Below are 116,948 nucleotides of genomic sequence, written 5' to 3'. Positions count from 1 at the left end.
ATTTAAATTTAAAACACATGAGGGGAAATCCTAGCCTGCGCTGCTCTTTAATGGGCCGTCATGGGATTGGAGTATGCAGAGAATGATTGAATTTTGTGAGAAGGCCAGGAACGATCAAGTCTCGCCTGACGTTATGCAATCGACCATTCCCCTCTCACAACGCGACGTCTGGTAAAACCTAGCAGGAGGAAAAGGGAGGAGGGGGTTGGATAAGGGTTGGAAACCTCAACGTCTAGACCAAAAAAGAGAAAAACATTTTTTCTTCTAAACGACTCAAGACTTCATAAAAGAGAAACTTGGCTATCATACACACACACACACACACGCACGCACGCACGCACGCACGCACGCACGCACACACGCACGCACGCACGCACGCACGCACACACACACATGTATATTTATATATATATATGTATAAAGCCAAACAAGATGTGATGGGCCACATCAAAAGCAGAGATGGATTGCTTTCAATGGTTGTAAATGAGTCTTTTTACACTGTAATGCATGACATCCTATATTTCCTGACAGATGGAAACATGTGGATCCCATACAAAGCCTGCCACACTGTTTTATTTATGTGATTGTGTCATGTCTGTTTTCTGCGTTTCTCTCCTCACCTGCTTGGCTCACTTTGACAATGTCAAGGCAGAAATTCAACAGACTCTGAGGCACTGATATTGCTGCACTGTCCAAGCTTTCACACCCTCTGAGTAAGATTAAACCCCTGCTATATATCCTCTCAGTGAAGCAGGAGAGGCTACCTTTCCCGTTAAGTCCATTATATTCAAATAGGCGGGGCCTTTTCTTTCTTTATCTTTTTCTTTTTTCTTCTACGCAAACAAGACAAAGTAATCAAAAGTTAAAAGCAAACACTCAAGGAGGCACTTAGCAAAAAAGAGAAAGCTTTTATGATAAAACATTCATATACAGTGCAGGAGACAGGTAATCTTTGAGGATGATAGGGTTGTCTTGTGGTCAGTTTCTGTATAGTATTGCTTGGGGAGTCTTGTAGATGAATGCTCCTAATAACATCCCTGCCCACCCATCAGCTACCAGAGAATGCAGGCAGAGCAGCTAATACCTGAGTGTATTTCTTCAGGGGTGTGAAGTATGCCTTAAAGAGCTGTTGGAGGCAGCAGTAAAGTAGGGTTCATTACCTTGACAGACTGATGACAGCTACAGTAAGAATGGCTGAGGTGCACGCACACACATATAAAGGCTCAGTAATGTGCTATCAGTGATGCTGTGCTATGCACAGTAGAATTTTGCATAAATGATGCCCGAGATGCTACAGTCAGTACTGCTTTCATTGTGATGTGGTGATGAGCAAGTCATTGAAAAGTACTCTGTGGTAAATATGCTAGGTTTGCATTTGAAAAGGTTTTAGTGGCCAAAGAGTTTATTTTATTTATTTTGTCGCTGAACGTTGGGTGAGTACAGTATATTGACATCACATCTAACAGCAGCCAAGGAGATTAGCCATAGTAAATACTGGAAACAGGAAAGCAGAATAGTTCTTATCCTAGCAAAACAGCATGATCACGAACATCACAAATTAACACAGTAAAACAACTTTTTCTTATTTTCATTTCAGTGACTTTTAAGACACAAGAAGCTTTGGAGAGGGTGAGGCTGTTTACTAGGAGTGCACTCGCACAATCGAGGGTACTCCTGTAGCCGGTCCCAAGCCTGAATAAGTGGAGAGGGTTGCGTCAGGAAGGGCATCCGGCATAAAATCTTTGCCAACTCAAACATGTGGATCATCAAGAAAGAGATTTCATTGGATGTTACCAGGATGGACAAGATTAGAAACAAGTACATCAGAGGGACACCTCAGGTTAGAGAGGCAATGCTGAGTTATTTGAGAGGAGGGATGGTGGCTAGCTCTCTTATTGTTAAGCCCAGCTTAGATCCTTACCAGATTACTACACAGATATTAGCAGCTGAAGCCAGACTAATACCTGCTTAAATTCTCCAACTTGTAGGAACTAGTTTGAATTCAGAGTTATATTCCATGAAAGATCTAAACATACATCCCTAAAATACTTCAGTTTTTAAAAATATTTTTAACATCTTCTGTTATTGTTCTCAGTCTTTAGGTTAATTAAACTCAACTGGTTCTGATGGTAACTTTTAATGTTAGTTTAGGGAGCAGTTTAAATTCATATTCACAGATGACAAAGAATTTGTGGCAAGACTTTTACTGATAATTTTATGTTGGGTTTTAAAACTTTATAAGTATAAAAAACAACAACAACAAACGAATTAATAAATAACTAAAGAAGCAAACTCACAGTCCATCGTTTCGGGAAGTCAGATCGCAGGGGTTGCATCTGGGGTCAGCTTTAGGTCACTCTGGGCATCCATTAGTGGCCTTATTTAGAGTCTTATTCCTTTAAGAGGAGTGATTGGCCAGCAAAGACAAAGAATCATTACCTTTGCCCGCCCCCTCCCTGCCAGCAGTCAATAATGAGGGATCATTAAAATGAATAGATGGACATTCCCCTTTTCTCCGGATCCTTATTGCAAAATCAGTGTCAGGGGAAATGAAGATTGAGCTTGGAGAAGGCGTCTAAAAGCCTCACAGTGATTGTCGTGAACTCATCTGCAGTGCCAGGCTCCTTTATCTACTGTAAGAGTCTGCACCTGCCTGAACTCCTGACTAGCAAGGGCTTTTACTGTAGTCCATTAAGAGCATCCCTAATGCGCGCTACAGCGTACTTCAATATAAACATTCTGCATATGTACCGAAACATTTACAGCAAACAAGACAAGAATGATTGCTTTGGATGTCTTGAGGCTTTTTTTTTCTCGTCCACGAAGAAGACAGAGCTCTCAGAGTGAACTACAAATGTGATATTAAACACTTCGACTTTGATGCGGAGGATAAAGTGATCATGTGATGCGATCGTATAAACAGACACTTAAAGACAATTCTCACTTTTCACGTCTTAAACTCAAGCATCTGTCCCGTCGCTGAATTTTATAAATCCTTGCACAACACTTCATGCATCACAAGAGTGAGCGCAAATCAAGCTGAATGATTACAGATGGAAAATAAAAGAAGGCACAGGATTTTTCCAGGCCCCATCTGGTTGCCTTTCTGGGCAACCTCTTAAAATGTCTTTTAAAAAGGTGATTTGTCTGTGGATCCGCAATAATGTGATCGTGTCAGCGTGTCTTCTGCTGATCCTGTCACATGTTGAAACCATCCCATAAAAACTGGGTTTGTGTACACCTGTGGAGCTGGGCGGCCCCGCCTCACACACATGTAAACATGTGCCGAAATCCACACACACACACACACACACACATGGTCCTTATCTTCCTCCTTTATCATCCTAAAGGTAACTGATAAGAAGGTCTGTTTATAGTCATCTGACATATGTTTCAAACGAATAAAAGCGAAAAAAGTCACAGAAACTGACTCAAGAGACCAACAGAGATCAAATGCTGGACTGGCTTATGGGACAGAGTTATCAAAGGTCCCTCAATGTGGTCAAGCAATTATCTCTTAAAGGATCTCTTAAAGTCACCCCCATGGCTCTCTCAACATGCCCTTCATAACAGAAGTATACTGGGGATTTACTGCTTGCAGGTGGCTCATGAGAGACAAGGGCAGGTGCTCCACCACAGTGCCTTTACACTTGCTTCATAAAAGCCCAAATCAAGGGCTCTCTGGGAATACAATAGGGGAGGAAGTGGGACCAAAAAGGCACTATAAATCTGTATAGTGAAACTTCGAAGTCTGACCCCTCTGCCAGGCTTTGTGGACATGTTAACCTTTTTTTTGGGGGGGGGGGGGGGGGGGGGGGGAGAAGGCACGCGCTGCAATCATTATAATCAGGGACTGACATTTTCCTTGTCTGGACTCTTGACTTCACAGCAGAGACGCCGTGGCCGTCAAATGACAGACTGTGCTGTCTGCTGCTCACTGGGGCTGTCTGTCAGCACATCAGTCTGTCAGTACCATTAGCAGTTGATCAAATTGTGATCATTTGGTGAGGCACTTGGTCGAATCTTAATCATAATCATGCATACACATGAGGCAGCTATGATGGTTTTTTTTTTATACAAATACATACAATACAATACATGTATTTGATATATTTCGTAAATATAGGATGGAAATCTCCTTGCAGCTAGTAAAAATATGCGGTTGCGTCGATGTTCTTTTTGCATTTGGTTAACAACTGCAAGCAGTTATAATGACTAACAGGTTACGCCCTTAACCTCTGGATCATCACTTTCAGCGCAATCGCCTGGTAAAACCAACCGGTATCCAAACAATTGTAATCTGACTCAGACTGAGTCATTCTTGGAAAAGGTTTGGAAATAACTGCAGTCTAGTTAGTATTTTGTGGATGTGGATTTCTGTGTATGCACACATATACAGATTTGCAATAGATGGAAATGGAATTGCAATTTTTGCAGATTATTCACTGTATGATCACAACCTTATTCGATTTCTAATTGATGACAGAGTGATAGCACATTCTGTTTTATTGCCCTTTTATTGTTGTGTTAACCCAAAAAAGACTCTTGTGCTTTAAGACTACTGACTGCGAGTGGTGGCAGACTTGGTTTTGAAGCAACCATTTCAAAATCAACCAAGTTTGTAATGAATTTGTTCATGCCACAGCCTCCAACCACTCTTTTCCATAGTGTGACTGTCGCATAAAACTCTGACCTTTGAGGTCAGCGAATGGACATGAATGCACATGAATCCTTTATGTGTCTGGCAGGAGAGATAGCAGCTTCTTGCAAGAAATCAGATCAGAGGAAATCAGATCATAAGCTAAACCCAAGGAAGCCTTTTAACTACCTACAAAAGTGTCTACCAGCTCTTCTAAGAGTGATGAGCAAACACATTGTGAAATAAACTGTGTTCAACACATACACTCTCTTTCCCCACCACATTTATCAATTACACATGCTGGCAAATTAGATTTGGTTGCCCTTGGGCTGATTGTGTCTCCTTGCTTCTGGGCTTTTTGCTAAGCTATGCCATGCTTATATGTACAGTGTTTATTAAAAACGAAACAACTTTTGAGTAAATGTTTAATTTAATTAGGTGCTTATTTCGGCTGTAAATTCTTTATGCTGTGAATTGTTGATTTCCACATCATACATTCAAAGCTTTTCGTGTTTCTATACTTCTAAACAAAAATTTAACCGATAAGAAAAGATTCTAAAGCTGGGTTTGTCCATTGATATTTCACTTTTATGGACCACTGCTTCGGCTTTGGAAACCATAGCCCGGAGTCATTGCGCCACAGTGTCAAAGGGTATGGCGCTGCGAGAGGAAGACTAAGGTAAGAAGGACAGGGTGCCAGGAAAAAGGGGCGTGACTGTATCTGTAAATAGTGGCTCTATTTTGGGCTTACCTCGGTCAAACAGGGGAGCACCGCCTAGGCCTGCCTTCTGTTACTATGGGGATGGGCGCTTCATAACTTTGCTGAACGGAAAAAGTCTGGAGGACTGGCAGGTGGTACACAGGAGCGTGGCACAGATCCCATGACGAGGAGCTGGTTCGCTTCTAACTACCCACCGCTAACAATACTCACTGGAAAACACGCATGTCTCTGCTTGTACTTGGCATATCAGCAGCTTGTTGCATTTTATCCTGCAGTGTTGTACTGTGCAGTGTAGCTGGCAAAGAGAAAACTTGCAAGATCTGAATTTCAAAATCAGTGTTAGAATGCACAGTTTTTCCTCTCACGGACGTCCAGTGATTTAATTGCTGGGCTGGTGCTTTGCTAGTCTTACAAAATTTAGAAAGAAATTTTTAAAAGAAAATCATTTTTGAATGTTTTAATTACTTCTTTATTCAATTCAAACAGGTTAAAGGAAATAGGGACGCTACTACTCAACACAATGCTTTTCTTTTTTTTTTTTACTTTATTATCAAATATTTGTTAACTTTTTTTTTTCAACAATCAACTTACTCACTTACAAATATAACACTGGGACATTTGTTACTTATGGTCACCAATATGCCATTTATTAGGTCATTTTTGAGAACACATTAAATGTACTTAAAACACATTTCTTTTTTTTTCATAAATATTTAATATTAAAGAGAAATATATTTCACCTTGTGCCTACACAGAAAAGCATTAGAGAGTTGCAACAATTTTGTAGCCAAGAAAGGTAGTAAGGCACAAAATACAAACCTTATTGATAGAGTTTAGTCATGCTATTATAATATATGTTGAAAAATGTATTAGGAAAGCTATCCTGGAAGCTACTATCAGCTAAATGATCCCCAACATCAGTACAGTGTACATGCTCCAAAAGACAGACGACATGGAAAAGACTGCGTTTATGTGAAGAGTTGACAGAAGCGCGTTTATGACACTACAGTGGAAATCAGTCTACAATATTTGGTCTGGAGGCAAGAAAATCGGCTCTGTGTTTACGGTAAAGTGCATGTCTTTTTTTTTCGTATGATGGAACCATCCTATGCTAAAGTCTCAGTCAGAGAAAAAAAAAACTTTGACAATAATTTCACCAAAGATAAAATCCTTTGGTCTACTCAGATCAATTATTGCCAGCTGTAAGTAACAGTCCTGTCAGCTCCTCAGTGAAATCACCTAGATGATGAGGAAAACTGAGCCCGTGGTATAGATTATCCCTGTGCCTATTTACATGCAAACCTGCAGAGCAACAAGTAACAGACAAATCTATAAAAGTATTCCCCTTTAAATCCAGCAGGTACATTTACCTTTGTTCAACAATCTCTCAGCTGGGAAAGAATAAAACTGATACCTGCCTTATTAAGCTCCTGTAAACCAGGAATTTTGATAGGATATGTACTTTAAAAAAAATCCTCTGATTGTCCTTGCATCATTATGTCATGATCTGGGTGGAAAACTGGAAGACCAGGAAAGGATGATGAGGAAATAGGCACCAAGGTGAAAAAGTAAAGGTGTAGGGTAGCAGAAATGCTACAAAATCATATCAGGGAAAGACAGGGGAGGGGGCGGGGGGATAACAAACTGCATGATATGAGCATAAGGCATACATATTTTCAAATACATGTTTATACAAAAGAATATCATACATAAAATTCCGTATAAATGAACAAAGATAATAAGGAAGCAGGCAAAACAAAATTCGAATCAGTTGACATGCTTCCTATAGATGTTCCAGCCTTTTTGTTTCCCTGTAAACAAATAATTGAAATAATACAAAAAAATGTCATAGAAAACTTCAGTCGGGTTTTTACACTGAACCGTTTGCATTTGCCTGACTGCTGCTGCTGCTTGCTGTCAATAGCACTGCTGTAAGGCACCGAGTTGGTTGATGCGGACTGACTGTGCAGACAAATGAACCAAAGTGATGAAGCTTGACACTTATTGTCCCATTAGCTTGTCCATGCATTAACGTACAGATCACACTCGAAATGAAGATTGTCATTTGTTAACGACAGAAAATAACTCAGTCTCTTTGAGTTGTTTGGTCCACTAAACATCAGCTGCGAATTAAGGCAAGTGTAATCGTATACTTTGCCCCTGATATATCACTTCCCTTTTTTCGTTTCTGTAAATATAACATTCACCTGTTTATTCAAATGGAGCTTGCCAGTGATTGTCAATGTGAGCCTGCAGAGAGTCTGAGACTGAAGAGGAGCGGGTGGCATCGTTAGTTAGGTGGGAGATCCTGGTCAAACTTTTATTCTTTATAATCTGGATCTCTGGCTGTTTTTGTCCTCGTTTGTTGATGCTGCTTTTGGACGTGTATGTGCTGCTGCTGCAGGAGACTCAAATGGTCTATGCGTGAGTGTGCACCGAGATGCTGGAGAGGTCGTTCCTGATGATCTCATTAACTGTGGAAACAAAAGAGAAAGAGGAGATCTTTATTAACTGCTGCCATTTAATGACACGCTAAAGCATTATTACATTTCATGAAAATACTGGCCTTGAAGGGTTGTTTGTTTGAACACTGACAAAGGTTGGAGTCAGAGCCCCAGAACCTCAGGGGACCAGATGCTCCAGTCAGATTTCAAGTGATATTCAAGAGCTATACTTACTTTTCATGGTTAATACATATCTTTTTAAATGTCTCATATATCTTTGATGGGGCTTTCTGAAGGTAAATCCCTGAAGAAATCACCTAGGCTAAATAAATAGGTTTATTTTCTAGGGCATGACTCATTTTATAGAGTGAAGATCAGGGGATATTGGCTTTTGCGGCTTTTGAAGTCTCCAAGTGCAGTAGTTGATCACTTTTGTTTTTATTCATTTCTGCCACAAAAAAGAAAAAAGACCCAACAACAACAACTACTACAAAGCTCAATTACAAGACAGTGACCCACTCGGGTTGTATTACCTAATCTCGACAGATCCTAGCGCCATAAACAGTTTTGAGATCTTTATTATTTCAATTCTGTGCTTGTATATCAAACATTTCCAAATTATTATGTTAAGTCAAAGTACCATGGTTAGGAACAAGTAATGTCTAAATGTATAAAGAAAAAAACATACATTTCACAGAAAATATGGGAGTTCATACTTTCATATTTTTTAAGGTTAGCCTGGTATATAATCTGCTAACGTCTGATTTCAGTATCACTTCATGACTCAGCTGCATCCTGCATACAATTCCCGCTGTTTGCCCTGCAAGCCACTTTGCAACGCCCTCCGCCCCAAATCTGTGACCTGTCTGTTGCCTTGGATACCTGCTCTGTTATGATGGAAGGACAGAGCCATAGTGTCAAATATAAATTACACGTGTTGGCAAATCCTCTTTTGGCTGAAGTCTTCCTAGCTACTCTAATGTTTTCTTATTAGCGAACTCTTTAAACTTTAAACATGACAACATCTCAGACAGCAACACTACACTGCATACTTGACATCAGGACATCATGGACATCAGAAGCCACAGTCCAAACATATCAATGTCATTAACAACTCATTTCGGCTCCATGCGAATATCCCTGTTTTTAGTCATCGTCTTGTGTTTCCTGCACCAGTTCCTGTGCCCGCGCTTTTCCCACAGTCGGGCAGACAGAGATCAGTCCCCTGCCTTTATCTTCTCTGTGTTCTTTGGCAAAACAGAGGGAAGTGACTGAGAAGATGGCGAGGACCCTGAGACCTGTTGCTCGACAAAAACAAGAAGCCTCATAGTCACAGAGCTCGCCTTGATAAGACAGGCCGATGCAGTCTGAGTCTGCTGGAACCACCATCGGAGCCGAGACAGGAAGTCCACCCACTTTGAAGTTCAGAGTGGGCCCGCGTTTGTTATCACTGCATACTGTTTGGTGAATTATGAAGCATCAGCATAGATCAAGATAAAAACAAAACTGAGAAAAACTTATTTGGAGCTCCTTTTGTACTATATCATTTAACTGCTGCTTGATTTCAGTTAAGTGTGATGTTGATGGCTGAGGTGCTAATAAAAAAATGTTTTGCTGAACTGATCCATGCAGAACAAATGGCAGAACCACCAAGGAAAGAAGGCTGAAGACATAAATAATGTTTGATTTAAAAGACACACAAGCTCTACAATAATAGCTGTCCTTGTTTTATGTATGCAAACGCCCACCTTTTCACACACACAAACAAGCATGCACACACACACACACACACACAAGTTGGTTGGGACTCCCCTCCCTGAACAGGAGGAACTCCCATTGGAAAAACTCAACCTGTGCCAACAGTGTTGGCTGTTTTCAACCCTGTTCCGCTCCGGGCTAAACAAGCATTTACATGCTGTGGTTATTTTTAGATCCACCATTGCAGGACACGAAGGAAGTGCAAGCACATGTATGCACAACGAAATGATCACAGAGAGGTGAGAAAACATCGCCAGCTAGTTCTTAAGAAGAGGTGGGAAAACCCGACGGTTCAGCAGCAGAAATATATCATTCATATTTCTGAGATTAAAAGTGGTGGCTTCTTTTTCTTGATTTCAGTCACTGTTCAAAAAAAGAAAAAGAAAAAAATCGTGACGTCTCTTCCTCCCACATATTAACTGCAGTGTTATTTTGATGCCCTTTATCAACTAATACTTTCCATTGGCAAGCACAAAGATGTTCCATTCTGAAGAAATAGTGACAGAGAAAAGAAAGGTAAAACACTGGCCCATGTGTTTCATTTATGTACTCTGTCAGCAACGTGAGAATTTTAGAAGCAGGATGTGGCCAACTGTTGCACCACAAGACAACACCAAGATGCTATTTATAGCATCTTAATACTCATGTCACTATTTAGTTGTGACAAGTTCTGGGAAACAAAGACCTTTTAAAGAAAACTCACAGGTAATGTTTTTGAGAGAACCAAAGGTCTCGCATGTCACGCATCTTTTAAAAAAACAAAATTAGTTGAAATGATCCAGTTTTAGCTAAAGACTTTTATTTTTACTTTTCTGTCCTGAGCTTATGTATCTTTTTTTTTTTTTGAGAAAAAATGAACCAGAAAGAATTATCTCTCTGTTTTTCCTTTAATACATTTTTGACTCTGTCTTACCGTCCTTGAGGTGACTAGATAACCACAAATATGCAGCAGTGGGGAAGCTTGTCAAGCATTCGGAGGAACATTTAGTTCTAAATGAAATTTGGCTTAAAAAAATCTTCTGTTGCACAACGTGGGCTGGCAAGTGTGGATTATAAGATTTCTTCAGCAAACCTTGTAAATCTACGTGTAACCTTTGAAAAAGATTGCCAGAGGGCTATTTTTCCACTTTCGTGATCGCTATATGCTATTGTTAAAAAGAAGATTCCATGTAATGTTACAATAACGAAAGCAAAGTGGCCTGGCTTCCCTCTCAACAGCACTGGAAACTTTTTTTTTCTTTTTTTCAGTTGCCCAGGTTAATAATGGAAAGCTGGGAGGATACCCTCTCGTGAATAAACAAAAACAGTGGAAAACTGAGCTCCAAATATTCCCCTGCTGAAAAAAAAGAACGAGGGAAACAAAAAACACGTGCCCTGCTAGGCTTAGTTAAACAGAGTGGCATCCTTTATTAAGCTTCCCTGCCAACGCAATCGGCAAACCGCAGCCTGGACCTGTCAGGACCTATACTCCAGACTGGGTGGCTGGGAGATCTATTTCAGGCAGGTGTGAGAGTGACACAAAAATATGACTGCACTTTACTGTGATGCCAGCCAAGGTGAACAGCTCTATGGACAATTCACCTTTGTGAGGGCCTGCCAGTGTGTCTTGGCAGGGAAAGTGGCTAATTGCTAAATCCCTGCCTCCATTGGGTGTGACTCCGGGCTGAATAAACGTTGACCTCGCTAAAATAACCAGTCTGTATCAACTGTTGTGGAAGATGTTTTTCAACCTGCTAGAAGGCGGTAATGGAGGCAGCTCTAGTATACATCCTGAATATACCGGCGTATGCAAATTTAACATGACTGCTGTCGGTACTTGCAGCTTTTAGAATAACAAATTGACCACGCCTTAAATCACACAAAGGTTCTCTAACTAGGCGTATTATTTCCAAAATTAACATTATATTGTATTAAATTAGACTTAATTTGTGTAATTTGTGATTAAGACCGTAAACTCATCAGGAGAGTGTTTGCTGGACTTCTTTTTGCAACCAGAAAGGTCATTAGAATGAATACAAGTTTAGGTCACACTGATTTGCTTTACTTTTCAGAACAGAGGCTACATGTACTATTTTATCTACATATAAAGACACAATAAATGAAGAAAAAGTAAAGCTGGTCTGTAGTTATGTTTTACTTTCATCTTTAAAGAATCCAATCCAATGGCTTAGGTAGCAAAAACATCATATTCACTCTGCTGCTGATGTAATTTGGAGGGTACAGTATATACAAGCACTGATATAGCGACAGCATAGTTGCTATACCTCACTGTTACTTACTTACAAATTGGCTTCTTTTTATCCAGTAAAACAAGCACGCCTGATATGACTTCATTTGGCTTTTCTAAGAGTTCAGTGTGAACCTGAACTGCACTGGGGATTTAGTTAGCATTGTTACGGGATAGTGCTGTGCACTGGGGTTCGATAACAGCCGGGCTTCCTTAGAGAACAGAGGATGCCCTGTGGTCTGGAGAGATGCGGAGCCTCGAGGCCTGAGAGCCTCTTGGAGGTTCCTGCTGTCGAAACACGATCCCCTGTAGTCAAATCAGGCCTGACTGGCAAACACCTGACAGCGAGAGAGAGCAAGAGACTTCACCTCACCCCGGCCTCCGTACGTGACCTCCGTACTTAAGGTTGCAACAACAGGTTCCTGGCAGTGACTTCTGCTCTGCCGCTCGAAGTCTCTTGATACTGAAGAAGTGGAGGGCACCTTCCTGAACTCCCCTTACTTTCACGACACGTGCTAGCTGCATCTGTGTTAGGGTCAAGGACCTTCACACTGTAGCGAAGGTGATTGTTTCCTGTGCTTGCTCGTACCTCCTGTAGTACCACATCGGGTTTTGTGAGAGAGAAGAGGAAGTTTCCTTCTATTGTGGCCCCGAGACTCTCGGCAGCACGTGAGGAAGTTTGCCTGAGTCACACAAGTTCTTTCATGTAAACACACAAAAATCGAATCGCCACCCAATCTGTACACTACCTCGGAGTGAGTAAAAGGAGACTAGCTGCGAGGAGGACTCAGAGTTAAACCTCATCTGACCTCGTACTTTCATGTGAAATTGATTTGGTGGGGAAGCCGAACTAAAGCTCAAACTTGCCGGAGAGAGACAATTGAATTTCCTGGTACATATTACTTTTGTTTCCCCACTATATCAAATCTTCTCTCGGCCTCAGCAGAAACACTTAATGGACAATTTGCTGCCTCCCACACACAGCTCGAGCGGCTGGACGGAGAGGCACTGACACAGCGTCACTTATCTTGTGCTAATCACCAGCAGTGTCAAAAATAGGGAGGAGGGGGGGGTGAAAGGTCGGAGCGCACACGCGCATAAAATGACACAGACAGAGAATTCAGCATGGAGTAAGTGAAAGAGAGCGAGCGAAACCGAGGGAGACGCGATCCTTATTCCCACAGATAAACACAAATGGAAAGAGACAAAGCGTTCCGCTCATGCTTCATCGTGATAAAGTGCTTCATAAATTCATCTGAGCCTTGCAGGTAGACAGCTTCTAATCCATTGCAGGGATCTCTTTGGGCCTAATGATGTGATGATATGTACAGACAGTATATTTCATCCCCACAGTTAGGCTGATCTGTGAAGCCCCAGGCTTTCCCATGTGGAATCGCTCAGTCTCCTCAGCTGACAGAGGAGTTGGAGAGAAGAATAAAAAGGGGGTGGGGTGGGGGGGTGTTTAAGACAGAGCCGAGTTTACCCTGAGAACTGAGGTTTTTTTTACAGCTGCCCTGCAACAGCTGCAGAGCACCGATGTGTGGTGATCTCCTCACACTGCTGAGGTGAACAGCGATCCCACGAAATTCACTTCATTGATTTTGGACGTGGAGTCATGGCTAGAGATAATCATGAGAGAAATAATAGATGAGGAGCGTAATGGTAGGTGACACATGCCTAACGCTAAAAGTCTTATTTCTGTCTCTCCCACTTTACTATTTTTAGTTTGATTTAATTTTCTCCCCCTCCCCCCAACAAGATTGCTGCGCTATTCAGCTGCCAAAGAGTGGATTAAGAGTAAGCAAGCTATAGACAGGCATTTCTGACCAACAGTTCACCTCTCAGTCTGCGTGTGAGTGCTGCCTGCAGACACGAGGAGCCTTGATGATGTAAAAATAGTGCAAAAGGTCTGTGTCAATTCTTTTGCTGTTAAAAAGCACTATTATCTTATTACGTTGTCAGTGTGTTCCCATTTAGAGAAAAGCTACTCTGTTGTTTAGGGATCAGGTCTCTGCGGTGCATGTTTTTCTGAGACTACAATACATTTAAATAGACAGATTTACCAATTTTGTCATAGTGTGTTGTATGCTTAAATCATTTCAATACAAAAGTATTAAATCTTGTGCTGTTTTTTGTTTGTTTCAGTTTACCCCCTGGCTTCATGTGCACCCACTTCCACATTGTCCCATCCCTGAATGAATCTACTGAATCACTACTGATGAGATTGAATTAGAAGGAGTAAATTAGCTTTCAATTTTTTAAAATTTTTTTTAGTGCCACAAAAAAAAAAAGAAATAAAGTATAGAGTGTAAACAGTAAGTGCTCTGATGTCGCTGAACAGATTTCCAATCAATATGTCTGCTGCTGTTTTTAGACAAGGACTCCTGGCTCAGTTGGATGAGAGAGCTGGAGCAGCCTTGAGAAATAATGATGACATACTCTCTGCGCCTCATGTGGAGAGACAAAGTGGAGCTGGGCTCTAATCTCCACCTGAGTCTCCGATGCGCCTCTCCCTTCAGAGCGCATGCTTTATGGCTCTCTGTAGTCAGACGAATCGGAAGAGTTCAGGGTTGCCTGCCTCAGCCCACAGTCACCGAAAAGTATCCAAAATTTACTAGAGAGGCTGGAGAACAATGAAACAGCAGCATACCAAATTAGAACCCTAAAGACAACAACTTTTACTGAAAGCCCCACCACTGATATGCTTATTTTGGCCGCCGCGGCGCAGAACCTTTGTCTTTGATCTTGCTTGGTGTGCTCTGCCGCTCTCTATCTCACCTCACTCTGTCTCTCTCTTTGTGAGCCTTTCACTTCCCTCCTCCTCCTCTCATTTCCTCCCAGGCCCAGGAGGCCCTGGGTGTACTCGCTTGAGGTCGCTCTCTGGGGAGGATGAGGGGGAGGTGTTTACATGGTTGGAGCTACTCTCTGGTGCCCTCATCACTGACTTCTCTGAATTTGGCGTGTGAGGCGTTACGAGTGCGTCACGAGGAATAACAGTCTTTGTCCGGCGTTATAGTTCACGAGCATTTTACACTTTTTAAGAAGGATAAAAAAGGATGCTGCAGTACGAGCCGCACTAGTCGATTGACAGGTGATGTCGCCGAGTGCGGCGCAGATGCTCGAATGTTTAGCACAAAAAGTGCTTTCTGTTATTTTGATTGCACGGGTCCGCTTGATTGCGTTAAATTGCCTTTAAAAAAAAGTTACCGTGGAAGAATACCACAACAAAACACAGCAATCAAAGTGTTTATCAAACAAAAGCAAACATAAAAGCAACACGCTAAAGAGCTTCTATGTGTACAGATCATGTGAAATCAAAAGCTCCGTTTCACGCAACTAGCAGAGCATGAATGCATAAAGCAAACACCAAAGCCTGAAAAAAATAGCACCAAACCGAGCAAAACTCGCACATCTCAGCAGCTGAGATATGAAAGGAGACAGATTAAAACCCTTTGCATGGCTCATTACCAATGGGTTTATGGTAAAATAACTCGGCCATCTGATAAACTCGCCGTGATTGATTTGGAATTAGAAACGTATGCTCCCGCCGCAGACGGCTCGGGATTTCACCGCTTTCTTTCTTTTTTTTTTGAATTATGGAACGGAGTCTAAAAATATGAGCATATTGAAACAATCATACTTCAAGTAGGCTGCAGTCGTTTGGGTGAGAATTTGGCAGTGCACCTGCATATAATACAATTTACAACTGCATTTGCAGTGGGCTTCTTTAAATCACCTGTTGCCTGTCAGCTGAAATGTGGGATTTCAGACTTGTTTTCTTCTGTTTATATATAAATTATATTCTCTGTGTCCAAAAAGGCTTACCTCACTGCGAGCTTTATTGTTTGCTATTCATCATAGATGGATGGCTGGTTTTGGTGTAGCAGCAAGTCATGGTCTTAAGTTAACCTGTCTCTTTAGACATCCATGAAAACGCATTAGCTTTTGGCATGCTAAAGTTGGACATTTGTTGTCAACCCCAGCGTCTTATTGTTTGTTTTGGCTTGAACGCTCTGATGAAAACAACATTTGCACTTATCTAGGATCTTGCTGAGCTGGATGGCAGGTTTGCGTAGAGAGATAAGGCACTGAAAAGTATACTAAGCTAACTAAATCTTAAAAAGCTTCTGCTGCTCACGGGAACATGGCCTCTCTCTTTCAGCATCCCCGTGGCGCTCTAGTGATCTCTACTGAAGCTGAGAGTTATCTGATTAACACCCTGTCTGTTCACCCCAACTATTGCCCCTGTAGCTTTAAAGCCTATACTCAAGAGGACACAGAGGGCGAGGCCCTCCTTGGGGCACATCATGGATTTATTCGCTGGAAGGTAGAGAGAGCCAATTGTGGCCAAATATTCTCTTATCTCCTTTCCAACACCCTTGACCTCGCTTTGATTTTCATAGACAAGCGTACATCCATCTGGAGACTGTATAGCTGTCAAGAAACCCAGACTGTCTCAGAGCTGAAGGTGAAGACAGCTACACTTTCGCAGACAGTGGGTGAAACGGAGACATTGTTGGCCACCTGTAAATCACAGACGCACATCTTCACCTGCTTCTGTTCGCGGTGTTTAATATCTTACAAACTCAACAGTTGGTGGTGAGAGAACCTTCCACTTGAATAACTTAAAAGAAACGAGAGCCTGCGCTGCTACTCCATCCTACAGTAAATCTAACTGATCTAATTAAAGTGTACGTGATGTTTTCATTCACATAGAGCTTAGACACAGAGCTTTCCAAGTCCAAGTCCAGCTCCCCGCAGATTCGTCATGGCTGATTTACTACATGAGCAGAAAGAATTAGTTTGTCCTCTAGTAGTAGGAACTGTGGGGTCTATCAGAAAAGTATGTTTGCAGTTTTTAGGGCTGAAAAATAATAGCATCGCTCTCTAGCAGGAGACTCTTTGTAAAGTATTGTAGATAATGGCTTTAATAGTGGTTAATAAAAAATTTACCAATGCCAATTTACCACAGAGTTTTTTTTTCTTCCGCACACCCCAAAAGTTAAAGATTAATAGCTTATAACCTACAAGACATTAGTAAATGACCTATAAATAATTAATGAAGTCATTAGTTACACACTGTATGAAGGGTAAATTATTAAAAAGTCTCACTAATACATTTCTATAGTAACGCTTCATTGAAACTTTCTCTCTTCACCATCACTAACGAGCAGATTACGTTTTCAGAGCCCAAAGTGTAACTGTAGGCAGAATTTTCTTTTCTTTGAATCTTGAAAGAATCTTGAATCTTGAATTTCTTCGAAGTGAAATGAAGAATTTGCACGGCTGACAACCAGTGTTGGGGTTAATGTTTTCCAAGCGTTACTGAAAACTTTACGTTTTTCAGTAACGCAGCAATATAATGCACAAAAGACATAAAGGAACTTTCTTTTTTTTCTTCTTGCACTCTAAAATCAGCTGATTTCAATTCATTTGCAGTAGGAGGAAAATGTTGGATTGGTTTGCAACCTTTTAGGACTGGCAATATGGGCATTATTTTTAATGCCCGAAAAGGTAAAATACAAACTGTATCTATGACAGAAACAACTGCATTATACTGCTAACACAACTTTGGCTTGTTGCAAGCACCTGCACAGACACCATTGTGCTAACACAAAGCTAGCAAAGAATCCAGAGGGACGATAAAGAACTTAATTTCTGTGTCTTTACAGTAGTAATTGTCTCTTGTTATATAATCTTTCAATACCACAAAGCTTAATAAAATGCTTCACTAAAATCCACAGTAAAGGGTTTTCTTACGCTTTTGGAAATAAGTAATCAAAGGATTTTTCTTTACGTTACCATGTTGCTTTGGGCTCAGCTGAGTACAATCTGAGAATTGGGGGGCCAGTTGAGGTGTAAAACCTCCATGGGTCATATGTCAATAGCAGGACACTCACAGTTCAGCGGTTACGATCATCTCCTCCAATGAAAGAAACCCATTCACCCACTGCTCTCTGCAAGTGGTCGCTGCTGGGGCAGGAAGAAAATGTGATCTTTCACTTTGGTTGTGTTTTTCTTTCTTTGACTTTCAGTGTCTTGGTTATAACAGCTTTAGCTGTGAAAAGAGCTCATAGTGTCCATCTGTTTGCGTGTGTGTGTGTGTGTGTGTGTGTGTGTGTGTGTGTGTGTGTAAAGAACAGGGGCGATGGAAGCCAGGGAAAATCACCAAGATTACATGCTACTTTCTTCCACCTCAGATTTTCCCCTCTTTCTCCATCTCTGTCTGTGTCTCTGTCTACTTTATTTCTATGGCTGACCTGCTTCTCCACATGCTCGCTGAATATTCCTGGATGTGAGGGGATGATGAGCATCTCCTGGCCTAAAAAATCTGAAACTTCTGATAAACTCCTCATGAGTACAGGAGCGCGCTAAGAAAAAAAGAAGAAAAAAGAAGAAGAATGAAATTATGTGCGTCTGTTCCTCTCGGTTAAGTGATACGAACATTCTGAAAAGGCTTTCACTTATTTAAGGGTTCATTATGTTCACTGTTACATTTTACACAAGCCTGCCTATATTTACAGTGATTTGTCATTAAACTTAGTAAAAGGGAAGGATATGCTCATTTGGCTTATATTCTTTTATGTGTTACTGCTCTCTCCTTTCAAAGTTTAAATCTTTATCTCCCACCCTCTTATAAATTCTGTCTTGATGCTCCTTCTCCGTCCTCGTGTTTTGTCTTTTTGACTATCTCCCCCACGTTCTGCTTTCTGAAGCATTTGTGCATAGAGGAGACAGTGTACTCTGCCAACTGTTGCAAAACCCAACGGCTTTCCCCATCCCACCCGCCTGGAACAAACCTCTCTGTTGACATCCGTCGCTAAAGGATACAATTTCACTGACATAACAAATTTCAGATGGGAAGCTGTTATTAAGTGGTCTGGGAAGGAGACCTGCTCCTGTTTACTGATGCCGCAGGTATTTATATCCCCTAAATACATATGCTAGGAGCAAGCATCTCACTGTGGTTACTACTCTACGTTCAAATTTAAGATCCTCGGGCAAGACCCTCTCTAAGCTCCTGGACAGCAGCCCAGGAGTTGTTCCTGACCCCTGACCTCCCTGTTAAAAGACTAAAACAAAAAAAAATGCTTGCTTTTAAATCAGTTGTGCTTCTTGGGTGTTTGTATGGACTGTATGAGTTTTCCATGTGTTCATATTATTTAATGCCAGGAGGAAATATCCACGATTCAGGGCAAATTTATGGTTTCTGTGACTGCGCAGCATTTGTGGTGTTCAGAGTAAGACTCACTATCTCCACAGAGGAACAGTGTTTTAAGGTTGGTGATGAATTATTGTGGACTGGACAAAATGTTTATGTCATAAAAAAACAAAATACCAGTCGACTCACCGAGATCACTGAGGAGGCTTGAGTTGTGCAACTGGCATGAACCCGCCTTTCCCCACGGATGATGTATACTGAAACAGCCTTGAGTGTCATAAAATGTCAGCTAGAAAATGAACAGATAAAAGCTTGGACGCAGCTGAATTCACAGCTTAAATGCAGCCTTCAGAGCTTTATGGAGGAAGGAGACTTGCTCGGAAATCATCCAGTCAGAGCCGTCAACCACACTGACATTTGTCATGTTACGATTCAGTAATGAGAGTGTCTGGCATGAGGTGGTAGCTCTATGATCACAGATATACACAGGAAGATCCCAAGCCAAGCCACAGGCCCTGTCTCAGTCCTGACCTGCTGTGATCCGTGTGGCTCGGTGGCTTTTCAGCACGTGTTTCCTAAACCTCAGAATGTGAGCCACATAAACCGAGCCTCTAAACGGCTGTGTCAGGAGAAACTATAAGAAATACATGACATACGGTGAACTGGAATAATATAGCCTTAATGAATAGACTCAGATGAGTCTGGAGAAGGATGCATCTAGTGCGCCATGTGGCTTTACTCTGCTATATTTGATTGCATGCTTCGCCGAAGTCCATTTTCCTATTGATGCCAGGTAATATGCTTCCACAGAAGGCCACACAGTGCGCGACGAAGAAAAAATAAGACACCGTTCTTTACGGTAGCAGTTCTGCGTCACGCACTTCTGATATTTGGCAAAAGAAACGCGAAACCCATTCAAAACCAGAATCAAAGTCTTTCATCTAAATGTGTCCGTGTGTAGATCCCAGACACAAAAGAAACCCAATTTGTTTAGATAATTTAGCTGCACATTTTCAGCAGACGCATTCTTTCTCGGTGACTGTGGATATTATGACGGAGCGACTGAAACCAGACCAGATCCTCTGGCTCAGCTGCAAGGGTTTGGGGTGCGCACACACACACACACACACACACACACACACACACACACACACACACACACACACACACACACACACAGACATTAAAGCCAACCTGTTGCGGTAATAAATGGATCGAATTCGTACAGATTCGTCTTGCTGCATCTATCAGAACTATAATAATATTCCCAATGGATTTACAAAGAGCTTAAAATCAAAGCACAAATAAGGTAACCCCATTGCCACTGTCATATGTAACCACTTGGATCCAATCATTTGCTAAACTGCGAGCAATCTTGGGCAATAGGGTCTGTAATTGAGTGGGTTTCAAAATGTGTTACAAAAAATCTATTATGATCACAACCAGGAATCTACATGCTCTTATGTTCAGCCAGCGGGACAGACATAAAAGAGATGTAAAAGGAAACAGAGCTAAGGTAATCTAGAGGACTTCCACTCAAGTGCAAATGTATTTTTCTTCAGCAAGGACACCACTGAATTCCCTGGGTCCCATTAATGTACCTCCATTTTAACTCCTACACATCAGATTGTAAATCAGCATGTTTAACCACACTGTTATGTGCTTTATGAGAATTACTTCATGTATCCAGCTGTGTGCTGCGACAGGGTCTAAAGATTATTATTATTAGTAGTATTATTACTATTGTTTTTTATTTTTTATCACCAGCATGCTATCATCTTTTCCAGTGCTACTAAAATAACTACAATTAACAAGCTCATGGGATCAAGCAAAGCATTTACTTACACTTACACAGCTCATACCACAAGTTGATCTTCATATTTACCGAACAGCATATTCTCTAAAGTGCTTAGTAAGGCCTGTAGTATCTGATAATGGGCAATAAGAGCCAAAGCTGCTCAATTCACAGAGTAAAAATAATGGTTTTTAATCTTAATGAGAAGAAATTGAAGCTAATCTATTGCTGATCCCAGATGTGTAGTTGTTGATCCATAGCTTTGATGGTCTTAAAGGCCAAGCCAAGAGTGCACCCACCTATTAATTTTTCCCATGACTGTAAAACTTCTGCAGCAAGCCCAAACTTTTACTTATACTTCACCACGTCAAGGGCTGCCAGAAAAACGTGATTCCTAATATGAGAAGGCAGCAATAACAATAACAGTAAAATATCCACATCCTCTTTGTGGCCATAAATAATAAAAAAGCCATCACGCGTTTTCTTGTACCCGTCAATATCACTATGTGTAGAAGGAGACTATGTTCTAGGCATTGCACTTAACCACAAGACAGCCTTTCTTTCTGTATACTATTAGCTGAAGCTTGACCTGCTCCCAAAAGGCCAGCGGGTCAGAGGTGGAGTGGTGTGAAAGCACACGATGTCACTTACAGTGCTTCCACATCTAAGCCGAGTCGACCAACTAATAGCGAAAAAACACGCACGCACGTATACTATACTAATGCTGTCTAAACATACAGGAGTAGCCCTGCTTTAGTGAGTCCCATTAGGCACTTCAACCCCCAAATCTTGCAGTCTTCTGCCCCCCCCCACCCCAATGAAGCCTTGCGGCACACTCCAATGTTAGCGACTCAGCATGTTTTCAGCGCAGTGAGGACGCACGCTCAATCATCATTAGGGGTTTTGCGGAGTCCTGGGGTCTGGGCACCTTGCCAGGATGTGTAAAAGTTTCCATGAAGAATGCTTTGAGTTGCCTTCAGAAGCACTGGTGGTGGACAGAGATCCTCGGGAAGGCTAGAATTCCGCTTTTGTTGCTGGGGGTTGGGAGTTGGGCAGCGAAGGAAGGAGGAAAGAAGGATCAACAACAATTCTGTTTTCAGTTAGTAAAAAGCACACTAGCTTTGAATTGAGGAGGAAGCAATCGCAATCTCCCCCCCCCCCCCCCCCCCCCCCCCCCCCCCCAACGCTCCCATCTAAAAAACTACCTTGCAACACAAGGAAACCAGAGCACATATGTCAAATGTCAGAAATCAGCAGAGGCTGCTTTGCACTCTGTGTTTTTCTTATTTTAGGGAATAAGGGCCCTCTGTTTCCCAGAGAGGCAGGTGGTAGAAATCTGGCTCTCTGATTAACAGTAGTTCCTTTGCTGCGTGCTGCATTCAGTTACATTTCATGATATCACCCATCACAGCAGCAGCTAATGAGACAGGACACACGGCAGCAGCCTCATAGGCCCTGAATGCCTCACACTGCCAACACATCGCCTCTGCTCTACTCTACTCTACTCGCAACCACAGCAAAATACCTATAAACAGCAGGAACAGGTTTCCAAGGCAAGAAAAATAAGTCTCAGAATAGTAGCTTAGGTTTGTGTAACCCGTGTTTTTCATATGTAGACCAAGATATGTCACAGGAAGCGGTGTCACCAGAAGTGCGCCTTAAAATATATGACAAAAACATGCTGTCATTAAAGCTTTTTTCTTTTTTTCTTTTTTGGCTTAATTAGTTCAGCTAACAAGACAAACGTAATCCTTCAGACCGAGTTATTCATAAAATTCTATTTGTGTACCCACTGATCTCATTTGACTGCCATTTTTCTAGCTCATAAAGTACAGATAGCGGGCTGCGAGTAAGTACGAAATGTCTGAAATCTTTGCTTTTACAAGAGCCCCACTATGAGTTGTTTACCACAGTGAGTCAACAATGCAACAAGGCGTAGTCGCCTAGCAGAAGGGTGTTTCAGCCTCTTCTCGCCTCCATTCCCTAAACCACGCTGATATTTGGCCTTAATTCCAGGTAGGAGAAGTGAGGCTGTAAGCGGGTGAGAGCCAACATGCCACTGAGTGAAAATGGGAGCTCCAACGGTGATCTGACTGCCAACTGGAGTCTTCCCATAAAACCTCATTGCAGAAAAAACAAAAAAGAACCATCATATCATGGCTCACACTGAAGTTAGTAAAGCTTCTATCGCAGCAGAGGGAAGAGTTCAGCACTTTACAATGGAGACTGTGTCTACGGCAGTTAGGGGTGTTTACATCTCAGACCCCCTCCCTGCTAACCCAGCTCCTTACGGTACAGTAGCTCACCGTTGATAAGTTGAGTGATTTCTCAGGGGCTGTGTAAAACCTGGGCCCAGCCAGAGAGACACATTTCCTCTGGCTGATGAGAGTCGGGAGGCCTCAGTGTTAGGGCGTGGGAGGTGCACTGCTCTTGGGGAAGATCAAGTGTGCTCCTGCCGACTCCAAATCACGGCCTCCCCAACTGCTTGGGAGGAACGCTTTTTCTTCATGGCCGGTGTTAAATCACCGCTGCCGCGGTGAGGTCATCTGCTAGTCTTCTTTCTTTAATTGAGCTTGCTAACACACGGCTGTAATGCGTACAGACGGGGGAGTGAGACGCCGGGTTGAGCTGCCTTCCGATCCTATTTATTTTAGCTCAGGGCTCATTTGAGGGGTTTTGGATAGGGTCGGGCCTTGGAGCAGCAGATGCCTTGGCAGTATGCTGTTACCACCGCACACTTACCAGGACTCCAAGAGTTTACCACAGATGCTTGCACAGACGTTAGGTGATGTAAACGGCAGCACGCTGAGGTTTTCAAGGGGCTGCCTCACTGTCTTTGGTCAATCAATACACATTCCTGTGCGTCCCTAATGTAGCTATAATCGCAGGCTGAATACATTTGGCCACCGGGTCGGAGGAAGACTGAGCTTGCTAAAGTGACAGAGGATGGAGTAGCGGGGAAGAGAAACAAGGTTACTTGGATGAGCACTGCCACGTCGGTTGGTGTAAAAGGACCCGTTTGGCAACCGTAGTAGAAAACTCAAAATAAAGCTATCGTTTTACATTATTCAATTAATGCCCACGTGAACGCTTCTGCTGCCGTAATTATTGAAAGCAACAAGAAAGGATTCAGCTTACATCTCCAGACAGTCCAGATTTGTATGAATTCAAAGAGGAAAAAGTCTAAAAGATTTATTTACTTTTGTTGTTTTTTTTTAGAGGAAAGAGAAAGTTTCAAATCAGTTTATAGAGCTGATAAGGGGCAGACATCCCTCCTGTGTCTGTATTGTCTGTTTATGAGATAATGACTAACGGGACTCATCAAGACTGACAGATATGCTGACAACTGCTTTTCAACTCAATTACAGTTCCACAGCAAAACTCCCCAGGTCCCCTCATGCCTATCACCCCTGTACTCCCAGAGCTGTTGAGTGAATGCGTATGAGCTCATACACACACATGCAACTGAACAGTTTACTGAACAAAAGGTGCACAGGAAGGGTGATATTCCTGAGTTCAATGCGGTGGCGCCTCCCTCCCCTCTCCACCACCTCTAGTAGTTTGCAGGCAGATTTTAACAGGTCAAGCTGGCTGGATGCCAGGGATGTGCTCTATGGATATATATCATAACAGCAAGTGGAGCTTCTGCTAACACAGATAACAGGTTGCTGCCCTTAGAGACACAATGTGCGATGGACACAGGAGGCAATAAACCCAACCATATGGTCTCTTGGGTGTGACTGGTTTCATTGCTAGAGGGAGACTGGTGACCCCACAGTCTCCCCTGATGACGACAGCTGCATGGTGTGGACTCCGTGGGGAAATGACGGGAAAACAAAGCCTCTGCCTCCTGCGTCCCAGCATCCCTCCCAGATATTTGGGGGTGGTGATGAGGAGGGGGTGGGCCGGCTCAGGAAACCCCTACCCATTGTTTTGCTTCCTTCATTAGTCGTTGTGTCAACAGTTTGGATCGCTACGCGTGTGCCACTGTTTTTGTTCGGCTGCACCCCGGCTGACCCCAGTGCTGTGATGTTTTGACAGATTGTTTCAAAATCCCATCAAGGCAATTTACCCTTTGAAAGTCAAGCGGCCATTCGGACAACATAAGCTGGCCGGCACATTAAAACCAAAAGCAAATAAATCCGCTGGGCCTAAAATTAAACAAATCTGACGTAAATATGCTGCCAGAATTTTTTTCAGGAAATACTCTGAGGTGCAATAGGGTGCGGCCGTGCGTGAGGGCTTGCAGATAAGAAAAAGCTGTTAAATAAATGTGATGTGTTGCCCAAACAGCCAATTTTGGCACGGACAGTGATCTCATAAAGAGAAACTTTATTTAGTTATTATTCTGGATAATGTGCATACACTGCAGGAACTCACCGTCATCTAGGTACATCTGGTCCAGTTCCTGGGGCTCCTGCTTGACGGTGATGGCCATCGAAGGTGGGCTGGCATCCTCAGGTAGCAAGCTTGGTGACCTCCCTCCAGCTTGGGCTGAGCCAACTGGGCTGTAGGCCTGAACGAATGGGCTCTCCGCAGGCCCAACTGGAGTGGAAGGGTGGGACGCTGGGGAAGATGAGGGGCTGCTGTTGGTATAGATAGGGTGGTAGTTATGGCGTTCTGGGCTGTTGAGGTGGTTGGGGCTACCCTGGGAGTAGAGCAACCCTAGAGAAGAGTTGTTATCTGGCGAAGATGGGTGGGCGAGATTAGGGTGGCCAGGGTTGTCCTGAATAGGGGGCGCTACCATGGGTCCCGGTGGTGCTGCTGCGTGGGTGGGGCTGTTGGGGAGGCACTTGCTGAATGCCACAGGAGACAGGTCATGAAGGGTGGGGCTTGAACTGGGGGGTGACGATGGCATGGCAGCATGGCGAGGTGGGCACGAAGGGTAGCCCCCAACCAGGCAGGCTTCAGGGTCAGCCACAGGCATGATGGGAGTGAGTCTTGGCTGGCTGTAGTAAGGAGTGGAATGCATGGAGAGCCCCACGGTACCCAGAGAATCATATTCATCGTGGGGTTCTGTCTTTATGATCGGCACTGATGGGGGAAAGTAGAAAGAAAGAAAGAAAGAAAGGAGAGGTTATAAAACGTGCAGGGAATCCACGTGGCGCAGTGAGCGTATGACTGAGGCTGAGTAAAGCATCGAGCAGGCAGAACTGCGCCTGTGATACCCTTTATAATCCAAACAAACAACCACCAGTGGATCTGGGCTCAGCGTCAACTTGGCAGAGTCCTCTAACAGAGAAATCCTTACGCCTCCTCTTTTGCCACCCATCTTTACCACACCGTGAAAAAAAGCAAAAGAATAGGGAGGAAAGAAAAATGGATGAGTCATCAGTGTGGAAAGCCACAGCTGGCTCTAATAATGAATAGGACCTATTTTCTTTGGACTCTCCTCCAGCTCTGATATCCAATAAAAGTACTTTAAAGCAGTGGAGTGCTGCTGCTGTTGCTGCTGCTGCTGCTCTGGACCCCCAGGTTTCCTCCACACTCCAGAAGTAATTGTTTCTCTCAGGACCAAAAAGATAGTGGTGGTGGTGGGGTGGGGGAGGGGAGGGGAGGGGGGGGGGGGGTGAAAAAAAGGAGATGATTTGATTTTGATTAGGCTGCCTGAGCTGCTTAAGAGGTTGCAGAGCTGTGCCTGTGGTTTCAGGAGCTTCAGACCTCAGCTAATGCAGAGAGTGCAGTGACCCCATTTGATCATCCTGCCTGCTCCCTTCTAACTTCTAATCCAGTGCAGACTGTCTGCGTTGTTTCCTGATTACTTCTGACTGACAGGTATCACATACTTCCTCTTCACTGTCAAGAAAGGTTTTCTATTAATTGAAAATTTCAATCACAATCCGAAGCCTTCATAAACAGCGGCGTGTTTATGGAGTGACGGAGAGGGATCCATATTAACAAGCTCACTGCTGAGTTATTATATAAGTACACATGCACAGGCTGTGCCAGCACAAAAGTAATAGGCCCGTGTTAAGATACCCAAATGCACAGCAAAGGCTTCTGAGTCACAATGGACATACTGTTTATTCCTAGCAATTGTTAAAATGTGTTAATGGGTGTGGTGACTGTTTGGTGCCAGCCATTAAAAGTTTTTGGCTAAATGTACTTCGTAGTGACATTTACTTGAAGCTGTCAATATGAATAAGATGTCTGTGTGTATGATTTTTGTACATAATAGAACCTTTCTCTGACAGAAAAAAAGGCAAATTGTCCCTTACTGTGTCAAAAAAAAAGACATCTAGGTATGTGAGAGTTTGGTCTGAAAAGGCACCAAACGCGTCTGTAGCCTCCGGGGTGCCGAGCTACAGAGCAGCGATAACGTGGCAGGGAACACATTTACGTCAGCCTTGTCTGCTTTCAGAGCCCAGAGACCAGGTTTGGTGTCTGGGGCAGCACGGTGAGGCGAGTCCCATGATGCACAGGCCTCCTCTCCATGGCCTGGGGAATAACAAGTGAGTCACATGCTCACACAACATCCACAGTTACTTCCCTCCAGATTGCCTTTGTCTCCTGTGCCTTTTTCTCTGGTGTGAATGGACAGAAGTGTGCCAAGGAGCCGAGGGTGTGATATCAGAGTGGAAATGTCATAAAATGAGACCATTTTCATATTTTAGCTTGGGGTCCCGATCTGCATTGCTGCCTCTAATTTGAAACACATTTAACCTTCTGCCTTATGAAATCAGTCAAAAAAACAAAAGTCCCGTTAAATATTTAAAGAACATCGCGCTTAACGGATCCTGAAAACTGATATCTTGTTTCAAATGTCTCCTTGCAAAAGTTAAATGAAAAAAATAAAATAATTACAATATATGAAAGTTGCATACGTCCAGAGTAATTTATTGCATGTACAGATGCCTTTCACCAAAGATTGCTGTCATTATTTAAGTATCTGAGCACATGTGACATATACAGCAATTGCAACCTCGCTGTCTTCTATTCTTGGATTATGACATTGACCAGCTGCCAGAAAGAGTGTTTTTACAGCTTTATCTTTTCATCCTATTAGACATTTTTACGAAATTGTGTCATAATTAGTGTATAAAGTCTGGCGTTATAGCCCAACATGTGTTTTGTAAGCTCACCGTGACCTTGACCTTTTAAAACCAAGTTCTAATCAAGTTGTCCTTGAATCCACATTTGGGCCTGGTGCAACGCCATTCCTCATTTCGCATTCAGCATAATGGGACGGCTGTTTGACATGTTTGACTTATGTAGGAAAAGGCTGTTCATTAAGAGTAAAGGAAATTCTAAGCATTGTTTTTTACATTAAGCAAAACCTCCACCTGCCTGTTCTCCAAAGTTGCAAACATTTTCTCCAAAATTCATACTCCTCCCTCCTCGATTTATAAACAGACGTGTTTCCTCCAGCTTGGTCCATCTCTATGTCTCATTTCAACTTTATATGAGAACTGAGAAAACAGATTCACCGGGCCCAGTGCAACTTCAGCTGGCTTCTATTTCCTCCCAACCTGTGGGTTATGGCCCACAGACTGTTGATGCTCCGCACATGGTTTTCTCTCCATTTCTGGCAGTTTTCCCTTCTGTCTGCTTGTATTGAACTGATCAGGAATGATATAGGTATTTTACTGAGCACTTGTTTCCTCTGATGGGAATAGGGACAGTGATGTGTGTCTGTATCTGTTTATTTCATTAAAAAAAGCAAGCAAGGCTTATGTGAGCTTTATAAAACACTTTCTAAAGAAGAGCATCTGTACTTCTGGACGAATTCAAGAGGTATTTTAGGTTCTAACACTCTTTTCCACTGGTAAAATATGATACTATTATGCCACTGTGAAAAACATTTTAAGAAATTCTGGACACACCTCATACTATCGGCATGAATCTCCCGTGACATTTAACATGGAGCAGGTGGTAGTTCATTAACTCAAAGGTACCTCATGCACCATGTCCCACTGTGTAGGCAATCTGGACACACAGCATACCGTGGGCTTTGGTATACTGTAGGTTAGTGTAAAAACACCCAAAGCTGCAGACCTGACAGAAACAGTTCAGTCATTGTCCAGATTTTTTTTTCTTTAGAAAAACATGACTGTGCAAATATTTACAACAAAAGATCAACGTGTGGCTCATTAACTTTTCCTGTATGTGTCACAGAACATGTTTCTGGCTCTACCCTCTCCAGCTCCAACCACAGACTGATGCAGTGATGGTGGGAGAGAGTAGGCAGCCATTTGCGTTAAGAATAGAACTTGATATTACAGAGGAATCTCCAAACGGCCTGTAAAAACAAAGGGGTTCCGAGAAGTTCTTCGCCCGAGCTTTGGTCACTGCCAGCATTTTTTTAGCATTTGTTGTTTAATGTGGTTGGTGAAAACTGTTTCTTGTTTCAAGAGCAACACGTCACATCTCTACACACGCAAGAATTATTGGACGGGAGCTCGGAAAAGGGAAGCTCATTCTGGGAACCAGACGACAGTTGTTCTGCATGTACATCTCATCATCACAGACAGGCACTTAGGCTTCAACCGCAAATGCTGCTGATGGTATATTTAAACAATAGCAGTCTTCTCGACTCATCGGCTAAATGCACCTATACCTCATAATCAGTTCATCCCAATGGAGAAACATTTTTTCCATAACTGGTATAACTCTTTTTTTCTAAAGATTCTAAAAAATAATCTTTATTTTGTTCTGTAAAGGGAAAGGTCAAGTTCTTGTATTCACTTGGACACAGGCGGGGGTTGCTTTGTGTATATCATAGACTGCATATAAAATATAGCTATCTGGTCTTTAAGTCTAACGTCATTAGCTATGTCTGGGCCCAAACACTGCTGCAGGTCTCCAAGTCAAACGATCACTGCAGCATTACTGAGAGTTGAAAAACTGTCTAAATTCTTTCATCTGTAATAAAATGATCAGTGTGGCTGCTCTACCAGGTGTAACAATTAAGTTTAACATCCAGGCATCCATGAAGAAGTTTAACGGAGTTAGAAGTTAGCAGGGAGTTAGCTCGCTAGCTTCCATCTAAATATAATATACCATGTTCAGACTGAGGGATTTCTGAAACAAATTAAGACGTACAGCTCTGCTATCACTTCCAACATAAATGAAGACAGAAAACTAAACAGCAGTGAGTTTTGTAGGGTTACTGAAGTTGGGCTAGCTGGTATATAATGATGTGCTACGTGATCGCTAGCAACACATCTATGTTAGCATAATATAAACAGTAAAGCTGGAGGATGAACGCTAACAAACGGAGGACTTTTTTCCACTCAATAAAAGTTTAGGTGAGGGTTCCCGATGGTTAGGTGCAAATACAATCTCATGGCAGGATGCTGTAAACGGATCAAACTTCAGTCAGGAAAACAACTTAGATAATCCATCCACAATACGAGGTTAGTCATTAATATACTGCTGCATGGGCTGAGCTGTAATTACATTGTAAGGTTTAAAAAACTCAGCTTTAAATTGAAGAGTGGTAACAAAAACCGAGAGAGGCCGACAGTGATCACTGACTGTTTTTAGGGGCTTGTTGAGATTAAATAGAACAAGATACAAAGCATTAAAACATGATAAAAGCACAACAGCCTTATTAAACGCAGAGTAGTTTGGGCCCGGAAGCAGGATTCATCACGTCATCACTTAAAGACCGGATAGCCTTTTGATGTAAAACATGACTATATTTGGACTAGTAGTTTGGTTGTTGAATTATCAACTAATACTATGAAGTTTGGTTATCAAGGGTGTCTCCTGAGATACCTTCTAACTGCAAGCATATAAATAATATACTGAAATTTTACTCACCAAAACTGGAACGCAGACTTCTTAGATATGCCGTTGATGCAATTGTGTGCACAGAAAGTCATATGAGCGACACCACAATCAGGACAGAGAAGTCCAGTTTAGCCTAGCAGACAGCTAAGAGTCCAGCTAGCAGCAGCCAAATGTCAGTCACAGTTGTCCCAAATAATGAAACTTTAAGCCTTAACATAATGTGATACATAAATTTTATATAATAATAACGGATTTGATTTATATAGCGTTTTTCAAGGCACCCAAAGCGCTTTACAATACCATTCACTCTCGCATTCACACACTGGTGGAGGCAAGCTACAGTTGTAGCCACAGCTGCCCTGGGGCAGACTGACAGAAGCGAGGCTGCCATATCGCGCCATCGGCCCCTCTGGCCAACACCAGTAGGCAGGAGGGTAAAGTGTCTTGCCCAAGGACACAACGACCAGGAGCCACGTTTGCCCGTATAGTCAGAAATGAGGAATTAGACATACAGACCAAAACAGTTTTTGCACTATTTCTGCTAAAATTTAAGTCTATTGGTATTACCGACCCATCAGGTTGCGGCAGACAGCCGCCCCTCCCTGAGCCTGGTTCTGCTGGAGGTTTCTTCCTGTTAAAAGTGAGTTTTTCCTTTCCACTGTCACCAAAGTGCTTGCTCATAGGGGGCCATATGATTGCTGGGTTTCTCTCTGTATGTATTATTGTAGGGCCTATCTTACAATATAAAGCACCTTGAGGCAACTGTTGTGACTATGACTGTGTTGTGTTGTGATTTGGCGCTGTATAACTATATTGAATTGAACTGAACTGAATTATTACCTTCCTTAGCAGCCAGCCTAAAGGAACTGCAGTATTTGGCACTTCCTCTAACAGTTTCCTGCTTTGTATACACAATTTACCTCTTCCTCACTTACATAGAGCATGTCCATTTTTTTGCACTATATTAGCATGGCAATGTCTCAAAATTCCACAGCATCCATCTATTGCTATCTTTCCACTGCATCTGACAGGCCTAATATAAACTTCTTAATTAACAACAGAGGCAGTGAACATACAGATCTGCTGAAATAATGATGCCTGTTGAAATAATATGTCTGGTGTACTTGCGGGGCAAAATATAGCAAACAGTTTGTTTGTTTCATTATCCCCCCCCTCCAGATGTGTTTTGTTCTTCAAATGCAGGTATCAATGTTTAGCCGCAGTATTGCCAAACACATATGCATTAGTGTCAAAGAATAACAAGATGGTCACATGACCTGAATGGAAAATAAAGGTGGTTTTCACTAGCATCTGGGTCCCAGAGAGTGTTTGCTTCATCCTTCCGCTGTTTTAAACAAGTTGGGCTATTTTAAGGTTTTGGTTTGCTTTTTATAGATGAACAGACAGCAGAGTGTGAAAGAAATGTTCTTTCTAAACAACGTCAGAGACCACAACTGTGCTTGAAGTGGGACATAGGGCCGGAAGAGTCTTTTCATACGAGCGAGCAAAAAAAAGAAGAAGTAAAAAAAGTGTCGACAGCAATGTGTGTCTATGCGTGTGTGTGGGTGTTCTCCTCCGCAGCCCACCCCGAGTACATGGCCGCAGTGTTGGTTGTTTCACTCACTGTTGACACACACACACTGAAACCCTCAAAAGCAAACAGCTTCACTAGGGTTTCCTCATTCTCTGCTGCAGTATTGAAACTGTGAAACTATTGCAGTCATCATCACTGTGCACAGTCTGTGATAATTAGAACAATTTTAACATTGTGGTCAAAAAAATAAAACCAAAGTTTTTACCAGGTAGATCACAACTATGGAACTCAAGCTCTGTGTTCTGCTTCACCTGCTATCTCCCAACAGAGTCTCTGTTTTTCATATGATCAGCTGTACTTTTTTAATGCGTATGCTGTATCTGAAAATAGAACTCAAAACCCTTGTCGTGGTCGCTTTGGCTGTAACACTTGTAAGTTAATTAAACTTCTTTGACAAGACATGGGCCCCGCTTGTGTGGTCCACGCTGTACTTGTGGTTTATTTGGCAGCAAAGGAAAGAACACAACAAGCCATCTTTTAATTAGAGCTGCATGCACGCTCAGAGAACTGACTTTGAGATGCGCCGTGGATGTTGAAAAGCCTTTGCATCTCCTTTTCTCTCTGTCTCTTTCTATATGAAACGGATGAGCAGCTATATATGGCCACAGTTTGTCTTGTCCCACACTTGTCCGGTTACCCACAATGCACTTGTTCATCATATTATCAGGCATCTCCAAATAGGGCTGTGCTCTATTTGTTCTCAGAGCCTCATCCAAAATCCTGATCACTTATCTCCCGAGGCCATAAATGCATCTGCTGATAATCTAAATGTCACATCTTATTAACAGCTCTGGTCTTTAAACACATTGCTTGCCTGCTATCCCAGAAGCATTAGACCCATTAGGCTCTGATCAATGAAAACAAGATACCACTGTTTTGATCTAATGGATTTCGCTGGTTATCACAAGGGGAATGCGTGCCTTGTAAAAGCACGGTTACTGGTTAGAATTCCAAAACCGACTCGAGCAAATGAGCTGCAGCATTTGCTAAGTCTGCCTTCAGCAACTACTGTTTAAAGAGGCAGAAGAGTTCTCCGGTGTCTTGAAAAGCTCTTAACTGCGTCGGTGCCGCTTCTCAGCAGACCAACAAGCAAAGGACTTACTATGGCACCATATTTGGAAAGCTGCGGCTTGAAAGAGCAAACCGGCGCAATAAAATAATGCTATTCTCGTGGGATGCTTGAAAGCGATACTGAAGATGATATTTCACCTGTGCCTACTGTGAAGAGCAAATAGCTCGCAATGTAATTTCGAGGCTGAACTTTTTAACTCTTAACAATACATTCTTCAAATTCCAACGTGAAAGCCATCTATAAACACTGAGGCTTGTGATAAACACACACACACACACACACACACACAGACAGAGGTATTTCTGGGTTTTCAGGTTGCTACATGAATGATATGGCAAAGCAATGGCTGGCTGTGTGTGTGTGTGTGTGCGTGGATGTTTTTTTGTCAATTCATAAGTGTGCTGGAAGAGAATGTGTGGGGCCGGGTGTGAAAGTCAGGTCGCTGGGAGATTGACTCCTCTACATCAACAGTGCTCGGAGGCTCTGTCACTCAGTAGGTGCACCTCATGGCTGGGGAACGTGCTGTCACTGCAGAATAAACACACTTCACACCTCCTGCACTCGCTCAGAGGCTTCAGCCAAGTGCTGCCACTTACAACGTCAAAAACATTCACAAAAAAAAAGGGGGGCTACAAATTTCACGTAGCACTTTAACGGCTGAGGTAAAATAGGACGAATGGCTGTCAAGATGTGAAAAGGCACACAGTTGCAATAAAGAACGCAAAGCGTGCAGCTTGTGCAAAGCATAGGAGTGTTGCAGTGTCACTGGTAATAGAAAGGGTGGGTGGATGATTATTACCATTTGGAGGAAGGTAGGTAAAGCGCTGGGACTGGCTCCTCTTCCTCTTGCCGTTGCAGACGTAGAAGTTAACCTGCACCGAGCTGGATATTCTCTGGTTTCTATATGGCGGGATCTCCACAACAAGAGCGTTCTAAAACAGAAATATGATATGATAATAAAAACTCAGGTGTGAGACGTCATTTTGATTTTCACACTTCCTCTTAAATAACCAACTTCTTTTTAGTACTTTGTGCTTTGTAGTTTAAACTTTTTATTTCTTGCTTTGTCTCAAATTTAGGCTGAGGCGTTTTTGCATCTTTGGAAAGCTTGGGATCACCATGATATTTTCAAAGGACGTTCTGCAAATTCAAAAGACTGGAAAGACTACACAGCATGGGTTTATAATGACTGTAGACCTGTGGGAATTAAGAGGTTAATCAACAGCTATGTTTGTTTTGCAGTTGGCCAGTATTCAGGATACTGTTTCCAAGAGGCTGGACTGGGAGCAGGTCTAAATGAGCACGTCTGGACTGTGTAGATGCAGCACGAGAGCTCAAGAGGTTGGTCCAGTGCCTGTGTTTGTCTCTGAGGAAAACCCAGGAGCTTTAGCATCGTCCCTGTACTGCACGAGAGGAGGGAGGCAGCCAGCTTATTTGTTTGTACAGCTGTGCCTTTGCTGGCTTGCCTGCTCGCCTCCTCTGCATCGATACACCACAGCAAGTCTGTATGGATATGAACTTGCAAATATATTGAGAACATTGCAAAAAAAAATGATCCCGGGGCAGCTGTGACTCTCCTCTAGATCTAAACAGGCTCAGAGTGAGGCATTTTTCGACAGAGAGCAGGTTTCTGTTGGTCATTGCCACACTTGAAGGAAGGTGGGAGGGACGGGTTGGTGGGGGGAAGTCGGAGGTGAGCTCAGCACCAGTCTACCCTCCAGATAATGACAAAGAAAAACATGCAGGTGGCAGACTTTAGGGTGTTAAGTGCGTGCGGCGCTTTCCCTCGCTTCCCAACCCCGTGAAAGTTAGCACACTCTCGATGGCAATAAAAACACAGTCGAGCAGGCAGTCAGACTGGAGCACTTTAGAGTAGTCTAGTCGCAGCTGGCATAAGAAGAGGGCCTGTTCTCGCTCGCTGTCTCTAAGTAATTGTTTATTAGATTTACAAACACACTGTAAGATTTGTGTTTTATCAATGCTGACTGCTAATTTTCCAGCATCCGGGACTCTAGCCATCACGCATCAGCCGGCCCTGCGGAGCAATTAGACACCACACTCCATATTTGTCCTACTGATGCAACCGAGTCATTTACCCAAGCGAAACAGCAGCGGCAAGCCAACGACAAACATCCCGACTTGCAGACTTTAGTTGGGGATAGTTAACTATGTGCGAGTGTAAATCACCTCAGTTAGTTTACAGTGGGTTGACACAGTTGATGAAAAGAATCGTCATTTCAAAACATACTGTCATCCTGCACAAGCAAACAGGTTCTGTTCTTGACTCTGTCCACAGTAAAAAGCAGGCCTAATGAACCTTGATGAAATCTTAATTAAGTCCAGAGCTCAGGCAGCTCCCTGTGACACATAGAAAAACATTTGCCTCATTCCCTCTGTTGACGATTCCCTTTTCGCTTGCTTCTACATTAACAGTCCGACTGAGCGTCAGTTAAACGAGTACACTGGTTTATTTTCTCATTACCACCCTCATGAAAGGCAGCAGGTAGGGTGCGATTTGCACTTGGCTGCACGGTCTCAACGTAGATGAAGTGTTTGAGCCCAATTCAGCAAACCTCAGTGTGAACTAAACGTCTGGCTATGCTAGGAGGATTGTGTGTGTGTGTGTGTGTGTGTGTGTGTGTGTGTGTGTGTGTGTGTGTGTGTGTGTGTGTGTGCGTGTGTGTGTGTGTAACCCATACATGTGTATCTTCATGGATTAGATGCAAAAACAACATGACAGCCTGCGTCTAATTACTTCCAAGAGGATAAGGAGATTTTGTGAAAATTCCATTCAGGATTGCATCGGCTAAACATCATTGTCTATGTTGCAATTTGTAATAACTTAGCAAAGGTTACATCATTACAGGGGACAGATGAGGAAAAGACAGAGAGAGGAAAAGGAGAAAAAGTCTCACGGGAAGGTGGGACTGGAGACGGCACGAGCATTTCAAATAAATCATGCTGGTAAGGTGCACTCACTGATTTGATGGAGTCCTTGTCAACTTTGGCTTCCGTCTCCCAAAGATGATGCCCATCTGTTTTGCAAAAAGACAAATGCATTATTTAGCGGAGGCCCTTACAAACTGCATCAACATATAGATGAGATGGACCTCATTTGGAGTGTGGCTACAGACTTTTGGATTTGGGGAAAAAAAACATCACGGTTTCGACAGAAATTGAATAAAGAAATTCTGTTCTCTCAAGTTCTTGTTGATATGTGCTGTTTTGGATCTTTTTATTTCATCAGTTTCATTTTCACACTGCCAAAGTCATCTCATTCAAACGTTTTTGTCACTATTCTTTCCTATAATAGACCTGCTCCTGTTCTCTCTAGTGTTTTTTCACTCCCCCTTTCAGGCTGTCTGTCACGCACCCTCCTCTTTGACATCTCTAAAATTAGAAACATCCTGTGTCACAGTGATGCTGAAAAGCTAGTTTATGCATGCATCACTTCTAGGCTGGACTATTCTAATTCATTATTATCAGGCTGTCCTAAAAGCTCCCAGAATAGCCTTCAGTTGATCCAGAACTCTGACTGGGACTAAAAAAGAGTTCTGGATCACATATTTCTCCCATGTTGGCTCCCCGTTAAGCCCAGAATTGAATTTAAAATTCAATGACATGCAAGGTCTTGAATAATAAGGGAACATAAACAGAGCACTTGATTGTTGTGTTGGGGTTTCTTTCTAATACTGTAGAGTCTTTACGGTATAATAAAAAGCATCGTGAGACAATTGAAACTCGACCTGATCCAGGTTGTTCAGGACATCAACTCCAAAATCTCCATCGATCACCTGCTTATTCTACTCTAGCTACACCAGTTTCAATGCACTTTGACTCTATTAAGTTGCTTCTAGTCGAATTTTTCAGATTTTATTATTTAATTATGAACTAAATATTTCCCTCTTCTTTCAGATGAGCTCCTTAGTGAATTGACAATTTATTAACTTTCATTTCTTAAAAACAATTTCAACAATTTTTGCAGCTCCAATGTAAGAATGTGTTGCTTATCTAAGTCTGAAGTGAAGACTTTAAGGTTTTGGACCAAAGCACAAAAAAAGGGGAAGCCGCTTTGGTATAGCCACGAGCCGGGTTGTGTTTGTTCTCTAACGTTCGACAAGGAATGCATCCTCTCTTTTCTTCATCTGTCTCTGTAAAGTTCTGCACTATTTCTGTCCCTTGATTAGATTTTTTTTCTTTTTCTATTTTGCTCCCCCTACTTCTTTTCCTCTCTTCCCCGCCCTTCTTCTCTTCTTGTTGTGGTGAGGTTTCCCCTCGCTGCCTTGCAATAAAAGGCCTGTGTGCCGCTGCAGCTGTTGGGAGCCTGCAGAAGCTCAGTTCACATTCTTTGCGTCCTCTTTGTGATTTCACGCCGCACCTTTGTGAACAGACGCTCTGGGCTCTGTTACGGCAATCAACACCAACCACACTGCAATTTTTCGCCTTCTTTTTTCAGCAGAAACCATGAGTCATTACTGCTGTCATGAATGACAGTGACACAGAACAGCTTTTGTTTCAGTGGCACACCAGGTGACTCAACTGTATGGATGGGTAGTGTGGCAGTGCTACTATATGTTAACAGGCGCAAGTAGGAGTTTGCAGATTAAACAGAGAACTAGAGTTGCAGCGTCAGGCGCAGGAAGCTATCAGATAAGATAATCAGAGACAGTTTCCACATAAACGACAGCAAAAGCCCAGCAGCTCTGGAAGATGTAAAACCCTTGTTTTTTCCCCCAAAGCATTATGTTTTTCACATCATGCACAGAGCGAGAGAATAAAGGATTCCAGTCACGGCTGGCTTATTATTGGTGAGATGTGGTAGTGGGGGCGGGTGGTCAGCTTTATTATTCAGAGAGTGAACATCAGTAGATATATCTTTCCAAAATGGCCATATTAAAACATGGGGGGAAGAGAAAAACAGACGGTGGAGAGATCAGATAAGGGTTTTTTTGTATTTGAAATGGGTGGAAATAAAAGTTGCATATGGAGAAATGTACCTCACTGCAATGGAGATGAAGTGCATGACTTGGGGAATAGCAGTAGCCAGGGGGCACAGTGTGTGATCCTGTGCATGTGGCAGATGATTGAGGTACATGAAAGAATGAGGCAAAGGTAATGCAGTGTAGTTGTTCAGAGTATGGAAGGGCGATTAGAGCAAGCACAGGCTCAGGGAAGGTCAGAGAAAAGGGGAGAGACAGAGGCAGACAGAGATGAGCGTTCCTCATGTTACGTCTAGGGGAACCAAGAGGGAATCTCACCCGCCTCCGCTCTGGGAGACACTCCAAGAGGGAAACCTTAGACTCCGACGTCAACCCCAGCCTCCACTAGTAAACATGTTTTTCAAACTTTTCTCTCTGCCTCCCTCTTGATCTTTTTTTTGTCTCACCTTTGGTAGCTCTAAATCAGTTTGTTCTGTCAAACTTTTTTCAAATCACACTGCATCGTATGAAGCAAAGCTAAGAGTTTGATGGAATTGGGATGGGGCCACCTGTGGCATGCTGTTTGGGTGATAACCACAGGACTTTCCATTCTCTCCATCTTCCCTGCAACATCTGCAAAACGCTTCTGTTCCTGACAACACCTCCTCTTTCAAGCAAAGTCCACCCACGCGTAATGCACGCACACCGATGCACACATATGCACACATGCAACCACAGCATCCTTTACCTTTGTTCTGGCCTTCAACTTGAATTATAACAGGGGAAGCACAAAAACAATAAGTGGCATATAAGAGCTGTGTCTGGAGAGCTCTAGGTACGGCATAATCTTGCCTTGGTCAAACAAAGAAGTGAATGAACACATGCATGCACATGGACAAATGGAAGCACGCTTATTTTTAGACTTTGTGCTCAAATGTTAACCAGGCAGCTTTTCTATATATGACTCACTCTTGCAAATCTGGTCCACAAAGACTAGCACTGCACAACCAGGACAACATATTCATTCATCAGGCAGCTAGACAGCACGTAGGGCGAGGCCTCTTCGAGTCATTTCTTCTTCAGTTCCTGACAACAAACAATATCGTGTACCTGCCTGGTGACAACCTGGCAACAGAGCTGCTGTTGTAAAAAACCTCATAAAGTCCAAACCTTTCATTTGTGTTATTTCTAGTTTTATATACTATAGTCCTTCTTTTGTTACTACCTACCCAAGTTAAGAACCCTAGATAGCTGAGTAACAGTGTATCTGACCTCCCAATGAACTCACAGGTTTTAGCATTTGAGCGTTTTCTTTTTTCCTTTTTTAAATTTTCCTTTTTTTTTTACAGTGACAGCCAAAGGTGATTTTTTTTTCCTTCCAAAAAGCATTGTGTAGTGCAAAACAGCTTCCACTGACCAAGTTCACTTCAGGATTTTTGAGAATGGAAACTATGAATCACGCGCTTAAATGCGGAGGTTGTCTTGTGAAACAACCCAGACATATTCTGCAGCTACGTCTCTTTTCCAGAGAAGATTATTTTAGAGTATTTATATCTCTTTCCTGTTTACCTATGTCAAGTTTATTTTCCATTTTATTGTGTCTCCATTGCCACCTTGAATGAAAATGCTTCAGTAATTTTATGCACATTTTTCACGGCATTCGCCTTGTTGCTCAATGAGGCGCAAAGCCAAAAAAGCCCAAAAGGGATTCCACCATGACTGATCCCAGCTGCGTTTCCCGTCTGGAGCGACTGGATTCTGCCAATCTAAGACCTGGTGAAATTGGAGAAATGTGGGTCTGCTTCAGATCGAGGGGCTTCCGTATAAATTACGACTTGACAGTAGATTTATGATGGGTTTATAGCCAGGAAGTGAGTTATTCTCGGTGTATAACAGGGAAAGCGTGAGCCGACGTGACCTGGGGTTGTAGCCTGAGGAGGATGGCGGTCAGCGGAGTGAAATTTTATGCTTCTTTTTAAGAGTCCAGCTGTGTGGCGCTGAGTTTGAAAATGATCTGAAGACTCAGAATGATGGTGGGAGGATCATCTGCACTTGTACATTTGGATAGTATTTGTAGAGTGGATAGCATTAGAAAGACATCAAAGCTTGCTGCTCTTAATGGTGTGTTGCATGTTATTTCACAGCCTAGCGAGAGTCACAGCGAGAACCGCACTTAGAAACTGAGCGAATGGTGAAAAAGAATGCAGGTAGATGATCATTTGATATATCAGAGCAGGGTCGCTCCAACAGCTTGCAGCCAAATCGGTCATAAAGACCCATGTAGTGAGCCACATTTCATTAAGGTATATCACTATTCTAATCAACTGGAGGGATATTAAGATGTTTCCCTAACAAAAATGGCCATCTTTCCACAGTTCGAGAGACTCTTCTGGCAATTACATGTTCAAACATGTCTAAAGAGAAGTGTAGAGGCCACAGGACAATGTAAACATTTTTCTGCTATCACACAACTGGGTCCTTTGATGTATAGATGTTCTCAAAGCCACTGCACAAATATAGCTTTAAACTGCGGATAAGAAACTTCCATTTCACACATTCCTCATGATGCTCTTCTAGCAAGGTGCTTGAGAGCTTAAACCAGCGGTCCCCAACCCCCGGGCCTCGGACCGGTACCGGTCGGTGAGTCGTTTGGTACCGGGCCGCGAAAGTTGAGGCTCAGGTGTGAAATGTATGGTTTTCAGGGTTTTTATCGGTTTTCAGTGTTATTTTGTTATCGTTTTTATCGTTAACTTGGTTTTCCTGGGTCTTTTCATGTGTGTTATGAATAAATCTTCTTTTTTTCGGTACCGGTACTAGTTTTATTTTGTTGCATTTATCTGTGACACCTTAAAGGCCGGTCCGTGAAAATATTGTCAGGCATAAACCGGTCCGTGGCGCAAAAAAGGTTGGAGACCGCTGGCTTAAACCATTCTAGCAGTGATAAATAATTACTGATTTTGAAATTGAGGGCAGTATACCATCCTAATGAGACAGTAAGATCCCAAATCTCATGCCTGAAGCAGGGGTGGAGGTTGGTCTTATCGTGCCAAAGTGCCAGAACTATGAGCCAGTATGAGCCATGAAGGTTATTCTAGCCTGAAGCCAAAGGACAGTCTAGACATACTGCTACAAGTACAATACATCGACCAGTTTGTCTGGTGTTTAAACTTGCCCAGGGTGGAAGAGTTCAGCCAAGTATAAACAGTGCATGAATGAACTCTTAGCAGTTCAGGTCATAGCCTTCTTCAAACTATGAAGGTATGAATATCCAAACATTTCAGTCCGATGCTGAGGAGCTTTTACACATGAGGAATATTAGCTCGAGCTTACTGTAGTAGATCATGTTGTTCTAAAGTTACAGATTATGCTAGAGCTAAGGAAGCCTCTCTCCAGCCTGAGGCAGAGGTAGAGAGGACCAGACTTCTCCCTGCTGCAGACCAAGCTGCATGGTGCTGCTGAGCTCCAGGCAACGCTCCAGTCCTACCAGATGTAAAAACTATCCGGCTCACCAGGGAATTCCCTTACCTCCCCTCTGAGTCAGAGTGTAGGCTTTCCCCAGCTTGCTCTCTCTCCCTCTCTCTCTCTGTTTGTCTGTCTGTGCCTCTATTTTCCCTGCCTTTAGCACTCATTCCATCCATGGAAAGCAGGGCAAGCCAGAACACACATTGCAATAGGTGCGCCAGGTATGTCTTCCTAATCCAATGCCAAAAGAGCGGTTTGGGTATACCAAAAACACAGACACAAAACGCAATACTAATAACAGAAAACTGAAGCAAAGTCAACAATGCAAAAAAGATGGAAAGTTTCACAAATGCCCATATTGTGGTTCTGGGAAAGGCACTACTCTGTGCTGAGCAGAGAGCAAAAATGACATAGATTGTTATTATTATTACTATCAACAAAATTACTCTTGAAAGGAGTTTTTAAACTGCAACAGAAGACGAGCACCTATGTTCCTACAGTCTGAATATCTTGCACTATCTGATGGAGCAAAACCATACATACAAACCTTTCGCTGGGGGCGTGTGGAAAGTGATCTGTGGTCTTCGAGTCCACTTTGGACCATAACATCTGATCATTTCTATGCGCCAATATCTCAAGAGTTCTACGGAAGCCCCGCCCATTTCTGCACCTCCTATTCCTCTCCCCCCTCTCTACTGTCTAAGGGGTCTTGTCTTTTCCGATTCACCTCTTCTACAGGGAATCCTTTGTGGATGACTCACTGCAAACACTTCCTACCGAACAACGCAAACAGGCCCGCAGGCTAGCAGCCGCAGCGGGTACACAACAACAAACACACACACACATACTGTACACACGTGAATGCACCGGTTTGCATCAGTTATCCTGTGGGTGATGAAGTGGAGCAGTGGGGATGGACATGGCATCTAAAAAGTAGAAGTAATTATTTTTCAAGGTGCATTAAGGTTTCCCGCAGTGGCAACAGCTATGAGCTCTGCTCATTTGATACTGCGGATGTCTCACGGGGGGACAGACAGACAATCAAAACAACAGAGAAGGAGAGGAAGGTTAAAGTCGACAAACAGAGCGGCGCTATGTTTTAAGAGTACATGTGGGTCTGATTTATTTATTTATGCTGTTGTACGAAACAATCATTTGCTCTTAGATGTATTACTGTGTATTCACGGCATAATATTTTGCTCCTTGTACAGAAGATAATACCAGTGGCCACATGTGCCAATGATTTTCTAAAGACTACTGGATGTCTGTGTGTCACTGGTGTCCTCATTTAACCACAAACTGCAAACAGCAAATCTCTCAAATGTTGATGGCATCCCCTAACAGAGCTCTGTAATTAATTGATATCTGTCTTTGTTGCGTTGGTGTTTTAGACAATTCAAAAACATCTGCGTGTATGCCAAAAACAGCTACAGCCTGCACAAAACCCCCCCACAACAAATGGAAACAGTTAGAGAAGTAGATGTATTTATGATTTATAGCTCATTTGTGCTAATAGGCTTTTGTGCTTTGTGTGATCTGCCCCCTCACTCCACTTGGAGGATTTTGACTGTATACAGTTATTCACACAAGTTGGATTGGTACTCCTAAAGCAGCCTGTTGCTCCTTAGGATTTGTGGAATTTTCTTGAAGGTGTTTATTGGAGTCAATTTTGGAGAGTGAGCAGCCGTCCTGACCTCTGATGGCAGCAACAGTAATGGCTGTCACCACTGAGGCAAAATCAGTGATTGGTGTTGTGCCACACAAAGGCCTTGGCTGTACGTACGCATGACTGTGTAATTATTGCGGCGCGATGCTCTGTATTTCATGGATGCATTTAGTCATGAACTTTTCCAGAGGAAAATAAAACCAAAGTTATAGAATAATTCTGTAATACAATTATATTTTTATTGGTTTCTTTTTTCCTCATCCCAGTTTGGCCCTTCTAAATCAACAATCGGAGAAATCCTGAAGTCTAAAACTTCACGAAACAGCAGGATTCTCTGATTAAAATGCCAAAGGACAATCTTTTGCAGTATATTTAAGACATAAGTATTTTTCCGTGCTCATAGTTGCTCGTCCATAGTTGCCATTAGTGAGTGATGTGCGTGTTCCTGCTTGCGCACGTGTGTTTAGGGTGTGTAGGTCTTTCTGTAATGGGCTTTTTGACTTAGGAGACCCTGGAAATGGTGGGTCATTAAAGTTCACATAAAAGCAGACTAAGTAGTAGACAGACAACCTCCCTTTCGATCTCCCTCTCTCTCTCTTTCTCCCTTCTGGACACCACAGAGACGGAAAACAAACCACCGAGATGTCAATGGCAGCCACGAGCCCGGAGATCCCGCTAGCGTAGAGCTCCGCAGCTCCTAATGTCTTTAGCGGGTATCGGGGATAGAGGTGAGAAAAAATGAGGGATGAGGGAGAACAGAGGAAAAGAAGGAAACGGAATATCAAGGTAAAGAGAGTGGGGAAAGAACGGAAATACTACCAAGAAGGCAAAAGGTGTGCATGTATGGGCTTTCCTCTTCAAGGGATCCCCCACACCCCTCCATGACTAAATAAAACCAGGAGAAGGGATACCCCAAATTACCAAGTTCATCCACCTCTCCTTAACCCATTGCTGCTTCCTCCTTAAGCCCTTAGGTCCTTAAGAGTAGACCATTCAAACAAGCTAGGGGCAAGTAGGGAGAGATCCATGCAGTGAAGAGTAACAAAATCTTTCTTCCTTCCAATTTTGAGACTGAATTTTATTTTTATAACCTTTTTGAGGAAAATAAGTAAATAAAGGATTCACTTTTTATTTCTGCGTTCACTGACCACTTGCTAACTTTTACGGCAGAAGTGTGAAGTGTTTTGGAAAGTGTGGATTAACTGTGATAATCTTCAGCAATTTTGAAATTCATGGTTAATGAACTGGAAGACACAATTATCTCATTCTCACAACTTTGTTTATGTTGCTCCCTTGTCTTAGTTTGTGTGTTGCTCAGCAGCAGCAGCGGCAGCAGTCACGTCGTGCTTCAGCTGACTTCAGAGCTACTACTGCGCTTGACCTTTGTTTTGATTTATTGGGTGCAATCAAGGAAATGATCACAATCATTATTCAAACTGAAAACCTGATCACTAGTGTTTCTACTTTCACAACCCACCCACACAGGGGAGAAACATATGGTCAAAAAGTTTAGACCAAAAAAAAAGAAAAAGAAAGAAATGGTTTCCGACAGCCGGCCAGGGTGAGCGTCTGGCAGAACAGGGCGGAAGAAAGAGTGACGGAAAGCAAGCGAGCGAAAGGGTTAACTGTCGAAAGCAGGGGGAGTCAGGGAGGTACGGATAGCGAGGGAAAGAGGGAAAGTGAGAGAAAGAGACGTTGCACATGCCCTGGTTGTGATTCATTCCTTAACTTGTGGCGAGCGCCGCTGAACAGGCAATGGAAACTTCAGCAAATGTAAATACGCTTTGGTTAAAAATATAGTGGCCTAATGCACACCACATGTGGCTCGCTGGCAAGTCTTGCTCTATTTTGACGGGAGGAGAGACTAAGAAAATGCAACTGATGAGAGTGGGGGAGAAAGAAAAGAAAGGGGTATTAAAAAGGGAAATTGAAATGCGGTAAACATGGCCCGGTGACTGCAGCTTACCCTGGGCCTTCTCCACGAATACCACCTTGGACTCGGGCAGGAAGTTGAGTCCGTTTAGAAGTATCATTTTGCCTCCCGTGGCAGGGCAACTGTCCATACTTTGCTTCTCGACCAAGGGAAGCTCTTGAGCCGAACGCTGGGCTGTTGAAAGAGACACACAAACACAGGTTTCAAAATGGTGCGCAAGATTACACTAATACACCGCCTGATCCCCAACTACCCCGGGAAGCACAAGCCCAGCTCACAGCCAGTAAAACAGCAGTTCTTGGTTAGGGAAACAGGCTTATCAACTTTATTATGATGATTTCATGACCCCCTAGCTAAGAGGTTTGCAGCCAACAGCTGCTCTTTAAATGACATTGAAAAAAAGGCGCACAAATGATCAAAACAATATTTTCATGGTTGTTATGGCCAACCACCTGCCTCTGCTTTGCATGAAGTGATGCCAGCAAGTCACCTCTGACCTGTAGAATTCGGTCACCACATTCACAGCCATATAGATATACAGTATCACCTTGCATCTGTGGATCTTATTTATAAATCTGTGCTTTAAATAACTTTAAACTTCACATTTAAATATGATGCACCAACTCAGATTAACCTCCACTTTGGACCATAAACTATAACGCAAGCTCTGTCTCACAATCTGAGTCTAACTGGCTTCCTTGGGCGCAAATAACATCACACCCCTCATACACAAATGAATGACAAAGAGAACAGAGGTTTCTTTCAATGTGCTCACTCAACCGTGCCAAAAAGTGGGGCTGGCAAACGACCTTTGTGAAACCTGCGCTAATGGGGTAGTGTTACCAAAATAACTTGTGCATTCAGTCGTAAAATGTGAATTTAAGATAGATAGCACGTGTGTTTGGCATCGTGCACAATGCATCTATTGCTTTGGCAAAGACCTTTGATCAAATAAAGCTTATTGGGTGCAGATGCACTGAATTTGCTCCAGTAGGCAATAAAATAGTAGCTCACTTTATTGGACTACAACAATAGATGCCACCTGAGTGCAAAGCCAACAGAAAAGACATGCCAGGTTTTGTGTTTATTTCTGTGCGTGTGTTTGTCTGTGTGTGTGTAAGACTTACAGCATTCAATGGGGTTCGAAGTGGCCTGTAGGGACACGGTCCTGCCATTGGGTTGGTTGATGTGCACGCGAAACACAAGCCTCACACGTGTGTTTTTACGTCCGATGTCCGTTTCCCCTTTGCGAAGCTCAATGTCTGAATTACGCAGCTTCAGGATTCCCGCACAATCAATTCTAGAACGGAGAAAAGCACACGCACAATTGAAGACTATATCCCCGAGACAACATTACACAGGCAATGGTGACGGAAAGGTGAAGTTCACTGTTTACTTTTTCCAAGCCAGAACAATTTCTATTACAACATTTCAAGAAAGCACCAATTTCTTTCTCTTCTGTTCCACACCCTGAGTCACAGAGGGTAGCTTTCAACGGGATGCAAAAGCATGGAAAAGTGCGACCAAGGGTTGAAACAGGAGCCTATCTGATTTACTCTTGGCTGTGAAATCGAAAATAGCTGCTACGCATCGGGACCAGCAGTGAAGTCCCCACTGGTGTTACAGATCATGCACTGGAAGTTTATCGGAGCATGACCGTGTCATTATTAATCCAGCATGTCATCAAAGGAAAAGTTGGACATTAATGAGTTTGCATCACGGTTTTAAATGGCCAGAGTGGTCCAAGTATTCAGAGAAATCTGGACTGAGCGCACCATGGCTTACCAGTATCACACACACCGAGCCTGCCTTGTCCGTTCACACCATTCACTTCATGAGTTTTGGGTTTAAAACCGCTGTTAATCATTGCCACATGTGCTAATAGCCCCCTTTTTAAGCTGTCTCTCTTTATTTATTTCATTTCACAATTTGGGAGGTAAAGGTGTAGAGTTTCTTTCCCTTTTCTTGGTGGAAAAAGGGCATTCATTCGCAGGCATGGCCTTTCATAAATTTACATAAAACTAGTGTGGCTGGTAAAAAGTGAGAGAATACAGATGGGATATGGTTTGGCATTTAAATTATTTTACATGGTAGCTTTTTGGGAGCGATTCCTGGAACATGGTAAATGTCAGGTTTTATACCAATCCATTTTTCCCTTGACTTTGGTTTGTACAATTCAAAGAAAAGAAAAATAACAGATACAGTCATGCTGACTACCCGCTCCTTATCAGCACTGAAAAACGAGCAACATAAAGGATTGGTGTTTTGGTGTTCTAACTATCTTGCACTTTAACATAACATATGATGACAATTTGGCACTATCAGAAACTTAGGATGCCGTATGTCTGCTAACCAACCTATGGAAATCTAGATGAAATGATCGACTGACACTGAGGAAAAAGAAGATAACGAACCCAAACATATTAGACAGAGTTAAAATATGTTAAACCAAATCTTTTGGATTTTAAACAAACCCTTGTGGCAGTAGAAACCTTGTTTCTATGAAAAATCCTGCAGTGGTTGCAGATAGCATGGTAGGAAAGAGCGGAGGGACTGCAGGTATTAGTCATAGCCTACAATTCCACAGGGATTATCAACATACAAACTTGATGTTTTGCCCAAATTTACTAGATCCACATCTGCAACTAGGTCAAGATGTAGTGACAGCAAAAAATAAATAAAAAAGCTGTAGCATACGACCTAAATCAGTTTCAAGCTCATCAAACTATTCAGTGAGCCCTTATCTACCAGCGACTGGGATGTTAAACGCACCATTTTCATCAGGAGAAAAACACTGCATTATAGAATTAAAGGCGATCACTCAAATGAACCATTCCCTTTTAGCAGACAAGATGACCAAATGACAGCATATGAAAACCACCACAGATCCACTCAGCATACGAGTCAAGGTTTCACAGCTTTCTACTAATATGCCACCAGTCTGTGGTTTTAAACAAGAGCAAGATGATGGGCATAATAAAGTTACTCTAGTCATAACCGTCATCCTCTTATGAATGCTTTCTCGCTTATTAGGTTATAGTAGTTAGAATCTGCAGAGGTGGTTGGTGTGCTTGAAGAGAAAACATCTTAGAAGCGGAAAGGGAAAAAAAACAGATTGAAGCTTTCTGAAAGTTTGACTGCAGTTCTTGAGTGTCTGCATCCCACACAAATGATAGCTGGCGTGTGCACAGCGAGATGGATTCTGTATTATCAAGGCAACTTTTTAACAGCTTGGTGGAGAGAGAAAGTTAAAGACTTTTCTCCATCTTTCACTGTTTAGATAGTCAGGAAGAAATACAAAACGTTAACTCCTCTTCTTGTGCGCTGACGATAAAAAGAGAGAAAAAAAAAACTTCCTCTTGAATGTTTGGTTTGGTATAAAATCATAGCCTAGGGGACACATTAAGCAAAACAGGCCAACAGTATGCTTTAATATGCTACAATATGAAGGATATTGAGGTATTGTTGGAAATGATATTGTAATGTAATACAAATGTTAAAATCATCTACACTTCGCCAAAGAAGGCCACTGTCCGGTCAGGAAACTCTCATGTCCCATAAATCTTCATGATCCCCAACATTTATACAAACATGAACCTGTGTCATAGAGATGCATCACCTATATGCTTTTCATTTAAAAACACATACGCACTTAAAGTCTAAATGGTGACGAATAAACAGTAAGAGGTAATTGCCTTATGTAACCTGTGCTAAGATACAGTAGCTTTACCAACAACACACAGCTCTGGGCCACAGTCCAATAAATTCACTGCTGCCTAGTCTAAACGGAGCCCCAGGACAGGAGCTACTGCCTGGATACACTGCAGAGCAGAGCCGTTGGCTTACTGAAAGTCTAGAGGGAGGAAGACAGAACCCGAGCCTGACTTTTCAGCCCTAGAAAACAGATGCTCTGCTCCTTTAGATGGAGCAAGTTTACATGTAAAACTACATCAAAAACATCGATTTTTTAATGCTATGAATAAATAGGTGATTAGTTTTTTTTTGTTTCATTCAGTGCTTCTTCTATGCTGAGTTAAGCTGTAAATTTGGTCCACCTGCAGCACAGAATTTTAGACAGTGGTCCCCGTTTTTATGTTAATCAGTACAGATGGTAGAAGTTACCTGCAGTAAACTGTTTAAACTTGCCTTGCTCGTATCATCCAGCAGCTCGGTGACAAAGACTTAATCCTGGTCTCCACTGTAAGTCCGAATCACTAAACCCTCTCTTACTTTATTTTGACTTGACTCTGAAACATGTTTCACACTATTTTGGGTTTGAAACTTTTGATCAGATGTGATGAATCATCATCATGCCACCATGCTAAAGCAAACAACTTTCTATTATTTACCAATGTTAGATTAGGCCTATCTTTTCCCCTTCAGTGTCAAGATTAGTTCTTTATCCATCTTTTTTATTTTTTATTTAACAGCCTCCAGACTTTCTCTAGAAATCCTGTGTTGCCCCAAAACCTCGTGGACTTAGTAGGCAAGTACAGCAAAACTTTGTCCTTGAGTCTGAACATTGAGGTCAGACACTTATGACACTTTTTGTCATTTAAAAAAAGCTATTTGTTTTTTATCTCTTGGCTACACTGTTTATGTGACATGTGTGATATGTGACACATGAAATTATGTATGTCCAGTTTAATTTCATAAAAATAAACCATTTTATGAACTTTTTACGGTATAAAATGACTAAAATATAAGATGACCGGCCTAACTTAAACTTTACAGAGCAGATCTACGAGTTTCATTCATTAAAGTGAAAGACTACTGTTGCGCCAGCTGCTTCACGAATGACACTGACATAGCTCTGTTTCAGAAGTTTCTGTTTGGTTATGGTGCAGTAGACGGCCACTGCTGTCCAGCAAATGATGATGTCGATTTTTCAGAAGACTTTCTGACCCATTAGAAAAACACAGGTGTGCATAAAGTGGCTTCCATGATAGTTGGATCCATTTTGTTGTTTTTTTGTTTTGTTTTTTCATTGTGCACGCCAGCCAGCTGGTCAAGGAACAATTGAAAATACAAAACTAACAATACAAAATACATTTCTAATTTTAAATTTGTTTATTTTAGTAGTAATCAGTTGACATTGCTAAATTGGTATCAGAATTGGCAGTTATGGTCTTAATACAAACAGGCCAATAAAGTTATTGTTTGCTTTGGGTACTGCAGGCTACATGAATGTGACTAATTGCCCTCCAAGCCCAAATCATTCTTTTCACCAGACTTGTTAGTTCAGTTGGGATGTTCTAACTCGCCTCATATATTTGTCTCGGTGGAATATGTTGACCAAGCCAAGTGTAACGGGACCGCATTATTCTGGTGGATCACGGCACTCCAAGTGCAAGCCTCAAACTGGCCATATTCACACTGGGCCGAATTAAAGCACCCATGAACTCGGCGCTTGCTTTTTCTTTAACGTTTGTGCATCTCTTGGGGTAAAAGCATGGAACTCAAATTTGAAGGCCTGTTTTGAAGTGAAAGCTCAAGAATATTTATCAATAAGCATTCTCATCCTATAGAGACATAACAAAGAGAAAGGTGCAGAAAGAAAGAGACTGTGCACATTTCTGCTTGTGTTTTGAAGTTAATGGAAGAAAGCGTGGATAGCACTCACATAGCTCTCATGTTATTCTCAGGCAGCAGAGGGATCTCCAGAATTTTGGTGTTGGATTGCATGACTTCATGGCTGGCGGTGGAGACGGTTTTGCCCGTGATGCGGTGGACCTGGTAGAAGGCATGTGGTCGCAGGAGGCGGTCGTCTGCGGTCCCTATGAACAGCTGCAGGGTGAGCGGCTCGCTTTCCATGTAGCCATAAAGCTGGCAAGAGAACAAAGAGACCCAGGTAAGAGGCAACATCAGGTTTTAAGACCTCCATCTCAGGCAACCCCTCATTTAGGAAATCGAGACTGGACGCACATTAGCAACTGTTAAAGGAACCTTTATTGATAGCTTTGACCAGGCAGAAGAGCTGTGAACATGAGCTCTTTTTCATTGTTTGTTTTTTTCTGGTTGGATTGGAGGCTCTCTCTCAGTGGTCTGCTGTTCTTTTCTACATTCCTTTAGGAAGAGAAATCAAAAGATTTTTTATTGTTTCTGGGTGTTTGAGCAGGAAACACAGAGACAAAGACTGATAAAAGTTTCACAGCTGATACTTAAGGAGATGACTGGGAAAATGTTTCCAGTATAACGGAGGGCATCAAATAGATGAAATCAAAACTCAAACTCTTACTTAAACTGTTCAAAATAAATAAATAAACAGTACAAATCAATGGTTTTTCTGTGATGATTATCAACACACAGTTAGCTATTAAACTTATTAAAACTTTACGCCTGAATGCTCATGAAGCAGGGAGTGCAGACGTGCTCCAGCCCCCCCCTTTACCTTTGGGCAGTTATGAACATGCATTATGATTTCCATTAAAGAGCGCAGACTGTGTCCCACTGTGATGAAAGAGACTCCTGTATCAGAACCACCACTTCAAACAACTACCACTTCCTCTAGCAGCCTGCCATTAGCCGCTACTGCTTAGCTAATAAAAAGATCAAATCTTCAAAAAAAGGAAAAATAATCCATGCCTGTGCACACTGTTGAATTTGGGTTCAAATGTACTTCAAATATAAACTGTAACTGCCAATTTAAATTCAATGTCCCAGTATAATTTTCTGTCTGTGTCTAAAGTAACATCATTCGATCATTTAACCAAGTGTGTAATGGCTCAAAAACATCCAAATGCAGGGAATGTTTTAAATTCCAAGATGTGGTGAAGGGCAACTGATACTTTGTGAATGATTTCTGACCAGAATAATCCACTAACCAAGTTATTTCTAGCGTGGCCGAGTCTTAACACCAAAGACCTCCCAGGATATAGTTTCTCTTTGTAATGCAAATTGTTCCTATGGCTTAGAAATCTCTCCAAACCTAAACACTATCAAGAAGCCGCTGAATCCATCTGGTATACATAAAACCCCAAAAAGCCTAACTTCTGATCGGGTGGACCTCCACAGATCCACCCAGGTGGCTACTTGACCGCATGTGACGTTTACTGTGAGGGATCAGTTACTTAAGACCAAGGCTCAACAAGCCATGACCATCTGAAAAATCCCACAAATTGGTCAATTACTCCAGCGCACCGCTTCAGACCAATTTTGTTTGAGCTCCATCCGAGTGAAAACAGTGGTAACGTCAAATGGAATAAAAGACCCCTGTTGTTTATCTAACAGACTGAGTCATACAATGAAATGAAGACCACATGTAACCTATGACATAATCTGATTAATGGGTTTATAATTACCTTTGAGAGGGCAGGCAGGAATTGGGGGGGGTGGGGGGTGGGGGGGGGGTGTAAAGAAGAGCAAGACTGGTATAAGACTGGAAAGTTATTCTGAACCTGATTGGGTGTCTGTGGAAATTAGTACCACAGTGTCATCGACACCTAAGGCCTTTGATTTGAGAGCAGATTTGTCTGGATACAGTATCAAAAGTCATTTGGTCTCATAATAACGACAAGGATTAAATGGCCTTGGTCGGCACTTGATGACAGCTCTGCTGGATGCAAGACAAGGCAGAGGATGTGCTCTTTGTGGTCTCTGTTACACAATTTTCATTATTAATTATCTTGAATAGGAATAGAATATGACCAGTCACGGGAATAGATTATATATCCATATGCTTCAATAACCTAAGCACCGGTGGTTATCTGGCTTGGTCTTTGATTCAGATATCGAGGGAGTGCGGAGGGAGTGGTAAGACTAAGGCTGTCATTCATCTCCAGTTCCAACCATCATATTTTTTCTCTTGAGCTCCCCATAGTGTCTCTAGCAGCTGTCTTGACCTGGAGCTAGTCACACATGCTAGTCATCAGTGAGTTAGGCCGAGGTCAGGAGCTTCTTGAAGTCTTGGCATCTCAAGGGACCACTTCATCTATAGAGTGATCTCACCGGCAGACGCTGTTCCCTTGTTATATTTTACTTATGGTGTCACCAGAAGTAATTATCCATAGCCACACATGCTACCAGTTACGGGCGCATTGAATCAGAGGAGGGCCACGGTGGAGCATGAGGTACAAATCTGAAACATTGGAGCGTTAAATTGCATGACGTTGCCTTGTGATTTAATAAAACGCTGGCAGTTGCACTACAAACCCGTGTCATCTGTGGCAATGGACTTCTTTGGATTTCTCTTTGACCTCCAAAACATTACCTCAGCCGCCACGTGGCGAGGGCCACAAAAGAAGCGGGAGGTAGAGGAGGTTCTCGCTCCTCTCATCCTGCTGTAGCGCACGGCAATGGCGGCGGCATCCTCGCTCAAAAGGAGGATGTGATTAATGAGGTCAGGTAGTCCTCGTGGTGACGCTGCTCTTCCCAGCAGCAAACGAAGGCAGCGTGATCCCCCCTGAGCGACCTCACTCAATTCCTTTACCATATGTGCTCCCCTGACCCTCTCGCTACAGTCTCCCCCCATCCCACTCCTTCACCTCTGCTAAACTCCTGCGATGCTCCCTCAACTGCACGCCACACGCACAGTGAAAAATTCACTTCTTCATTTTATTCTCAAAGTGGGAATTAAGACAGGGGGAGTCAAGACTGTGTAGACAGAACTTAAACACCTGCGACCTCAGCTTTGCATTTGTGTCTGACGCTGTCTGTGAGAGAGACACTAATTTTGACCAGATGAGCTTCTTCTTGCTGTAAAATATGGCCCATCGGGCTGAACGCTCACTACATGTTTATTTTGAGATCATTCACTGAAACCAGTCTTACATTGAGGCAGTTGTTCCCGGTGCCAGCTTTTGCCACTGTGTCAGCTTGTTGTATGAACCTATTTCTGAGAGCTGACGCTCAAGTAAAACATCGCGACCATGGCAGCTGAGGCATTAACTGCATAATAGTGTGCAGCTGTATTGTCTAGGTCAGTTGTGATGATAAATAGAGAAGAGGAGGGCACATTCTGGGTGCTCACCGCCATTCAACTCCCATCTGCCTTTGGGTCTTCTCAGCTCCATCAGCAATACAGAAAGCTTTAGTCCTTGGGAGACAGCCCCAGTTTATTTCTTTTCTTTCTTCCCCCCCATTTTCTTATTTGCTTCACTCAATGAAAGTCACATGTGATCAAATAGCGACAGAGGGTGTTTTTATTCCAATAAATATAATGTATTTTTCACAGTGGATTTTATCCTTCAGCTTCTTTAGTAAAAGTGACATTCTTAATGCTGCTGCAACCATTCAAAGTGGGGATTTGAACATTTAAAGTTTAATAATGACTTGGTGGTAAATTAGATTTGTCTGGCCTGGCTAGAAATTGAGTGTGAATACACTTCACAGGCCCCGCAGTGAAGGCTGCCTTCTATCCCTCTGCGGTGATTTCATCACCGCCTGGAGAAATGTCATGACTCGTAGAAGTCCACGTGGCGCAGAGAATCGGGGGGGAGAGGGAGAAGACAACTGGAAGCAGCAGAGGAGGGGTTGAGGGGGGAGGAGAACTACAACAGCAGATGCAGGCTTTTTCCCATTATCACGCTCTCCTCTCTGTCAAGTGCTGACACACTCACACCAGCCAGCCTTTGCTGTACCCAATTAGACGTACACTCATCCACGCTGTCTCTCCTTCCAGACTTTACTCCATCGCCCCCCTGACCCTCTAATGTCTCCCGTGTCTCATATTGAATGCATAACGCAACATATGCAATCCTTTAATGTGCACTGTTTCCATGGCTTCACATGCTGCAACTTTTATAAGCAACCAAACAGCTATATCCTTTAAAGTTTTTATTTTCTTTACTAATACTTCGAGTATTGAGGGTGTAGCTTTGAGCACAGGCCCATGTCTAGACTACTAAAGGTCCAAATTTTATGTCAAATAACATTGTTTTAAATTTTGATTTTATCAGCCATTCATAAGACCCATCATTAAAGCCTACAGAAAATTAGTGCAGGATGAAGCATAGATCACTGCTATGCCCCTAAGTAGCCAGATTACCCACTCTTATCTTACCTCATAAATCTGCGGTTTGGTTGTCACCTCAAACCAGTGAAAACGATGTACACATAACCTCAACTTTTTCCACTTGTTATTAACTTGTAATTAGTGGCAGCCCAATACCAGTGTAAGGGAAACCCCGCAGATGGAGAACCACAATTTGAGAGTGGCATAAATGCCCCTTTGGGCAGCAAATAATAGCCTTGACTAAGCTCTAACAGCACTACAGGGTACACCAATCCTTTTGAATATCAAACATAAGGCGGCGGTAGATTTAATGAGCAATTAGCAGCTACAGTATGGAGTGCTGTAGATCAGGGTGTTCTTCTTTCGAGACATTACGCAGCCAGCAAGGACCAGATCCCAAGGTGAAACCGCACATGCGAAAAACCCGAGCACGTGTTTGCTTAAGTCTTTCATGTCATCATGGCGGAAATATACTGCAAATTTGATGTGCATTACATAAAGTTGCAGAGGAAGAGAGATGAGTATTAAGTCACGCACACGTTAATAAGGATGATGGCCACATCCTGAAATTACACATGTGTGTTACTGCTTTAAACTTAATGAGAAAGTGCATGTATGTGTGTGGGGGGTGAAAGCCTTACAGGCCAGTGATTATCCTATATGAATTAGCCATAAGCAATTCTGCTCTGTGTGCTGCAGGACAGGTTTAATTCTTCACAGGTGTTGTTTGCTGTTACCAAGGGCCTGGCGGATGTCTGTTTTCCTGTCTGTGGTTGAACTTGAAAGCTGTTGCAACATCTTGATCTGAACTCATGTTAGATCGGTCACTCTATTGTCAATGAAAACTTTACAATTGCAGTTGTCTTTTTTAAATGGTCTGCTCAGTTAAAAGAAGAAACAAACAACCAAATAAATCAGTGTTGCGGTTATATTTTATGTAAAGGTAGACCAGGTTGTTGGTTTTTCCTGAGCACGGCGTCAGACATTAAACACAGCTGTGGTAAAGCAAGGGGGAGAGTCTGGAAGAGTGTGAGAGGAACTGTTAGAGTACCCTAGATCCCCTTAATGGTGTTGTGGTCTGATGCAGTAAGTAAAGTGGAAAAGCAGCAGCGGGGGTCACAGAGTGGACCGGTGATGAGAGAGGGGGTTAAAAGGCTGGAGATGCAGAGGAGAGGAGGTAGGGTTGGTGTCTGACTTGAGAATAGATGACCTTGATTTGGAATGGAAATTGATGAGACGAGTTGGTGCAAATGGTGAAAGGCTAGGGAGTCATGGTAAGCCAGGGTTTTCATTGGCGTATGACTGGAGCAAAGACCTTCCATTCTCTGTGCAACCACCCATCACATAAACACCTTTGTGTGTCAAGGAAAAACAAGACAGCAGTAAATGTGCACATGAGCGCCTTGGTTTCACTGTATATTAGCCACTCTCTACGGAGTACTTTGTCAGTGTGGAACCTGTGTATCCCTGTATGTTTTTCATCATCTTGCTGTTTTTTCTTTTCTTTTTTTTGGGTGGGGGGTTCATCCAGAACTGCTTTCCAACACACATGTCACGATTGCTCATAGCACGTGTGTCTGATCATCCATGACCTAAAAAAACAATAGAGTTGTAGATGGCTGGGTTTTAACCGAGGTAGGCCTGCTGGTGTGGATTTGGGAGATGGTTGAAGGATGAACGGTTCACAGGGAGTGACAGCCTCGGGCCCACCAGGGAGGCAGAGAGGCACCGGTGCATGGAAAGAGGAGGTGGCCTCTGATGGGTACTGACTCCCGTGCACCACTGTCATGCTTAGCCAACCTCAGGGCTACTCAGGTCCTAATCAGCAGGATACAGAGCATCTCTTGGGGCAGGCAAGCCAAGCCACAGCTGCCTGGTGACTCCCTCTGCCCCTTCTCTTTCCTTCTCTCCAGTCTCAAGAATCATGAAGAACACACACACACACACACACACACACACACACACACACACACACACACACACACACACACACACTGCCTTAGCTTCTTCCTACACTCGTGCCCTTGTGTCATTATTGACTCATTCTCCTTGACTGCACTTCACCCATCCAGTGCCTGCCACTCATTACCTCAGGGCACTGGGGACTACACCACGCGCCCTATCCTCCGAGATTGTAACAACACAATTTCTTCACATCACCACAACAAAGACAAAGGGAGTGCCTAGGAGTGAAAAAGTCAGGTTTTCAAAAAAACAAACAAAAAAAACACCACATTTTTCTTCTATCCTTTACCCTCCAGCATGTACACATGATTGCCTAATCCTCATAGATTCATCTTCCTGCCAACTGCCATGCTCGGAGTGGTTTCCACTGTTATGAAACCCTCAAGATATCCCAATTGACTGCACAGGCAATATCGGGGTCATAAATCACTCCTCACCAAGAAAAGAAAATGTGAGGTATGTGAGCAAGCAAGCAGGTGTGATGGAAAAGCATCTGTCATCGTATTTTCATATAATATTTGGTCAGGGCGCTCAGCGAGGGTTGGGAATATCCTCAGAATGTTGGCGCTAAATGGGCGATTTTAAATAACAGAATCAAATCATGAGCGTGAATATTGACAGGGCCACGTGTAAAGACACTCAGGAGTGTTATTTATGAGTTCCTATTCGGCCCCCGAGAGAGAGAGCAAGTCAGAAATTGACGTGACCTAAAATCAAAACGAGCCTGAGTCTGCTGGGCCTCTTACTGTAGCACAGTGAACTGTGAGGGGTAAAGTGTTGATTCACCTGCATGTTGATATTCAAAGGCTTGTAAAGAAGGGGAATAATTACCTGTATTTACAGAAAAAACCTGCAGGTTGACAGGCGTCTTTATAACACAACTTTGGCCAACAGCTGTCAAATGCATTTGACATTGTGCAGACCAGGGTGTGCTGACAACATCTATTTACAAAATAGCTGCGGCGCTAACAACATTTAAAGCTAAGGATGGACCACCAATTAAACTTTATAGTTCCAGGAACTTTTTGTGTGTGTTTTTTTAGGCTTGCAGAGTCTAGCTGCATGGAAAGCAGGCTATCTGCCATCTAAAACCATTCAATCCCTTCTCTGACAGAGCCAGCAAATATTCATATAGTTAGTAGGATAGATACAGTTTAAATGCAAATAAGCTGCTTCAAAGACAAGTTTACCTTAAGGACATGCCTAAATCCCCACCTTGTGTAAACTGAGATGTCAGCACAGCGTGATGACAGCGGAGCTGAGAAAGGAGCTCTGTGCTGTGCCGCTGGTGAGACTGACGTGTGCTCCTTAAGTGTTTGCCAAATACAATAGCGAGGGGCGACGCTTCTCCTCCAGTCAGCATGCACTGCTGCTGGTCAGAGTGACTTATTACAGCAGCAGATTCACTGTCAGCTTTAGGGAACATTTAAAAACGCAGCATACAAGAAAATGCTGAGATATACCGCCTGCAGTGTGCAAGTGCTGCACAGCTGCTGTCAGAAGTTACAAGAAAGGCCTGCATTTTTTTAAGCTAGCTGACTAGTTAGACAAATTTAATTTTTATTTTTTTTATCTCTGTGCATGTGGTTTGTGTGTAGAATAGAGTGACCTCATCTGTAATGCCATTTTATAATCTTTGGTTGTGTAATGACATATAAAATGATCTGTAAGTGCAGAAGCTCCATCCATCTGCTCTTCAAAGCAGCAAATGGGAGGTAAGAGAGCTCAAAAGCAGAGGGAAGTTAGCTAAAACAGCTTGATTCATATACTGAGTAAACCGGGGGGCCGTACCAGGGTTCACTGCCTGTGAATCTTGCAAATCCATTTTAGTAGTGGCTAGAGCTGAAAGTCATCATAATAGATCCATTTTAATCTTAACAGATAGAGGCACTGTGCTCAAATCACACTCATTATTCCAATATTTGGAATCTGATTTGCCAAAAACAGCATTAAAAGATTACTGTAGCTAATCATTTCTGGATGGTTTGAGCAGCAGTCGCATACAGTAGTTTGTATTTAAACACAGTCTAACCAACCAAATCTGATTTCGTCGAGAGAGAAAAAAAAAAAAGCAAACGAACATCAACGTTGTGACTAATGAAAGAAATGTCAGGGCTGTGTTGACTTTGCTCTGTGACTACATGCTGTCATAAAATAAGCAACAGCCAGACGTTCATGTCACCAGATTGGCGTTGGATAGAAAACTGCTGTTAATCAGCATGCACTTGTTACCTCTCATGCTGTAATGACAGCAAATTATTGCACAGTCTAAAACTACAAAGCTAACTTTGTCTCTGGGTAAATGCAAAAGTGCACAGCAGCAGCATTTGTTGTTTGAACATTAGTGCTGGCAGCATACCTGTACCACAGGGTGTCCTCCAGACAAGGCCTTCACGGCTCCTCGGCTCCCCTCAGTCTCATAATGGGCCCTGTGGTGGGACTTTGGCTGCACTTCTATCTGTAGGTTGTAAGGGCCGGAGCAGGATGGAAGCTGCCAGTCAAGTGCTGGCAAAGATGGGCTGTAATTACATGACACATTGATTGTTATTAGGTGAGAATAACACTATGTATCATTCCCACCTTTCAACAGGATAGTGAATTCACATTTACACGGTCCAAAGATTTTGCCTTTCTGGGCTAAAACCCCCAGTGTCTGGCTTTTTCTTTCCTGAAAGAACAGTGAGTTATACGTTTCCACTTTGCTTGGAACAAATAAATGAAGACATATGGCAAATGATTGTCTTTTTATGTACATTCTGTTTTCTCTATTTTGGTTTTCATCTAATTTGCCAAAGTATGAACTACCATATTTTTTTTTCCTCCAAGGATCCAGAAGTCTGAATCTAAACTAAACTTGCTTTAAATTAGCCTGAAATTGGGACACTTTGTTATAATCCAACTGGCTTGAGCCCTCTCCATTTCATCATGGTCTCTAATCTAATCAATTGAAGTCATCCCCCGACTGCGTGTAATTCCTTGGGTCTGGGTAATAATTAGTGGCCCCCGCTTTCCCCCTTTGTTTTTTCTTTCTTTTTGTGAAAAATAAATGAGAGACAAATGTGCCCCGGTTAGAGCGCGGCATGTTTTGCATTATGGTGTGGCAGGTGGAAAAAGACGCAGCGAGTTAAGAAAGTGACAGTGGGAGGAAAGACAGTTCTGGGGCACAAAAACAAATCTCTCACTGCCTGGCAGTCAGGCAGCTTTTTTAACACACACACACACACACACACACACATATGTATATGTATATATATATATATATGTATGTATATATAATTCAATTTTAAATTGATAACTGTAAAATTCTAAAATACAAAAAGCTGGTGTTGAAGACAATGGTGTTATGGAACAAGGTCAGCCACACACCTTGCCTGGGAGCATGATATCTCTTTCTCAGAGCTACAGCTGGCCTCCTTCAACATCATTGTTCTCCTGATGGGGAGTCAAAGCTTCCCATGTGAACACCGTGGAGATATCTAAACCAAAACAAACATGTGCAAGACAATATTTCTCTTTGCCGGATGCCTGGTAAACGCAAACCCCTGACCTGAAGAGTGGCTCGACTGAAACCAATCTCTGGCATCTTTGTGGAACTTGCGGGCTGTTTGTTGACCCAAAATGAACTGATTTCCCCCCGCAGGACTTTATCTGGCTATTCAGTGCATGACATCACTTTAGCTACACAGAGAAAAGATGGGCCGATGGCGCGACAAACCAGTGGAGCGCGCCGGCTGATTAACTCACAGGCTGCTTCCCCTTCAGCCAGCCCTGTCACCATTGCTTCCTGTTGCTCAGTATCTTAATCAAACACTTGATTTCCGACAGGAAAGTGTGTTATTGGCTTAAGGGGGGGGGGGGGAAATGCCACAAGGGAGCAAAAAGAAAAAAACCCCGCTTTGCTCAATTGACAAAAATCAATACTATTGTTCAGTGCAAGAGTCTATTTGTCTGAGTGTGTGCATGTGTGACTGTATTCGTTGTTATATTTGTGTGAGGGTTGCGATGGCAACGGCGGCACATGCATGCTGGGCAACTCCTCAATGTGAAATACGATTTATGAAATAGTTCTGATCTTCAAAGGGAACTCCTTTGGAAGTGAAGGGCATGTAAATTGGAATCTCTGCCTTTTGAAGATTGAAAACTAAAACCATCTTGTCCTCACAATAAATAAAAAACATTATAAATGTGGGGAAAAAGAGAACAATGGAGAAATGGAATTGATGAAATGTGATGAATTGTAATATGTAGAAAATCCTGACCCTCAGACCAAGCGTTAGGATCATAATTCTGTCTTAAGCAGAGACACATAGACAATTTTCTTTTGGCTAAATTGCTGGCTATTTCAATTTCTGAACATTTAGACTGTACTTGATAGAGAATTACTAAATTTATTTGAGACAGCAGGAGCTGGTTCAGCCTACCTGAGGTAAGGCTTGGGTTTAGACCAGGAGTATGGGTGCTGAGGCACATCCAGGAACCCCCCACAGTAGCTCTCCTTCTTGAGGGCCAGGCGGGAGGGGTAGTCCTCGTGGCAGAGCTCTCCATCAGGACCAAGCTCCTCGCCTCCAGGTTCCACCTTCAGACTCATGGAGGCTGAGTGGTCCAGCATCGTCTTCCGCGTCTTGACTGGGATTCCCTCCCCCATGTCTACCACCCCATCTGTGGTTAGAGCATTGATTGCAGCCACGATGGCAGAGTTGGTGTACTGGTTGGTGTTGGCAAGCCAGTTATCATCCGTAACGCTGACCCTGGGGGAGCCATGTGGAGAGGGTGTCGCTGACTGGTTGGGTGAGCAGGGCGTTTGATGGTAGGAGGTGCCGTTGAAGCTGTACTTTCTCTTCCCCATGCTACCACCGCTGCCTCCACCGCCTCCACCACCTCCACTGTAGGAAGGGGAGTTTGGTCTAGAGCCACGAGGTTGTGCCGGCCAGCCTTCCTCAGCCACGGCTCCAATTTGAGGGGAGGTGGATGGTGAATTGTGAGGGGACCCTGCGGGGCCACTGGCATGTGGGCATGACAGAAGCATGGATGATCCTCGGGGAGAAACACAGGGGGACTGCCAGGGGGAGTTCTGCGGGGAGTTGTCGTAGTTATAGAACCCTGACTCATAGGATGACGCCTCAGAGTTGCAGCTGCGTGACGAAATGCTGCTGGCAGGGCTGAGGCAGCTGGGATCACGGTACCCCTCTGCATTGGGGAGCGTCAGTGTGACAATGTTGACCCCCCGTTTGACAATGTGGTCCTCACTGCTGCTCTCTTCAACCTCATCCTCAGGGTACTGGCTGTAGGCAGTGATCTCAATGCGGGGGCTTTCCAGGGCTGGAGCACCATTGGGTCTCAAGCTGTGCGGCAGATAATAACCTGATGCTGCATGATTGTCACTGCTGTATCCCGTCTGGTGGCAAGAGGAAACTGAGATGACTGGACTGGACTGTAAGGTATGGTACTGAGTGGCCAGACAGGGGCTGCCCATACCCAGAGGAAGGGACAGGCTGACGTTTGGTGTGTAGCTGTATGCATCTGAAAAAATAAGAAGTATATTTAAGAAACAGAGAATCACAAATATGTGTTACTTTCCAGAGCAAAGTTCAGAATGTAAAAAAATGATATTCCCATACAACTAAATTGCATTTTTAAAACAAGCATAGCATTAGTTCTGGCAGGCCTTGGAGTGAAGCTCAGTGGTCTCAAAGCCAAACAGCCCATATCAGAGGATAGCTAAGTTAATTCCCATCTTATTGGGAAATCTCAAATAGAACATGTTATTTAAACTACCTCATCTTGCATAAAGTCGCAGCTGCCTGTGGAGTCACTTTGCAAAGCCACCTCTGCCTCAGCCCCTCCATTTCAGTCTATACAATCTAATTCTGATGTATTCATGCTCCCTCTCAGTTGTGTCTGTCCCTGCTGCTGTTGTCACTGTTGTTTCTCCCAGAGGTTTCTTCCTCTAAAGAGGGAGTTTTTTTTTCCCACTGTTGCCGAGTGCTTGCTCAAAGGAGTTTGTCTGATTGTTGGCATTTCTCTTTATTATTACAGAGTCTTTACTTTATGATATTAAAAGCTTTGAGGTGACTGTTGTTTTGATTTGGTGCTATACAAATAAAATTGAATTGAATTTGTCATGTTTTGCAATGTTAACCAGTCTTCTGAAATACCACAGGGATAAATGCAAAACTTCTTGGTAAAAAATAAACTGAGAAAACACGTTGAAGAAAAAAATTTATTTGTGAAACACACTATGACTAAACATAATTTTGGAGAACACTATAGCCTAACTGCGAGGGAATGTAATTTCTAGAACTGGTCACATTTAAGAACTCTGGTCACATTTAAGAACAATACCCCTACACAAATCTCTCCAGTATGTTTTTCAGATTCTGACTAGCCCACTTCTTTATAAACATCTGGAGAAGCTTAGCAATCATCTCAAAGCGGTTACTGTATGAGGCTGCTGTGTAGTCGCAAGTCGAGCAGCCACTCTGTTTGTTTGATCAGTTCATCTAAGGCTTTATTTGGCACACCCTGCTGTCATATGTACTCTACAGGAATTCCTCCAGCAGCACTGATGGATGCTTTATTTGATTGATTGCATCACTCACTGAGTGAATTAGGCCCTCCCCTGTGGAAAACTGACAGCACTCTCGCATCGCTCTGAGCATGTGATTAAGTCAAGGAGAGTTTGCTTTTGCGCTACACACAGATACACCACCGGTACACACATAAACAGAGGACAAGTGCAGGCAGGTACACAAGGAAATCACGTCCAGTGCAACAATATAGAGCCCAGATAGCTTGGAAGGCAGGCATGCCTCTTCAGTTAGCCTTGACACGGGTGGCTGCTGTGTCAACAGTTGTAAACCTCACGCCTGCCTTTTATTGATAACGTCAATGAGGGTAAAAATAGCTACAGAAATAAAACCATTCAGTCTGAAACCCAGCAAAGGGCATTCCCCTCTCTGAACCATTCGATATTTGTTAACCACAATACTGCGTATCACATGAAATGACAGATCTGTCACACAACATAAAATATGTGGGTAGGCAAGGTAAAATTAGCTTATGAGAGTCTATTTTCAGAGGTAGTAACACTACGTGCGCAGGACATGTATTCCAGGAGATGCGCATGTATTGTGACAGAAACCCAAACTAAATTGAAGTCGTCCTTTTGAAAACTATAAGAGACACTTATTCACTAAACCTACAGACTTGGAAAAGTTACTTTTTATACGGGGTTAGAAGAGGCTAAATGTCAAACCCCTTTAGAGCCTACTTCACAGAATTACAATGTCATAATAGCAGATCAGTACGCACCTTTCTCCCCTTCCTTCTGGACACTTTGGCTGTACTCAAAAATGTAGTTGAAATCAAACTCTTGCTCTTCATGCTGAAAACTCATTTCTGCACCACTCATCGTAGTCTTTCAAAGTAAGGGCGAGTGAGCATTCAGCTCAGTCTTCGCCGATGCTCTTTTTCTCTGGTTTGAACAGATGATAATCTCCTGCCCACTCTAGCCCTTGTGACACACCTCCTCAGTTCAGGCCTGATTGACTTTGCTTACAGTTGCGGCTGTTTTTTTTTCCCCCTTCCTTTTGAATGTGTGTGATCAGTGCACTGCGCTGCAGCACACTTCACTTCTTCTAACACCCACTCAAACACACTAGGGCTTTCACTCTTGTTTGCTGCATGATCTTGAAACTTGGCTTTTCCGGGTGACACGCATCACAACTGCCGAATAACAAAATTGGGAAAGCAGATCAGATTTTGTTGGGGTGAAGCGAGTAAAAGAGAAATCAAAATGAGTCACTAACAAGAGGCAGTGCCTCCCCGGTTGTTTGCAATGTGCTGAAAATGCAGTGCAAGCAGATTTAATTTGAAAACACAAATTATAGCGTGCTCTCTTTGCACTCCCCAATTTTTTTCCAATTATGCTATTGTGATCAAAACACATTCTCTCCCTACAACCAAACTAGTCTGACTAAAGAATGGACGGGTTTATCCGCAGGCATTGTGGTCTAGGCTGGGCTAAGAGTGATGGGACCTCATAGAGAGATAGGTGGTCGCCCACAAAAGTCATCTGCAGCCTCTGGAACTAAGAACTCTGGGGCCACTTATCGCACATGGCTGAGTATGCGCTATGGCAGAACACCAGCATGGTCTCTGTGTGTGTGTTTGTGTGTGTCTGTGTGCTTGCGTTTGAGTGTCTGCGTGTCTGAGTTTATGTGTGACACTAAAGCAGCCCTCGCCACACTGCTGGAGCTGTGTGTGGTTAAGCACGTCTCCTTGTCAAGCAAGCTACCCCAGCATCCCTGCATGCACAGATCACAGTGCTCCCTCTTACTCACAAACACATGTATATACACGCACATCTGTTACAAATTATAAAGCTTAGTATCAAGGGACTGAACTGAATAATAATACCGCCTGCACCCGTCCCTCTCTAACCTCAGAGACAAAATTAAATTCCTGAAATCCACCAAAAGCCAGTGATATCACCACTATGAATTAAGGCTATAAGTGACTTGTGATCAGATTTTGCCCTCTCACTCTGAATCACAAAGCTATAAATAGAGAGTTTGCTTTTGATTGCATGGGAAAGTAAATAATATTTAGCAGCCTCTGGGCTATCTGACCCTGAACTTTAACATCTCACTTGGCTCATTTGGAGAAAAATTTCAATTTTTTATTTATTTATTCATTTTAAAAAAGGAAGTAAAGTAGAGAAATTGACATGAAGATCTTAACAAAGACTGCAGGTGACAGCAACAGTGTAACCCCCATCATATTTCACTGCACATAATGAGAAGCACCTGCAAAGATAGCTGGAGACACCTAATGGTGTGTATGTAAACTGAGCTTATCTGCTTCTTGTGTATTACTTGCGTGTTATTTTGTGCGTTGTTTTTTTAAAATAGAACAAGGGGAGGTAAATCGTGACACCATCAAAAAGGCCAAAACGTTTCTTTAGAATTTGATATTTTTAGCTTGTTATAATTAAACATATTTACCAAAACAAACGCTTAGACAATAATTTAAGACGTCTATAAATTTGCAAACGTAAAATATGAGGGTATAATGCAGTGACAGCTCTCAGTAATCTTATCTCACAGAAGGATTAACCCCGAGTTTGCCCTGATGCGCTCTACATTTTTGCATTAACTGCAGCACCTGGTGTCAATACATCTTTAAATAAAAATAAAAAAACAGCTAAAGCGAGGTAATACATATGTATACATATATGTATGTATATAGGGGTACAGTGCTGGTGATGCGCAGTCATGTAGGGTTCTTTACCTTCTTCTGCAGACTTCATATCGGCGGCGAGAGAAGTAAGTAACTGGAGTCCTCGCTCCTTGCCGGTTGCTGCTCCAAAGCTGAACTTGGAAGTGACGCTCAGGCAAAAGGTATCCTGCATTCAACAAGCGATGCGCAACTTTCACCGGCTGCGAGGCTGTAATGTGCAACGAGAGTATTCAAAACACCACTGATTCTCTAGACAAACCACTAAACAGGAGCATATTTCGCAAAAAGACTCGTTGGAAATCGAGTGTACAACTTTGAACCACACGGCGATGGACTGCGCACCAAAGGAAACGGGAACAGGGGGTTAGGAGAGGCGCGCAGGTACGGCTGCTAAAGGTGAGTTTTGCTCTCTTCGACCCAATGAAGGTTTTAAAGAATGTCCACAGGTCTGTGACGCAGAGCGGTTTGTCGGAGGGGCCGGCTCCGGTGCTTTTAAAGTTGGAAAACACCCTCCGTCCTCCCGTCAGTGCGCCGCCCATTGAGGGTTGACGCTGCCGGCTTCTGCAACCTCCTGGACCGCCTGATGATGTCTTTCATCCTGGGATCCCAGCGGAGGAGGTGGGAGGTGTGTGTGTGTGTGTGTGTGTGTGTGTGTGTGTGTGTGTGTGTGTGTGTGTGTGTGTGTGTGAGAGAGAGAGAGAGAGAGAGAGTGAAAGAGACTGAAAGCCCACACACAAGGTTAACGTTAAGTCAACAAGAGGTCCGTTCTTCACATTTTTATGATAAAATTAGCCAACAAAACAATCGCAGCGAGTATTCATTTCCTTCAGCTGCTGGAGGCTCAGATTGTTTTCGAGGGATTTCAGAAGTTTTCTTCTTCTTACTTAAATCCCACTGTAGCCCCTCTTATCAGCAGACCACATTGGGTAGTTCTCCACTGTTATCTGTCATGACGACACACAGTCTTTGTCCCATGTTTTTCTATGGATAAACTTGCTTTACTTGTGAGATGTTACCTAAGTTTGGGTAGTGGAGTTGATGGGTGTATCCTCAACAGTTCATATTGTATATATATTCATATGATTATTATGGCCTTTCCCATTTACATTGGCAGTCAAGTTATTTTGATCATTAGAACATTTACTTAATATCCATTTTCTTCTTAAAAAAAAATATAATAAAAACAATATCACATCATTTTCAAAAAAATGTTTGCCAAAATCTTGTTTAATCTAAGTGTAATCTGTTGCATATTGCTTATATTATTTAAATGTATGTTGTAATTTTGTTATTTTCTTGTCATTCTTTGAAAGTCCTAACCAGTTCCTACAGGTATTTACGTGACAGCACAGTGGAACAATGATGTAACAACCAGTGAGAGGTTTTTTCTTACAACAACGGAGAAATAAATAACTTTTTGTTACCTAATTATTTAAAATTACTTTCTGTGTCAAATTAAATCCAAGTGGTAATAGCAGTATTCAGGTTTGATGCAGGTGCCCTAGGAAAATCTATGTATTTCTCAGTAACCTGGTCACTGTTTAGTAGTCATTGTTTAAAAAATACATATTTTTAAATTTTTTTATTATAATTTTCCACATAGATAAATATTATAGTGCACCATATTACTTTAAATTACATTCTTCCGAAATTATTACTCATTTTATAGGTACTGTATTTCATAGATGCTATGCTGAGAAGAACCATGTGGTAAATGTTGGGACATTTTTTATATAAAAACTACCAGAACTTAGCAAAGCAATTTACAGAGAGTTTACTGGGTAAATCACCGCTCATTAAAAAGCAGTGAAAGTTTTGTATTTAAATCACCACCATTATATCACAGAATTCAGCAACATCAATGACGTTGTTGCTGAATTCTGTCACAGACTTTAGGTCAGTTATCTCTGACTTCCATGTCTTCTTAATCTCTAGTAATCAGGGGTTGCATTTAAATGAAATAATAGCCAGCAGAATTTCACTCTGGACACTACACGGGTATTTGTTCCAAAACTCACAACAATTGACTTTGTAAGCACAACCCAGGTGTCCAGTTCAGTGTCTCTAATCATCTAAGATGAAAGATGATGATGTCTTAGAGAAAGCTGGCAGATACAACCACCTGTTTGTCAAAGCAGTCACAAACTTAATTATGTATAACTTTAAAGCTTAAGCCTTAGACATTTCAATGTAAGCATCTAATCAATTGTAAAGACAAGGAGTGCATATAGGATAGTGATATCACTGTGTGTTGGTGCCATGGGCATGTTTAGCAATGCCTTGGATGAACTCTCCTCTAAGGTTTCTTTACTGATGGAGCAGGAAAAGCATGTTTTCCACTGTGTTTGTTGCATGTTTGACTCTGTTGGTTTGTCTTCTTGTCCGTCAGCAACGTTGTGCAAAAGCAACCGAACAGAATTCCATGAAACCTGATGAAGAGGTGGCACGTGGCAAAGGAAGAACCCATTAAATTTTAGTGAGACTCCAGATCAATTTCTATAAAACAGACAGGGCATTGGTCTTGGCATGAGGATGCACTCTACAAGAGTCTCTCTAGCTCCTTTTGAATTAGGTCCAGTTTTTTTTTTTTTTTTTTTTAAAGACTCTGAATCTGAAATGTAGCTGGCAAGCTTGAGGATGATCACACATAATCAGAAGCAGACTGTCTTTTGGGAGCAGGCAGGCATGGTGTGTGGACGCGGGGGGGGGGGAGGGTGGCATGTGTAAGCAGTCTGCACGAGGGGAAAGTAATAGTACGCTCTGTTTTCTTTGCCTGCAGTAGCTCTCTGGCGTCAGCTGCGGCTTGGCTGATGAGCATGTGTGAGCTCAAAGATGAAAAAGAAGAATCACATAGTTCGGGAGACGAATTATGATACAAACCAGCGGTAGGAACAAAAAAAAGGAGCTGCATAACTGATTGGCACTGTCAGTGGCATGGAGCTACGCAAGTTGTTGAACAGCTTTAAAGCGACTGTGGTGGGGCACAGTTCAGTGGCAGTCAACAGGCTTATCTTGATGGATTCCGTGATACTGAGTGAAGTGTCATTAACTGCAGTCTGTCAACAATAGTCAGAGTTAGTCAGAACATCAATAGTGACAGACAATATAGCCTTCGGGTTATTAGGCAGTCTATAAATCATGGTAAAAATCTCATGAATCTCATCATGTGTGCATTTATAGTAACTATACCTAATTATAAGTAACTTTCACTTTCTGGTAAATACTATTTCATGAGTTTGACTGTGTCTCTCTCAGCAGTGTAACCGATGCCCAGATTTACAGTTTTTTTCTGAATGCTTAAACCCTAACTGTGATTCCTGTAGCACAATCTCTAAAACTATTCAGACTTATAGCAAAACCACTCACTGAGTTTGCAAAACTAAAAGCACAAAAACTGCTTTGCACTCAGTTTGCAATTTTGTAACACACACTTTGCAAAACTGTAGGCACAATTCACTGCACAACACTCAATTACCAAATTTCCAACACACTCCTAGCAAAAGTATACACATGTATGGCTATCATTAACACTAACTTGCCAACTGTCTGGCACACTTTCACATGTGAAAACTTTTTTAGATAATTAGTTCACTTTGCAATCAGCCTAAGCACTATAATACAGGTAAGCTGTGTGTGCGGAGTACAATGGAGGGAGCAGAAAGAGTGAGAAGTAGAGGAGGCCGAGGAAGAGGACGTGGAGGTGAAGAAGTAGGATGAAGAGGACGACAAGGACAAGGAGGAGCAAGAGGAAGACGAGGAGGAGGGAGAGGAAGATGAGGAGGGGGGAGAGGAAGGGTAGGAAGAGTAAGAAATAGAATTGCTGATGACATCAGAGCTACAATAGTGGACCATGTAATCAACCGTGGAATGACCCTGAGGGTAGCTGGCCAACGGGTCCAGCCTAACTCGAGCCGCTACACTGTAGCAAGTACCATAGGGACATCTTGAAATGAGAATCGGTTAGTACAGTCACTTCGCACAAAGATTTGTAGCACTGCCATATGCCAATGAGAAACACACCAATACCATTGATGTAAAAATACTGAAATTGTTACTTTACAGAATTGCTAGATGACCAGATGCTGGGGGCAGAGGAAGCATGTTCACTGCAGACCAAGTAACCCATATAGTCATTATGGCAATTGCAAATAATCCTATACTTGGAAATAAACACTTGTGTTTGTTTTGATGTACTTGAAGTTTGGATCCCTCTATGCTTATGGATCTATGACAGAAGTATGAGCTCAAACTGACATAGCCTACCTTGTGCACAGAGAAAGCAAAAGCCAGATGTGTTTTGTATTCATACCATCAGTGTGCAGTTGGCGCATTGTGTGCTTAGTAGATGATGGCTTGTGTGTACTGTTTGATACGGAAACACCATTTTTACGAAGGTGTGAAGAGTTAATCTAGCTGTGTTTGCTTTTGCAAGAGAACTACAATGTTTTGATGATTGGGTGACAGGTTTTCTTATCTGTGTGAAGAGTTTTGCAAAATTAGCCAATAGTTACAAAAAATGTGCTTAAGCAATCAGAAAAAACTGTAAGTACCCACTAGAGTTTAAGCATAAATGAGGTCAGATCTTTATATCATAAAGATCTATACTTGTTCTCTGTTCACTTGCCAAAAATAAACCCTGTGGTTCTGCTTATTTTTCAACAGAAGCTCAAATCCATATTTGTCACTGGGCTAAATAAGTTTGCAGAGTGTTTAAACTTTGTCTATTAATGCTACCATGTCAAAAAAGGAGTACTCAATCTAGAAAACATTTGAAGAAGTTGCCTTCACTTTGCATTTTTTTTGGAAAAGTACGATTATACATTATAGAGTTCATACATCTGGCCCTGCGACACTGTACGCACTGAGCAGCCGCAACAGGTCTGCAGAGAGCATTAGAGAAAAGGCACATCTTGCGCTCAGATTTATGAGTGGCCTGCGCCTCGCTCGTGTATTTCATAGAAAATGACAATTTCTTGTGTCCTTGTAAACACACAGATGCTGCTTTTTACATTTGCACAAACTGACTTGTTGCCAGTGTATTTTGTTTTGCTTTTTCCTCCATTAAAAAAAGAAATAAATCAAAGGTATCAAGATCAGGAGCGTTCAGTGCAGGGTACAAATTCCACTCCTGTTTCCTCCTGGTTTCTTGTGTTTGCTCAAGCTTCGGTGTGGCACAGAACTGTAAAGAGCCGGAGCCTATTTGTCGGTGCTGCTGCTGATATAATAAATGACATGAGTGGCTTTTGTAGCCGAGTTCTCTACGTAATGCCAGCTGCTATAATGTTTACTACTAGTGGTTTGGCCCAGGAGTCAGGCTACATCTCGGCATGTTGAGAATACTTTTTTTTTCTTAGAACTCGCCATAAAAGATTTACACTTAAAAGACAGACCAAAAGTTAACAGGTATAAATAAACTCATCCGAGGCTTTCCAAGCGCTGGGCTTAGCCTTGTCATATTTGTTTGTCTAGACATCAGGGATGCTACCACTGGGGGAAAAAGGGGGAGCCTGAAGCAGATGTTAATATGGACGTAGACACTAATAAGATGCATAAACTCAGAAAATTGTTGCTTTTCTGGGTGAATCTTTGTGATACACAAAACTCAAGGCTACAAACCCAAGCACTTCCCTCGTAGCTGCACAGTTAATCCTCTCCTTTTACAACGTATAATTCATGTTTGACATATCCGGAGAAATGTGCACACTGGCATTTTGAGTTCCCTACACTATTATTAAGTATTTTCTACGTTTTTCTATGAGCCATAACTTGAATCGGGCTGCTTTTAATAGCCGTAAATGCTCATTTGTGTGCGCTGTGTTGATACAAGTTTATTACTCAGCCGTAATAAACTGCAGCATGAGTGGCAGTTACCACATTCGCAGACATGGTTACCAGTCATCTCTTGATTTTTTCTTTCTTTGTCTAACATGAATGAGTATGCTGTTAAATGAAGAAGTCTGTGGTTAATGAAGCCCAATTTGTGAATGGCTGCGGTCAGTTCCATACTTTGTTATGAGCACACATACACAAATCGTACGCACTTCCCCACTTCTCCTTTTCCTTTGATAGTACATACACCCATGGAAATGCATAGTTGTGCACTCATAAAGGAGAACTGCTTGGAGCTATCTTAGGCATGTCTGGACACCGCTGTATGTTTAGCTGCTTTTTCCCCCCCCAGAGATTCCCCTTATGAACAGGAAGTAGCATAAATGTCTGGCTTGTAAGCCAAAGAAGCAAGGCTGTCATTGTCACAAGGCCATTGACTAAGTTTGAGTGTTTGTAGAAAATCAGGAAGAAGCAGTGCGAGGCCGGCACTTTATCACTTTGTTTACTTGCTATTCTGGACAAAGATCTTTATAGCCATATGTCTCTGCTACCATTGTTGCTGTGCTATCATAAGTGGGATTAATACACCACTTAAAATGATTGCTACCTACTTAGTGCTGCACATCTTGCAAGTCAATTTATGAGACTATATTGCTTTTAAGAAAAGACAACAGAAACTCCAATGGGAAGGGGGGGAATTTTTAAACTATGATAATGTTCTTCTTCTTTGTTATTGTCTAGATTGAATGTGGCTCTATGGGGCTGAAATATGTGAACTGTGTTTTGCTAGCTAATGATCTATTACGGCGCTCCGTCAGTGCTGTTTTCTCTGCGACTGCTTTTGCTGACGGTGAAAGTTGTGATAAGAGCCCCGCCACGGGTACTGTATCTTACCCACATGTGTGGCTAATTCAAAACCTGTGGCCAATAACAGTTTCTATAGGTTAAAGGCGCACGGCCTATGAGACAATTTTCCTACACAGATAATAACACAGGCAAGACATCTGACGAGAGCCATATTGTCAGTTTCAAACAAAACAGTATGATGCAAGCGCTGCCTTTTTTTAAATTTTACTTTTTCTATCCTCAACCAAAATGTGTATCCATTCAGTTTTGTTGCAATCCCAGTAATGGTTATGGGATTATGAGGGCGGATGGTTTCATTTTTCTAGCCTATGACTGTCACATCGAGGACCATTACCGTGATTTAAACACAAGCGTATATGCCAAGGCCATTTTTACTGCAGGGCTCTCCAACTTGGCTGCTCTACATTAAAACACATTTATACAGTCCAGCACAGCCAGGGTTCTGGTTGTACGAAAGGGTCACTCACAAATCTGAGTTTGATCTCGGTGCGTCTTGAATCATCCTGTCGACTAAATGCTGAGAGATGATTTGTCACAGGCAGTCACTGTTTCCATTGTTATTCTATTTAACTTGAAGATGACAGGAGAAGATTTTTTTATGCGACACATTGATCATTCTAATTGCATGCATGTTTGGAATCAACAAAGAAAAATGAGTACTCTGCAAATGTGGGCAGTATTGAATAAATGCAAGCAATAAAAAAAAAATCATTGCACTCATTTCTTTTTTTCCGCTCCTTTTCATATGCTGATTGCCACTATTTGATGGATAATTCATTAAACCTGAGACTGCATGATGCTGCATTTGTAAGTCAGGATCAGTCATTGTTCCCACTGCCAGAGATGCTTTGTTACCGTCCCTACAAAATTTGGGATGACAATTCTGGAACACTGATAGGACAGAAATTAGATCATACCACGCAACTCATCCGAAAAGGTTTTTTGGAAAAATGCATGAGAAGACATCGCCCTCATCCTTCCATTAATTATGAAGTGCATGAAGCCAGGTGAGCCAGACTGTAGAGGATTTATTTTGGCTTTATCTAACTACGCCTCTATTTAAATAACATTATTGGAGGTCACTTTGTCAAGCCAAGAATTAGTGTAACATTTATAAGAACACAAATAGTTTTTGTTGTTTTTTAACTTTTATGTTGATAGACTGGCATCCTTTATTTCCAGGTTTAATGCTAGGCTAAACAGCCTAGCAGCTATAGTAAATGTGAAGGAATGCATAGATTTTTAATTTTTAACAGTATTTTCATATGTTTTACAGCTTTTCCTGTTAATGAAGCCTGCCCAGCCTCATTGCCTTTCATATTGCATTAAAGTAATTAACTAACAGATAAACAAATTAAGGATAGAAAAGCTACTGTTTTTCCAAATATTAATCAACTGACTGTAAAAAAAAATACCCCCAACAAAAATCTAATTAAAAAAATCTTTATAGTAAATTAACAAAACATTAAATTTTATAATTACAGAGCAGTCTGTAATTTCACAAATGTATCATATTGTTTCACTGGTTCGGCCCATTTAAGATCACTTAACATCAACTTTGTCTGTATGTGGCCCTCTATGTAAAATGACCTTGACATCCCTGGTCTATACAGTATCTTTCTCTTGTACATTTCACTGCTATTATTTCCAACACAGAGGTGAACATGGTCATTATTTGTTTCTCTAATCATTTCCGCCTAGGAACTCGGGACAGTGTTGGGAGAGGTCAGACTGCTGTCAGAGGTTGCCCTTTGTCACATACACTGCAGGACATAGTCAGTATGAGCCTCACCAATGGCTGTAGGCTACTTTGTTTGGCTTGTGTGATGGTGATCACCAGTTAGGGCATGCAAGGGACAGGACGCTCACTCACTGTAAATTCTCCAGGCCTGGTCAAGTCCTGGAGAATTTTACACAGCCTCTTGTTTCTTATTAGGTTGCAGATTTTTTGTGATCTTCCAAAAAATCACTGGTATTAATAACGTGATGGACATGAAATCCTAAGAAACTCTCAGACTTTGGCATCAACAGGCCAATGTCAAGCCAGTTTACTCATTGAGTCTAACAGCATACATGCTAACTATCAGGAGAACAATACAGTTGACCTTTAATGCATATTCAGAGGTATGAATGAAAGAGGCTTTCGTGCACAGACCCAGAGAAAGCGTGACACGGATCACCTCCACTGCTGTTTCTGTGATTCTGTGATCTGTCCTTGGCGTTGGTATTGACATGTCATAAAAAGATTAAAAATAGCTAGATCCTGGCTTACAGTGCTGCAGCAAGTCACAACCTTGTTCCAAGATCGGACGACTGTCATTCTAACTCTGAGAGTCAAGAAAAATAACTCCTGCTGGGCACTTACAGTGAGGGGGTGAACTGAAATACCAACCTTGTCTTCTTCCTATATTTTTTTCTCTCCTTTTCCTGTCTCTAGTCAGTGCCCTTCCTTTTTGATGGGATCCCCTCTTCTGTTTCCTGCTGTTTTTGTTAGTTGCTTAGAGACCAGAGCAGCTGTCCAGTTTGAGAGGAGTTTTTTTCTTTTTACTGGTGTGATTTGAGAGGTTAGAAGGTTACAAGGTCAGCAGATAGATGTTGAAGATAGATGCTGAGGGAATCTGAATAACATTATTCATTTCGGAGTATGGTTGATGTATTCCTACATACCCTGATTTCCTCTACACCTGTGTCTCACTGCTTTAAAACTGCATAAGTTAGTGTATCTGCATTAAAATGGGTGAAATTACCTTGAAAGTGACTCGAAAAGTAGTCAATCTTGTAATGAAACCAATGTGAACTTATAACCTAACTCTGTAGAGCCCCTCAGTTCCTTACCTTGTTTCAGCTCATTGCTTTGCGACCTGCTACACTGCCATTTTGGGTCAGTCTTACTACTCTCATCAGCTTTATTTACAGCCACCACAAACACCTGTTGTCACCTGCAGCCTGCAAACACCTGCAAATCTGATAAGCCCACCATATGCAGCCTGTCCTGCACAAAACACAAAGCCCAGACATCATCTCTGAAAAGTTTTCATGCCTCCAAAACAATCCACAAGACCTAGTTAGCTTCTTTATGATAGTGTAAGAAAATTTACCATAACCATTATAACTGACTGTTTTAGTAATAATCCTTTTGCCTTCAGTAATCTTTGCTCAGCATGTACCTGCTGTGGCCATAAGCATTGTATCATAAAGGCTATTTCAGGCTATTCAGTTTACATGCTAAAACATCTTTGTATACTGGGTGCAGTATAAGCTTTTTTATTTTATTTTGTATCTTTATTTTTGAATGTAGAAAGTTCATCTTGACCGAGCACACATAGCTTTTCATCCTCCATCAATGTATTTTTATGCAGTTGTTTATGTGGATCAGGCGGTAGAGCAGGTCATTTATTAGTCAGAAGGTTGGTGGTTCGATGTCTCCAATCTGGGCGCCAAAGGATTCTTGGGCAAGATACTGAACTCCGAGTTGCTCCTGATGCACTCATCGGAATGTGAAAGTTAGATAGGAAACACTTGGATGTGGAAAAAAAGTGTTTGTTTGAATGAATCAAAGCTGATTTCTCAAGTAGAGTAGAAAAGCGCTATACCAGCCATTTACCATTCATTTGAATTGTCTTTAACTTGAATCCAAGTTTTGGCTTCTTACAAAGTCCCCTCTCTCATTGTTGCTTATTTTTCCTTTGACAAACTTTTATTACACTGTAACTTGTTGATAAACTGATGTAAACTGCCGCTTGTTGATAAACAAAATTCACATTAGAAATTTCACAGAAACCTCTTTCAACCATTAATAATTGTCTCAGCTAAGTTCTGTTAACAATGCAGTGTGATTCACACTTTATTATTAGTCAGCCATCTCTTTGATTCACCCCCATCTGGCTGTGATATGAGTGGGCCTCATGTGTCACATGAGGAATAGGCTACATAGTGTGATGTTTAAGTGCTGGAGGAGTTCAGCGAGGCTTGACCTTCACGAGCCCCACATGATGGCACTGGTAGATGTCAGGTTTAGAAATCAGGTCTTTGTTCTCCTTTTAACTCTCCTTACAAGGTTTAACAGCAACCACAGACACATTTAAAAGTACGTGTACAATGTGCATGACACAAGCCAGATTAGAATGTGTGCATCCGGATGAAAAACTCATCAGGTCAGAATGACTCATGGGTGGCTGAATAACCACGAACATATTCACAGTCACATCAACTGCAAATGGAGGGAAAAAAACTTTGTCTTCCCTGTCAGTCGATTGTTTTTTCACCATTAAAAGTACTTTGATTAAACCCGACCTAAAAAAAAGTGCCTAACTCAGGGAGAAAATGTGTTGTGGGTCGTTCTGAAGTCATTCCCTTTCCAACCTGCAGCCTCAAGTGTCTCCCAGGTTTCAGGGAACTTGATCTGGTAGTTTGTTTTTCACTTGAATGCTGCAGTGGTATTCCTGACCTCAGACAGTGATCCCAATCAGAAGGAATACCCTGATGCTGCAGTTTGGGCCCTTTTTTTTTTTCTGAAACCAAATAGTATAATCGTGTAATGAGGGATCCCTCTCCAGGAAACATAGTCAAGTAGGAAAACTGGCTGCTGTTCCTGCTGATAACTTGCATGGGTTACTATAAAAGCACAATTTCAGTAAGTAATAGTTTCACTTTACAAATTACCGAAGGATCTGGGATTAATTTTTTGGTTTTTAGTTGTGGGTGCCAAGGTTACAGTCATATTTGCTTTACCCACAGTACAAATCAGCATTTTGAGTTAGAACAATGTCAGACTCTTTTTCTTTTTCTTTTATGTTTCCAAGTTACTCGAAATAGGATGATTCATGAACTCCAGTCCTTTTCCAACAAGTAAACACTGACCAGTGTCTGAAAAATCAAAAAAAATGGATGTGGTTGTGTGGTTGTTGTCTAATATGCTTTCATCTTAAATTCAAGGGTTTTAACTAAAGCATTGCATTAGCTGCTTAGGAATCACAGCCATTTTAAACATACTGCCCCGATTTCAGAGACTCAAAGTTGATTGGATAAACTAAAGTAATTTTAAATATAAGGATTGTTTTTAATGTTTGGATAAAAATCGGCAGCACGGTGGCACGGTGGTTAGCACTGTGGCCGCACAGCAAGAAGGTCCTGAGTTCAATTCCAACATCAGGCCGGGGTCTTTCTGTGTGGAGTTTGCGTGGGTTCCCTCCGGGTACTCCGGCTTCCTCCCACCGTCCAAAGACATGCAGCTTGTGGGGATAGGTTAATTCGAAAATCCAAATTGCCATTAGGTGTGAATGTGCGAGTGAATGTGAGCGTGAATGGTTGTCTGTCCCTGTGCGTTAGCCCTGCGACAGACTGGCGACCTGTCCAGGGTGCACCCCGCCTCTCGCCCTATGACAGCTGGGATAGGCTCCAGCAACCCTGAGAAGCAGAAGCGAATGGATGGATGGATGGATAAAAATCCCTTGCAGTCAATAATTACCAGAAGTCTAGAACCCATGGACAGCGCTAAATGCTATGCCTTTTCTCATAGGATGTGCTGCTAGGCCTTTATGCAGCCAACTACAGTTGCTGCTTGTTTCTGCGTCTCTCTGCATCCAGTTTTGCATTTAATAAAAGCTCCTGTCTTGGGCTGCGATCAGGTGGCAATTGAAAAATATTCCAATCCTTTGAAACTCTTGAGTTGCCTTTGCAGTATGCATTGGCTCATTATTGATCTTGTGTTTGAAGCACTAGCTGATCAGTTTTCATTTAGTTTAGTTTAGTTTTACCAAGGAAAGACATTTCTCATCTTTGGTGGTGATTTTTGTGCAGTGCCAGTGCATTTATTCTTTATGAGAACCTACCAGATTGGTGATTTAGTCACCAAAGGTTTTGCTGTCTTTGTGAGAGGTTTATGGTTTTTCCATCTAATGATGGCCTCCCTCTTTTGGACATCTTTTTGGACCTCATATTGAGAGTTTTGATGAACAGCTACCAAATGCAAGTTCAACACCAGACCTTTTATCTGCTTAATTTGTCGTGGAATTACAAAGGTAAATACCTCCACTGGCCATGAAACCTCTTGTCAGTTAATTCTCCATATATTTTTGAGCATCTGAAAATCAGACGCTATGGCAGTAACTCCTGAACAGATAATGCAGTATTTTTGCAAAACCCCTTGAATAACAGCTAAAAGCCTTTACTCCAGTCAGATCATTGTCCAAATACATATTGGCTTAACTTTACAAAACCATTAAAGAAAACCTAAGTGAATGAATTCACATTTCCATGCTTTTTCAAGAGGTTACTCCTGCGCGGTGCAAGTAAAAGTAAATCCAGGACTAGCTTTGACTGGACTGACTGTCAACACACAGAGCAGGATTCCATGGTCACCTTCCTTGTGTTGGGCGTTTCTTTATTGACACTGACATCCAGAAATTTTGTGATCTTATTAAGGTAACTCAATGCATGCTAAAGTGTTTTCTAAGAGGGCATGGCTACACCTGTCATTTGTGTTTACTTAGAGATCACCAATTATAAAGCTCGGGGCTTTTTAAATTATCCAAAGTATTAGTGAGTTCATGAGGTTCAGTTAGAGACAGCATATTTTTTTCTGCACATGTGGATAAAAGCCTTGCATGTAGTATAATTTTCACCAGAGCATATGCTGAAATGTGTTACTGTATAGATGCATAATGGTTTTTTGTTATTATGACACATTCCCACCAGTAAAAGAATTGAGATTGTGAAATCCCGCATGGTGTCGGTACTGGCAACAAGAGGCAGTGTTACTCAGCAGCTCCCATGTGTCACAACTGGTATGGCTTCTGAGAAACCGTCTGGATCCATAATCATCCTCCAGTAAAAGGAGATCCGCAAAGGAAAAATCCACAATCATGCTGAGAAATGGACATAAACACAAGCAAATGCTACCAACATACGAACTGATGTACGCCACACATGTACACGCACTCACACCTGTGCACACACGTCAAGGAAAGTTTGTTGCCAAATATAATGGGTCTTTCTTCTTTTGCAGTAATGGCTGCATGTGTAAACACATCTGGACAATATAATTTCACACATCATCACCACCACCCCCTCCCTTTCCTTCTGCTCCATAAGAAAATAAAGCCCAGGTCTTGTCAGAGGGAATCCCTGGTAGCCCGTCTGAGAATACACATTCCCTTTTGGCCCCCTCTGACATAATTCTCTTCCAACAGTCTGAAACCGCCTTGACCCACCGTCTAGAGTGACTCAGTTCCTCGGATTCCCGCACTTCCCAGAAGCCTTTGCCAGGCCACAAGTGAGGAGACCTCCAGACAAATGAGGTTTCCCACTTTTTCAATCGGTCGGGCTCTAGACTGGTCTCACATCGGAACACATTAGTATTATGTCTGCGTGTGTGTGTGGGTTCACTTGTGGGCTTTAAAGAACTCCAAGATCCTTACGGTGGAAAATGAGCCCTGAAAGTATTTACATGTCGTCCCATGAACCAGATCTGTGTCCTAACTTCACATTAGGTACAGAGCGCAGACTGGCTGCTACAGTGGCAGACAGGCAAACTTGTGAAGTATAGAGGTTGCTATACCTACCATATGGTTACATAAGTTGCTTTGACTGGTCAGTAAGACTAGAAAAGCTCTTCATAATGCGAGTACACATTACATGATGCAGCTGCTGAAGTTCCATACAGAACAGGTAGCTTCACTTCGGATGATCATTGTAGGCAAATGAAACATGGCTGATACAAGCCTGTTAGAACTATTCATTACCACTTATTCATAGAAATGAGTTACCATCTTATCGAAAGGCTTGTCTTTCATTCCTTTTGTAGGTTTTGCTTGAAGGTTTCAGTGCGATTACTAATGAGAGACATTCATTGTACCAGTTTTGGGAAGCTGTCTCTCAGTTTGATTAAAAGACAAAACTCAAGGCTCAGCATTTTCAAAATGAATCCTATAGGTATTAATTTTCTTCTTTTCCAACGGCAGAAATTCTGTTCGGAATCTTTAAAAATAGCACACACACAATTACGGAAAAAGTAACTGATTAAATCAAACAGTTGTGGATTTTGATGTCTGCCGAACTTCTGAAGTCGCTCACATTTTCAATCAGCAGGGAAAATCTTGTCAAACCAAACCACGTAATTTTTTATTCGTGCGAATCTTTCAGATTTTCTGTTTAGATAACAGTTATAGTACAGCAAGTTAAACCAGCTGTAGACTAGTTGAATTCACTGTCTAAAGTCTATAGACAGGCAGCACAGTGGTTAGCACTGTTGCTGACCAGCAAGAAGGTCCTGAGTTCAATTCCACCATCAGTTTGGGGTTTGCATGGGTAGTCCGGCTTCCGCCCCCGCAGTCCAAAGACATGCAGTTAGTGGGGATAGGTTAATTGGTCAATCTACTTTTGCCCGTGAGCGTGAATGGTTGTCTGTCTCTATGTGTTAGCCCTGAGACAGACTGGCGACCTGTCCAGGGTGTACCCTGTCTCTCACCCTATGACAGCTGGGATAGGCTCCACCCCCGTGACCCTGAAGAGGATAAGTGGAAGCAAATGGGGATGGGAAGTCTACAGACAGTTGGTTTGTGTCATTAGCAGCTCAAAATCTCAAAATACATGAGCCTAACAAACATATCTTCTTGAAATCACTTGGTGACTGGTGCAGTAAATATACATTTGTGCTTAAAGACAGTTATATGAACAAAGGCATTTATACAGTACACAAGAAGTTCTTCTCGGCAGTTTGAGACAGGTGATGGTGAATTGTTCCACTGATAAAACCTGACATTGTATGAGTCTTACAAAATGTGAGATTAGTCTATATTAGACAAAGAAGAAAAAGAACGACAAGAAGCAGCACCAACTTACTTGTGTGCAAAACACTAACTATTAATATTATTGTTGTTGTTGTTATTGATTTGGTTTTTTTTATTATTGAACTGAATGGAATTGAAATAAATGGAATTGTGGTTATAGTGACACTGGTTTGTGTGTTATTGCTGCCATCTGCTGGGTTACTGATATATTATACCATTATTTTATCACACACATAAATGTATTTGTTTAAAAAAAACAAACACACACACACACACACACACACACACACACACACACACACACACACACACACACACACACACTCTCTCTCTCTCTCAAAAAACTACTGAAAAAACATTATAAAAATAACATCACAGAACACAGTCCCATTTCTTATTCCTTTAAGTACCTGCAGGAATATTAAAAAAAATATGACAAGAAGAAGCATTTGAGCATTGTGAGTCTTTGTGTGTATGTGCTGTTTTTAAAGGTTTACCATAAACCAGAACCAAATGACTTTGTTAGTCATGGGAGTGCATGTTGCATAGAAAGAAGTGAAAAAGGGCGCAGTGTCTTGCGCCATCTAGTGGAGAAAGTGTTCCTTATTATCTGTCACTTTAATACCAAGTGAAATGAGTCTGAATTAGCATTAAAGTTAGCATTTCCTAACCAAAGAAAACATTCCTCCTAGGTTAAGCGCTTCTCATTTCAAATCTGTTTATTATGGCTGCAGAAGCTCTCGGGGTGAATCAAGCTAAAATGTCACTATTACTACACTTGGACTCCTCTTATATAAAAAGCACCTGCCTCCTCAGACACAGTGAACTGAATTTCTTGGCTGCAAAAACTCTCCAGTCCTCTTCTTTCTGCTCTGCTCCCAGGTGTTGTTCTCAGGGACCGGTCCCATTGGATATGCAGCAGTATGGCACATTCCACAGACGCAGCGTGTGTGAAATAAGGGAAACGTGATAGTGATTGAAATTCAAATATTTTGCTCATATTTCCTGCACTGCCATTTATGTGTTTTAATTAAAAGCAGACATAGTGATGTCATGCATGGAAAGGGAGAGGAGGAGCAGGTCTGCCTTTCAGGCTTGTGTATGTCACATTGCACAACTGCCAAAATATCACATAACTCACTATAGAAAAAAAAGGATGTGTGGTACTTATGCAGATGTAAGGTGAGCTAACCAACTGAGAAAATACCTAGAAAGGTAACAGAAAGGACAGGCGCTTTACAACTACAGCTCTCATAGAATTGTGTTGCGTTGCTATTGTTAGCACCTATCATGCTGAATGCAGACTGAACTAATCCAATCGAATCATTAGCGCTTGCTTTCAGTGAAAGCTGCCTTTTCATCAGTTAAATATTGTGTGTCTATTCAAGTTCAACTCATGCCGCTGTCAGGTCTGTTTGCTTCTGAATGACGACCCTCACAGGGCACCAGATTGGTCTCTTGTGAAGCAACACTAACTGATAATGAGCATCCATGTCCATCAGCTACTGGTCTGATACATGACTAATAAACATGCAGCAGGCTGTGTGGGGCTATTTAAAGGCCCAGAAACGGAGGCGTTGAAGAGAAGAGGGTCTTTTTCTTGTCCTGGTGTCAGACTGTGTCAGCCACGTCGGCAGCATTCATTAGCATGGGTCAGATCAGCCCTGTCAAACATGTGATGGCATACACACGTACGAGCACATCAGAGCACACACGCACGCACACGGAGACACACAGAATATATGCGAATGCAAATTTACACATGACTGCTGCTTTGCTGCCATCATGTGGAAATGGCATGACACATCTTCCTCATAGGTGAGATGAGATGAGATGAGATGGATGAGATGCTGATGGATCCAAATAAAACACTGCATTTACAGACTTGCGATTACTGTGATCTATGTAAGTGCCTTAGCTTTAAAATGTGCAATTAAGTCTTTTGTATTTTTTTTATTGGCTTTGTAAAAAGGTATGCAGAATAAAAATGAGAATTTGGTCACATATTGTGAATTGTGACCCCACTGACTCAGAACAACAACAAAGTTTATTTTGTTGCATTTGATTTTTTTGTACATTTTTGTAAACTACAATCAATTCTGCGTTCTATACTGTATGAAGGAAAAGCCCTACTATAAATATTATTGCAGTTGCAGCATAACCAGAACATCCTAAGATGATCATATAGCAAATTTGCTAAATGTAGAAAAATGTAGTGGGATGAATGCAGCTAACAAGCACCCACGATTCTTGAGATGTATAGTTACACATGATGAAAAGTAAGCAATCACAGTGCGAGTAAGACTGTGAAATTTCAGCTAAGGCCCGAACACTCTCTGACTGAAGAAAGGTCAAGAAGAAATTATTCTTGAATATAATCAGTACGTTTAACATTTTAATTGTAAATTGTAGTCTTGAGGGTATCATTTATCACCATGGTGTATTTGTATTATTTCTTTATTTTAACAGAAAACACATTTATATGTAAATTATGTCTAAATAACATTTTCAAATTAATTATTTTGCATGATGATAGGTTGTCAGGTTTGGGGTGTAATACTTAATTTAAAACAAGAAAAAACATAAACATCAACCTTATTCATTTATTTATTTACTTATCTTAAGGAAATGACTAAATGTCAGGTTCGCTTTGATTTGGGTGGTTTATTAATGCTACGAACATAACAGAGAGCAAAGAATTGTATTATTTTTTTCCCTTCATGCTTTGAGGAGATATGAATATATGAGCCCACAGGGTGTCATTAGTGCTGGCCTGTAAATATAGTCACATGTAAACAAAGACTATCTATTCAGGGGTTTTATTAACAGGAAGAAAAGAACAAATATAAAGTTAAAGGTGGTGAAATGTGTTTTATTTTGAGGCCATTCAAATACTAATCCTACGCCATTTTTCATTCTCTCTTTACAGTTTGTCAAAAGCCAATAAAATCAACACCGCGGGCACAGCATGCATCAACACACAGTAATTTACCACAATGATTAACAATGACAAACCACGAAGGGATATTACTTTGAACTGTTCATCATTTGTGCCGTTGTCATAATTATGACATATAGTCTGTACTCACTCCAGGGAAAGTAGTCTAATCAACCTAATGTATAATAGTGTAATTAAATCAACCTGCCCTGGGCTCATATTGATTCGCTAATATGGCCGATACAATATGACTGTTATGACCTGCTGCTCTCAGACAGCCATCCATATATGTTAGTCCAGCAATAATTGGCACAGTTGAATTAAACTGTAATGTACAGAGCAGCCCGATAATGATGTAGAGAGTCATATGCGCACATATGGACATGTTGTCATACATACAGTAATTAAATGGATCAAACAGGGACCGCTGCCAATGCATCACCTGTATTTAACATCACAAAAGAAAACAATAATTACTGCACTCCTGCACAGTGTGTAATTTCATCCTGAGATCTCAATGTACAGTGATGCTAAAAACTCATAATCCTTTTAGCAGCTTATTAAATGCACGCTTACTGGAAGTGCGCTGGGAAATGCCTGCAGGGGCGTGACAGTGTTGTTTGCCTCATGGGAAAAATATCACAGATTTATGTGATTAATTTTTTTTTTTTTTTTATGTTTTCAGAGTGTGTTTAATTCACTTAAATATGTGGGGAAAATAAATCAGTTTTGTTACAAACACTGATGCAGAAACAAAACAAAACACAGCGCAGATAGAAAAGAGATGTTACACATGTACTTTACCCCACTGGTGACTTTGCTATAGCCAGTTATTAAGGCTAAGAAACACTGAAGCTCTTATTTTACACACAAACACATTGTTTACTGTTACAGATATTCACGGAACAAAACAATAGTCCTTATTTTGTGTGTCTCTGACTGGATTTGGAGTGAGGGGATGATTGTGCCGGGGAATTCAACAGCTGCTCTGTGGCCTCCTGTTGCAATAATAACAGATACAGAGATGGAACGACTTGGTTATATGTCGGAAAAGAAGACACTCCACTCATCAGCTGGAATATTTGATGACCATATTTTAGCGTAAAGTTTCATAGCGAGTCAGCTAAACATAAATAAGTCATCGAATGAATATACATGCAGTGAAGGAATTTTTTTAAATACAAATTCAATTTTTATATATCCTATATTCATATATTTAGTTGAGACTGAATATATGAATATATAAATTGAACAACCTTACGGTTGTTCAATTTTTAGGCTGTGGATTTTCTCACTGCTGCCTCTTTGTATTCCCTGACCATAAGCATGTGTTTTGAATTTAGCACAGTCGCAATATTTACACTGCTTACAGTAAAAGCTGATTGAGTGAGGATTTGGTTTATGTTTAATTTTGCATGTCTAAATTTGAAGCTGTTACGTAAAACTCCCTCCCTGTCGTTCTCTAAATCAGGCAGTCTACTCTGTTGTGTCATTTAATTAAATCAATTCCTTATACAGTAATTTAAAACTATAATAAAATCTAATCAGGATGTATCATGTTTATCTTGACCTACAGATGATTTGAAACCAAATGGCAGAGAATGTATCTCCATGTGTTTAAGAAACGCATACACAGGCATACACACACAGACAAGGGGATGATGGTCCTCAGCTGGGATGATACTTCTGAGCAGCGTAGCCTCGCTCTTGTTTTACACAATAGCCTCTCACAACTGTACAAGAGCCCCTCTGTGTGGTGAACGCAGCACTCTCCCTCATCACTGAGAGAATGAGCAGGAGTGCTTGTGTGTGTGCGTGTGTGTGTTGTGTAGAATGAGAGCGAAAAAAATCTAAGACAGACGGAGAGCAAAAGTGACAAGAGGTAGACCTCCAGCTTCTCCTCCCCTCTTTCTCTCTCCTGTGTCTCCTCAATATGAGGTCACCAGCATGCGTTCTGACATCCAGCACAGTGGAGTGCTTATTCATGTATTCCAACCTAATCCCTAAATGATTCAATCTGTAACATGATTAACCGTGGAGCAATTTAGAAATAATCTGTTAGCATTCAGAACTAACACAGCAGTCTTAATCGTTATGGGAAGTAAAGGAGGGGGCCGTGCCGCATTCATGACGTCACTTTTCCTTCTCTTTCTGTTTTTTTGAGCAGCACTAAATCTTTATGGGACCGGACCCCAGAGAGGTCACAGCTGGGGTCAAATGTCAAACTGCAATTGATGTCACAATGCTCACATGGCTATGTCTGATGCATGATTAGTTAGATATGTACATTTAGATAATGTGCTTGTCTCCTAATCTATTAGGAGCAGCTCTGCTCTTCACCCTAGGACCCTAATGCACTGCAATGTATTTATGGTCAATAATTAAAAGGGAAAAGCATGCATTAAAACCAGTCTCTACTTAACAGATCTTAACTAATGAGATTAGGATAATGAATAGGCCACTTTACCAGCTTGGCCCGGTACAGTGGTCATTTCGCTGACAGCTGCTGAATATGACAAGGTTAGCATCATAAGCCTTTTCTTGCCGCGGGGGTTTAAGGCATGGATTATTGCCCCAGGAACAGCGAAAAAGAGGCCAGTCTATTTGTATAAATGCATTAATCCAGGAAAAAAACACTCATTTGTTTTTGGGATTTCATAATTCTATGAAAAATGAGTGGCATTTTGTTTTGCAAGTGGAATCATCTGGGAATGACCTTGCATTTTACAAGCTGCACCAGAAAAACTTGGTTTATGGACAAAACTTTTCAAACGTGATGCATGACGGAGACAAAAAGTGAGAACAGGACAGCCGCAGAACTCAAAGTCAGTGCACATTCCACTCGCTCAGCGCTCCATCTTAGTCCCGATTTCCTTGCAGCAGGTCTTGAAGAGACAAATGAGAGAAACAGCACAGAGTCATAAATACGATCCGACTTCATCGCTACCTGTTTCCGGCAGCCTTTTCTGCTGCAGCTAGAGCGCCTGCAGTGCGCGCACAACATCAGCTGTGAATCATTCAGTAACACGAAAGGTTAATTTTCAATTTGCACAGTGAAGGGTTGCCATTACATTTTGACCTGCAAATTGTATCTGCCCTTTAATACCCTATCATTTCATTTTGGGGTCCCTTTGTAGTTTGAACTGGAACTGGCTATATTTGGTATTGGCCATCTGTTTATTATTTAGCTGGTTCTTGGATGTGCAGCCTGACTGCATTAGGGAGAGAGAGAGAGACGGGTAGCAGGAGAACAGCACTACCTGGCCCTGGTAGGGTCTTTTACCGGTCTCCCTGGACCCATTAAAATCCTGTTAACTTTGATAATCCCTGGCAACAACTTGGCCTCTGTGGGCCACTGAACAGGACAGGAATACTTTAAAGTGCCACTGTTTAAGAGGTCATAACATCTTGTAAAGCTGTGTGTAGTGGCCGAGGGTCTCTGAGAGAACACACAAAGGGCAGGTTGTCAAGTACCAAATATGATTTAACATAATCTTTGCAGCTGGCAAAGTCTTTTTCCAAGTGATTGTAAGACAGTGTTTTGAGTTGTCACATTTCTTTCATTAGGTTCATTTAAGTTCTGTTACTTAAAGCGTGATGCTGTCCCAGTTCAAAACTTTACTCTGTTATTATTTGATGATGTGTGCAGTAGTCTTATTTTCCCCCAAAATGTTCTTTTTGAGAATTGTTGGGTCTCTCAAAGCTGAGGGATCTGCTGAAACATGAGTAGGGGGAATGATCTATAAACTGTCTTATTTATCTTTCTCACTGGAGAGTCACATTGAAACGTAGTATGTCAGCTATGAAAGCAACTTGTCAAATTACTTTACCTTTGGAACTTACCCCAGCTTTGACAAGGGCAGTTGAACTACTCTAAATCCTACAAACAAACAAAAGACAGCAAAGAAGCTGTTAGATGTTGAACTGCCAAGGGACTACATGAATTAGCACATTAAATGTGGGGTAATTACCAAAGCAATCTATTACTTTACTCACAACCACATTAGTACGTATTATTAAGAAATGTGTCTCTGCTCCAAAGTGGTCACAGCATAGGTAGTGCTACTACTTTTGGTGTCCAACATCAGAGGCAGAATCACCTGGTTTCCGCTCATGTCCGATCTGTGTGTTTAGAGGACGACTAAGCTGAACACTGACAGCTCACAACTCTGCAGCTGACACAGACAGAAACTGAGCAAAGACACTTATGCCAGTTTGATCCATTTAATTTTTTGACTTGTGATTGCTTCATATTCATAAAAACTACTAGACTAGACACAATGACAAAAGACAGTTTAGCAGGATTCAAGCAAGACTGCAACACTGGTTCATTGTTCAAATGTTACAAACGACCGTAAGCTATCTCACAGACAACTAATCTCTTGTGTAGTGAAAATAATAATAACTTTACATTACTAACCAGTCCTGTTGTTTTCTAGTGAGGATAGTTGTGTGTCATTCTCAGTGTCATTTTTTCAAAACTATAGAATTTATTTGTGTGTTTTCCCGAAGAACAATCTCTCGTACTCAGACAAATAATGACAGAAGCCGTTTGTGGCATTGTGACGGACAATTCCTCCAGTCTGTCAAAATCTTAACCAACCTTGTGCATCTGAGCACACTTTTGGAAAGGAGGATGGAAAGGATAACCTTGTGGTAGTTGTGTTGCCTGTCTTGTGTTTTTTTATATTTGACACTCTTCACCTCACATTGTCCAAATATTAGTTCAGTCATTTCCCTTACCTTAAGAAATTATTTTTGTTTAATGATGGCCCTTTTCTGATCTTTTAACTTTGCAAATATTGTCCTCAGTTGTCACATAGCTTAGGCCTAGCTATATTTTTAATGTTGAAACTACATTTCCTTAAGTGTTCACTTTAAGCCTTAAAAAAAAAAACATCAAGCCCTCTATAGAGACTTTAACATGATCAATTTGGAGCCTATCCTAGCTGTCACAGACAGGTCACCAATCTGACACCGGGCTAAACCACTGTTCACTCACACAATTGTCTAATGTTGCTAACTACAAGTGTTTGGAGTGTAGGCGAAACCTGGAGAGAGCACGTATGGTGGGGTTGAACTCAGGACCTTCTTTTGGTGAGGCAAGAGTGCTAACCACCGCACCACTATGCAGCCCTAAGGTTGTGTTGTGCCAGTGCGAAATGGGATTTTGTGTGAAAAACTATTGTTGGTATTTACAATGAGAGTACTTTGACAAGACTATGTGTGAAGGCGATTGCAGTTTTGAATGGTCTCCAAATAAACATTTCTTTTTCATTGCAAATGATATTCAAAAATTTTCAGAACTTGCCATGTAAGGTATACACATTCAAAAAACAGGCTGAAAAAAAAGAAGTCGACATCAAGCCATGATGAGCTGGTTCTGATGTTTCTAAACAAGAAAAGGTAAGAATTGAAGATTCTGGGTTCATCCAAGTCTCACCAGTTTAACAAAGCTGGGACCACATCTGAGGGGTAAGAGAAATGTCTGAGGTAAAGTATTATTATTTCGCTATTTTTATTATTGTATATTCAGCACCGCATTTTGACTTAAAGCTTAAACTTGTTGCCAAAGTAGTCTGATTGGTCAGATCTGTTTATTCAGATCAGAAAAATCGAGCTTGATTCAAAAAAATGCTGCGAATTCTTCCAGTGAAATTAGACGTGAATGGCTGACTTAAGAATAGGTGAGTCCGAAAAATAGTTTTTACGAAATATTCACACAGAATTTTGGACATCTGGTGTGTAAAGGCCTTTAGAGGTGTGACCTGAGAGATTTTTGCAACTGACCATGTTCTCGAGGTGCAAAATATGCGGAAGAGAAAATTTAAATCAAGCACAAAAACGTTTTTGCTAACGCTTGCCAATCCCAATTTACTGCAAAAAAAAAAAAAAAAGCATGTACTATTTTTTTGCACATGATATTGAAAAGATATTGACTGCACCTAATTTTGGAAATCACCAGTAAAACTAACCATGCCTATGAACGCTAGGGATTGTGCTCACACCTATTGTACCATAATTAGTAAATCTGGCTAGCTAAATCTAGCTAGCATTGGTTAGCTGTGGTTAGCTAGTTCTGGCCTCAAACAGCAAAGGCCATGAAGTCAAACTTGAGGCTTCAGAATGTTACCTACTGTCTAATCTCACTAGACAAATAAACCATGTCACCCCACTAAAAAAAACACAATCTTTATTTAACTAAAAAAAGCTAAAAGAAAATAAACTGTCATGTTGCAGAAGAAAAAGGACTCATGACAGGTTTCATTGTCTTCCAAATAAGATTAAATATAAATGGCAGCTAGTGGCATGGCTTCACTTGGGATGTTTTCTAAATGACTGAAGTCTTCAGTGAGAATAACTCAGTTTGGTTAAGCAGAGTAACCATAGCAAATGTCTGTGCTGATGCTGAAGCTGGCCCTAACAGGTGTTCTGAGGGCTCCAGCATTAACACCAACACCTGGCCTGGAGCCCCAGAGACCACATGCTGCACAACACGATTAGTTAGCTATGTGGATCTCAGATACACAGAGCTAAAACTGGCTGCTGCCACTTCACAGAGAGTGAGAGACCTATAAAAGAATAGCACCCCACCCCCCTTTTTTCATTCTCCTGATAACATTTTATCACTTGCTTTCAAAGGCTTTAGGGATATTTTAAAGCGATCCAGACATTCTGAGACAGGAACAACTTTGTGAGAGTAATTTCTCCTCTCTGTGTATGAAAATTTAAATTCCTCCCTTCTCAATGGGAAGCAGAGGTTGAAACGAGCCAGAAACCACCAGCATGTGCAGAGAAATTCCCTTCTGGTGGTGATTACCAAGCGGGGGTAACTGGAAGTGAGGGGGTGGGTGGGGGTATAATGAGTGCCATAGTGGCACTGCCCTCTATCTAGAGAGAGCCTCAATGGCCTGCGGTCAAAATTATCAGCATCCTTTCATGATCATCTACTGTATTGCAGCACTGATATTGCAAGGAGCAAAACAAGGATGCTTCAACTTTTTTAAGTGACTGTGAGTATGCTTTATCCACAGAGAGCCATTCAGCATTCCTCTGTAAAATGGCATCCTAAAAAAATAGCTCTCTTGTGCAGCACACTGCTTTGATGCCTAAAGTGAGCTTAGACTCTGATTTGTATCAAAACATCTAAAGCCATTAAACATAAAACATAGAATCTGGTTTCTAATCTTTCCACTGTGTAACTTGTATGTCAAAAACAAGAAAGGACTCAGTTTAGTCAGTATTAAATCAAATGTATGGGTTAATTAAAGAGGGCTTTAGGGTCAGGACAATAATGACTTATGCCATTGACGACAATTCACTTGTTTCAAATACATCGACAAAAAGACATGATTAGTTGAACCTGACTAAGCAGTTGTCTCAAGGCTTTATTGGCAGGACTGGGCTTGGGATTTTTCATTTTGGAACCACAGCAAATGATGGGTTTTCACCCTGTCACTGCTTAGAGTTTTGTTTTGAATTTTTGACACATGCAGTTTCAATTTCAGGGCTTTTCAAGCAATCCTTTTTTTACTTCTGTTTCTTTTCCATTCTGTTCTTCAAGCCTACATATTGCATAAAGCAAGCCCTCTCCGTCTCCAAAGTGAAAAATGATCCATTGATTAGACTGCTCAGTCATTAAAGGGCATACCCAAGCACTGGGCAATGACCATATGTGGTCAAAGGTCACCAAAGGGCCCTGCTCATAGCAAGGGCTTCCTCCTAGAGGGCACAGAAACTCCCTTTATGATCCTTCATTACATTAAAGGTTAACCTCAGTCCTTTTTTTCCTACCACTGGGGTGAAGAGACCTAACAAGCACCTTTGTTCAGCATGAAGAAACAGTCGTTAACAAAGGAACAGGAAGAAGGTGTGAAAGAGAGCCGGTCTTGGAGAGAGAGAAATGGGATGAGACAAGAAATGAGGGAAGGATGAGGAAAGGGAGAGGATGAAAGAATGAAGCCTATATGTGGAGGAAGATTTCCTGAGTGTCACTGCAGCCCCGATTCCTCCCCACTACTTCTCCCAGAAAATTAAATATTGATCAATCTCACAGGCCTACTAACAATGAAGGAGATAAAGAAGAGTATTAAAGGAAATAAATAAATATACACTTGTATCACCTGTCCAAGCTGTGCAGACGGGGGAGGTTGAGGAAGTGTAGCAGGGATAGGGGGGGGATAGGTTTCTGTTTAGGGAGGGGTTGGGGGGTGAAGGGGGGTGATTTCCAAGCCTGGGAAATGCAGGCCCATCCATCAGCCACACCCTGCACATGGGAAAGGTTTGGCGGGGAAGGTCTATTCTCTGGCAGACACAAGGATAGGGTCTTCTTTATCGTGCCTCTTCCTTGACAGTGAGCAAACATGCCCTCATCTCTGATCGGCTTTATCGGTAAAGCTTCTGAGGCTGCGCAGCCTTTTAAATAATTAACAAGGAGTACATTTCTATAGCTCTCCCGATGAGGGATCTGCATGCAGAGGTGTCCTTTGAAACTAGGCCTTTTAGAAGAGGTAACTAATGCAGTCGCGTAGTTTCAGCCGCAGAATAAAATACACAACTTGGACATCAGCAAAATTCCAGTCTGTTTTATTAAAACATCTGTCAATAGTGTTACAAATGTTTTAAAGTTGTTTAAAAGAGTGTAAAAGTGGTGTTAAATCATATTCCTACATTTAAAGCTGCAAGTCAGAGTCACAACCTCACATTAGAACACTAACATCTCAAAACAAAACAGAAATAGGTACATCTGCCACATTATCTGTGCACTGCATAGGTTCAGATCCATGTTTCATACAGTCATTCAGGCCTGGGACATGTTACATAGAGTCTCTGGACTCTTTAACATCAAGAATAATACTTGAGTGTATCAGAAAAGAGCTGCCCTTGCACAAATGTTCCTGTACTTGCAATGAAAGTCACCCATTAACTGTTAATTCTTCTGTTTTGACAGTTTGACTTAGTTTTATTTAGGCTATACTGATTTTTTTTAATGCATTTATATCCTCAGCATCCTCACTGTGTCCCAGGGCCATGATTTACAAAAGCTCAGGCTTTTCCTCTCCTGCTTCACAAAGCACACGTTTGAATGCCTCCATGTTGGAAAAGTAAGTATGAGGAATCTGGCAGATGCACAGGGAAACTTGCTGGCGGCATGAGGTGGGGCCTGAGTAGCATATTCATAAATTCATGCACGTCAAGTAGGCAGAGGTGTAGAGTAAGATGTAAAGTAATTGTATCGTGGAATAAAAACACATTTTTTCAAGTGTCATTTTGATGAATAGAGATAAGGTGTTAGGGATTCAATGTGTAACATATTTCATGGCATGCTGCTGTTTGTTGAAAACCAGCTGTCTTCAAAATGTAAACTTTTCATGACTTTGAAATAAAATGCACGGCAACACGTAGATATATTTTCCTTTGAGCATATATTGTGTATAAAATGTTAGTTTCTGTATTTTTAATAGCTTGTTTTGCTAAAATCTGTCGCAGTCAGGTTAGGTTCAAACTTCAAAAAAATCTCCTCAGCTTAAATCTTTTTTTTTTTTACATACGAACAGTTATGCTTTACTTTCACTTTATCCGCTAGTGATCTGAACAGACTGAAAGCATAAAAATCATATTGACAAACCCATAATGCTTTCTATCTAAATTCGAACCCTCTTTTTAACCTCCGAGTGCAATTTCTATCCCAAAGTACACGAGTCAAACACTGGACTAAACCAAGTTTATGGGCTTCAATCTCTGCTATTGATTGTCAGTGTATTTAATAAGATAAACATCACCAATCATCACAAACATGGCGCTCCTGGTAAGGATTTTTAAAACCAGTTTATATGGCAGTGTCAGGGGAAGCTCTTATGGCTGTGAGTGATCCAAGCCAAAGCCCATTTTGCTTCGCTGAATAATGAACTGTTTGCATTTAACCCCCTCCCACGCGGCATCAACAGTCCTCCAAGCGGCTACGCGATGCGGGTCCTTAAACAAATTATGACAGGAGATCTTCCTCTCCGATCAACCTTTGCTGACCTCTTATATTGCAGATATTTATTTCTCCTGATAACACTGTGCCTACACTGCCAATTGTGCGTGTGTGTAAGTGTTAGTAAATTCTAGAGAGGAGGCAGTCAGGCAGCTGGTCATAAACGCCAGCGCTATAGGATTTCCACATAAAGAAAAGAATTGCAACAGCCTCTCTATACCCCCCCCCCCCCCCCCCATGCCCCTGTTCCACCCCTCTTCTTCCTCTACTGTGAGACCCCCACCAAACCTCCCGCTACCGTTCCACTGATGATCCGGAGAGATGTTATCGCTCCATTTAAGAAAGGAACAAACAAGATTATACTGTAAGTTATCCTCGATTATGGCTACAAATCTGGTGCTGGAGCGAGGGCGCTGGGGGAGGGTGGGCAAGTGAAAGATGATAAAGTAAACTGAGTTGCTTTTCTGTTCCTCTCAGTCCATCTCCTTTTATCCGCCACGCAAGCAGATTTATGGGATAAAGAAGAAGAGGCTTTTGTGGACAGTATATCTTTCAAAAACAGTTAGGCCTTCTAGGAGGAGAAGAAGAAAAAACGTGACAATGATACATGTTTTCAGCAGCTCGCGCCTGTCTCTGTCTTATTGTGAGCGCGTATATGTGTGTCTGACTATGACATAATCCCTCACACAGAGTCAACACCATGGTGAGTATTTCCTAAATAAACGTAACCTGACTGACAGGTGGGAGAAAGAAATGGAATAAAATTATCAGGCCTTCAGACTGTGATTTGAAAGGCCTCTGTAAAGGCGCCCTGTCTGTCGAGCCGCAGCGCGTTCCCACATCTTCGGGCGACACGCGCTTTACATCTGCGCCGCCTGGCATTCTGACTGCGGCTCATCACGAGAACGACAGAGCAGAAAAAAAAAACCCACACACGACACCTAGAAGTCTATTCATGTCATACAGTAGACCGAGGGGGCTTTCCCCCCCCGTCTCCTCTGCAGCTACAACCATCAATTTAGCTCTGTGGTGGCCAGTCAGCCCCTCTCTGTCCCAGCTGTGTTTGACACTATTTATCTGCTCTAGTGAAGCAGATCATTTTTGATTATTAACCTCCCACCCCACCCAAAAAAGAAAAGCTCCCGAAAAAGGTTAAGACGCAAAATGACAACCTCACACGACTGCCACCCGGGCAATCAAACACTTGACTGTTACAGCTGCCGAGCCACTCCATCAAATGTTTCTTTTAAAGCAAACACACACAGACCCACACAAGCGCACGCACACATACTCCAAGGCTTTCTTTCTCGCCCTATCCCTCAATATGTTTTCACCCCAGCCTTTTCAACTCACCCCCTTTCCATTTGACTCCCTTTCCATCTCCATTGCTTTCTTGCTATCTTTTCATCTGTCTTTCAATCTTATCTTTGTCTTCTCTCTCCCCTCTCTGTCTTAAACGCCCCCCACCCCTTACGTCACCCTCCCTCTTCATCTCTCAGTCCATGTGTGCACCCTGCCCATTAAATTACAGTCCTCTCTAATAAAAGGTTGAACTTTCTTTACCCACTCATGTGGATGAAGAATCTGCCAGTTTCCTGCTGTTCAAATTCCTGCCTCAGAATATTGAACACACACACACACACACACACACACACACACACACACACACACACGAAGAACAGCAAGAACAGAGAATATCCTGCTTGTGCCTCATCCTTAATATTCATCCTTCTCACTTAAGGTGTCACAGATGCTAACGTAAAAATACAAAGACGGGCATGCACGCATGCGAACTGATCACACATTTGTCACACACACCCCCACCGCTGTTTCAAACCTGTCTCTCTGACATCTTCATTCTATACACACCGGTGCCATTATGCCTGCCCATCCAATAAATTAAACCCATTTACTCTTCTGAATTATGTTATGTTTATTGATGCTCGTATAATTTAATTTCACACAAATTCCATTAAAGATTATGCTCTCTGTCACAGAGCGCCGCTTCCAGGAGAGGGGAATCTAATCGGGTTATAATGGATCTGAGACATGCATTACAGTTGGGACACACACACACACACTACACACACAGAGCACACTTCCACGCGCACAATTGTCATCTTAATAATGCAGAGTCAAGCAAACAGATCAATGATCACTGTGAAGATGCTGTCAAACCGCACTAAGTGACAGGAAGCTTTCAGAGCTCACTATCAAAAGGAAGTCATCTCAGGGGGATTATACTGTCTTCTAGCCCTGTGGGGAATAAAATATATCGCCTCAGGCGTAAAGCTGTATCAATATTTGTTCATACACAATACTAGATTAAAGGATGTGGACATCAAACACCCGGTTTAAACTTCCAGTAAAACAGGTTCATAATAAACCTCACTAATACTTACATGAAATTCCATTAAAGTCACATTTTTATTTCTGCATACTGGAATCGCAGTCATATTGGTTATAAGCCATAATATTAATGAAAAGGATTATTTCTAAACACTTTCCAATTATGTCTTAGAGAAATGCCTCTTTCTTATCAAATGTACGATTATGTGGGATATTATGTCTTTTAGCACTTGGACCGCTGTGGATTTGTGAAACAGATTTGCCTTCTGATTTCAGACTGGCATATGTGGACAAACATGCGTGACCAGGTGTGTAACTTATCTTATGAGTTGTTCAGACAAAGTCACAAGACAGCACCAGACGTTGTCATCAGTGCGCTGAAAATACTTCTACACTGTATATTTTTAGGCATTTCATCCCTGGAAACATGACAGTAAAGAATTAGAGTGGGAATACTGTGTAATAGAGGGTGGGGCATAACATGAAGCACAGGTCCTCATAGTGGGTATACTGGGACTGTTTAACCCTGAGCCACTCTGTGTTTTGTCTGATTACTCATAGATGGGAAAAATGTGACCCATCCATGAGAAATGTGACCTGAACCTGACAAGTACTGACAACGGGTGGAGTGCAGGACATTTGTTGGTTTAAATCTTCAGGTGTCAGCTGGATTCAGATTTGGGGTAATTAAAGTGTTGCATGTGACAGTGTGACAGCCACATTTGCAGCCATGCAGTTACAAAGTGTATAATCTCCTGCACCAGCATTTATCAACAGCACTTAATTTTTTTTTTTTTTGTACACACATTGCATGCAAACACATAAAAAGCAATGCACAGTCTTTTATTTCACAGAACGTGTTAATGTTTGGCATTTGTTTAAGATGCATTAGCTCTGTTTGCAGTGCGCACATTGAATCACTCTTTGTATATTCAATACTGCTAAATTACTTTATAATTGCATTCATTTCCCAAGATGGGTCTTGGAATTCAGCACTCCTAAATACAGGAAGTCCAAATTAAAATGTACCAAATGTTGCCAAATCATGGAAGAAGGACTTGTTTTAAATGCACTGTATAATCATTTGACATTTGGTAAGATATTTAGTTAGAATGGATTTATAGTTTTGGTAACTTAACCTAATTATTGTTATTTTTTCCTTTTTGTTAGTTAATTTGTTAGTTTGTTTGTCCTGTATGTCTATGTTGATCTGACTGGTCAGTATTTAAATTCCCCTTTAAGCTCTGTTCAGTTTAGTTTATGCTGTTAGTTTGCTGTGTTACTTTTGGTGTTAACTTATGATCAAGCCTCATGTGATTTACCTCTTTTATGAACACAGAACTTAATGTATACTTTTTAGTAAATTGCAAATACAAACATTGTTTACCTGTAATCCCTGTGCCTTGTTGGTCAATGGGAAACTGGAGAGTCCGAGTGTAATCACTGCAGTGCATTAGCCTGGCATTTTAATGGACAGAAATGGAAGAAATAAACTCAACTTTTTATCAGTGGACGCTCTTAAATCCTGAGTGTATACTGAAAGCATTGCTTGCGAGAGTTGATAAACCTAACTAACCATGTAGACACTACAATGCTAATCTGACGAACTGTACAGCACAAATCTTTTCATCAGAGACACAGTCAAACTGTTGTACTGCTATAACCTGATATTTGGAAAAGGGTTACATACCAACACTTTTTTACACTTTTGAGAGCTGAAGCTAGCTTCTTTTTTTAAAGTAATATCTTTTAACAATGCCAAGTTTTCACTGAAGTCATTTCTTGTTTGCTGTGACCTAAAATGTAGGTCCCTCATCCTTTATTAGAGAACAAACCACTGATCCCCATCATGCGACAATTAAAACTGAATAATAACTGCAATTAGGAGCCGGTTGACAATTCTGGCCTCCTGGAGCGTCGCGTCAGCAGCTCATGAGTCATTGCCCCAAACCATAATCTTCCACAACACTTCATGATTTGCCTTTCTTTGTATTTGCCAGTGAGTAAGAGCTTAGTCAGAAAGATGAACAAAAAGGGTTTATCGTGGTATTAGTCAGTATCCTTTAGTGGGAAATAATTAGACATTTTTGGCAGACTCTTGCGTTAACTTTCTATACAGAAAAAATGTGTAATCTCCCATTTAGGTTGTTTTTTTTGATAAACGAGTTTTGTTTTTGTTTTTCTTTTACTTAGTTTAGGAAGTTACAGTAAAGCACTGCCATCAATCAGTTTGTGTAGAAAGTATTTGTGTGCCTAGGTCCATTTTTCTGATGCTTACACTTCCCTTGTAAAGTGACAGGCTTATTAAGAATAAGTTTATCCTACATCTCCCAATAAGCCATTTGTAAGGCTTGAGGTGGATTTTATCAAGGGCCTGTAATAAGAGGCATGTAGCCTAGGTCCACTGTGGCTTTGTCTTCATTTACCTGCCTGTACATGTGTTGTATTCAGGATTAATTTGCTGCTTTGATGTATTAAAAAGAGCCAGAGGATTTCCAGTGGCATGCTCCCCAAGGTGGACGCCTTTAAAAGGAGCTTTTTCTTCATTCCAGCACTTAGGTTTATTACAGATCCCCGGACTGTCCAATTTTAAAGAAATATGCCTCCAAAATAGCAGGATAATTGTTTTTACTTTTTCCTGCAAAGCAAAATCAAACAAGGCAACCCAGTTATTTTATGAAACCTGAACAGTGGTGGTGCATGACAGAGAGGTTAGAGTTTTGCGGGGTTTTTTGTTTTTTAGTTGACCGATGGAAGCTGTTTTTAGAAGAGAACATAATCACACTTTACTGCTCCATCTCCACAAACATCATTGTCTAACATTGCATGCAAGCCTGTCAAATATTGTGGTTTGCGAAGCCCTATCATGAAAATTATATTTGCAATTATTGTCTGTCATTGCAATAACAGATGCTAGGATGACTAAACAAGCAGCAATCCAAACATTCACTTATCTGTGTACATCTCTCGCAAAAAAGTTTACACAATTTCAAAACAAAAACAAGAGCAGTAACATCCATAAACCCAAATGTGATGACACATCAAACCATACACCAAACAGAACTATTCTGTCATACACTTCCTGTTGTTTTATTTGTCCAGTTTCTGTGTTTATAAGAAGCAGACACAAAGACGAGAGGAGCTGTAGAGTTTCAGACAATATGTGGACACATCGGAACCGAAAGTAAGCATCCATAAGTTTGTCTGTTCTTTGTACCTCTTTTCCCCCTCCAGAACTGTGTAATATTAAGCGACAAATCCATTAACAAGAAATCCATGCTTTCAAAGCACCATCTGTCTTCATATTAGTCTTGCACCTTATATTCTCACCCTCCCCAATAAAGGTGAAACAGTCCAATTTGCTAATGCAGTTCTTTTTCCTTCCTCCAGGAGCTGAAAATTGTGCATGACTTCTTTTAATGCTTCTGTGTGAACATACTGTATGTTCACTTAAACACATATTGTATACACTTTGATATGCAGCTCCTACCAATACTGACTTAGCCTTAAAAGGAAAACAAATCTCCCTGAGCAGGTTACATCTTGTAATATGTTATAATTTACTTTGATGATAGCATGTTTCTTCACCCTGCTGTGCTAACAAGTTGCACTGAGCCGTGGGTTTCACATGTGGGTGTAGTGAGCAATAGTGCTGATGATAGTGGAACAACAGTTTTTGGTCTTTTTCCCCATCTTGTTTTCTGACACTAAATGCACATCACATGTACAGGGCGTTCCAGTCAACTATAGTTAAAGGACAATTTCTGTGTAGTTGACTGATCTGTAATAAACTCTTTGCTTTAATTCCAGGAGTATGAGCTAAGATGGCTAAGATGTCTATATGCTAAAAAAAAATAAAAAAAATAGGATAGTACACACAAAAAATTTAAAGACATTTTATTTTCTATTAAGAAGACCAAAGGCACTACCATTTGTTATATTATAATTTTAGTTTTACTTTAGCGTGTTTATTTTGAAGTATCTTAAAGTTCTCATTACCATGCTTGAATATTGGGCAATCGGTAGTAAGCAGCGTACTCCGTGTCAGGCTGTAGCAATGAAATGCCAAAGAATTGAAGGAGTCAAAAGAAACACATGAAGCCTAAACAAAAATGTAGCGATAGCTGCTAACAGATGCTCTCAGACATGTGAAGGTAAGTTAGCTTAAAATAGAAGCAGAGCTCAAGAAGTAAGAGAAAGTAGCTTGATTCATGTTGTGTTTATAGTGTAAACATAGTGCGGTTCATGATTGTTACATTTTTCTGTGAACATGAAACTGCAACTAGCAAATGTTAGCTTGCAGGCTTCGCTTACTTACTCCATAGCTAAATTAGCCAGAGCTGTTAGCATTGTGACATATCTGCTTTGCCTTACTTTGCTGACAGTGTTCATTGTTGTTGTTAAATTCTATAAAAGTGGCTCCACTTGAGATTTTTGTATCTTAATAATGTGATTTCATGTCTGTGGATGGCTGTGCGTTTGTCCTTTTCATCTTAGTACGGGTATGCTGAAGAAGGTAGAAATATTTTAATATTTAGTAACCAGATATTTGCAACAGACATAAACATGTCACACTGTCCTTTTAGTTATAAGTTTCACCTAGATGTGGTTCACCTAGAACACACTGATAATGTTCAGCCGTATACAGTCTTTCATCTGTTTTTGTCACATTATCACAATTTGTCTAACTTTAAAAAATAAAAATAAAAATCTAATGATTACTTGAAAGAGCAGTTTGACAGACATCCTTATTACTTTTATCTGAGTGGATTTTTACCTGAGTATTATTTCACCTTGTACCTTTATCTGAGAGGTAAGGTGTAAAGGTAAGTTAAATAGTAAGTCTTATAAGCATAGAGTGCTATTTTTCCCCTGAATCTTGGCACTCTATACTTCTATTATAAACCACTGATGATGCTGTTAATAATAATCCCCACAAGTGAAATGGAAACTTTGATCAAAAACCAAAATATAAGTTTGTATAAACGTTCCACCTGGTCACCTATAACTTTTATAGATTTTGTTTTAACAACTGTTTAGTTCGTCTGCCGCAGCAGTCAGTGTCAAACCTCCTAGCATGATCTCACCGAACAGATGTTATGTGTTGACATGCGTGTCCACGTGCCTTGCGTTATGCTTTACGCACAACTGAATGCACAAGCGCATTGCTATGGTAACTTCATTCATCTGCAAATCTCACTGGAAACGTATTTGCCTCCACCCTTCACCCACCACCACCACCACCGCCACCAATACCATCCCAATCAAACCTAATTATACCATATTGCTTTTCTTGTTCAACAATAAGGAAGGTTGCTGGGGGTGTGTGAGAGGGAGAGATTTAATGTAATTATTGAGACACTTCTTTCTGTGCTCGCCGTGGCAAGAGTGAGATGCGCCGTGATGGACGCTGCTTGTCAAAATGCCTATTGATGAAGCGCAAAAACCCAATTTGCAGTCATAAGGCAACTACCTTCCAATTATGTTAGTGCCAGAGCATTCCTCAAGCCCAGCAACTCCAATCCTTCTCTCTTTTCTGAGTGGCTAGACCATTGCCCTTGGCAGACAGGTACCAAATGGGCTGCTCTCTGCATGCTGCCTTTAATGTTTTATTGATTTGCTTAGCATACGCCCCGATTCAACTCACATACTCCAACACTATTGCCCTTTGTACTCACAGCCTGACCTGCCCCACATGAAAATTACGTTATTGAAATATGTTAAATGTGTCACCCCCCTCTTGGTGAGAAAATATCTCACCTATTGATGGATCTTTCAGGGGCTAGCAGATTGGTAATATTAGATCCCCACCTCCTTAATGACTTCTATTACTACGATTCCATCACCCTCTCAACCAATCAATCATATGAACTAGGTAGCATATCAAAGCCATGAATAAAATCAAAAGGGGTTTAGAAGATATATTTTCCAATTTTTATGTCAGATACAGCAAGAAGTATGAATAGCTGTGGAGATGGCGCGCTCAGGAGTTAATCTGCTGAAAGAAAGAATAAAACATTTGAAGTGGGAATTGTGAAATCACTTACCAAAGAAAAATGTCAGCTTGCACAACAGCAAAACACGCTACCACAATAAGTATTCAATCGTTCCATCCTACTTAATAAGAGAGCTTAAAATAATCGTTCATATGACCACTGGGCATCCAGTTACCTTGATCTAAAGATTGTATCAGTGAGCATCACAGATGTTTCTTTCAAGATCCCATTTTAAGTAGGAAAAATTATTAAATCTAACTTTTCTTTTGACCTGTGAGTCAAAAGGCATACAATAAGGCTACGACTTTACACCCGATAGCAGAAGATGCTTGCATGCATGGGAAAGTGTGCATGTCTGTGTGCCTGTATGCATCCAGGCTCACTCAGTAATGATGAATATGTGTCTGCCATGTCCTCAGACTCCCCAAGCAGAGGAAGGGACCCTCAGACAGAATACACAACAGGGACAGAGACAGCTTATTCCCAGACAATGTCAATAGCTCAAGGGTAAAATCATTTGTCACAGCAGCGAAATCCCTCTAAATGTATACATTTATTATTGTCGTGCTTTAATTGATCGCAGGGCGCCAAGAGAAATACCAAGGGTCTGTAATACTCGCCTATCTCATTTACAAATCACACTTTGCAAGGCTTCAAGGACATGTGCGGCTCCTCTAAGACAAAGAGGGAAGAAGTATGTGGTTCTAACCCCAGCTATAGTCAGGTTACACGTTAATTTGGCTGTACCTTACAAAGCGGAGCACACGGGCAGAAGGTTATGAAAATATTTGTAGTCCTTCATACTTGTGCAAATTTTTGTCCATTTTTGTAAACAGTTAAATTAAAATTAACCCAGTCTTCTTCCTGTTACTTTCCTGTGAAGAGATTTTACTTCATACCAAAGATGCAAAGCTGCTGAGTAGAGAAAATTCACATTTAAATGGTGAAATTGGTTCTGGGTTAAGTAGTTTTAAGAATTACTTGAATTACTCTGTAAGTTAGAATGAATTTAAAAAAATACTTAAATTACAAAAAACAGTGTTTTTCCCGAAATGTGTAGAGAAAAAACAGACAACAGAAGCGCCTGCAGCTCAGGAGGTAGGTGGTTTGAAAAGCTGGTGGTTTGATTTCTGACTGCTCCAGTCTACGTAGGCTCCAGTCTAAGTATCCTTGGACAAGATACTGAAACCCCAACTGCACCCAGTCCAATAGGCTGATGAAAAGAGAATTTCCCAATGCTATAAAATTGCACTTAATTCCTTTCAATATGTGTAAGACATCTATATTGATGTATTTTTATTGGGGTGCGGGGGGGGGGGGGGGGGGGGGGGGTTGTGATTGCCCAATCACTAATCAGCTGGTGTGTTGTTACTTCTCATCCCAGGTTCCCACAGTTATTAGGGCGACTTCCTGGCAAGCATAAGGGCCCATTGTAAGACACTTCCATCAATCCTTCCAGCGCTGCAGGGGTTAACAGTGCTAATTTTATATGATCAATTATCACCACTGTGCTGTTTCTATATTTGTCCATGTAGTCAGATGCATATGGATTTATATGCACACGTGCACATATCATGTACTCTGTTTCCCCCCTGGGACCACCCAGGTACAAGAAATAATTACTTCAACAACTCTGGGTTACATCAACATCCTCAACCTGTGTGTTTCATACTGTAACCCCCAGCAAATATTATGTCATCCACTTTTCTGCATGTCCTGATTTATGACTGGGGACTCTATCCTCGCAACAGCAGCTCAGCAGCAAACGTGGCCGTGTGTTTGGAGTCATTTCAGCTCACAGCTTTTCAGCTTCTTTCACTCCTCTTGCGGTCGAAGAAATTATTGTCATATCTAAACATGGGTGCAATTATCTCTCCCATTTGGCTGCGTTGGTAATGTCAGCATAAAGCAATAATGTGTCTGACATTCAATGCGTATAACAACATCTGTTCATGAGCCATGTAGCATCCCCTCTGATATTCCTATTGTGATCATTTTCAATTGATTCTTTATGAGTCATTTCAGAGCTAATGACTTGTAAGCAGCATGTTGAAGAGAGGACCTTTGGGAGAAGGTACGCAGACTGACACGAGATAAGTCTCATCCATAGCGAGACCAAGGGGGCAAAGGCAGAACAAAGTGATCAACAATCTGCTGAAATTTGTGTATAAAAGACCGCAATCACACAGCTCTCGTCCGTGATTATATTCTAAAGTGCCAATTATGTCGCATCAGAAAACTACAGCGAGAGGTTGACACTCTACAATAAAGCAAATAATTTCCAGTTGAAGGAACAGAAAAAAACGTTAATATGAGGGGTGGAAGATAGGGTGAGGAGGATCTCAGTTAAAGGAAGTAGCTAATAAGGTTTAATGGTGCGTGTCAGGAAGCCACAGTATGCAAGGGAAACACAGCTGGCTTCATTTTGTAAACTATTTGATATACACATCTATCCCGCTCACAATTATCAGCTGCTCTCAGGCCACTAGGGACAGTTTAGCAACTCCAATCAGGAACATTTTCTCACTGCTGTTCAACTGTAAAGAAAATCATCGCTGCACTAATATAAGGTGCATCGCTGCTGTACCAGTGGCCTGTTTGGGCTGCACTCAGTGGTCCTATAGATATAATGTCCAAAACCAGTAAGAAAACATAGTCAAAGATTACTAGATGAGCGAAATTATGGATGTGCAAAAAAAGGGGCCAACGTGAAAAACAGGATTATGGGAAGGACTGTTTTTAGGCAGATGAGGTTAGATGGAATTTCACAGTCCAGATGTTTGACATCACCACAAATGAAGTCGTACAACAAGCAGCTAATGCATTTTAATAACCATTAGAAAAACAAATCAGTGGCCTTTACGTGAGTACGAGTATTAACACTCTGTGGCAAATTAAAAATCCTGCAGTGAATATGTTACCTAATTAAAAGTATGAGGTTAATACAATGTTTGGCAGTCATATTCTAACATTTAAGAAGTTACAGTCGTGACGCTGTCAGTTACAAATAGTGCAGTGAAAAGTATAATATTTGACCACGAAATGTAAAGTGGCATGGAAATACAGTACAGCACTGATGTTAACATACGTAGTTGCAGTCCACCACTGCCAATAAGTAACTGATTGTCAGTGCTCACTTTAGCCAGTCAGGCAGACAGACTCCTAACAAAATTTGTTTAACAACAGATAAATGCAGTCTAGGCTCCTTGACAAACAGAGAAAAGTATTGGTGTTTGTTGGCTGTACTGCTAGAATGAGCAGCAAAGCTCATCAAAGAGATTTCAAATGCAAGCCAAGCGTGACCACAAGAAATCCCCTCCCTGAGCTTCAAATCTTACACTGGGTTGGAAAAAAATGATTACAAAAAAACCAAAGTTACAAAGTAAAGTGCAACTTTAATAAACTCCTGTTTTTAACTTTCAGGGAAAAAAACATAAGCATTATTGTTGATATTCTTCAGAAGTATTTTCCATATACACACATTCTGTAAATAAACACAACGGAAATTAACCACTTAGCTTTAAATTCAACTAAATCGAACGTTAACGTCATTACAGCTAAATTACACAATTACAGCTAAATGGAAAATGTGAAGATGATAAAAAAATACATTTCATTATAGTTCAAAAGTAGAACGTGATACTCCTGTCATGCAAAATTACAAAATAGCAATGTGTGAACGCCTAAAACGTCTTTAAACACTTTTTTTGGTTGTTGCTTTTCTTTATGACTGTCTGGACATGTGCTTCAAACTCGTAACTGCTTTGTCTCCAAACTCCAGAATCTTTGAGGTTTTAGTTGTTGAGTGCTTAACTTCCTCACAAGGGTCAAAATAATTGTCAATGTCACTATCAGATTTAGTAACTGAATCACTGGAGGATAAACCACTAGAGGGGACACAGCTATATTCTCTGGCTGGGAGGATTTACACTGTACTGCAAGCAAGGATAAGCCCATCATTAAATCATTATGATTGCAACCCTTGACTGCTAGGGTTCGTTTCCCCCCCCCCCCCCCCCCTTTTTTATGTAACCCACCACAGCATGTGAAAAGAGTATACTGAACTTTAAAAATTGGATGTTGTCTAACAAGCCTCTTTCATTTGATGGGTTTAATTTAAACTATTATCTTGTGGTTTCCTGATCCTATTATAAATATTTGAAGGGAAGTATTTATCATTGAGATACTGTATATCAGCACAAATGGATTTCCTGTGCAAGCAAAGGTCAGTGATTTAGATGCATAAACATGGAAATGGGAAACCTTCAGTGCCTTGACCTGTGAATCAAAGCAGTAATAACAAAGTGGTGATGTGGCAATATTAGTGGTAAACCCCCCCCATCTTGTTAGATATACTTGCCCGTATGTTGTACAAATACGCTCTCAGCTGTACTCTTGACAGCAGCTGAGAGTATACAGGTATACACTCAGGTGCTGTTCTTGGAGATTTGTGAAAAGGCACATCATACTTCAGTCAAGCCCTTGCATGTTGCCTTGCCTTTTTTTCTTTCTTTCCTTTTCTGCCAGCTCTCTACCCCACCAGCTCTGGGGAGGCCTAAACAGGCGTTGTGGTCTGGAGCTGTTCAATGGTAACACCAAGTGTTTATCGCCCCGTGCAATGTGCAGGTGACAGTAATTATCAGCAGATGACAGTGGCAGTCCCCAATGTGGACCAGATGGTGATACAAGGGTCACGCAAGTATAGCCACAGGGGTGAGGGCGGGCAAGAAAAAAGGATAGAAAAGGCCAAGATAAAGGTGGAAGAATGCAAAAGCAAAGGCACATTAGGCAACATGCTCCCTGTGTGTCAGGATAATACCACGAAATGGAAGCCTGATTTTGAAGCAGCTTGAAAGCAAAAGAACCTACAGGTGACTTTTGGATCAGTGTGATGTACTGAGAGAGGTTACATTATAAAATAGCCAGCTTCCTGTTGAGGACATTTGCCCTGCATGCCACGTTAGCTTTCAAAGCCTGTGCATGCAGTGTGTAAACTTTATTCTTTGGGTAAACGCTGGCATATACAAACATATATCAAAGCCCAGTGCAGCCATAATCATAGACACTTAGGCAGATGTGTGATCAAAACTACACAAAGCAGCGGTTGCTGTTTGAAGTCGGTGAGGGGTGCATGTAAAATGGAAGGAACAACAACAACAGATGCTGATAATATACTACTGCAGGTAGCTGGATGCGGACTGACCCTGCTTTTTGTGTGGAGATTGTCTGTTTGCTCTTGGCTGCGGGTTGACACTTAATCTTCATAAATATAAACTTGAATGTTTGGTACATATTTGTTGGGTCGGTGAACAACACTGTATTTTACTAAGCTAAAAGGTGCTGAAGCATGTTAAAAAATATTTGCACCCATACAGAGAAATAAAAAAAATCATATTTCTTTTAGTGGAGATGCATCGATTGACTGGCCAGGGATTGGATTTTCCAGCATTCTTGACCCTGAGTGGTGACCGGTGACTTATGTAGGTGAGTCTTATTGTCCTATTACATTAATTACATTACTATTACGGTTCTTTAATGTCCAGTTACAAGCCAGTTCACTTTATGCATGTACCCTAACATACAGGCAAACAGACACGCTACCTTGTTACTATCAATGGAATGCTTCACTATAAGTAAAAACAAAAAGTTTGTCAAAGTAAAACTATAGGCGGGACTACCACAAAGAAATGTGCATAACGACAAACCCAGTCAGACACTTGGGTCACACCTCCGTCCAGCTGGATGCTTTAAAGAAGCTAACAAATACAAAATGGCTAAAGCTAGCCATAGCCACAAGCTAGCCACCTAAATATGAGCAAAGGATCAAAGCAGATACGAAGAAAGTTACAGAGATTGCTGAAAAAGAGAAAATGTTTGATGTTAACTGTTTAATTTCTAACCATAATAGAAAATGATGTAAGCACTTCACATTTGCTTTGTTCTATAAATCTGCAAATGCTTGTGTTTGGTAAGCTAACATACATTAGGTAAAGGTTGGATTGCAGCAACTCATTTTCAGTTATATATTTGATTTCATTCCAGTAGTAGAGCACTTTATTTTAAGTTGTATCAATAAGGGAAAACGTACTGCACTTTGTGAGAAATTGTGACGTATCAGAATTCATTTTATTATGTAAAATTTTGCATTAAATACAATTATTACTCAACATGATTATTGTTAGAAAGAAAAATCAGAATTCAGTTTTATCATGATTCCAACACTCAAGATGAGTCATCTGATATAAGATGATGTAATATCAAATATCACAACACCAGTACTATAGTTGTGCTTGTTGGTGTCCTTCCCCACATAAGTTAGATAAACAACTAGCAACCATGTAAATTAGAGCACCTGTTGATAGAGTGGAAGTTGTCACGTGTCTTAAGTGAAAAATGGTTATTCAACCAAGGCAATCAGGGCATTTTCCAAGCCCTAACCGAATGCCTAAACCCAACCAAACAGTGAAGCAAAGTGAAAGCCTTGTATGATGACTTGATAAAATAATAAAAAAATAACAATTTTGTTAGAGGGCTTGTTCACATATCATGTTCTACTTTTCAAGAGTGTCAGTTTACCAAGGATAGGAGACAGAGCAACACTCTGACCAAGTCTCACTTTGAACTAACCACACTGCTCACACCTTAACTTTGTGTCACACAGTGAAACTGATCAGATGGTACAACCTAGGCACTAATGACCAAGATATAATCTAGTGCCCGTTCTATACCATGAGTCTAACCTAGGACACAATAGAGCTATTGTTATAACACTGAAGTGTTAATATTATTATACTGCCTAAAATTTTATCATTGCAAATGTCCAACACCTGCATGTCTGCCATCACTGTGCATGAGAACTGTACACCAAATAAAAAATGTGATACTGTCCCTGTTCTTTCCAAGAGATTAGGTGTCTCGTTAAATGCCACTCGAAAACCGCCATTAGTTCATTTCCCTCTTGGTTAATTAACATCTACTCCTGACCTTTCCAATGGATAGGTGCAACTTTATCTTGAAAGTCAAGGTTACAAAACTATATATCAAAGCAGATTGATTACTGATCACCAGTCTGAAGGGGAGAGACTTTGGCTAACTGCTCAGGCTCCAGTGACCCAGCCGGGGGTCAGATGTATATGACATAACTAATCAGGAAGATACAAGACGGAAATAACTATACTTGTTGCGTTGTATGTCCATTTGAAAATGCAGTTTTTAAAAACCAAAAGACAAAATATTCTAAATCAAACTGCTAAAAATGTCTGTGTTAGTCTCAATCTGAATTATATGCAGTTTTATTCACAGTATACAGAGGTATAATCATTAAAAACAAAATAGGCACATCATGAGGCAACACTGGTTGCACCCTAGGGTACTCTTGGTCCTGTAGAATGGACTTCTACTTTTGTGCCATTATACAACCATTACGATGTAGAAGGACACTCATCAGACTTAATGAACACCAGCACATTACATTACATATCCATTTCCATGCTGAACGCTGACCAACATTTGGTTGCTCAAAGACGCACTCTACTGATTTTAGACACAGAGATCAGATTACTTGTTATGACAAGTGCCAGTGACATAATGCCTTCTGTAGCACTCCAAGAGCCTTTTTTCTCAAGTCTGCGAGGTTACCTCGGATTAGACGTGAAGCTTCATAGTTTTCGATAAAATCAGTGACATAGATAGGTGTTCTAAGACAACATTAGTTATCCACGCCCCACATTAGTTTTGTGATCACAGATTTGGAGCAACTCCTTTAAATGTAAACAGTAAGGGAGGCCTCGCAGACATTTTATTAACATTCTGACAATATTTCAAGTAGTTCTTTTCACAAAGTGGAAAAAAGTCAGAGCATGGATGACTCTCATGCTTGTAATTATAGTGTCATTCATTTAACGGGAATATGGTCAGCTAAAACATCCAATCAAATTGGAATAATAGAAAGTGTAGCATGGGAGAGCCATGGCCCATTCTGGGGATTAAGTTACAATATCTTTGCTTTTACTGGACAAGTTTTTGTTTACTTATTTCCAGCCATCATTTCTAGGAATTTCTAGAGTAACCCATTAAATCTATCTATCTATCTATCTATCTATCTATCTATCTATCTATCTATCTATCTATCTATCTATCTATCTATCTATCTATCTATCTATCTATCTATCTATCTATCTATCTATCTATCTATCTATCAATATACATATATTATATATATCTACATCTATATTTTACCTCAGTAACAGGTTTTCTACCAGATGCCATGGTTCTCAGCAGTGTCGGAAATTTGCCCGTTCTATTTATTGTTTTGCCATGTTTCCCCCTTTAAAATTATGTTAATTATATTTCATTTCACTGCTATAACAGTCAGCAAAACAGCTTCCTACATCTTTCTCTGTCCTGGACTAGCCCTCCCCACCGCACCCTCGACATGAGAATAACCAGTGATGTATGAAGCATGCCGTGTCTCCATCATCCACACAAGTCGTCCTTAAACCAAGACTCTGATCCCTATTCATTACGTCAAAGTGTGGAAGAGACATTTCTATTACCACACCAGATGTCCAAATCAACCATGTTGTTTCAGCGCTTACTGTGCTCAGCCTCCCTCGTCCCACCGTTTATTTACGTAGGGGAGCTCTGGCCGCCGGGGGGGAGTCCTGGCTAATTGTGAGCAGCTGTAATATCACAGGGCCATCATTAAGAGGGCAACGGCTTTGCACATGCATTCATAATCCACACTGAAATGCAATAGCAGCAGCGTTCGCCGACCGCTACTGAATTACCAGATTGTTCATGTGGTCCAATTTTTACGCTGTGTTTACGAAGACTAAACCACTGGACATGATTAGCACCCACAACCGTGTGATATTTCTCTGGAGAGTCAGTCGTGGGCAGGTTAGAGGCCCGATCTGCAACATACGAGGGCTGTGCGAGCCATTTGTGTGCGGAGTGGAGAAGGGTTTGCAGCACTCAAACTGTGTAGAGACTGAATGTAATCGCTCGGTAGTGTTGATGGAGGTTTCAACAGGTGGATCTAAAAACAAACTTAATTATTATTTAATCTTCTTCCAAAATCCTGAAATCATGCTTGCTCAATCCTAAAATGTCCATGTCGTAGAAAAGTAGAAATGTGATTCTGCTGCTGTTGGTGGTGTACTGTGCAGGATCAAGAAGAGACTAGAATAACCCGAAATCCCCCACCTAGACTCACTCCCTGGAATTCCAGCTGTTTATAGAGCAAACCTGAAAATAGAATGATGAAATATAGACAGAAAGTGTCACAATAACCTTCAATTAATTTACTAATGCTGTTTACACGAACATTGGCAGAGTGCTTTTGGGTGCCCTTTTTTGTCATATCTCCTTGTTGATGTTTGAATTTGTCAGTGCATGTCAGGACTCCAAAATGTTTTCATAATCTGGTTTTATTATAAGCAACACTGGCCAATGTTGAAAAATGAAGTCAAAAAGACAACAACGCGGCCACCGTGGCCATCCGCTCGGCAGATCGGACCGAAGTGGACCACACACAGTGCTTCAGTAAAGCTTTGCATAAAAGAGTTATTAGAATGCAAGAAAACTGCAAACAAGTCCCGTCCCACCACTCTGTGCACTCTCTGTGCACGTTTTGATTTTTCTAAACAACGGCGTCATTGCAATAGCATGATTGCAAATGCTTCTTCTGAATTTTTTTTTTTTTTTTTTACTTTTTGGTATTGCATGTAGACAAAAACAAACTTTGGCTATTGGAACATCAGAAGATTCACATCCTGTATTTCAAAGTGTGTTTTGTGAGTGCTGTCTGTTTGCTGCGTCTATGTGTATGCATGAGACACAGAGGGAAAGAGACAGTGAAGCAGGGACATAAAGGGGTTCAAATTCATACGATAAATATTTACAGACAGCTATTTAAATTTGTTTGATACCTGGTAAATATTATATCAGTACAGTTAATTCACTCTGATATTTTACTTTTAAATACATGTGAAAATCTGGGATGTTTTTTTGTGTCCATATTTCGAGCAATGCCAAATCACCCCTGAGTCGGTGCGATACTGAAGAATCAACTCACCAGTGACATTTAAGATATCAGCCTGTTTTCTGTTCAAGCGACCAGACATACAGGGTTATTTCAAGTGGGCCCTTCTCTATTTTCACGAGAGAGCGTATGCAGATTATCGTCTCTATCAGCATCCTGATCTCAAATCAGCCCTTTCATTACCCGAGCTTAGCTAAGAAGAGACAGCATCAATATTAGATGTCAATGATGGGAAGAGGTGGCAGGCAACTCATAAGGTTATAGGCACGTTGTTCACGACAGGGCCAAGATCCCCGCAACATGAGAACGTATGAGTCATGGTGGATGACCTGTCATGGCAATACAGGGACCATAGATACTTCAATCACCAACAGTGTTTTATACTCCGGATGTGTGTTCATTTCCCTTAATAATACGTTCAACCATGTCTCCTAACAACATAATGAGGCAACATTTATATTGAAGGTATTTGATAATATTCACTGGCACACAAAACATTTATAATCAAGTTCTTGGCAAAATATCTCCAAGACAGTACACAGAACACAACAGTAACAGTTTGTTTGTATCTCATGTACCTATCATTCATTTAACTAAGTGTAAATCAAGTTATGTTCAGTTTACCTGTGTCTTTTAAAACTTTCTTCAGTAAGAAATCATCGAGGTTTTCCTCATATTTGCAATCATTTACCTTCTTTTATTTCCACTGAGCATCAGAGTGTTTTTTGTTCCTCCTATAGCCATCTACAGAATACATCATACAGGCATGTTTATGACTTTGACATCAATTTGTCCCCCTTCTTACTCTCATTTCATGAGAGTTGTTACGCTTCAGTCCGTGTGCTCGGAATGCAACTGCAAAGTGTTCCAGCTGGGCTCTCCAGAGGCAAAGCAAGGTCACGACAGGAGTTGCAGGGGCAGTGGGACAGGGCTATGTGTGTGTTTGTGTGTGCGCGAGTCGGGGCTGGGGGAGGTAGACGGTGAGAGGGATGCCTCAGGACCCTGACGGCTCCAGTTGCCTGAGCCATGACCGCCGGGGTGGGGGAGGCCAGCCGCAGATCGATTGTCGCGGAGCTGGATTCCTGCAATAGGGGGGCGATTGGATGCAGCGCGCTGGGACTGAATGACATAAACCCAGACGTCTAAGTGTCCCATTAGCAAGACAGCCGCCCATGTCATGGTCCCTCCCGCCCTCATGCTGCTGGCATCATATGGAAAACAGCTCAGGTGTTCCCCTCAATTGCTTGAGGACAACTGCAACACAGAGGACAGCGGTTGACACGGGTCTCTGCATGGGGCACTTCTGATCCTCCATATGTAACCATAGCAATTATATCTTTATGGCTTAAAACGAAAAAAAAAAAAATCAGCAGAGGAAGCGGCAAACCACAGTGCATGTGTGTGTGTGTGTGTTTACATACATGTGTATCTTTGTATTTGTGTGTTTGCATATGTTCAAATCTAAATGGAGCAGGAGGAACCTGGGTCACAAGTGTACTTTCTCCACATTCAGCTCACAAGATGACACACTGTGGTCAGATTGTTGTGGACAATTCCTAAACACATAAGAAATGATGACAAAACAAGGAGGCCACACACAGAGATGCTGCTGCGACACACCGCCTGCCGGGCCCAAACACAGAGGCACAGCCAAGCTTAACGAGGCTCTGGTGAAGGAACAGCCCGCATGTCTTTCACTCTCGACAAATGAGCATATTTAGATGTCCTCAAAATGAGCTTCAGCTCTGGGATCGCCTACCCACAGTGTCCATCAAACTCTTTGGCAGACACTGATTATAACATAGTCACCAATATTGCGTCAAGTAAGGGATTTGTAAGTAGTAATATTCTCTGTCATAAACATAAAAAGCTGTGTAGTTTCATGAAAATAGAAGGATTTTAGCTGAGGAGCCCATGAAAAAATAAGTTGCATGAAATGACCCTGGGCAGACCAAGTAGGTGCTAAAATATAATCCTTTCTTGTGTGTAAATTTTCACAGAATTGTTAGAAAATTATTTTGCTACTTTGATCACTTTTACAATTAATTTCATCTAGTTTTAAAACGCTTTACTTACAAGTACACATTATGAGTTCATCCCCCACACACAAACAGACACACACACACACCCTCAAATAGGAGACCACACATTCAAAGTGTGGTCTAAAGTTCAACTTGTGCTGAATATTGAAAAATACTTCCAAACACAGTGAGATTTATAAATGGGTGCTATCTGATTTCACTGTAAACTAAGATAAGCTAAATGACTCAAATCTACATTTTGACGCAGGGCTCTTTTACAAGACGGAGGCCCAGCGTGATTTAGGTGATACTGTTGTTATGGGTATGTGTCACTGCTGCTCTTTGTGTACTGGTTTACAGGTTCATGATGATGCAAAGGTCTGCCTTAAGTTTTTTTTTTTATCATATGAGGGTGAATGTGAGGTTTTATGTAGACCATTCACATGCTTCTGTTTCCTTTGACTACAATAATATTAACTTTGTTGGGAATAATTCCACAGACAAAAATGCTGACAAGCCAAACATTATGCTAGGGATACAGTGCATCTGGAAAGTATACACAGCGCGTCACTTGTTCCCCTTTTTGTCATGTTACTTCTTTGTTCTAAAATGGATTCAATTAATTTTCCACCACAATACCCCAAAAATGGCAAAGTTAAAAAAGGTTGTTTAAAATGTTTTGTAAATGCATGAAAAATTTAAATACAAGAACACAATATTGTATACTGCAGCTCATGTGGAGTTGAGTGTGGACCCAAATGCAAATGACACGGAAACACAGGAACGAGTTAACATAAAATGATTTAGGCTGAACATGAGAGTACAAAAAGAAATACCAAAATGCAACAGTTAACCTAAACTGGGAAACATGGAACTAGCGAGCCATAAGGACAGATGAGAAGAGACTCTGACAAAGGACAAGGAGAGACTGTGACAATATACACTAAGGGGTGATTAGGGAACTGGAAACGCATGGGAACACAGCAGGAACAGACATAATGAGACAAAAACTAAACACAATGCACACGAGACAAGGCCTAACAAAGTAAAACAGGAAGTAGCATGGACACAACATATAGAGGGAAAGAGACAAACGGGGGAACGTTAAGGAACAGAAGACTACAACTGGCGGAACATGACAACGAGACTGACTTAGTAAGAAAGATAATAAAACAAAGAAAGGACTGAGGGACAAGAGGAAAACAGAAGAGTAAACTAAACAACCTGAAGTAATCAGAATTACCCAAGAGGCAAATAATAAGAGAAAATTCACAAACACAAGGAAATTATTATCCCAACAGTGATAAGTAAACAAGGATTCAAAAGTCCAAAAACAAAACACTGGGTGAAAGACAAAGAATGATGACAAACATGTACAAACACACAGTCTTTGCTCAATAGTTTGTTGAAGCACCTCTAGCAGCAATTACAGCCTCAAGTCTGTGCTCTGGCACAAGGATATTCACAGAGTGGTCCTGAAGCCACTCTCTTGGCTGTGTGGCTTGTTGGATGACGAACCTCCAGTTTGAAATCCAGAGCACTCAGGAGCAAGTTATCATCCAGAATGTCTCTGGGCATTCATCTTCATTCATTCATTCATTCATCTTTCCCTCTACTCTGACTAGTCTTCCAGTTACTGTGCCCAAAAAACATCCCCAAAGCATGATGATGCCACCACCATTCTTTACTGTAGAGATAGTATTGGCCAGGTGATGAGCGCTTCCTGATTTCTGACCATGGAGTTGAAACTTTGTTCCATCAGATTTTATTTCTCATGCTCTGAAAGATCTTCACGTGACTTTTGGTAAACTCCAGGTGCCCTTTAGTGAGGAGTGGCTTTCCTCTGGCCAC

The 116,948-nt window shown here is 41.5% G+C and overlaps 1 protein-coding gene and 1 long non-coding RNA gene across 4 annotated transcripts in view; one reads left to right on the top strand and one right to left on the bottom strand.

The window, feature by feature from the left end:
• Positions 1–5,881: 5,881 nt before the first annotated feature.
• On the bottom strand, positions 5,882–67,404 carry LOC309718146 (nuclear factor of activated T-cells, cytoplasmic 1-like). Of its 3 annotated transcripts, none has more exons than XM_082553160.1 (10): positions 66,336–67,404; positions 61,466–62,564; positions 59,404–59,563; positions 50,751–50,953; positions 46,255–46,427; positions 45,161–45,301; positions 36,127–36,182; positions 33,947–34,079; positions 25,127–25,780; positions 5,882–7,834 (listed from the first exon to the last, which is right to left on the bottom strand). In XM_082553160.1, exons 1-10 carry the CDS (start codon positions 66,454–66,456, stop codon positions 7,779–7,781), a joined length of 2,796 nt encoding a protein of 931 aa, XP_082409286.1. In that variant the 5' UTR covers positions 66,457–67,404; the 3' UTR covers positions 5,882–7,778. The 3 variants fall into 3 exon arrangements, with proteins under 3 accessions (XP_082409286.1, XP_082409287.1, XP_082409288.1); XM_082553161.1 differs by lacking the exon at positions 66,336–67,404 and adding an exon at positions 64,356–64,523; XM_082553162.1 differs by lacking the exon at positions 25,127–25,780.
• Positions 67,405–101,100: 33,696 nt separating this feature from the next.
• Positions 101,101–116,948, top strand: part of LOC309717509 — a 112,921-nt gene continuing 97,073 nt past the window's right edge. The window contains exons 1-2 of the long non-coding RNA XR_014279708.1: positions 101,101–101,189; positions 108,436–108,515. This is a non-coding gene — a long non-coding RNA (uncharacterized lncRNA). The remainder of the gene's footprint in view (positions 101,190–108,435; positions 108,516–116,948) is intronic.

Source organism: Aulonocara stuartgranti (genome assembly GCF_965226115.1).
Source record: "Aulonocara stuartgranti genome assembly, chromosome: 11".
Classification (NCBI taxonomy): domain Eukaryota; kingdom Metazoa; phylum Chordata; class Actinopteri; order Cichliformes; family Cichlidae; genus Aulonocara; species Aulonocara stuartgranti.
This window is presented reverse-complemented; position numbering and strand designations above follow the sequence as displayed.

Coding starts and splice junctions, on each gene's coding strand:
- LOC309718146 (XM_082553160.1), bottom strand. CDS start 66,456: ATGCAGGATACCTTTTGCCTGAGCGTCACTTCCAAGTTCAGCTTTGGA. Junction 45,302..46,254: donor TTCGAACCCCATTGAATGCT/GTAAGTCTTACA, acceptor CTCTTTCAACAG/CCCAGCGTTCGGCTCAAGAG. Junction 36,183..45,160: donor ATTCGTGGAGAAGGCCCAGG/GTAAGCTGCAGT, acceptor TTTGCAAAACAG/ATGGGCATCATCTTTGGGAG.